Source organism: Scyliorhinus canicula, chromosome 12, assembly GCF_902713615.1.
Source record: "Scyliorhinus canicula chromosome 12, sScyCan1.1, whole genome shotgun sequence".
Taxonomy (NCBI): domain Eukaryota; kingdom Metazoa; phylum Chordata; class Chondrichthyes; order Carcharhiniformes; family Scyliorhinidae; genus Scyliorhinus; species Scyliorhinus canicula.
Genome location: NC_052157.1, coordinates 122,509,685 through 122,628,208, shown reverse-complemented (window position 1 = coordinate 122,628,208; position 118,524 = coordinate 122,509,685). Strand labels below are relative to the sequence as shown.

At 48.8% G+C, this 118,524-nt stretch overlaps 1 protein-coding gene across 1 annotated transcript; it reads left to right on the top strand.

The window, feature by feature from the left end:
• Window positions 1–47,539: 47,539 nt before the first annotated feature.
• On the top strand, window positions 47,540–112,121 carry LOC119974769 (eosinophil peroxidase-like). The gene is made up of 14 exons (XM_038813985.1): window positions 47,540–47,620; window positions 56,622–56,715; window positions 66,349–66,524; window positions 68,819–68,951; window positions 76,121–76,250; window positions 81,080–81,286; window positions 82,521–82,875; window positions 87,051–87,211; window positions 93,468–93,726; window positions 96,523–96,693; window positions 104,860–105,097; window positions 108,273–108,478; window positions 110,339–110,500; window positions 110,783–112,121. The coding sequence occupies exons 1-14, from the start codon at window positions 47,548–47,550 to the stop codon at window positions 111,244–111,246; spliced, it is 2,829 nt and encodes a 942-aa protein (XP_038669913.1). The 5' UTR covers window positions 47,540–47,547; the 3' UTR covers window positions 111,247–112,121.
• Window positions 112,122–118,524: the final 6,403 nt, after the last annotated feature.

Sequence of the window (118,524 nt, the reverse complement as noted above, 5' to 3'; positions counted from 1 at the left end):
TGCATCCTATGCCGCAGGCTGGCGTTGGCATGAAAATTATACAATTAGCACTGCTGGTATATCATTACCAGGCCCGCCCTGGCTTTAACCGGGCCTCCTACAATGCTCCGCCTCCACCAGAAGGAATTACCGACTGCAAGGTTAATTTGTGGTATTTAAAATCGTGAAACAGGCACCATGGCTGCTGAGGAAGAAAGAGGAGGTGAGACAAGTTCTCAAAGGCGCAGCGGCTGGCCGAGGGAGCGTTTGCCAGGGCCAGCGAGAGTAGCAGGGGGCGGACTGGAAATTGTCTGTGGGGTTAGAGTGACCCCCGGGACCGGGGTGTCCAGGCATGGACTGCCATTGCCGCAGCCTGCAAAGCAGCCACCTTACAGCGCACCCCAATGGCCACCCACACTTGGCCCATGGTTGTGCAGAGCGCCACCAGCCATATGGTGCCCCCACCCAAGGCTGCCAGACAAGGAGCCCACAGATCCCATCCTCCCATAACGAGGCACCACTCTGCTGGCAGGGCATCATGTGGCCCACCCAAGGCAGACCCACGGTAGATCCCACAGGAAAGCAGAGGACAGCGGCCGCAGAGCATACCACTGGCATGGAGAGTGCCAGACGCTGGTACTCCTGCCAGCAGGGATGGGTGCCAGGGTCAGAGGCCCTCCCAGTGCGAGGCACTAATGGGACAGAGGTGTGGTGAAGAGGGCGATGTGCCTTGGGGACTGGCCAGGGTGGTATGGTGTGTGGGAGTGGGGTGGGAGGGGGGGTGAGGCCGGTTAACGGGGTGGTGTGCCGTGCCCACCTCCAGCGCCCGCGCCCCGCACCATCGGGTTCCCACCTCCCCCCCGACCTGGCACACCCTCGGCTCCCAGTCGATCCCATCCCTCACACCCTTCTGAGAGAGGACCGAGGCAGTTCAGAACATTGGTGAACAGGTGTTTATTGTGCTTTTGCAGGTATTGTGCCTTATCCCATATCGTTATCCGATGTGCTGCACCCGAGCTAACTTAACTGGTGCGGTAAACCACGTTATTGCATTATATGCATTGTGCTGTATTGTACATGCCTGGGCTTGTCAGGCTGGCTCCGCCTGTGGCTCCTCCCCTCAGGCTTCTGTATAAAAGTGGCAAGTCTCCTCCTCCTGACCCTTGTTGGGGCCACCCCCAGATGCCGCGCCACCCTCTATGTGCGACCTGTGGGCGCCGCCATCTTTAATTTCGGCCGACACGTGCAACTCACGGGGGCCGCCATCTTGGACACCACCTTACACCTCACCTGCCATGTGCGACTCATGGGGGCCGCCATCTTGGGACCACTCCGCAGCCTCCCGGGAGCCCTACTCGCTCGACCATACGCTGACCACCGCTACCTCCGACCGGCCTACCGACCGCCTTCCGACACTCGCCTCCGTCACACTCAACCAGTCCCAGCCGCACCACCTCGCGAAGTCCACAATGACCATCCAGATCAGAGGGCACGAGACGGCCTTTCTTTTTGACTCCGGGAGCACAGACAGCTTCATACACCCAGATACGGTAAGACGCTGCTCCCTCCCCATCCTACCCATGACTCAGAAAATCTCCAGTGCCATCTCCAGACCCTTACCTTAAAGTTCAACGGACCACTGCCCCCCCCCCCCCACTGTCTGTAGCCTCGTGACCCTTAAGCTCGCCCCCACCCTCCCTCTTTGCAAACCTCACCCCGGACTGTGAGCCCGTCGCTACCAGAAGCAGAGGCTACAGTACCCAGGACAGGGCCTTTATCAGGTCGGAGGTGCAGCTACTCCTGCAAGAGGGGATCATTCAGGCTAGAACCAGCTCCTGGACAGCCCAAGTGGTGGCCGTCAAGACTGGGGAGAAGCACCGGATGGTCATCGATTACAGCCAGACCATTAACCGGTACACGGAGCTCGATGCGTACCCCCTCCCCCGCATATCTGACATGGTCAATTAGATTGCGCAGTATCAAGTCTTCTCTACAGTCGACTTGTCGTCTGCGTACCACCAGCTCCCTATCCGCCCAGAGGATCGCCAATACACTGCCTTCGAGGCAGATGGCCGCCTCTATCACTTCCTCAGGGTTCCCTTCGGCGTCACCAACGGGGTCTCGGTCTTCCAAAGAGAAATGGACCGAATGGTTGACCAGTACGGGCAGCGGGCCACGTTCCCGTACCTAGTCACCATCTGCGGCCATGACCAGCAGGACAATGACGAGAACCTCCGGCGCTTCCTCCACACCGCTAAACTCCTGAACCTAACTTATAATAGAGAGAAATGCGTCTTCCGCACAACCCGCCTAGCCATCCTCGGCTACGTCATGCAACACAGAGTCCTAGGGCCCGACTCCGACCACATGTGCCCCCTCCTGGAATTCCCCCTTCCCCACTGCCCCAAGACCCTGAAGAGATGCCTGGGGTTCTTCTCTTACTATGCCCAGTGGGTTCCCAACTATGCAGACAAGGCCCGTCCACTGATCAAATCCACCATTTTTCCCCTGACGGCTGAGGCCCGACTGGCCTTCAATCGCATCAAGGCAGATATTGCCAAATCCGCGATGCACGCTGTGGACGGGTCCATCCCATTCCAAGTGGAGAGCGATGCATCCGTCTTCGCTCTGGCCGCTACACTCAACCAGGCGGGCAGGCCAGTGGCTTTCTTCTCCCGTACCCTCCATGCCTCCGAAATTCGACACTCCTCCATCGTAAAGGAGGCCCAAGCCATCATAGAAGCTGTGCGACATTGGAGGCATTACCTGGCTGGCAGGCGATTCACTCTCCTCACTGACCAACGGTTGGTTGCCTTCATGTTCAATAACACACAGCGGGGCAAGATCAAGAATGACAAGATTCTGAGGTGGAGGATTGAGCTCTCCACCTACAACTACAATATCTTGTATCAACCCGGGAAGCTCAATGAGCCCCCAGATGCCCTTTCTCACGGTACATGTGCCAGCGCACAAGTAGGCCGACTCCGGGTCCTCCACAATGACCTCTGTCACCCGGGGGTCACTCGTTTTTTCCACTTCATCAAGGCTCGCAACCTGCCCTACTCCATCGAGGAGGTCAGGTCCGTGACCAGGGACTGCCAGGTCTCCGCGGAGTGCAAACCGCATTTCTATCGGCCAGACAGTGCACATCTGGTAAAGGCCCCCCGCCCCTTTGAGCGCCTCAGCATGGACTTCAAAGAGCCCCTCCTCTCCACTGACCGTAACGTGTACTTCCTCAACATCGTTAACGAGTACTCCAGATTCCCCTTCGCCATCTCCTGCTCTGACATGACTTCTGCCTCCGTTATCAAGGCCCTCCACAGCCTTTTCACCTTGTTCGGGTTCCCCGCCTACATCCACAGTGACCGGGGTCCTCCTTTACAAGCGACGAGTTGAGTCAGTTCCGGCTCAGCAAAGGCATCGCCTCCAGCAGGGTGACCAGCAACAACCCCCAGGGAAACGAACAGGTGGAGAGGGAGAATGCACCGGTCTGGAAGGTCGTCCTTCTGGCCCTGTCATAATATCCACTCATGTATATAATGAGATGCAGACAGGCAGTGATTGACACACAGGATGACCAATGAACACACAACACGGAACAACCAATCACCAGACAAGACACCACCACTATAAAGCCCACAGGGCATTAAGACTCCCGCTCTTTTCGGGACCCAGACACTGAGACAGTCAGAGTGCACAAGTCAGTGAACATTATTGCCATGTGGTAGCTAGTAAGTCTGGTCGAGCCAGTAAGAGGTCATCAGTAGGATTAGTAGAGTGTCTACCCACAGCTGAACATGTACAGCCGTTCATAATTTAAATAAAACCGTATTGGGTCATCTCCTGTGTTAGACGTTTGTTTCCAGCTTCCCTGCATCCAGTTGCAGTCAACGTCAAACCAACCCGCTTAACACATCAGGCTCTACGGTCGAAAAGTCTCCCAGTCTCCCACTGGCAGGAGGTCCTCCCCGATGCACCTCATTCCGTCAGGTCACTCCTATTTACAGCTACTAATGAGATTCTCCATGAACGTATGTTTGCCTTCCCCAGGAAGTTCACCTCCGGGGTCTCGCGTCCGTCCTGGCTGACAGTCCCAGGGGCCGTCCTTCTCTGGCAGCAATCAAGGAGCCATAAAACCGACCCCCTCGTCGAGAAGGTCCTGCTGCTCCATGCAAACCCCCAATTTGCCTGTGTGGCACACCAGGACAGACGGCAGGACACGGTTTCCCTTCGGGATTTGGCTCCTGCAGGCTCCCCGGAGACCATCACCACAACCCTCCACCCTGCACCGTCTTCCCCCACCTCTGCTCACCTCCCTCACGAACTGACACCCGCAGGCCCACCAGCGACAAGCACCACCACCTCCGCCCGTACACCGCCCCCCCCCCCCCCCCCCCCCCCCCCCCCCCCCCCACCTTCGCCGACTCAACATCTGGGTGAAGAAGAAGATGACAACACACTCCCGGATGTGCAGGTCTTGACGCCGGCACCCACACCACAGCCGGGACTGAGGCGATCACGATGGAAAGTCAAGGCCCCCGACAGACTTGACCTTTAGGACCACTTGAATCCCGCCGGACTCCTTTTTAAAACAGGGGGTGATTGTGGTAAACCATCTTATTGCATTATATGCATTTTGCTGAATTGTACATGCCTGGGCTTGTCCAGGCTGACTCCGCCTGTGGCTCCTCCCTCAGGCTTCTGTATAAAAGTGGCAAGTCTTGACCTCCGCACCCAGTTCGGGTCCAGGCAGGAGGCTTGCTGTTTAGTGTATTAAAGCCTCAGTTACGTTGATCACTCGTGTATTATTGATGGTGTATCAGCTGGTTTCTGCCTTTCCGACCTTACGGGCCCTGATGCTCCTTCTAGTTCATATCCCAGGCGGTACAACAGGAGTGGAGGCGGGCTGCTACGGTTCCCGCCCTGTGGCCTCAGTCCCCTTTGGCGGCCGTCCTCGACAGCGACCGAGCCTGGATTGTCCGGACTGTCTTCCGTGTCACACATGGCATGGTAGCACCCTGTTCTGCCCACTGCCCATGGGATATACCAGGGACAGATGGGGAAGGGGGGCTTCAGGAGAGCTGAGGTGTTCTGGCACCTCCCCTATGGGAGTCACTGGCACTATCACAGGCCTGTCACTTCCTCCTCCCTCACGGTGCCCGATGACCCCTGGGCTGTTCCTTGGGACAGAGGTGTGTCCGGAGTGAGCTCTGACATCTCTTCAGTCGTGTGGCGCTGACAGACCTGGAGGCCCACTCTTTTCTCTACCAGGGTCTCCATGTTCACGGCCATGGAGCACAGGGACTGGGCCACCTCCCTCTGGACTGGCTCTGGTCAGCCAATACCTGCATAGAGTGCTCAAGGCCTTGAACATCTTAACCCATGGCTGATACCATCGCAGACAAGGCCTCCACCGCAGACACCACCTGTGCGGTGTTGGCTTAGATGGCATGCATGGTCAGCATCTCATCCTGCCCCTGCAGGCAGTTGGACTCCTCCAACTGCACCTGCAGGTGCTGGATGGTTGCTGACACCCCCCTCGTGTAGTAATAATAATAATAATCTTTATTAGTGTCACAAGTAGGCGTACATTAACATTGCAATGAAGTTAATGTGAAAATCCCGAGTCGCCACTCTCCGCCGCCTGTTTGGGTACACTGAGGGAGAATTCAGAATGTCCAAATTACCTAACAGCACGTCTTTCGGGGCTTGTGGGAGGAAACCGGAGCACCCGGAGGAAACCCACGCAGACACGGGGCCAGTCAGGTGGAGCCCTCCAATATAGCCCGCAGAGGGTTTCACACATCGTTATGGTGTTCTGCACCCTTTGCAACCTGGTGCTGCATCAAGGCAAGGAGCTGGCAGAGGAGGAGTGGCACATCACTTCTGATGAGGAAGAGGTGGAGGAGGGGGCTGAGGTGGAACCCTTGGAGGAGGCAGAGGAAGGCCATCAGGTGATGGCAAGAGGCTGAATGGGGAGGAGAGGTCAGGATGCCCTGATATCTTCTCGCTTCACTGATGACCAGGACGAGGGTGGGCACTGGGGTCCCATTATGGAAGGTGACCCTTCCTCAACATGTGGTGGCAAAGCAACCCCATGCCTGATATTGCTCTGTCATGAGACATCTGACAGCCTTGCTGACGGGAGGTGGAGGCAGTGCCATTAGTGAGCATCCAGACTTTAGTGAAAGGAGGTAGGTGCTCAATTTGTAAAAGTGACTGACATTACTCGTGCCCGCACTGTGATACTATAATGTCTTCATCTTAATAATCCTGCTGCTACGCCTTAGTGTTTCCTAAGATATTTAAGTGTCTAATAGCACGGCGCAAAATCCCGCCAAAAGGTGCACTTCACTCCCGTTTTCCCACCCAATTCGACAAAAATAATGGAAAATTCCGCCCAACGATTTATTTCCATCGGCAAGAGTACAGCATAGATTTAGCAGAGTGAAGCCAGGGTTTAAACGATTAAATTATATTGACAGATCGCATCAACTTGATTTTATTTCATTGAGTTCAGAAGGTTTTTCGTGGTGGTATTTAAAATGCCAAAGGGAGACAGGGTAGATGCAGAGGAACAAATCCATCTTACGGGAGACTCCAGTACAAAGGCATATGTCTAGAAACTGGTTTTCAGTACTATGGGAGCGAGGGCCACCATTTGTGACCATGGAGATCGGCAGCATGCACACTTTGTGCTGCTTTCTCATTGAACTGATAGGGTTGCAGCCCAGCACGACCTTCACTGATGGATGACTACCTACTCAGGAGGGAGCCTTGGAGCTTGTGAGGCCAACACATGCTCTGAGAGGCAACCTTGATGAGCCACACTGGATATCAACATGCGAGTGCAGATTAATATTGGTGCAATTCTGAGCAAGGAACATAAAGCACCAGGATAGGAAGAGGATTCTCAGGTTCACAGATATGTCACTGGAGGCTTCAGTAACCAAGGTGGCCAGAAGAGGCAAGCCATTCGTCCACAGGGGGCCAGGAAACTCTCAGTGCCAGACCCTCCATAGGGAATGGAGCAGATGACAAGGGATGTCCGTCTCTGGAGTCTGGCACCAAGACTATTCAAGCAGAGACAAAAACAAAAGCTTCAATGACTTCAGAAGCATCTTCATATCACATCTCTCCCACAAAACACTCTCCTCCCACATTGCTCAATATACCACGCCAATGATGCAAAACAATAACACCTCCTCCTTAAAACAGCAACACCTCCTCCACAATAGTCCTCAATACTGGGGCAGCGCAAGCCTGCGAACGTAGCCCCCTACTATCCTCCCTGTACACACACGACTGCGTGGAAAAATGTGGTTACAACTCCATCTGCAAGTTTGCTAATGATACGACCATAGTGGGCTGGATCTCGAACAATGATGAGTCAGAATACAGGAGGGAGATAGCGAACCGAGTGGAGTAGTGCAGCGACAACAATCTATCCCTCATTGCCAGCAAAACTAAAGAGCTGGTCATTGACTTCAAGAAGCATAGTACTGTACACACCCCTGTCAACATCAACAGGGCCGAGGTGGAGATGATTAGCAGCCTCAAATTCCTAGGGGTGCACGTCACCATAAATCTGTCCTGGTCCACCCACGTCGACGCGACCACCAAGAAAGCACAACAGTGCCTATACTTCCTCAGGAAATTAAGGAAATTCAGCATGTCCACATTAACTCTTTGATGCACCATCAATTGGACTCGAGTCGTAGTGAAGTTCCAAACAACAGACTTTAATACGCTAGATGTGAGCCCGGCAGTGGTCGTACAGAGAAAGGCCGACTGCCAGCCGGTACGTGTTCTTATACCCCACCTTGTAGGCGGAGCTACCAACCTCTCAGCCAATCGGCGGGGAGTCACATGACTAGCCATAGCCAATTGGCAGAGAGGCACATGACTTGCCTGAGCCAATGGACAGCGAGACTGCTGTACCAATGGCATCTTGGTTCTAAGGTAATATGATCTCCCTAATCACACTACCACACTCTTACCAACTTTTACAGATGCACCATAGAAAGCATCCTATCTGGTTGCATCACAGCCTGGTATAGCAACTGCTCGGCCCAAGAAACTTCAGAGAGTCGTGAACACAGCCCAGTCCATCACACAAACCTGCCTCCCATTCATTGACTCCATCTACACCTCCCGCTGCCTTGGGAAAGCGGGCAGCATAATCAAAGGCCCCTGCCACCCGGCTTACTCACTCTTCCAACTTCTTCCATCGGGCAGGAGATACAAAAGTCTGAGAACACGCACGAACAGGCTCAAAAATAGCTTCTTCCCCGTTGTTACCAGACTCCTAAACAACCCTCATACGGACTGACCTGATTAACACTACACCCCTGTATGCTTCACCGCATGCCGGTGTCTATGTGGTTACATTGTGTATCTTGTGTTGCCCTATTACGTATTTTCTTTTATTTTTTTTCATGTACTTAATGATCTGTTGAGCTGCTCGCAGAAAAATACTTTTTACTGTACCTCGGTACATGTGACAATAAACAAATCCAATCCAATCCAATCCCTCACCATCCACCCAGCAGCATTCAGTTGCACTTTGGTCTCATGCATAACATCCCGATACTCCACCTCACCTTACACGTCACCCAATAATTACAGCCTCACACCCACTTTTCATCGCTTCCTCATCCCTCCAGCAATTTAGCTATGGCAGGCACATCACCCAAACGCAGCGCAAAGCAATCGCTGAGCTCTTGTGCTCTGCCTTACAGAACAGAGTGACCCGTAACAAAAGAGAGAACCGGAGAGCCAGCGATAGGCCGGGAACAAATCCATCCAGTGCGTGAGAAAAGACAGAATGCTCAGATTCATGGCCCTGTAAACTCCGGGCGGGATTTTCTGGTTGTTCCCGCCAGATGGATCTTCCGGTCCCACTGACGGTGACTCCCATGTCTCGCCAATGGTTCACAGCGGTGGAGGGTGCGAACAGTGGGAAATCCCATCGACAGCGGGAATAGAAGACCTTGCCACCAGCCAATGGCAAACAGCTTCCCCCACTGCATAATACGCCGTGGGGGGTGGGTGCAGGGGCAGTGGGGAGGGGGGGGGGGGGGGGGGGCGGTGGTGATGGTGTGACCTGCTTTCCTCTCCACGGCACGGTAGCACAGTGGTTGGCATTGTCGTTTCACAGCTCCAGGGTCCCAGGTTCCATTCTCGGCTTGGATCACTGTCTGTACGGAGTCTACACGTTCTCCCCGTGTCTGCATAGGTTTACTCCAAGAGCTCCAGTTTCCTCCCGCAGTCCAAAGATGTGCAGGTTAGGTGGATTGGCCATGCTAAATTGACCTTAGTGTCCAAAAGAGTTGGGTTGGGTTGCGGGGATGGGGTGGAGTGTAGGCTTAAGTGGGGTCCTCTTTCCATGGGAACTATGCAGACCCGATGGGCGGAATGGCCTCCTTCTGCACTATAAATTCTATGATTCTCTCACCCCCAATCCTCCACTTCTATTTTCCAGGAGGAAGAGGGAGAGAAATCCCACAGGCGTGCTGCGGCAGCTCCTTTCTGCAATCTATCAACTGCAGCCATTGTACTGGCCCTGCTTCAACTCTCGAAACTCATATAAAGTCTGGATCTGCATGTGGCGGGACACTGAGCACAAACGGGCTGGAGCCACATTGGGGGAAAGGGTCGTTTGTGTGCCAACCCCCTGAAGGGTAAAGTAACAGATGAATTCTGCTATAAGGGGGCTCAGAGCCCTTTCTTTCCAGCATAGAAATGTGGCAAACTGAACTCCGTGTTTCCAGGCTTGTTTGGGCTGGTGGGGGATATCCCCTCTTCCCACCCCACTGTTTAGTCACAGCTTAGAGGGGCTGGTTTAGCTCACCAGGCTAAATCGCTGGCTTTTAAAGCAGACCAAGCAGGCCAGCAGCACGGTTCGATTCCCGTACCAGCCTCCCCGGACAGGCGCCGGAATGTGGCGACTAGGGGCTTTTCACAGTAACTTCATTGAAGCCTACTCGTGACAATAAGCGATTTTCATTTTCATTTCAGAGTAAGGCATGCAAGAAATCATCATCAATCCATGGGCCACCTGTGACTGTACCTCTGACACTGCTCTAGGGAGCTGTACCTTTCTGCACCACCTCAAAACTAATAAATAACCAATTTCTAAGGCCGATTGATGTCAATGCTCCGCCTGTTCAGGGAGGCCGGTACGGAAATTGAACCGGCGCTGCTGGCCTTATTCTGCACTACAAGCCAGCTGTTTAGCCCACTGTGCTAAACCAGCCCCTGGGCTTGTTGCTGCTGGCCTGTTTCAATTCCTCAACAACACCCACACCTATTGAGAATAATTTCCAGTAAGTTGACGATACAGGTTTTTTTTCACTTGCGCTTACTCACATTTCAAGTTGATTTACTGGAGAGTTTGCTTCTCTCTTCTCAATAGCTAATTTGTGATGCATCGGAATTTGCCTGAAGACTAGGAATTGACAGAAATATTTTTAGCCCATCTTTCACCTCTGATTGGCACACAAAGAGCATAACTGAACAAAGAAATTTGGCGTTCGCATTAACAAATCCTTCAAGAGCAAGTTAATAAGGTGGTTGAAAAGTTATTTGTCGGTGTTTATGCGCAATGGCATTAGCCAGAGTTTCACAGCAGGCAGTACGGCTCACCTGTTCATAGCCAGTGTCACCACAGTCCCACCGTAGTTAATCACCGGCAAGCCAGACAATTTGCAGTCAACCGGCAAATGGGGGTTCAGGGAGGGCGGAAAGGCGGGAAAGGGGGTGGGTGTTCACCAAGGAGCAGCTGCCGTTAAACACGTTAAAAGGACACTGGCAGAATGCATCAGGGCAATGGAGGGGCTCCATCAGGAGGGCAACATGCAGAGAAGGGGCAGTCGTTAAAAATCTGCTTCCGGCAGAGGGTCAGCACCTTTCTACGCTGTTCACTGTGTATTTACCCAATGGAACCAATTGAGAAAAGGACAATACAACTGGCTCCCTAGAGCATTGGCAGAGGCACGGTCACAGGCAGTCCATGACTCCCTCCTGTTCCTAGTTGTGACCAAACATCCAGATGGAAAAGGAGGCATCCCTATTAGTCCAAACAAGCCAGGATAAGGTGACAGAGGAAATTAGGAGCCTTGGTATCCTCTGTAGGATATGGCTAAAGTGTGCAGAATGGTGAACAGTCCACACCCCCACAATTCCAACTCAAGGAGCCTTGGCAACCTGCCAGGTTTTCCCAGTCAGCCAGATGAGGTGGGGAAGGTTAAATGACAGAAGAGGTTTTGACCTGGAGCAGAGAAGAATCAGAGCTTGTGGGAACCATCTTGAGGGGTTCCTCTTCCCAGATATGGAACTCATCATTGTCCCATTGTTATCGTACATTTGACAATGCTGAGACAAATGGAGGAGGGTATCTGGATCTGGCCAGTCAACATCGGGGCTGATCAGTTGAATGAGGAGAGGCCGGAGTTAGTGCAGGGGGTGTTGAGCATTCAAGGGACACTCTCATGGTACTGGGGTAGCTGGGATGTACGAAGGGTTGGGTCTGTGTCTGTGGCAATCGCTGGATACACACACCTCTGTGCACGGGTGATTTGTGGAACGTCCCTGTCCAAGATGCAGAGATCTGCAGTGTTAAGTGCGACACATCCATGTACACAGTCTCCTTAATAGGTTAGTCATCAGCCACAAACACCCAGGAATGGAGGAAACATCAGAAGGTGTACCATTCCATCCTCACTCCATAGCTCAGAGGGGCTGGTTTAGCACAGTGGGCTAAACAGCTGGCTTGTAATGCAGAACAATGCCAGCAGCGCGGGTTCAATTGCCGTATCGGCCTCCCTGACCAGGCGCTGGAATGTGGCGACTAGAGGCTTTTCACAGTAACTTCACTGAAGCCTACTTGTGACAATAAGCGATTATTATCATTATATTATTCGCACCTGGTGGGCATTTGCCCATCAGCTAAAATAGTATGTAGCCAAGTGGCCAATGTCCTGAAAAGCTAGGCCAGATACAGAATTGGACAATCTAAATTAAACAGTAGCCAACAGCTTGAGCAGCCAGGCCTGATGGGATTTCGGACAGGGCAAATTTAAACACATACACTGGTCAGAGGCAAGTAGGAGCAAGCCTGGGCACTTGCCCTGGAAGCTGGGACCAGAGGTGCTCGACCTTGATCAAATAAGGACATTATGATGATAGAGGGGCGGGTGGAGGGTGACATTGTGATTTAACGCTGCCTCGTCATGTTGTCTCGTGCTATAACATTGGCGCCGAGCATAAATCAGTCCAGTCGAAAGGAAAGTCGTCAGCCTTTGGAAGGGGAGAACAGTGGCCTCTTGCAAATAGGTAAAGAATCAGCTACAGTCGAATAGCTGTGCCACTATTCAGGAAAACTGACCCATTAGATTTGGAGGTTGACAGTTGGGGGTCAACAAGTGGAAAGATTTTGATACTTTTTCGCCATCAATGAAATCATGACAGAAGACAAACAAGAAGTTATATTTTTCACAGTTTGTGGCCCACAGATATATAACCTCGTGAGAAGCCCAACATCTCCAGATGTTCCGGACAGAAGTATTTTGATCAATATATGCAACTAGTGAGAGGCCATGGCAATTCCTGGCCCTCCATTATATTGCAGCATTCTAAATTCCACTCAACCATTAGAGATTCTGGAGCAAAAGTATCTGCTTTTGTAGTCAGGCTTCGACAGGTGTCGTATCATTGTGAATCGGTCCATCTTTAGTGATATGTTATGTGACCATTTGCTCAGTGATATTGTTATATAGCTGGTAATTCATTCTTGCTGGTTACGCATCAGGTGATATGTAATGACATCAGCAGAGTACTTGCGGAGGCTTTGAGCAGATCACCATCTTGATTGTATTGAGCAACACCCTTAATAAACCTCTCATTGTGCTTCACAGGAATCCAGAGTGTGGACACGTCCACACCTTTTCTCTTTGTGGCAACAAAGAAATATAACAGGAGAGAAAACTGGCGATGAGGATCGAGGCAGAAAAATCATTGGAAAGAAGGTTTTCATCGACTAATTGTGGAACAGCATCAGGAGCAACGTACGATTCTCAGGACCGAACTCGCACACACACAGATGTCGGGGGAAGTACTGCCACTGACGTGAAGGTTTAACTAAAGTAACTGTGAGTAAGAAGACCACAGTCAGGGAAAACTTGCTTACATTCGAATTGAGTGGGGTCTGGGCTGCAGAGACCACGTCACGGACTGCAGGGAATGGGGATTTCAAAGTCTGACAACTCTGCATGGGCCACTACTCGGAGAAAAGTCAAAATATTCAGGCATAAAAGGGAAAGATTTCCTTGTTGTTTGTTCAAGGGATAGTTTGTGTCATAGTTTCCAACTCAATTGGAAGGGAAGAAATGATCCCGAGGAGCTGGGATCCAAAAATTTCTGAAAAAGCATTCGCCACAGACATGTTAGGAAACATGGAATCCATTTGCAGAAAGATTCTAATTATAGCTGGTCAGACACTGGAGGACCTAAAGATCGCAACATTTCTCCGTTTAGTTGGCCGTGAAATGTTTATGCTGCCAAAGAATCTCATTCACCCAGCAAAACCCGGTAGACAAACCCTTTAAATAATTTATTAAAATTTTAGAGGGACACCTCTTCTAAATCATTATTGTTTGCAGAAGTTACTGTGAAAAGTCCACAGTCGCCACATTCCGGCGCCTGCTCGGCTACACAGAGGGAGAATTCAGAATATCCAATTCACCTAACAGCTTGTTTATCGGGACTTGTAGGAGAAAACCCGAGCACCGGAAACCCACGCAGACACGGGGAGAACGTGTACACTCTACACAGACAGTGACCCAAGCCAGGAATCAAACCTGGGACCCTGTGAAGCAACAGTGCGAACCACTGTGCTACCATTCCGCCGGGTACAACACTTGACGATACTCTTCAAGACAGGCTGGTTTGTGGTTGACGAAGTGAAACAATTCAGAGGAATCTGCTTACTGTAAATGATTTAATTCTGAAAGCTGCTCTATAGAATTTGCTACAAGAGAAGCTTCATAGATAGGGGCCGGAATTCTCCGAGCACGTCTCAGGTCGGAGAATCGCCGGTGACGCCGGAAATTCCTGCCACATCGCTCCGACGCCGGGATACCGGAGAATCGGCGGCAGTCGCGCGCGCGGTCGATGTGGCGCCGGTTGGAGACTGCCGATTCTCCGCAGTCGACCAACTGAGTTCCCGCCGCTGTGGTCCCAACCTGGTAGCACCCAGCAGGAGCTCGGACCCACAGCCGCGGTGGCCTTCCTGGTTGGGGGGGGTTGGGGGGAGGATCAGACTACGGGTGGGGGCCTGCACGATGGCCACCATGCACATACGAGGACCCGTACCGGCAGTGCAGCGCCGCGTACCGATGCCAGATCATTGGCCCCTTGTGACCCACTGAGTTACTGGACTAAGAAGCCCGTTGACAGCGGCATGAAACATTCCGGTGTTTACGCCGGCGTCAACACTTGCCCGGGAATTTAGAGATTCCCGCCATGGTCTGGAACAAAGACCCACCAAATGGATAAATCAAGGAACAAAGCAAAGGGCACTCATTGTGGGATGCTGCAATAAATTGAATACATGCAAGAACTGTAGTGCAAAGGGCCACATTGTCAAAGTGTGTTGAGCTGAGAAAGCTTCTCCTTGGTCCAGAAGGTGCAAGAAGAACACAGTAAACAATCTAGTCGTGGATGAGGCACAAGATGACTGAAGAGATGGGAGAACTGAGCTACTGCAAGAGCTAAAGCAGTTGTCATTAGAGGGAGATCAACAACATTTTTGGGCATATGCAACACTTGAAGGTCATAGAATCATAGAATTTACAGTGCAAAAGGAGGCCATTCGGCCCATCGAGTCTACGGCGAAGTTGCCCCTTCGTGTTGTCCGCGGAAACTTTCCGACACTATTTGGCCAAGCCTGGTTGGCTACGATTAGCCTTATCTGTGATCAATCAATTAGTGGATGCAAAGAGTAGCTTGCAAAAATTTCTGAAGAAGTGGGAGAAGGTGTTCGAATAATCATTAGACTATGACTGGAGTTGAGGTAAAAATCAAGTAAAAATCAAGCCAGACAGCACACCCAAATGTCTGAAAGCTAAACCCTACCATACACCATTAGGCCTAAAGTTGAAGAAGAACTAGCCAGATTGGTAAGGACAGGATTCAGTTAATCTGTTGCTACAAGTGATTGGGCTTGAATGGAACACAATGTTATCTAGATGACATACTCAATACCACTTCGAGTGAAGGTCACAAAATTTAAATGGGAGTGGATAAAGGTGCAGCAGAACACTTGAAAAATTTGGAAGCTATTCTGAAGTGGTTACAGAGCCACAACTTGAGAGTCAGAAATAAAAATGTGACTTTTTCAAGTAATCCATCAATACACAAAGAATCAAACAAAATGTTAGCAATCTTAAAAGCACCATGTCCTCAAAATGTGACACAAGTCAGGTCATTTTTAGGATTGATCAATTATTATTGGAAATTTGTGCCAAATTCAACAGCACGATTGAAGCCTTCACAGATTTTTCTATGCATCAACGAAGCATGGCACTGGTCAGAGGAATGTGAAAATGTATACAGTGACGTGAAAGAAACTTGACTGAAGTCAGAAATATTGGTTCATTATTATCCAAAAATGAAGTTGCAATTAGATTGCGATGCCTCACCCAATGGCATTGGTGCAGTCATCTCACACATTATGCCTTCAGGAGAGGAACAGCCAATAGCCTTTGCTTCATGCACTCTTACTACCAGAACTGAATTATGCTCAGCTAGATAAATAAACTTTGAGCATCATTTTCGGTGTAAGAATGATCCATCATTACCTATTGGGCATCATTTTACCCTTTTGGCAGATATCAACCCTTGACTATAATCTTTGTGCCATATGGTATGCCTTCTTTGGAAGCTAGTAGATTGCAAATATTGTCAGCGCACACTTACGATGTCCAAAATTGCAGGTCAGTGCAGTGTGCAAATGCTATGCTTTATCACGGTTACCGTTACAAAACAAGCATAACCCTGAAGGACACTGAGCGGAATTCTCCGCTCCCGGGAAAAATCGTGAAGGCCGTCATGAACTCGGCCGAGTCTCACGACGGCCTCGGAGCCCGCTCCTCTCACCGAATTCACCCCCACCCGGGGGGGACTAGGGGCGGCGCTCCGTTATTCTCGGCCGCGGGGCCACAGGGGCCGAGAATGACGCGACGGCGGCGCCTATGTGACGTCAGCCGCGCATGCGCAGGTTGGCCGGCTCCAACCCGCGCATGCGCGGCTGACGTCACGACGCTGACAGCTCGAACCCACGCATGCTCGGTGGCCGTCTTTCCCCTCAGCCGCCCCGCAGGACGTGGCGGCTTGATCTTGCGGGGCAACGGAGGGGAAATAGTGCGTCCGATTGAGACGCCGGCCCGACGATCTGTGGGCACCGATCGCGGGCCTGTCCCCTCCCGGGCACAGTCGTGGTGCTTATTCCCCACTAGGCCCCCTACAAGCCCCAAACGGGCATCTCTACACCCGTTTCACGATAGCAGCGACCATGTGTGGTTGCCGCCATCGTGAAACGGTCACGAACGGCAGGCCGCTCGGCCCATCCAGGTCGGCGAATCGCCGGTCACCATGAAAAACGGCGAGCGCCGATTCTTCCGAGCGGGGAAGGGGAGAATCGCGGGGGCCGCGAGGGGGACATGAAGTTTGTCGGGGGGCCCTCCCGCGATTCTCCCACGCGGCGTGGGGAGCGGAGAATCGCGCCCACTATTTTGTATTTCTCGCTTGTGGATAGTGTACCTGTGACTTCATCTCAAGTTGAAAGACGTACAAGAACTGATCCAGTGATGGGGAAGTTGATGTTCAAACAGGAACATTGCCTGATGTTCATAGGAAAAACCTCAAGCCCTACATTATAAAAAGGTTTGGGTTGACAATACAGAATGGAATAGTTGAGTTCACTAATGAGTGACATATGCAAGCAAATGGTTGAGTTTCCAATAGGTTTCGCACTGCTTGTCAGAAGCAGGACATTCCTTCCAGTGTGGGTAAACACCCCCCACAGCAAAAAATCCTCTTTTGACATGTTGAACCTTAGACTTAGAACTTAGAACAGTACAGCACAGAACAGGACCAGTAACCCAACAACCCCCCCATTAACCTTATTTTTTTTAGGACACTAAGGGCAATTTCGCATGGCCAATCCACCTAACCCGCACATCTTTGGACTGTGGGAGGAAACCGGAGCACCTGGAAGAAACCCACGCACACACGGGGAGGACGTGCAGACTCCGCACAGACAGTGACCCAGCCGGGAATCGAACCTGGGACCCTGGAGCTGTGAAGCATTTATGCTAACCACCATGCTACCGTGCATCCCGTAAACCTCTATCAGACTGTTTTGTTGTGTTGCAGGTGGTTTATCTGGCACATGAGTGAGAAACATTGGTCATAGGGGTTGAACTTGGGAGTGTGACAGTTACTGTTGGCAGCCATAATTTTGTAGTTCTGAACTCTAAAGGCAATAGCAATTTTTCTAACTTCAGCAGCTCTGGCAGATTTCTGTCTTTCTCGAGTGCTTTTCGGCATGGTTGACTTAGAGAGATAACCTTTGGTTATTTCCAGTTTGACCTGTTCAATATCACTGCAGTCACGTTTGGTTGCTGGTTCCCTCAGTCACGTTGGGGAATGTTAGAAATTGGTCTATATATTATATTATATGTATTTGTTATAGTAATGTTTTAGAAGCCTGGGTTACGGTGTGTATTTGTCTGCTGCAGTAAACAAAAAATAAAATCCCGTTTTAAAAAACATCAGACTTTGTGGCTGAAAAAGGTGCAGTTAAGATGCCATAAAAGTGAGATTATCATCATTTCTAGCCATGTTTATGTTTACAAGGAGAGGCCTAATGGGATCTTGTTATGATTTCAGGGTATTCCCCAGGGTGTAGAAAATAGGGACAGTGTGGTTAAACTTAAGTAAGTAGGTCATGGGATTTCAGTGAGATAAAGATGGGAGGAGCCAGTTCTATAGCCGGCGGTTTAGTTTTTGTTAGTTTCTGGAAGCTGTGAGCTGAACAACAGCTTTTACAGAAGGCTGTCAGAATCAGCATTAATCTGACAGACAGTGACATTGTTTACTGAAAGGATTGCTCTCTCTCTTTTCAAGCAGTCTTTCTAGGAATGATCTATCTAGAGAACAGCGAGTAATTCTGTGTTTGCTAACTTTATTTAAAAGTGTTTCTTGACCTGTGGTTTGCTTGTTTGGAGTTAGAGAAGGTATCAGCTGGAGGTTAAAGTGTACCTTTTATTTTATTGTTAAGCATTGCTTCCTGGTAATTGTAAGCTATATCCATCTGATGTTAAGGTAGTTAATACGGTGTTAATAGTAAAGTTTGTTTTTATTCCCCATATCCCTTTTTGTGCACGGAGTCTCTGCTGGAGCGATGTACCCTTTCCTCACAGTTTTATAAATTTTTAAAAAGTGATTGGGGTACCTCTCCGATATCCTAGCAAATGTTGGGGTCTGGTCCGGGATCGGAATAATTGACATTTGTTTACCTCAGAAGGTAATTGTTTCATACATTGTAATTTTCTTGGGCAAGGATAGATTGTGCTTTTAGTTATTTTCATCCTGTGCAGTTGTAAGTATTCCAAAGATATCTTCCAATTAACAGCATGGTAGCATAGTGGTTAACATTACTGCCTCACAGCTTCCCGCACCCAGGTTCGATTGCAGCCTGGAGCACCTGCCTGTGTGGTGTTTGCATGTTCTTCCCATGACTGTCTAGGTTCCCTCCAGGGTGCGCCAGTTCCTTCCAAAGATGCGCAGGTTAGGTGAATTGACCATGATCAATGCGTGGGGTTACTGAGATGGGGTGGGGGAGTGAGCCTAGGTAGAGTACTCTTTCAGAGGATTGGTGCAGACTCGATGGGCCAAATGCACTGTAGAGTTTCTATGGATTCTATGAATTCTTCACCTGCATAGTGGAATTGTAAGGCCTTTTTTTGTTATCTGCAATTTCAAAACCTGCCATTGCACCTTTGAAATCTCGCTGCCACTTTTGCCAATGTGAGGAAACAGATGATGGCTCTGAGTGCACAGCAAAAGGTTACAGATTGAGCATTATAGTGTGAAAAGCATTTCAGATCGCATTCCTTTCAAAGAAAAACATCTTTGTAACGATGCAAGAATAATTTACTTTTCTTTGGTAATTATTTTGGTGAATTTGGAATGTGTGTGCGTGTGTGTGTGTGTGTGCGCATGCTCCTCAAACCTTGCAGTTGCTAATTCTAAACTCAGGTGCCTCATGTGTATATCCAACAGCAAGCTACAGCTGCAATGTGCGTTCCAAAGCCTCAACATTTTCCATGGAGAAAGCAACAGAAAATGATAGGCTCACCAGCCTCCTTGGTAATTAAAAAAGGGCATATGGCTTGAACATATTCCTTTTGTTTGCAGAGAATGCATTCCTGTTATCTAGAAGCAACATACATTCATATGCAGGCATCTGTTCTTGGCAAACAAAATGAATATATTCAAGTGCAAATGGTTATAGCCCAGGGTGTGCCCGTGGGAAAATATGGTGGATTGGGGGGATCTGCTGCCAATCACCTACAGTCCAGCCCAATTCTGATTGCTTTGATGTTCAATACAATAGCTTGGGCAACCTGAGAATGCATTTGAAATATGCAAAGTGGGCTGTTAGGAAAGAATTAGTGTTCCCCAATGCTTACATCAGAATTGGAGTTGTAATTGTTTAGTAGACCATACTGATTGCTTCATATACTGCATATAATATAAAGGGGATATAGGTGGCATTGTGGTGTTGAATGACAGGTGATTGCAGAGCGCAATGAAATTGCTTTCCAGTTTTTATTACTGAGATAGCATCGGAACTAGACAATGGTAGCAGAAGATGGTTTCTGCGTTAATAAAAAGATTATAAACTAAGATATGTTCAGATGAAAGACTGTATTCTGAATTCCGACCTTGAAGAGTAATTGGGCTTTAATTGGAAAACAAATGGCTGAGTCCAAGGGTAGAGTGTCAGGGTATGACTACCCACTATTGTTTGCTGAGCATCAACCCTACCACCAATGGGAGAATTAAGTTACATTTTAGCGAAGAAATAATATATATTAATAAAAAGATGTCCTAGGTTAAAAGCAGCACATGGGGAGTGGAAAACCGGTAGATAAAGGGTTAAATTGTTGGATCAGCCAGAAACCTTAAGAAAACCTGCACTCAGGATAATTTAATCATCTTACAGGACATTATAATAATAATGGGGAACCCACGTCACAAGACTATGGCCCCAGTTTGTCTGCAGGAGATTCAGTGTTCTACCCAGAGCAGGGAATACAAACCCATTCACGCCTCATCAAGGGGCTGGTTTAGCACACTGGGCTAAATTGCTGGCTTTTAAAGCAGACCGAGGCAGGCCAGCAGCACGGTTCAATTCCCGTACCAGCCTCCCCAAACAGGCGCCGGAATGTGGCGACTAGGGGCTTTTCACAGTAACTTCTTTGAAGCCTACTTGTGACAATAAGCAATTTTCATTTTCATTTCATTTCACTAACGGCATTATTTCAGGTTAAGGAGAACATTCTGAACATGATCTGGTAACTTGTAAAAACCCATTGTATGAGTAAATCAGTTTCCCATTAAGAGGCTCAGGAAACATCTCAGATTGTATTGTATGAAAGTGATCGATGACGTCAATGCCTATCTGTAACTGTGAACGAACGTAAAATATACTTGCATGAAATCCGTGTAATAATGAGAACAGATTTGTGCGAGCTGAAGGCAGCAGCAGCTACTGGTTCTCCTATTGTGTACATAGCCATTTTTAAAATAAACAAAAGATTTACCAACACCACACAGTCACAAACGGACTCTGAGCATTTCTTCCCTCCAACAGTTACCAAGCGGACAATGGTGATGTCCTTGCCCATAAGAAAACAAGCAATGGCCTTGGGACTTCTGTTACCGTTCAAAACCAGACGTATTTTCAGAATTTAGCCAGAGCATTTGAACTCAGGTGAAGGGTAGGATACATGATTAACTTCCATGGACACAATTCACAAACAGGATGACTTATTAAGTGGTTATGAGGCCTAGTCAAATTTTGACATATTTCAAAAGTCAGAGGATATCTTCATAGAAGAGTATATAATGGACTTTAGTAGACTGTATGCTTGGCTGCAAAAATTCAGCCTGGAAATTCCTCAATCAGTGCTGGGATTCAAGTTATTAGACTATGAAAAAGTTACAAATATGGATAGACTTTGAGTTTTGACAGGAATTAAATTTGCAGTAAGACACACCCTGTTAGAACAAATGCCAAAGGCACTAAAAAAGTTCCTGGGAAAACTTTCCTTCCCAGCAACCTTCATGACACAAATAGAAAAATCAGCAATAAGACAGACAATGGAAGTAGCGGTGACAAGGTGGTCTAGAAACAGGCCGCATGTGTCAATATGAAAGAAGATTTATAACTAAAAATAATGAGGACAGAAACACCTTTAACAATGATGGCAGGAGGAATGAATCGGGAAATTTCAACAGAAAAAGGAACTGTAGAAATGTCCAGGGTGTGGTCAATTGATGTTTTAACTCTGATTCAAAAATCTATTCTGCAACAAACTAAGGGATATAACGGCGTCACATTGACACCAAGTCCCTTTGGGAGAATGTCCACTCTACGAAAAGTATCAATGAAAAGAGACTATGATTGACAAAGCAAGCTTAACACAAATGGTAGAGAACAGTGAGGTTGACAAAATCAAGTGGGTTGATACCAATTATCTCACTGTCTAACGAGAAAAGGGGCAAGTTCAAATACATTATTAGTAATTGTGAAGTAGGCGTCTTTATTAAAATTTACAAAGGGAGGGGGGAACAGGGTGCAATTATTGTAGAATAGAGAACATATACATTTGTGTTATGATAATTTGCGGTAACGTTTTTTAAGAGGCGGTATCTGTTAGGAAAGAGTTCATGTTCCCCAATGCTTATGAATAGGAGCTTTAATTGTTTAAAAGATAACACTAATTGTTGATTGATTGCCAATATATATATGTATACATATAAAGGGGATACAGGTGACACTTTGGTGTTGGACGAAAAATGATTGTAGAACACAATAAAGTTGGAATTGAAGAAGTCAAAACTTGCTTTCCAGTTTTTAGTACTGAGATACCATCGGAACAAGACAAGGGCGAGTCACAGAATCAGTCAGTGACTGACAAACAGCCTGCTATTTTGGACCTCACTACTCAGGTATTGCTCTCTCTTAAACCCACATTGCTGATCATGCATTTGGCTGTATGAGGGACCATCACAGCCCTATTTAAAGGCAACACCATTAAACTTGCAAGTTAGGCACTTTAACTCTCCACTTGCTGTTGAAGAGTTACTGGAGGTGATAGGTTGTTGGAGGAGTTGCAAAAGATTAGTTCATGCAGAACTGTTAAGGTACGACGTGTGTACAGACAGGCCTCTGAATACATCATGTGCTCCCAGTCCGACAGGCTATAAGTGCAGTCCACAAGGAATTGCAATATCATAGAACATAGAACGATACAGCGCAGTACAGGCTCTTCGGCCCTCAATGTTGCACCGACATGGAAAAAAAAACGAAAGGCCATCTAACCTACACTATGCCCTTATCATCCATATGCTTATCCAATAAACTTTTAAATGCCCTCAATGTTGGCGAGTTCACTACTGTTGCAGGTAGGGCATTCCACGGCCTCACCACTCTTTGCGTAAAAAACCCACCTCTGACCTCTGTCCTATATCTATTACCCCTCAGTTTAAGGCTATGTCCCCTCGTGCTAGCCACCTCCATCTGCGGGAGAAGGCTCTCGCTGTCCACCCTATCTAACCCTCTGATCATTTTGTATGCCTCTATTAGGTCACCTCTTAACATTCTTCTCTCTAACGAAAACAACCTCAAGTCCATCAGCCTTTCCTCATAAGATTTTCCCTCCATACCAGGCAACATCCTGGTAAATCTCCTCTGTACCCGTTCCAAAGCATCCACGTCCTTCCTATAATGAGGCGACCAGAACTGTACGCAATACTCCAAATGCGGCCGTACTAGAGTTTTGTACAACTGCAACATGACCTCATGGCTCCGGAACTCAATCCCTCTACCAATAAAGGCAATCACACCATAGGCCTTCTTCACAACCCTATCAACCTGGGTGGCAACTTTCAGGGATCTATGTACATGGACACCGAGATCCCTCTGCTCATCCACACTACCAAGAATTTTACCATTAGCCAAATATTCCGCATTCCTGTTATTCTTTCCAAAGTGAATCACCTCACACTTCTCCACATTAAACTCCATTTGCCACCTCTCAGCCCAGCTTTGCAGCTTATCTATGTCCCTCTGTAACCTGCAACATCCTTCCGCACTGTCTACAACTCCACCGACTTTAGTGTCGTCTGCAAATTTACTTACCCATCCTTCTGCACCCTCCTCTAGGTCATTTATAAAAATGACAAACAGCAACGGCCCCAGAACAGATCCTTGTGGTACGCCACTCGTAACTGAACTCCATTCTGAACATTTCCCATCAACCACCACTCTCTGTCTTCTTTCAACTAGCCAATTTCTGATCCACATCTCTAAATCACCCTCAATCCCCAGCCTCCGTATTTTCTGCAATAGCCGACCGTGGGGAACCTTATCAAACGCTTTACTGAAATCCATATACACCACATCAACTGCTTTACCCTCGTCCACCTGTTCAGTCACCTTCTCAAAGAACTCGATAAGGTTTGTGAGGCATGACCTACCCTTCACAAAACCATGCTGACTATCCCTAATCATATTATTCCTATCTAGATGATTATAAATCGTATCTTTTATAATCCTCTCCAAGACTTTACCCACCACAGGCGTTAGGCTCACCGGCCTATAGTTACCGGGGTTATCTCTACTCCCCTTCTTGAACAAAGGGACCACATTTGCTATCCTCCAGTCCTCTGGCACTATTCCTGTAGCCAATGATGACCTAAAAATCAAAGCCAAAGGCTCAGCAATCTCTTCCCTGACTTCCCAGAGAATCCTAGGATAAATCCCATCAGGCCCCGGGGACTTATCTATTTTCACCTTGTCCAGAATTGCCAACACTTCTTCCCTACGCACCTCAATGCCATCTATTCTAATAGCCTGGGTCTCAGCATTCTCCTCCACAATATTATCTTTTTCCTGAGTGAATACTGACAAAAAGTATTCATTTAGTATCTTGCTTATCTCCTCAGCCTCCACACACAACTTCCCACCACTGTCCTTGACTGGCCCTACTCTTACCCTAGTCATTCTTTTATTCCTGACATACCTATAGAAAGCTTTTGGGTTTTCCTTGATCCTACCTGCCAAAGACTTCTCGTGTCCCCTCCTTGCTCGTCTTAGCTCTCTCTTTAGATCCTTCCTCGCTTCCCTGTAACTATTAAGCGCCCCAACTGAAACTTCACGCCTCATCTTCACATAGGCCTCCTTTTTCCTCTTAACAAGAGATTCCACTTCTTTGGTAAACCACGGTTCCCTCGCTCTACCCTTTCCTCCCTGTCTGACTGGTACGTACTGATCAAGAACACGCAATAGCTGTTCCTTGAACAAGCTCCACATATCCAGTGTGCCCAACCCTTGCAGCCTACTTCTCCAACCTACACATCCTAATTCATGTCTAATGGCATCATAATTGCCCTTCCCCCAGCTATAACTCTTGCCCTGCGGGGTATACTTATCCCTTTCCATCACTAATGTAAAGGTCACCGAATTGTGGTCACTGTCTCCAAAGTGTTCACCTACCTCCAGATCTAACACCTGGCCTGGTTCATTACCCAAAACCAAATCCAAAGTGGCCTCACCTCTTGTTGGCCTGTCAACATATTGTGTCAGAAAACCCTCCTGCACACATTGTACAAAGAACGACCCATCCAATGTACTCGAACTATATCTTTTCCAGTCAATATTAGGAAAGTTAAAGTCTCCCATAACAACTACCCTGTTACTTTCGCTCTTTTCCAGAATCATCTTCGCCATCCTTTCCTCTACATCTCTAGAACTATTAGGTGGCCTATAGAAAACTCCCAGCAGGGTGACCTCTCCTTTCCTGTTTCTAACCTCAGCCCATACTACCTCGGAAGAAGAGTCCCCATCTTGCATCCTTTCTGCCACCGTAATACTGTCCTTGACTAGCAGCGCCACACCTCCCCCTCTTTTGCCCCCTTCTCTGACTTTACTAAAACACCTAAACCCCGGAACCTGCAACAACCATTCCTGTCCCTGCTCTATCCATGTCTCTGAAATGGCCACAACATCGAAGTCCCAGGTACCAACCCATGCTGCCAATTCCCCTACCTTATTTCGTATACTCCTGGCATTGAAATAGACACACTTCAAACCACTGACCTGAACACTGGCACCCTCCTGCGAAGTCAAATCTGTGCTCCTGACCTCTCTACTCTCAATCTCTCGCACCCCAAAACTACAATCCAGGTTCCCATGCCCCTGCTGAATTAGTTTAAACCCCCCCAAAGAGTACTAACAAATCTCCCCCCCAGGATATTGGTGCCCCTTAGGTTCAGATGTAGACCATCCTGTCTATAGAGGTCCCACCTTCCCCAGAAAGAGCCCCAGTTATCCAGAAATCTGAATCCCTCCCGCCTGCACCATCCCTGTAATATCGAAGGGAGATTGAGCAGAGCAGGGCAGCACGGTAGCATAGTGGTTAGCGCAAATGCTTCACAGCTCCAGGGTCCCAGGTTCGATTCCCGGCTTGGGTCACTGCTGTGTGCACGGTCTCCCCGTGTGTGCGTGGGTTTCCTACAGGTGCTCCGGTTTCCTCCCACAGTCCAAAGATGTGCAAGTTAGGTGGATTGGCCATGCTAGATTGCCCTTAATGTCCAAATTGCCCTTAGTGTTAGGTGGGGTTACTGGGTTATGGGGATAGTGTGGAGGTATGGGCTTGGGTAGGGTGCTCTTTCCAAGAGCTGGTGCAGACTCGATGGGCTGAATGGCCTCCTTCTGCACTGTAAATTCTATGAAAAGACAAGTTGATCAAAGAGGGTGGAGGAGGAGGACCCCAAGTAGGAAGCCTTAACCGGTTAGGTTTATTGGGATGCACATCTCCTACCTGCAGATGAGCCAGAGGGAGCGTGTTCTGCAGAGCTGCGCTTCACCAAAGAGGTGGTCCCAGAACTTTTGAAACTGAATCTGCAGCCTCTGAGGACGATGCTGCTCATGATTGTCAAGTTGACTATGATCCTGAATTGTTTTGCCAATGTATCCTTCCAGGCCGAAGCAGATAACATTGCCAACATACCACAGCTCAGCATCCAGCATGCATTCAGGAGGTTGAAGAGGCCAGGAGCTGTCTGGCAAGGGAGACTTATTGCCTTCTCCCCAGCAGAGAGAATCAGGAACTGGCATGTGCTTTGCCACAATGGTGGGCTTCCCCAAGGTGCCATTGAAATGCACAAACAAAGCCTTGCAGGCAACATTGCTCAATCAGGGGTATACCAAAACCACAAGCGGTACAGAGTGTGGCCACACATTTGGAAATACTTAATTGCTTTGATCCTGGCCCAACTGTAAGAGGCTGTAATTATTTTGACTGACTTCATTGTACTTTTAATTCAAATTTAATTAACAGGTGTCAACCTGTGCTGGGACAATGCCAACATGTGCCACGGATGACTGTCCCTCTCCCGCGAGCTATAATTACCTCTGCGTCCCTGGGGCATCCCCTCGACTGATTCATACTTTTATAAACCTGTTGTAAATCTCGCCAACGTGGCTTCTTGTGCTGCAACGGAAACTGCAATTTGGTTATCAGACAGTACATTATTGTTGGGTCTGCTGATATTCTCATGGAGTATCCTACCACTTCCATCCTGGAAGGTAGGTGTCCCCAGCTGTGCACAAAGCCAAGTTGCAACTTCTATAAACAGTGACAAGAGGTTCACTGGCAGACATGCCAATGCACCAACCGTTTCTTGGTGTATGCCCGTGTTCCACCCCATTAAAGTCCTCGGGCGGAATTCTCCGCAAGGCCCGACGCCGTCGTGAAACCCGGAGAGGTTCACGATGGCGTCGGAGGCCACTCCTGGCCCCATATTCTCCCCCCCCGGGGGGCTAGGAGGGCCGTGTCGTGAACCTCGGCCGCGGGGCCTTGTCGCTGGCGTCAAGGCCGGGCACGCCGAGAATGACGCGGCCGGCGCGCCTAATGATGTCAGCCACGCATGCGCAGGTTGGCTGGCTCCAACCCGCGCATGCGCGGCTGACGTCACGACGGCTGACGGCTCAAACCCGAGCATGCGTGGTTGCCGCCTTCCCTCCACTGCCCCGCAAGACGTGGTGGCTTGATCTTGCGGGGCGGCGGAGGGGAAAGCATGCGTCCCGTTGAGACGCCGGCCCGACGATTGGTGGGCACCGATCGTGGGCCAGTCCCCTCCCGAGCACAGTCGTGGTGCTCACTCCCCTCTCCGCCCCCCCACAAAACAGCTGCTGGCACCATGTTCACGCCGGCAGCGACCAGGTGTGGTTGGCGCTGGCGTGAACCGGTCGGGATCGGCCGGCCGCTCGGCCCATCCGGGTCGGAGAATCGCCGTTCGCCGTGCAAAACGTGGGGTGGGAGCGGAGAATCGCGCCCCTCATCTGAGTCATCTGCAGCAAAACGCATCTGCAACCTTTCCCTCCAAGGAGCTGGTGCAGCCTTTACTATTCACGCTGCCCTGGTTGCAGACCACAATGACCACCCCAAAGCAAGGTAGGTGCAGTGAAATCAAACGCTTGAGTGATTGGAATGCACTTAGTGCACTTACAACTCAAGGGGCCCTGTGGGCGTACTCCTATTACATCGGTAACTGTGGGGGGTCTCCCTAATTACAGGATTCCCTGTGGGGGGTCTCCCTATTACAGGATTCCCTGTGGGGATCCCCCTATTACATCGGACCCTGTGGGGGGTCTCCCTATTACATCGGACCCTGTGGGGGGTCTCCCTATTACATCGGACCCTGTGGGGGGTCTCCCTATTACATCGGACCCTGTGGGGGGTCTCCCTATTACATCGGACCCTGTGGGGGGTCTCCCTATTACATCGGACCCTGTGGGGGGTCTCCCTATTACAGGATTCCCTGTGGGGGGTCTCCCTATTACAGGATTCCCTGTGGGGATCCCCCTATTACATCGGACCCTGTGGGGGGTCTCCCTATTACATCGGACCCTGTGGGGGGTCTCCCTATTACAGGATTCCCTGTGGGGGGTCCCCCTATTACAGGATTCCCTGTGGGGGGTCCCCCTATTACATCGGTCCCTGTGGGGGGTCTCCCTATTACAGGATTCCCTGTGGGGGGGTCCCCCTATTCCAGTATTCCCTGTGGGGGGTCTCCCTATTACAGGATTCCCTGTGGGGGGTCCCCCTATTACATCGGACCCTGTGGGGGGTCTGCCTATTACAGGATTCCCTGTGGGGGGTCCCCCTATTACATCGGACCCTGTGGGGGGTCTCCCTATTACATCGGACCCTGTGGGGGGTCTCCCTATTACAGGATTCCCTGTGGGGGGTCCCCCTATTACATCGGACCCTGTGGAGGGTCCGGCTATTACATTGGTTCCTGTGGGGGGTCCGGCTATTACATTGGTTCCTGTGGAGGGTCCGGCTATTACATTGGTTCCTGTGGGGGGTCCGGCTATTACATTGGTTCCTGTGGAGGGTCCGGCTATTACATTGGTTCCTGTGGGGGGGTCCCCCTATTCCAGCATTCCCTGTGGGGGGTCCCCCTATTACATCGGTCCTGTGGGAGGTCCTCCTTTTACAGGATTCCCTGTGGGGAGGTCACCCTATTGTAGGATTCCCTGTGGTAGAGCCCCTTGCCCTCGACACAGGTCCTCCCTCAGACCCCACATGTTCCATAGGGCTAACCTTGTCGGGGCCCTCTCACCCCCACTGCTCCTCGAGCCAAGCATCCCCACCATGATGCAATACTCCGACACAGATTCCTGGGTCTCTGGCCCAACTGAGATGGTTCCGACCCCTACCTCTAGGATGAGACAAAGAAAATCCCTATGTCACTGTTAGTTCTCCCCTGCCCCCATTGTCCCCTTCGCCCCCTCTGGCCTCACAGACTGTCTGGAGCCACACTCTCCCCCGTTCTCCCACCAAACAAACAACTAGTCCCATTGCACCCAACCCAAACTAGCCCAACGAGTCACAGCCTCTCCATCAACTCCACGCCCGTTCGCTAGCCATCCCCTCTCCTTACCGTGAGCAAACTGGCCCTCACTCAGGACCTCCTTCTAATCCCCCCTCAAAAAAAGCTACCACGCCATCCCTCCTAACCCACTCCCCTCACCAACATCTCCAAACCTCCAAAACATTAACATGCTTCTTTCCCCTCCAAAAAACACGCAATCCCCACTTCTCACTGCCCTGGCTCCCAACAGAATAAACAGAACAAGAAGAGGAATAAGTACACTGCACAAACACCCCGCTTCATACACAGAGTCTCAAACAGCCCTCCAAAGTCCGGCTCAAGCTTGTTCTCTCTTATGAAGGTCTCTGCACCCTCCAGGGTGTTGAAAAGGTAATCCTTTGAGTCCATCGTGATCCGCAATCACGCTGGGTACATCATTCCAAATGGCACACCCTTGGCCGAAAGCACTGCCTTCGGCTTGTTGAAGGCCACATGCCTCTTCGCCAGCTCTTCACCAGCTCAGTCCCAATGTCCAGATACAACCGCACCCTGTGCCCATCCCTGTCAATGTTCCGGATCTTTCTCGCCCACTCCAAGACTCCCCCTATTAAAAGGTCCAAAAAGGAGTCCACACCAAACTGAACAGGCTGAGTCAAGGGAAAAAGGTTCAATGCAACACAACAAGAGTACAGAGCAGTTACTCAATGATGCACAATCAATGGACACGGAAATGAAGGAATAGTCTGAAGCGAAGGCTTTAATCAGCAAGAAGTGTGTCCAGCAGCAGGAGTACAGAAATGGCCTGGCTGCTGGGGACACGGATTCTTATACCCCGCCTCGTAGGCGGAGCTACCTTCCTCTCGACCAATGGGAATACAGAGGACACGATACTTCGGCCAATGGGCAGCGAGCCCTCTGCACCAATGGCAGCTCACACTCTCAGGTACCGTAATACCTCTAGTCATGCTGCCACATTCACCCCTTGTTGAGAAAGGAACCGGGGGGGGGGGTGAGGGGGCATGTGTACAGAGAATGAGAACGTGGAGGGGGGGTGTCCCATGCGAGTGGGTAAGAGACTGGTAGTATGACTAGTGATGTTGGATCAAACCTCTCCAATGGTGGCTGCCCACTGGTCCGAAACTATGTACAGGGACGTGTCAGGACACGATAACTATATACAGATTTGAGGGAGAAAAATAAACGAGAGAACAAGCAACAAGGTCCGTTAACAGTTCACGTAGACACAATCAGCCGATCGGGGGCCTTGGACGTCCTCTACGACCTGCGGAGCTTCGCTGAAGATGTTGGAGTTACGGGCGTCCGTGACTCCGGGAGCGACGATCCGGTCCTTGTGGCTGTGTCCGTACCCTAGCCAGAGCTGGAGAGGGCCGGGCCAGGGAAGGGGCGTCCGGTCCTCAAGGCAGCGCAGGTAAGGGTGTTGGTGGGCCAGTGGGGGGGAGCACCTGCCGCAAGCAGTTGCGGCTGGAGAGGGGTTGGGGGGGCTGGCGCCGGGGGCGATGGCGGGGATCCGGCGGGTGCCAGCTCCCGTAGGGAGACCATGTCCTGTCGGGATACTCCTGCGGGTTCGCGTGGAGCAGCTGGACCTTCTCGACCAATGGGTCCAACTTGTGCACCCGCATGTGTTTCCGGAGCAGGATGGGCCCGGGGGTAGCCAGGCAGGTCGGGAGTGGGGTCCCTGAGGAAGACTTCCTGGGGAAAACAAGAAGGCGTTTGTGAGGCGTTTGATTTGTAGATGTGCAAAGTAGTGACCGGATTGAGTGGAGGGCATCTGGGAGGACCTCTTGCCAGCGGGAGACTGGGAGATCTCTGGACCGTAGGGCCAGCAGGACAGTCTTCCAGACCGTACAATTCTCCCTCTCGAGAGGGGGACCCCAGGGGGTTTTAACTAGTCGTCCTACTGGAGGCAATGCCCTTGCTGAGCAGGAATTGACGCAGTTCGTCACTCATAAAGGAGGACCTCCTATCGCTGTGAATGTAAGCAGGGAACCCGAACAGGGAGAAAATGGTGTGAAGGGCTTTAATGATGGGTGTGGTCATGTCGGGGCAGGGGATGGCGAACGGGAAGCGGGTGTACTCATCAATCACGTTGAGGAAGTACGTGTTGCAGTTGGTAGAGGGGAGGGGACCTTTGAAATCCATGCTGAGGCGTTCAAAGGGGCGGGAAGCCTTTATCAGATGCACTTTTTCGGGATGGTAGAAGTGCAGCTTGCACTCCGCGCAGATGTCGCAGTCCCTGGTCACTGTCCTGACCGCCTCGATGGAGTAGGGCAGGTTGCGGGTCTTTACAAAGTGAAAGAAGCAGGTGACCCCCGGGTGGCAGAGGTCCGCGTGGAGGGTTCGAAGGCGGTCCACTTGTGCGTTGGCACAGGTGCCATGGGACAGGGCGTCGGGAGGCTCATTCAGCTTCCCAGAACGATTCTAGATGTCGTAGTTGTAGGAACACAATTCGATCCTCTACCGCAAGATCTTGTCGTTCTTTATCTTGCCCCTCTGTGCATTGTCGAACATGAAGGCCACTGACCATTGGTTTGTGAGGAGGGTGAATCTCCTGCCGGCCAGAGAGTGCCTCCAATGTCGTACAGCTTCTACTATGGTCTGTGCTTCCTTCTCGACCGAGGAGTGGCGGATTTCGGAAGCGTGGAGGGTAAGGGAGAAGAAGGCCATGGATCTGCCCGCTTGGTTGAGGGTGGCTGTCAGAGCTACATCAGACGCACCGCTCTTGACCTGGAAGGGGAGGGACTCATTGATAGCGCGCATCGTGGCCTTTGCGATAGCCGCATTGATGTGGCTGAAGGCCTGGCGGGCCTCCATCGACAGAGGGAACGTGGCTGATTGGATGAGGGGACAGGCCTTGTCGGTGTAATTGGGGACCCACTGGGCGTAATATGAGAAAAAACCGAGGCAGCGCTTGAGGGCTTTGAGGGCAGTGGGGGAGGGGGAGCTCCATCAGGGGGCGCATTGTTCCGGGTCAGGGCCTATTACTCCATTACGCACTACGTAGCCGTGGATGGCTAGACGGTCGGTGCTAAAAAAGCATTTGTCCTTGTTGTAAGTCAGGTTCAGGAGCTTGGCGGTTTGGAGGAATTGCGGAGATTGGTGCCGTGGTCCTGCTGATCGTGGCCGCAGATGGTGACATTATCGAGATACGGGAAGGTTGCCCGTAAACCGTATTGGTCGACCATTCGGTCCATCTCCCTTTGGAGACTGAGACCCCGTTTGTGACACCGAAGGGACCCTTAAAAAGTGGTAGAGCCGCCCGTCCGCTTCGAACGCAGTGTACTTGTGATCGCTTGTGCGGATGGGAAGCTGGTGGTAGGCGGACTTGAGGTCCATTATGGAGAAGACCTTGTACTGCGCAATCCTGTTGACCAGATCAGATATACGGGGGAGAGGGTATGCGTCCAGCTGCGTAAACCTGTTGATGGTCTGACTGTAGTCTATGACCATCCTATTCTTCTCTCTGGTCTTTACCACCAGAACTTGTGCTCGCCAGGGGCTGTTGCCAGCCTCGATAACCCCTTCCTTCAGAAGCCATTGGACTTTGGACCTGATGAAGGTCCGATCCTGGGCACTGTACGTCTGCTCCTGGTGGCGACAGGTTTGCAATCCGGGGTGAGGTTTGCAAACAAGGACGGGGGATCGACCTTGAGGGTCGCGAGGCTGCAGACAGTGAGGGGGGGCATGGGGCCACCAAATTTAAATGTTAGGCTCTGGAGGTTACACTGGAAGTCTAACCCCAGGAGTGTGGCCGTGCAGAGGTGAGGGAGGATGTATAGCCTATAATTTTTAAACTCCCTCCCCTGGGCCGTTGGGTCCGCTATGCAGCACCCTGTGATCTGTACTGAATGAGAGCCGGATGCCAGAGCGATTTTTTGCTTAATCGGGTAGACAGGGAGAGCGCAGTGTCTAACCGTGGTAGGGTGGACAAAACTCTCCGTGCTCCCGGAGTCCAGCAGGCAGTTCGTCTCGTGGCCATTGAGCAAAATCTTTGTTGTTGCCGTAGAGTGGGTGCGGGGTCGAGACTGGTCCAGAGTGACTGAAGCGAGTCGTGGCAGATAGTCGGAGTCTTCACCAGGCAGGGGGTAGTCACCCGTGGGGTCCTCGGTGCCGGTCCAAGATGGCGGCGCCCGTCGGCCACACATGGTGTGGGGTGGAAAAAATGGCGGCGCCCGTTCCCCGCGTGTCCCCGGGACCGCAGCAACCGCCTTTGCCTGGCAGACGGCCACAAAGTGGCCTTTCTTCCCGCAGCCCTTGCAGGTTGTGGAACGGGCCTGGCAACGTTATCGGGGGTGCTTTCCCTGGCCGCAAAAATAGCGCAGGCCTGCGGGAAGTCCGAGTCCGTGAGGGAGGGAGACGCTGACTTCCACGCTGCCCAGGGGGCCGCCGCGCTGACGGGGGCGTACCAGCATGCGTTTCGGTTTGCGACATCTGGGGAGGTAGCGAGGGCCCGTGCTCTTTCTAACAGTCTCTGGCGGATCTGTGAGGACTGTGAGGCACTCTCAATTACGATGCGAAAGTTAGGTCAGTAATCAAAGGCTTTAATAAGCAGTGAACAATGGCAGCATCCAAGAGAAGTGTGCTCGCAAAATGGAGTCTCATCTTAAATACTGTTTCCCAGGGGGCATAGCCAGAGGCAGAGTCCCCCAGGGTTCCAAGCCTCTTAAAGGGGCAAGGTATTCCGATCATCACAGACTGCATGCCTACAACGAAGGTGCCTCGGATTAGGAGTTCAGTGTGCTCAGCAGCAGATACCTGTGGGCAGCCGCATTTCCTCCCCAGCATGAGGAGGGCACGATACTATTTGTCCAGTGACTCACCGGGGATCTGCTGCCTTGTGGCTAATAAGTGCCGAGCGTAGACTTGATTTAGCGGCCATATGAAGTGTCCTTTGAGTAGGTCCATAGTCGCATCATAGTCCGTCGTGTCCTCTATGAGCGTGTATGTGGCGGTGCCGACGCACGAGTGGAGGATATACAGTTTCTGCTCCTTCGTCGGGACGTTTTCCGCCGTACTAAGGTAGCTGTTGAAGCAAGCCAGCCAGTGCTTGAATGCGGCTGTTGCATTCGCTGCATGGGCTATGAGTAGTAGACACTCCGGCTGGATGCGAAGCTCCATCCTTTAAAATTCTTGCTGATTAAATTGATGCACAATCAATGGACACGATAATGAAGGAATAGTCCGAAGCGAAGGCTTTAATCAGCAAGAAGTGTGCCCAGCAGCAGGAGTACAGAAATGACCTGGCTGCTGGGGAACACAGGTTCTTATACCCTGCCTCGTAGGCGGAGCTACCTTCCTCTCGACCAATGAAAATACAGAGGACACGATACTTGGGCCAAGGGGCAGTGAACCCTCTGCACCAATGGCAGCTCACACTCCCAGGTACCGTAATACCCCTAGTCATACTACCACACTCAATAGAGAAGTCCAGAAGATAGCGCCGGAGCGAGGTGACTCTTTGCGAGCTCTCCCCAACAGATCCACTTTTTACTTAACTTATGCTCGTTCTAATCTTTTAAAATGTAATTCTAAGACTAACATTATTACTAACCTCTCTCTTTTATCTTTTCTTGCAAGCTTGAACATCCTCCAAGGCCCATCGAGAGCTTTTGAACCGACCCGACCTGACCTCAACGACCTGGAAGGGGATCGGGACCAAACATGAAATGAAGCCCCGACCTCGATTTCGAGCCGAACCAGACCTCGGAGCTCCCAATCCGGCCTAACAACCGTGCCAGCCCCCGGATCGCCTGGCCCAGTCTCCGGAGCTCCCGACCCGACCCCCGATGATGAGACCCAGCCCAACTCGACCCCGAGAGACCTGCCCAGTGACCCAACGTGGAGAGGCCCACCCAACAACCCGACCCACCTGGATATGGTAGAAAGAAAAATCTACGTGGAGGCCCGACCGAGCCTACTTCAAGGCCCGACCCCAGGAGCGCCCAGGGAGGGAACAGGCCACGGGACTCAGCCCAACCTGTCTCAGGAAGCCCCTGCCCATGACCTAGGACTCCCGAAATGGCGGAGACCCCGTGCGAGGACCCAAACGCGCTGCAAGGTATTCCCGTGCCCGTAGAACACCAGGACCCATCCGGGTCACAAACATGCCCCCCTGGAAACCCTTCTACCTGAACCAGCGCCCTGGACCCCGCCAGACGCAACCACCTACCTTCCACAAGGTCAGACTTCTCCATTCGGGTTCCAGGACTATCCAGCCGCAGCTGCTAACAGAGGAAGTGAGGGAAATGTGGCGGTCTGCAGGTTAGACTGAAGCAACGCAGTTTCAAGACCCCTCCCCCCAGCATACCCCTGGCAAACGTCCAAGCGATCAAAAACAAGCTGGATGAACTTCACGCCAGACTTACCCCTCAGAGGGAAGTAAGAGACTGCTGTGTGCTCTGTTTCACAGAGACATGGTTCACCGCCGCCTCACCGGACTGTGCCATACAACCCAAAGGCTTCTCAATTCACTGGGCGGACCGCAAGGCGTCATCAGGCAAAGCAAAGGGTGGAGGGTGTGCCTCCTCATCAACTCTTCCTGGTGCTTGGATGTGGCGACCCTGGCGACCTACTGCTCCCCGGACCTGGAATACCTGACCGTGAAGTGCCGCCCATACTATCTTCTACGAGAGTTCACTTCAGCCATTATGAAAGCGGTCTACATCCCACCCCAGGCAAAGTGAGGAAGGCGCTGGACGAACTGTTATAAACAACTACAAAACAGAACACCCGGAGGCCTTGTTCGTCGTGGCCGGAGACTTCAACAAAGCCAATGTCAAGAGTGTACTAACAAAATTCCACCAGCCCATCTCCTCTCCCACCAGGGACGACAACACTCTGGACCACTGCTACTCAAAAATTAAGTGCGCCTACCGTTCCATCCCCTGACCACACTTTGGGAAATCAGACCATAAGACGGTGCTCCTTCTCCCGGCATACAAGCAGAAACTCAAATGGGAGAATCCAGCTAAGAAGGTCGTGTAGTGCTGGTCCGAGGAAATCGAAGAGCTCCTACATGACTGCTTAGAGACAGTGGACTGATCCATATTTAAGAACTCAGTGACCAACTTGAATGAGTATGCTACCACCATCACAGACTTCATCAGCAAATGTGTGGACGACTGCATGCTAAAGAAAGCAGTAGTACGTTCCCCAACCGGAAACCATGGCTCAATCGCGAGATTGACTCCCCACTGAAGGACAGATCAAGTCAGACGACCCTGACCAATACAAGAAATCCAGGTACGACCTCTGCAAAGCCATCTGAGATGCCAAGAGCGAATATCAAACCAAGCTAGAGTCACAGACAGACTCTCAACGGTTGTGGCAAGGACTAAACAACATAACGGGCTACAAAGCAAAGCCGAGCAGTATATCTGGCAGCAGCGCACCCCTCCCCGATGAACTCAATGCATTCTATGCTCGGTTTGAGCAGGTAACCATCGATCCGCTGCTGAGTTCCCCAGCAGCCCATAACTCACCCATACCCACCATCACAGCTTCCACATCAGCCTTCCTGAAAGTGAACCCTCGGAAGGGATCCCTGGTCGTGCATTCAGAGCCTGCCTGGACCAGCTGGCAGAGGTATTCATAGACATCTTTAACCTGTCTCAACTCCACTCCGAGGTCCCCACCTGCTTCAAGAAGACCACCATCATACTGGTACCAAAGAAGAACCAGGCAACGCGCCTCAATGACTACCGTCCGGTTGCCCTGACTTCAGTCGTAATGAAGTGCTTCGAGAGGTTGATCATGAAGCGCATCACCTCCAGACTCCCAGCACGCCTTGATCCACTGCAATTCGCGTACTGTCGCATCAGGTCCACAGCAGACGCCATTTCCCTGGCCCTACACTCATCCCTAGAGCATCTCGACAACAAGAATTCCTACATCAGACTCCTATTTATTTATTTTTTAAAAAAAATTTAAAGCACCCAATTATTTTTTACAATTAAGGGGCAATTTAGCGTAGCCAATCCACCTATCCTGCACATCTTTGGGTTGTGGGGGTGAAACCCACGCAGACACGGGGAGAATGTGCAAACTCCTCACGGACAGTGACCCAGGCTGGGATTCGAACCCGGGTCCTCAGCGCCGTAGGCAGCAATGCTAACCACTGTGCCACCGTGCCGCCCCAGACTCCTATTTATTGACCACAGCTCCACCTTCAACACCAAAATCTCAGCCAAGCTCATATCAAAGCTCCAAAACCTGGGACTTGGCTCCCCACTCTGCAACTGGATCCTCGATTTTCTGAACAACAGACCACAATCAGTAAGAATGAACACCAACACCTCCTCCACAATAGTCCTCAATACCGGTGCCTCGCAAGGCTGCGTACTTAGCCCCCTACTCTACTCCCTGTACACACACGACTGTGTGGCAAAATTTGGTTCCAACTCCATCTACAGGTTTGCTGACGATACGACCATAGTGGGCCGGATATCGAATAACAACAAGTCCGAATACACGAGGGAGATAGAGAACCTAGTGGAGTGGTGTAACGACAACAATCTCTTCCTCAATGCCAGCAAAACTGAAGAGCTGGTCATTGACTTCAGGAAACAAAGTATTGTACACACCCCTGTCAGCATCAACGGGGCCGATGTGGAGATGGTTAGCAGTTTCAAATTCCTAGGGGTGCACATTTCCAAAAATCTGTCCTGGTCCACCCACGTCGACGCTACCACCAAGAAAGCACAACAGCGCCTATACTTCCTCAGGAAACTAAGGAAATTCAGCATGTCCACATTAACCCTTACAAACTTTTACAGATGCATCTGGCTGCATCACAGCCTGGTATGGCAACTGCTCAGCCCAGGACCGCAAGAAACTTCAGAGAGTCGTGAACACCGCCCAGTCCATCACATGAAGCTGCCTCCCATTGATTGACTCCATCTACACCTCCAGCTGCCTGGAGAAAGCGGGCAGCATAATCAAAGACCCCTCCCACCCGGCTAACTCACTCTTCCAACGGGCAGGAGATACAGAAGTCTGAGAACACGCACAAACAAACTGAAAAACAGCTTATTCCCCACTGTTACCAGACTCCTAAATGACCCACTTATGGACTGACCTCATTAACACTACACCCTGTATGCTTCATCCGATGCCGGTGCTTATGTAGTTACATTGTGTACCTTGTGTTGCCCTATTCTGTATTTTCTTTTATTCCCTTTTCTTCCCATGTACTTAATGATCTGTTGAGCTGTCGCAGAAAAATACCTTTCACTGTACCTCAGTACACGTGACAATAAACAAATCCAATCCAAACCAATCTGAAGGGGAGCCAGCTCATAGTTGATGGCCCTGCGGCATTACACAGGATGTAGAAGGGGACAGGGCACCTCAGTGCGGGAGTGTGAATTCCCCATATCCATTGGGAAAATCAATCCCCCAGTCTCATAAGTGTCCCGTGACCTGCTTAAGGTTTCATTTGTGTCCCATGCTCTACTTAACCCCAAGTTATGACACTCTCCTTCCTTTGATGGCTGTGAAAGAGGATAATCACCACCCGTCTCCTGCCTGAGCAGCCAATGAACTTTACCCAACTCCTGGGGGTGGAACTACTCATCCCCACCCCCCAGCCGAGAGAACATCTCCAAAAGATACTCGGTCAGCTGCGGGTCCTCCACTCCCTCCGGCAGCTCCGCCAACCTGAGGTTCAACTGCCTTGACCTGTTCTCAAGATCCTCCACTTTTAACCTCAGGCCTTTGTTGCTGTGCCACAAGCATCAACTCTGCTTCCAGTGAGGCAAACCCAATCTCATTCTGCAACGAGGCCTCCTCCACACTCTTCAACGTCTCACCTTGCGCTCTCACCACATTCAATCTGTTCGTCAATTGGGCCCAAAGCCTCCTCAACAATGCTTTTAAATGGATCCTTTATCTTCTTGCCCTGCCACTCGAACTGCTTATCTATCTGGTTGCCGAACTTTTCCAGCTCCTGCACCATCACCACAGTGTGCCTAATGTAATGGGCGCGGCAGCCACCTTCCCTCCTTCAAGTTCTTTCAGTGGTCTCCGTTCCTCAGCTTTCTTCGCATTGGGCTTCTTCATCAACATTTTCAACATGTCTCCGCGGGCGAGAGTCCACCAGATGAACAAACGGGGTTTGGACACCAAAATCACCTGCAAAAATGGGTAAAAGGAATCAAAAACAAAGACCCTGCCGGGAGCAGCTTTTCATGCGTTCACCGGAAGTCTCTCTTATACTCCCTTAACCAAAGAGCTTGCAAGGCCACTTCAAAGAAAAGTAAAAACCAAACACATTAGTGTGTGACAGGGACACGTATCGACCAGTCAAGATAACAACAGCAATTCTGTGCTGGAAGCGATAGCCTATTATCTAGATGTTCAGGTCAAAGGCATTTGTGTCCAAATACCCTATTTTCATTCGTTGAAGGGGTCTCAGTTGGCATGATCCCCACACAACGAGCAAGATGATAACCGGAAGAATTTCAACACCAGCATGTAAAGACAGTTTCCCTTTCCACCTACGGTGACAAAAGGCAGTGTTGCAAGTGTTAAAGATTGTTGAGATGCTTGATTGATTTTTATCTCTGCACTATATGTTTCCAAGAACAAGAACGTACGTAAAAATAAAAATATCCTCATTCTAATGTTACAATTTTGGCATCGGAACCGATTCTCCACCCAATCCCATTTCCCAATTTTGGCTTCGGCTGACAGAGTCCGCCCATGGTCTCAGTGTGCACACTGGCAGACGGAGCTTCAATAACTGCCACACCCATGCCACAAACCGATGGACCCGCCCAAACTTCTCACGACCATTAAATATTAGCTCCACTCAACCCTATCAAATTATTTTTCTGCGTCCATTGACATGATTATCTCTGGTTCTGGCCCCCCTGCCGGTGTAAGAACTACGCTGAGTAACTGGCTCACATTGGATGTCGGTTGTCTCTCCTTCACAAAGCCTGTCTGATCTTTTCCCACTACCTCCGGGAGACAGGGATCCAACCTTAAAGCCATGACCTTAACCAAATGCTTTGCATCCACATTGAGAAACAAAACCGGGCAGAATGACTCACACTCAGTGGGATCCTTAACCTGCTTCAAGAGGAGGGAGTTAGAGACCTGCTCTAACATCTCTGTGAGAGAGCCCCGTGCCAGTGAATTGTTAAACATCTCCAAAATCAACGGGGCCAACTGACCCTCAAACTTCTTATAAAATTCTACCGGGGACTTATCTGGCCCACTGCCTCCCCTGTCTGCATGGTTCCTAAAGCCGAGCAAACTTCCTCCAAGTCCAGCAGCCGCTCCTGCAATTCTTTCCCCACCTGAGGGTCTCCAAACCTTCTAAGAACTCCACCATCCCCTGCTCATACTCTGGCGGCTCCAACTTATGAAGGCCCTCATAAAAGGTACCGATGTTCGATAACAATCCGACGTCCACCCTCCACCCCGTGTGCTGCACCTGACCCGCCTTCAACTCCACTAAGTGTGGTGCGTGGTCAGAAATAACCACCGCTGAATACTCTACATTTTTCACCCCAAGCAGCAGGATCCTGCCCACAACAAAAAAGTAAATCCTCGGGTATACCTTGTGTACCGGAGAAAAAACTAAAACCCTTTATCGCCCGGGTGTGTAAACAGCCCCATGCCTGCCCCTCCTGTCTCCTCCATGCATGCAGCTAACACCTTCACCATCCCCAAAGGGGCCAGAGATCTCAGCCTGGAGCGATCCAAATTTGGAACCAACTCGCAATTAAAATCCCCCCTAAAATGTATTGGTGTGCAGTTAATTCCAGAATTGCTGGCGTCAACCGTCCCTTGAATGTAACATTTTCCCAATTCGGGGCATACACATTCACCAACACCAAGGCATGCCCCTCTGATATACCGGTCACCATCACGCAACGACCCCCCTGATCTGCCAAAAGCTTCCCCGCCTGAAAACGAACCCTCTTCCTGACGGGAATCCCCACCCACCCCTGCTGGGCCCTACTGTCAAACGCTGAATAGAAAACCTGGCTAACCCAAGCTTTCCGCAACCCGATACGGTCTCGCACCCGCAGGTGAGTTTCTCGTAGGAACACCACATCGGCCCCTGTAGCCATCTGGGATGGCCACTTCCAGAATACAAAATGGATGTTTGCAAAGACTATGGGGGAAACATGGACAATGCTAAGAAAGCAGGCAGGCACAGAGCCTGGATGCGTATTGAGAAGGCAACTCCCAGACGGGACTGAAACTGTAGGTCAATTAGCATATTGATGGCCCATCTCCAGGAACAAAGGAATGACGCTCAAGTAACCAATACTATTGCAGATATCCCGGCGCCAGAAAGACGCAAACAAAGCAAGGCCAACGGCCACCAAAGACACGCCCAGCCATCAGGGCACGCACCCCTTTATAGGTTGAGATTAATACCAGTGATCAAGATGCGGTCTAATTAATTGGGGCCAAGTTCAAGGCCCGCCCAAAAGCGCGCGAAGCCCCCTTTGGGTATAAGAAGAAGCCCCCGAGAGAGAATCGCTCTCTTGGACTCGGCTCTCGCAGCGGAAAGACCCGTCCACCAGCTGCACCAGAAGCAAGTAAGTCCAAGGTCAACACTCGCCATCAGACAGACAACCTTAGCTGTTCTCCTGTTACACTTTCGCACCCAACAGCCTCAGATCTGAACAACGGCCATTGTTCCTCTGACTGAGTGGGCACCCGAAGTTAAGTATAGGCGTTAGCGTTAGAGATAGTTTAGTTTATGGTATTTTGTGCGTGAGTAGATATTACTGTGTGTGTAAATAAATAGTATTGACTTTGAACTAACTAACTGGTGCATTGGTTCTTTGATCAGTATTCGGTTTTGAAACTTGTGGCGGTATCGAAAGATATCTGGCGACTCTAGAGCAAACATAATCAGGATTAAGGAAGGCGACCATATTGACCGCTGTATTCAGAACCAGATAAACAGAGCAACAGCCCCAAACGCTTTAAATGGGAAAACCCCTTGCCCTCATCACAGGTCCTCCCTCAGGCCCCACATGTTCCATAGGACTAACCTTGTCGGGGCCCTCTCACCCCCACTGCTCCTCGAGCCAGGCATCCCCACCATGATGCAATACTCCAACACAGATTCCTGGGTCTCAGGCCCAACTGAGATGGCTCCTACCCCTAGGATGAGACAAAGAAAATCCCTATGTCACTGTTAGTTCTCCCCTGCCCCCATTGTCCCCTTCGCCCCCTCTGGCCTCACAGACTGCCTGGAGCCACACTCTCCCCCATTCCCCCACCAAACAAACAACTAGTCCCATTGCACACAACCCCATCTGGCCCAACGAGTCACAGCCTCTCCATCAACTCCACGCCCGTTCGCTAGCCATCTCCTCTCCTTCCCGTGAGCAAACTGGCCCTCACCCAGAACCCACATCTAATCTCCCCTCAAAAACAGCTACCACCCTATCCCTCCTGACTCAATCCCCTCACCAACATGTCCAAACCTCCAAAACATTAACATGCTTCTTTCCCCTCCAAAAAACACACAATCCCCACTTCTCACTGCCCTGGCCCCCAACAGAACAAACATACAACAAAAAGAGGATGAAGTACACTGCACAAACACCCCACTTCATACATAATGTCTCAAACAGCCCTCCAAAGTCCGGCTCAAGCTTGTTCTCTCTGATGAAGGTCTCTGCCCCCTCTGGAGTGTTGAAAAGATAATCCTTTGAGTCCATCGTGATCCGCAATCACGCTGGGTACATCATTCCAAATGGCACACCCTTTGCAGAAAGCACTGCCTTCGGCTTGTTGAAGGCCACATGCCTCTTCGCCAGCTCACTCCCAATATCCTGATATATCCACACCATATGTCCATCCCTGTCAATGTTCTGGATCTTTCTCACCCACTCCAAGACCCTCCCTATTAAAAGGTCCAAAAAGGAGTCCACACCAAACTGACAATGTTGAGTCAAAGGAAAAAAGTTCAATGCAACAGAAAAAGAGTACAGAGCAGTTACTCTATAAAGGAGCCAGCTCATAGTTCATGGCCCTCCGTCATCATACAGGATGTAGAAGGGGACAGGGCACCACGCGCCTCAGTGGGGTAGTGTGAATTCCCCATATCCATTGGGAATATCAATCCCCCAGTCTCATAAGTGTCCCGTGACCTGCTTAAGGTTTCCTTTGTGCCCCATGATCTACTTAACCCCGAGTTATGACACTCTCCTTCCTTGGATAGCTGTGAAAGCAGATAATCATCACCTGTCTCCTGCCTGAGCAGCCAATGCACTTTACACAACTCCTTGGGGGTGGGGGTAGAACCACTCAGCCCCATCCACCAGCCAAGAGAACATCTCCAAAAGATACTGGGTCATCTGCGGGTCCTCCACTCCCTCCGGCAGCTCCGCCAACCTGAGGTTCAACTGCCTTGACCTGTTCTCAAGATCCTCCACTTTTAACCTCAGGCCTTTGTTGCTGTGCCACAAGCATCAACTCTGCTTCCAGTGAGGCAAACCCAATCTCATTCTGCAACGAGGCCTCCTCCACACTCTTCAACGTCTCACCTTGCGCTCTCACCACATTCAATCTGTTCGTCAATTGGGCCCAAAGCCTCCTCAACAATGCTTTTAAATGGATCCCTTATCTTCCTTTATCCTTTATCTTATTTATCTTATCAATAGGGAGGGTCTAGGGCAGCACGGTAGCATGGTGGTTAGCATAAATGCTTCACAGCTCCAGGGTCCCAGGTTCGATTCCCGGCTGGGTCACTGTCTGTGTGGAGTCTGCACGTCCTCCCCGTGTGTGCGTGGGTTTCCTCCGGGTGCTCCGGTTTCCTCCCACAGTCCAAAGATGTGCGGGTTAGGTGGATTGGCCATGCTAAATTGCTCGTAGTGTCCTAAAATGTAAGGTTAAGAGGGGGGGGGTTTGTTGGGTTACAGGTATAGGATGGATACGTGGGTTTGAGTAGGGTGATCATGGCTCGGCACAACATTGAGGGCCGAAGGGCCTGTTCTGTGCTGTACTGTTCTATGTTCTATGTTCTTGCCCTGCCACTCGAACTGCTTATTTATCTAGTTGCCGAACTTTTCCAGCTCCTGCACTATCACCACAGCCAGTGTGCCTAATGTAATGGGCGCGGCAGCCACCTTCCCTCCTTCAAGTTCTTTCAGTGGTCTCCGTTCCTCAGCTTTCTTCGCATTGGGCTTCTTCATCAACGTTTTCAACATGTCTCCGCGGGCGAGAGTCCACCAGATGAACAAATGGGGTTTGGACACCAAAATCACCTGCAAAAATGGGTAAAAGGAATCAAAAACAAAGACCCTGCCGGGAGCAGCTTTTCATGCGTTCACCGGAAGTCTCTCTTATACTCCCTTAACCAAAGAGCTTGCAAGGCCACTTCGAAGAAAAGTAAAAATCAAACACATTAGTGTGTGACAGGGATACGTATCAACCAGTCAAGATAACAACAGCAACTCTGTGCTGGAAGCAATCGCCTATTATCTAGATGTTCAGCCCAAAGGCATTTGTGTCGAAATAACACATGTTAATTCGATGGATGGATCCCAGTTGGCATGATCCCCACATAATGAGCAAGATGATAAGCGTAGGAACTTCAACATTAGCATGTCAAGACAGTTTTCCAATAAAGCAAAGGTGACAAAAGGCAGTGTTGCAAGTGTTAAAGATTGTTGAGATACCTAATTGATTTTATTTCTCTGCAATATATGTTTCCAAGAAGAAGAACGTACGTAAAAATCAAAATATCCTCATTCCAACGTGATAAATGGTAAACATATTTTTTAGGTTGATATCAGACCTATATTTACTTTGGGATCCAGTCAAACTGGAACGTATCAATCTTTTATGCAAATATTTAACCTTTTAGAATCACATATAAGCGAAAGTTTCTGAAGTATTCTCAGAAAAGGTGCTGGAGGTTCTAAGGTGAGTGTTGTCCGATTTTCTGACGTTAGCTCGGCTTGGTGCGCTTGGATGGTTTGTTTTCTGTTTTGAACATTTGGAGAGAGGGACAGACATTTGGAATGCTTACCATTTTGCATTCATTCTCAGTTTCAAATATTTTGCATCATTTAGAGATTTTAGTTTTCCTTTGATTCCCCTCTGACCGCTGCACTGAAATAATTTGTTGTTATTCTATTCAGTTTGTGCTCTTGTGCTTATTTCTATGTTCTGTGTTGCATGTCTGCCCATTGTTTGGAATGTGTTCCAGCTGTAGTCTTCTCATCATCCAATTTATGTCTTCGCATTTTTCTTCCCTAGATTGTAGAAGTCAATTTTGTTCTTTATTTGTCTTCAAAGTTGATTATCCATTAAGGAATATATTTGTTTATTAGTAAGAAATGTATTTGTCTTGCATATTCAACATTATATCTTGAAAGGTATTCCACTTACCATTAAATCACAAGCTCCAATCCTTTTTCCTAATTGGTTCTTTCTCTTGGATTTGGATTTGATTTATTTTCACGTGTTGCAAGGTACAGTGAAAAGTATTGTTCTGCATACAGCCCAGACAGATCATTCCATACATGAGAAAACATGGGATACAGATAAATACACAATGTAAATACATAGACACAGGCATCGGGTGAAGTATACAGAGTGTAGTACTACTAAGTAAAGAAGATGTGTGAAAAGATCAGTTCAGTCCATAAGAAAGTCATTCAGAAGTTTAGTAACAGCAGGGAAGAAGCTGTTTTTGAATCTGTCAGTGCATGTCCTCAGACTTTTGTATCTCCTGCCCGATGGAAAAAGTTGGAAGAGAGAATAACCCAGGTGGGAGGGGTCTTTGATAATGCTGCTTGCTTTCCAACAGTCAATGGATGGGAGGCGAGTTTGCGTGATGGACTGTGCTGTATTCACGACCCTCTGTAGTTTCTCATGGTCTTGGGTCGAGCAGTTGACATACCAGGCTGTGATGCAGCCAGATAGGATGCTTTCAATTATGCATCTGTAAAAATTGGTAAGACGATCCCCACATTCACTTCTTTGAAATTAGCCCTTTTATTGTTAAATATCACATTCCTGAACTTGATCATTCTGTCCTCACTATCCCCCATGAAATCTGGAACTTCCTTATCCTGTAAAAGCAAATAGACTAGGGAAGGGAACAGCAGTGAGCAATGTAAGGATGTGCAGGAACATATTTAAAAGTAATCAAAGGAGTGAGGGAAACCTAAAGAAAAAGTGTGAGGCTTGTGAAGCATCGTGGGACTTACAACAGACACAAATATTAGTCTTGGTCTGGCTGTCATTTTAGTAACTTGGGATGATTTGCCATCTATCCTTGCACTTACTGCAATCTCCAAAGTCTGGACTCTTTCTTCAGGAATTACATTATCCCTGACAGACAGCGCAGTACGTATAGAAATTCTGTTGGGCATGAAATTAAACAAGGGTGGAATGTATCAGCCAAATCCCTCCCTGTCAGCACTTTGAGCACACCTATACCCCAGGAACTGCATGGATGAAGAAGGCAACGCATCACCACCTTCTCAAGGGATGGGCAATAAATGCTGGCCGGGCCAGTGACGCCCAACCATATTTACTCTTTAATTAACTAAGACGGAAGGGGAAATTAAATGGACTGTGTATGTTATCACATCATCTCTGAGTATTAGAGCTGCTGGTATATAAATCACATTGTGTCTGACTGCTGGCAGAGTTTGTAAATAAAATACATTATCAGTCGTATTGTCCTGCCCAGTTTTCATGCTTTGAATCCAGTAATTGGGTGGGTTTTGCATTTCAGTTTTGTCCTTTAATTGTAATTACTGTGTCACTGAAGTTCACATTACTATTGCTGTTCAGATGTGGTTATTTTGAAAAATCCATTTTCCATTTCTTTTTTTCATAAATTTAGTGTACGCAATTACTTTTTTTTCCAATTAAGGGGCAATTTAGTGTGGCCAATCCACTTAACCTGCACATCTTTGGGTTTTGGGGGTGAAACCCACACAGACACGGGGAGAATGTGCAAACTCCACACAGACACTGACCCGGGCCAGGATCGAACCCGGGTCCTCAGCGCTGTAGGCAGCAGTGCTAACCACTGTGCCACCCATCCATTTTCCATTTCTGAAAATTAATACAAAGAAATGAAAGTCCGTACTCTACAGGTGCTCGCAATTATATGTCTTTGTGCCTTTCAATCTATTTGTGTCTCCCTGCATGTGTGTGCCGATGTATTTCTGTCTGTATCTGTAAACGTATATCTCCTTGTAAGTATGCCCAGTTGTGATTTTTACCATTTTAAGTCTTCTTGCTTTAATATATTATTGATCTCTCAGTCCAGTGCTTGACCCATATGCTGAACATGTTCCTTTCAGAATGGCGCCTCTGTGGTCCCTGGGCATGTTCCTCGCTGGATTGTTCTTGCTTCAGACTGATGGGGTTCATGCAGGTAAGAGACTAACCCTGACTCCCCAGATCAGTCTTGTGTAATTTCAATGAGTAGGAGATACTGAGTCCAGCTGCTCAAAATCTTTCTCATGTAACCTGGCAGATTAGGAGAGATTGAAACTGACTCTTCAGATCCATTGCACTTCACTTCAGACAAGATAATCCTGACTCTGGCTGCTCAATCTTGTTAAAATACAGGACAAATTTTCTGTAACAAGATGTATTGAGTTTCTCTTCTATTATTGCTACTTATCGCAGCATTGATCACGATGTAGGGTGAGTTTAGACATGGTCAGATCAACCAAAAGAGAAGAATACCTTCTTAATAATTCCTTCTTAATTGACAATCGAGGGGAGGGGGAATAATTGATGGTGGCGAGGGAGAGGTGTTGTAATTGACGGTGGCAATGGGGAAGTCTTTAATTGGCAGTAGAAATGGGGACGGGTTGCAATTGACAGTAGAGGGGTTGTAATTAACAGTGGTTAGGAGAAGGAGCTGTAACTGACCATGTGGAGGTAGAGGAGCTGTAATTGACAGTGGACAAGGGGAGGGGGTGTAATTGAACTTGTAGAGGTGGAGGAGCTGGAACTCACCGTGTAGAGGTGGAGGAGCTGTAATTGACAGTGGACAGGGAGCGGGCGATGTAATTGATGGTGCACGCAGAAAACGGGTGTAATTGACAGTGGACAGGAAGAGCGGGTGTAATTGACAGCGGACAAGGGAAGTGGGTACAATTGGCAGTGGAGAGGGAGAGAACTGAAAAAGAAAGTCATGGCAGTGTTGTCTTTGACTGATGCCATTTTCTCCTGGTGGCAGCATAGATTTTCCAAAGGGCATCCTTGTACTGTTCTTATACTGCGAAGAGGAAAATAATGAGAACATGCAAGTAGTTGGATGTTCACTTAGACTGAGACCTCACCCAAGTCAGTTGTTCCCTATGTGCATCTCAGAAGGCTGTGCATTCCCTGGAGATTAATGGAGAAACAATCCATCTGTTGTCTGAAGATCGTCATGTCATTTCCAAAGAGGAAATAGTGCTGCCTGTATCAATCAAACTCACCACCGAGCTGAATTATTTGGCTACCGGGTCCTTCCAAGCAGCAGCTTTAACTTTGCATTATTAGCCAGGCAGCTTCTCACTACAGCTCACCATAGCATCAATAAGTTAAGGAAAGATGCAAGACAACATATTTCCCCAATGGAATCAGATAAACAAAGAGAGTGAGCTATTTATTCCAAACATGGCAGAATTTCTACATATGCAAGGAATGATTGACAGAGGTCAAAATAATTTTTTGAAGGGCATTGTTGAGATTCCCTTGAGCTGCGGTACATTTTGGTTTGCAGCAGCTCCTTTTTCCACTCTCACTATCTCCTTCATTAGGTGATAGTCATGCATTAATATTACATTGCATTAGGGCAGCATGGTGGCACAGTGGTTAGCATTGCTGCCTACAGCGCTGAGGACCCAGGTTCGAATCCTGGCTCTGGGTCACTGTCCATGAGGAGTTTGCACATTCTCCCCGTGTCTGCGTGGGTTTCAGCCCCACAACCCAAAGATGTGCAGGCTAGGTGGATTGGCCACACAAAATTGCCCCTTAATTGGAAAAAATAATTGGGTACTCTAAATTTTTTTAAAAAAAATATTACATTGCATTTGTGTTGACATATGGGATCATTGATCATTGGACTCAGAAGCAAAAGTAGTAGAATTAGAACCATAGAATTCCTACAGTGCTGAAGAGACCATTCGGCCCATCAGGTCTACACCGACCCCCTGAAAGAGCACCCTTCCTAGGCCCACTCCCCAGCCCTATTCCCGTAACCCCATAACCACACCTGACAGGCACACCGTGGACACTCGGACTATTGTCTAGCACAGCCAATCCAGCTAATCTGTACAATATCCTCAAAATTATCACCCTTCCATTAAACCAACGAAGGCAAGCATCAATTTCCTATTTAAATTGGCAGAAGAAAACAATAACCATTAGTTAGCACCAATACTTTTTTTCAAAATAAATGACTCACTCTTGTACACACAAAAAGCCATCACCCTAAACACACCTCCCGTGTACTCCTGAGGCCACTGCTTCAGTCGCAGCTGGAAAAACTGGAAGATTTAAACAAGGCAGTGACTGTCTTTTTTACAGCATTTCAGACCACAACCTCCGATTTAAATGTGATAATTGAAATGGTATCGATATAGTATTAATTTCTGTTTGCACAAGAGAGTCTCAGAGCTGTATCAACCTGTGTGTGATGGAGTATTTCCTTTCACTCCTAAAAATCTCCTACTTTTTAGATTATGCTCCCAAATCCTAAACTCCCTAAATGAAGTGTCATTCATCTCATTACATTTCCTGCATTACAACAGTTACTAGACTTTCAAAGTATTTCATTCATTGTACCCGAATATCATTTTTTTAAAAAGCACTAAAAATTCAAATCATTGATTACTTCTGGGGAGCATAATATATACAGAATGGGTGCATGTTTGTCTCGAACAGCATGACAGTGCCTCAAGTAATTCATAGTGTGTGCAACACTTTGAGATGTCATAACACATGAATGCAAATCTTTCTGATGAAATCAAGCTGTTCAGCATTAAATTATTCAATTAACACAATGAATACAATAGCATCCACTGCAGTTTATTCCATACTCTGAATTTACACAACCAGAAGCTGAAAAGTTCACACATTCATTTGCCACAATTTCATTACCATGGCATTGCAGGTTTTCCTGGCTCACAGTTAGCTGAATGTTCCTTGGTTGACGGGTTTTAAAACCTGTTCTCTTCCCTTTGCCGCCCTTCTCCCTTTACATTCTCCCCCCACATTCTCCCCCATCGCAGCTGATGTACCATCAATCGGACTCGAGTCATGAAGACGTTCCATATATCAGGATTTAATCAACTAGTTGTGTGCCCGACAGTCGACTTACAGAGAAAGGCCGACTGCCGGGTCCTACGGGTTCTTATACTCCGCCTCATAGGCGGGACTACTTGCCTCTCGGCCAATGGGTGAGCAGTCACATGACTAGCCTCAACCAATCAGCAGAGAGGCACATGACCGACCTCAGCCAATGGGCAGCGAGTGCTCTGCACCAATGGCAGATAGGTACCATAAACCTCCTAGGTATACTAGCACAGCAGCCTTTCTCCTCACCGCAGCCTCTCACTCTCCTTATCGTAGCCTTTCTCTCTCCCACCTCTCGCAGGCTCTCCCCCTCCCCACCCTCGCAGCCTCTCTGCCCCTCGCAGACTCTTTCCCCCACCCCTTTGAACCCTCTCTGTCCCTCGCAGCCTCTCTCCAGAAGACCATAAAAATAAATACAGGAGTAGGCTTTTTGGCCCCTTGAGCCTGCTCCGCCATTCAATAGGATCATGGCTGATCCAACATTCCTCACTTCCACTTTCCTGCCCTTTCCTCGTAACCCTCGGTTCCCTTACTGATCAAAAATCTATCTCAGCCTTAAATATACACAAGGACTCTGCAAAGACTCACAACCCTCTGAGAGAAGAAATTCCTCCTCATCTCGGTCTTAAATTGGCACCGCTTAATTCTGAGACTATGCCCTCTGGTGCTCGACTCTCCAATGAGGGGAAACATCCTCTCAACATTTACCCTGTCAAGCACCTTAAGAATAGTGCATGTTTCAATGAGATCACCTCTCATTCTTCTAAATTCCAATGAGTAGAGTCCAAAGCTGTTTAACATTTGCTCATAGGACAATCCCTCCATACCTGGTGTACAATCCCACACGGGACTTTTGGGATGGGAATGATAATCTTCTCTGTGGTTCTCGCGGAGCACGAGCTCCCTCACTGAGGAGTGGGGAACTCCATTTAACATTGTTTAAAATGTCGGCCAGTAAGGCACCAGAGAGAGGGATCTACTAGGAAGTGTATATACCATTAATGTAAATATATCAAAGTTCTTTATTTTACTTGGTGTGGACTCCCCATGTACTCATTAAACCAGGGATCATCCTCGTGAAACTTATCTGAATGGCCTCTAATAGAATAATTTCCTTAAATAAGGGGACCCAAACAGCCCTTGCTATTTGTGGTTTATATAAATGATTTAGACATGAATATAGGAAAATTAAATTAAATGAAATGGATAGGAGTGTTGATAAGTAAATTTGCGGATGATACGAAAATTGGTGGGTGGTAAATAGTGAGGAGGATTGCTTCAGATTACAGAAGGAAAGAGACGGGTTGGTCAGATGGGCTGATCAGTAGCAAATGTAATTTAATCCAGATAAGTATGGGGTGATGCACTTAGGCAGGACAAACAACGGAAGGGAACACACGATGAGCGACAGGACCCTGGGAAGCATCGAGGATCAGAAGGACCTTGGTGTGCATGTACACCGGTCCTTTAAGATAGCAAGGCAGGTGGACACAGTGGTTAAGAAGACATATTGTATACTTGCTTTTATTAGCCGAAGCATAGAGTTTAAGAGCTGGGAAGTTATGCTGGATCTGTATAAAATGTTGGTTAGCCCACAGCAAGAGCATTGTGTGCAATTCTGGAATCCACATTCTAGGAGGGATGTGATAGCTCTGGGAAGGCTGCAGAGGAGATTTACCAGGATGTTGCCTGGGCTGCAAAGTTTTAGCTATGAAGAGAGATTGGATAGACTGGGGTGTTTTCCTTGGAGCAGAGGAGACTGAGGGGGGATGATTGAGATGTATAAAGTTATGAGGGGCATAGATAGAGTCGACAGGAAGAAACATCCCCTTGGTGGAGGGGCCAATGACCAGGGCCCATAGATTTAAGGTAAGGGGTAGGAGGTTTAGAGGGGATGTGAGGAACACCTTTTCACCCAGAGGGTGCTGGGAGTTTGGAACTCACTGCCTGAAAGGGTGGTCGAGGCAGAGAGCCTCATAACATTAAAGTATTTAGATGAGCACTTGCGATCCCAAGGCATATGGGCCAAGTGCTGGACAATGGGACGAGAATAGTTAGGTGGTTGTTTTTGATTAGCACAAACACAATGGGCTGAATGATCTTGTCTGTGCTGTAAACCTCTTTGATTCTATGAGTCAAAAACTGCTCACAGTATTTCCGATGTGGTCTCAACAGTACCTTGGACAGTTGCAGTAAGGCTTCCCTACTCTTATACTCCAATCCTTTTGAAATAAGGGCCAACATTCCATTAGCCTTCCTGATTACCTGCTGCACCTGTGTGCTTGCTTTCTGCGCTTTGTGCGCAAGAACCCCCTCAAGTCCCTTTATGCTGCAGCTTTCTGCATTTTTCCCCATTTAAATAATACACTGTTCTTTTGTTCTCCCTTCCAAAATGAACAACATCATATTTTTCCATTTTATACTCAATTTGCCAACATTTTGGGCAGGATTCTCCGACCCCCCCACCGGGTCGGAGAATCGCCGGGGGGCGGCGTAAATCCCGCCCCCGTCGGCTGCCGAATTCTCCGGCACCGGGGATTTGACGGGGGCGGGAATCGCGCCGCGTGTTCGGTGCAGTTGGCAGTGCCCCCTCCGGCGATTCTCCGGCCCGCAATGGGCCGAGTGGCAGCCCGTTTTCGGCCGGTCCCGCCTGTGTATGTTACGACAGGTATTTACCGGCGGGACCTGGCTCCGCAGGAGTCCTCCGGGGTCCTCGGGTGTCGTGGGGGGATCTGGCCCTGGGGGGTGCACCCATGGTGGCCTGACCCGCGATTGGAGCTCACCGATCCGCGGGCGGGCCTGTACCGTGGGGCACTCTATTCCTCTGCACCGGCTGGTGTAACAGTCCGCAATGGCCGGCGCGGAGATGAACCCTCCCCTGCGCATGCGATGGGATGACACCAGCACTCGCTGGCGCTCCCGAGCATGTGCCAACTCACGCTGGTCGGCGGAGGCCCTTCGACGCCGGTTGGTGTGGCGCCACGCCCCTTCCGTGCCAGCCGGCGTGGCGCAAACCACTCCAGCGCCGGCCTAGCCCCTGAAGGTGCAGAGGATTCCGTACCTTCGGGGCGGCCCGACGCCGGAGTGGTTCACGCCACTCCTTCGTGCCGGAGTTGCCCACCCCGCCGGTTTCCGAAGAATCCCGCCCTTTGTCTCCTTACTTAATCCATCAATATCTCTTGGTAAACTGTTTGCATCCCTCTCGCAACTTGCCTGTTCACCTATTTTTGTGTCGTCTACAAATTTGGCCAATGTGCATTCGCTTCCTTCCTCCAAGTAATTAATATATACTGAGCTCGCTCAAACGGCCGCTTCGCGCCTGACTCGGTGACACAACAAGACTATTAAATCTCCCGAGAGGCCTCTCAAGGGATTTGTGATGCTCGCAATGCCTCACGAGATTTAACAAGATCTTGTGAGATGTCTCGATCTAAACCTCGCCCTCGCTGGGTGAGATCCTGATTTACAGATTGAAGTAAGCCATGAGGCTCATTTAAATATGTAGGCACCCAATTTGCACTAGGCCCGGGAATGACAGCCCATGCCTGGGAGACCTCGCCATGGCGCCCTTTAGCAATGGTCCACACAAATGTGGACCAGGCGTAACGGCACCTGAGGAGAGTCTCCCAGGCCACCGGAGGCCTCCGGATCTCGTCAGTGCAGAAAGTGAGGTAAGTGCGGACTCGGTGGGGAATTCTTCGCCAAGGGCGAAAAGAGTCCTATTTGATAGTTCTTATTGGTGAAGGGTGCTCCCTGATGCCCTGGCATGCCCAACGTGACATGCATGCCATCTATTACCTCCTGGATCTGGGGCATGCCGGCAATGGTGGAGAATCCTGCTGCTTGGGCATCCTGTTGGGCTTGGTCCAAGTCAAAGTTGATGTAATTAGCTGCCCGGGTAAATAGGGCATTCTTGACTTCACGGATCCACGTGTGCTGTTGATGGGGAAATGCCGCATAAGTCCCCACTCGAGCTCTGGAATCTTGAGGAGTAAAGGTTCAGGGCCTTCACAGCCATTGGAAGCAGGTTTCCTTCTCCTCCACATGGTGCCAAGTCTGCTAGGGCATGGCACAGGTGCCTCACCATTCCCATGTTGAGGCAGAGCCTCCTGCGACACATGTTGCCCGCTGGCCTCGGCTTCTGAGTCCCTCCCTCGCCTGGTGGGTGGCCAGGTCCTCAGGGTGTGGGGTGGGTCCTTGCAAATGGGCTGCCGCCTCAAGCCTCTATCGACATTGCTGCCACTGCCTCCTCTGGAGTCTGGCCGCTTGGCCTACCAAAAGCACCACAAGGGCACCCTCCCCACATTCCAAGATATCATCCATAGTGTAATATCTGTAACGAATTGACGAGGATGAGGGACAGACAACCCGCTATGGCTTCCAACCTGGTATCTTCCCCATGGCATCCCCTCACATCCCCTGCCATCTCTCAGGGTGCTGTCTAACATGCCCTGCTCAAGCAGCGTCGCCCACTGCGGGAGCCCCCAGGCACCGGAGCCCAGATCCTGTACCCCAGACGTCCTCTGGTAACGTTACCTGGACCGGGCACTGGTTCCCTCCCCAGTGCACACACCCACCCATTGGTTGTGGGAATGTCCCCAGTGCTGAGGCCCAGCTCTTGGGTGTTTGGATGTTGACTTCTGCCTCTGTGGTGTTGAAGTCTCCAGTATTCAGGCAGAGTGTTCAGGCCTCAGGGTCTGTTTGGGATGTGGGGCAGTAACTCTCACCTGCAACATGGCAGGTGTACCACAGAAATCCACTTGGAAGTAGTGATGAGCTCACATTACTACGATTACCCATACCCTATTCGTAATGGCCTTCAGCTGTGCGCCCAGAGGCCACCACGGTCAGCGTGATTTATGAGTGGTCAGTGGAACTGTCTCCATTTTGTGTACAGGCGATCCAGGGAATGGCATGGAGGTCAACCCCACCCCTGATCATGGCCGTCCCTCACTTGGGTCTTTCCTCCCTCTCTCCACCCCGTATCCGTCCCCCCCCCGGGGACTCCTCCCCCAAGCACTGGTCCAGCAACTCCAGTGTCCCAGGGCTTACTGCCGAGGATCGAAGATGGCTACTCACCTTCTTGGATCCCCACAGCAACCATTCGGCCTACTTCACGGTTTAAAAAAGGCGTTCTAATCGGCGCCCACGGAACCGCTTGCTGGGGAAGCGGTTAGATCACAGGAGGCTGTTAGACAGGGGGATCATACAGGTATGGAAATTGCATTTAATTGCCGATTATTGGCTTCTCGCCACACCATGCCAGGATCCTCATCGCGCTAATCGGAGCGGGCTGGCTAGATCGCCAAGCGATCAGCGCATGGCATGGTTTGCAATTTAGGCCTCTCCTGTGATCTAACGGCTGCTTGAGCAAGAGCACGATGTGGCCATTAAATCACGCCCAGAATTTTGTTTAATTGTGCAATTTATGAAGACACTGCCCATTGAAGGAACAGTTGGAAAGTGTGCTAAGCTCATTGATGAGGGGTGTGGCTCAGTAATTATACACCTTATATTTGAAATTAATTCTTTCCCACATTCTTCCATCTCTCGGCCTTTTCCTATACTCCACTATTTTCTTGAATGACTTGTCCTCAAGTTGCATTGTCTCGTTTTCCAACCCAGTATATAAGGAAGTTGGCAAAAATGTTTCAGAAAAAGATAGTTTAGTCTCCCTTTAACTATGGCAGCTCCATGTACTCATCTTCTTAATCAATCCTTCAATCATTTCTAACTCCAGAAATGCATTGATGCACCTTGTAGATCCTTTTACACTGTCTGCCTCATTGTGAAGCCAATTTCAGATTGAAAAGGGCGGCATGTGGCACAGTGGTTAGCACTGGGACTGCGGCGCTGAGGACCTGGGTTTGAATCCGGGCCCTGGGTCACTGTCCGTGTGGAGTTTGCACATTCTCCCCGTTTCTGCGTGGGTTTCGCCCCCACAACCCAAATATGTACAGGTTAGGTGGATTGGCCACGCTAAATTGCCCCTTAAATGGGGGGAAAGGAAATTTCAGATTGAAGCCACCTGGTATTTCTCAAGCTGTGTGACTCAGAGTTTTTCTGTGTTTCTGTTGCAGATGACAAGGAGCCCCTGGGCACTCCATTCTTACAAAGATCAGTACGTGAAGCCATTGAACAGGTGGACAAAGCTTACAAGGACACCCGAGCAAAGTAGGTTTTTTAACACAGTAACATTATCAGACTGGACTCTTCATGAAGGAATCAACTTATTGAATTCATGTGAAATAAGGGGGACCATTAAATTGCCGATTTGTGCCCAGCGCAAATCGGGGTGCATTGGGTGAATAGCGGGAAAGGCCAAAATGGAGCTTTGCGCCAAGGGTGAACCATTTTACAATTCATCTGGCCCGTTCCCGATGGCGACTTCCCGATCTCACCAAAGATGCGGAAAATATCATTAACCCTCATTTGCATTTACTTCAATCTCATCAGCGAGATTAGTTGAATGCAGCAGCCTCCTGGGAATTACTCAACTCCCCAGCGAGAAATCATGTGGGCGCATTGAGTGCTCCTTTTTAAAACATGAAGTTGGTGCGATAGCCTCTGAGCGGAAGTGAGGAGGTGAGCAGCTATTTCCATTTTCCGACAGGCAGCTCCAGGGAACCGGAGAAGCAGCCACAGTGCTCGCGGGTGCCCTCAGAGGGGTTGGACTTGGTCAGGGGAGTGAAGCGTTCCAGATTGGAGCTTGCCCCTGGGCGGGGGAGTGAGAGGCTTTTCGTTTGGGAGGCCCTGAAGCCATCTTTAAATATTGTGGAGGCCCATAACAGGGGTAACACAACTGCTGCCTGTCTGTCCTACCAAACACTTCCAGGGCAGAGCCTCGCTGTGGCTTCTATCCTGAAATTCAATTTCACTCCCTTTGACTGTGAGCAGCCTCTAGCTTTACAGCTGAAACCTTTTCAAATGAGGGATTAGCCTTGTTAGTTGGGATAGCATCTCACACCCCTCAACTCTCAAGTGTCTCCTCGAGGGCACACATGCCTCAGAAGATGATTAGTGCATTGCATATCCAGCAAACTTTGACGCCTGAACAGTGTGCCTGGGAGGGTCAGCACCATAGAGGCAGCTGCCAACAACCAAACACTAAAGAGCTGGGCTTCAGCAATAGTGACCCTCTCGCGACCAAAGGGAAGTGTCTGGATCAAGGAAGGGCACCTGGACACAGTTTTTCTAAAGTTCCCGGCAGAGGTCTGGGATCTAGGGGCTCCTGATGCGGCCTTGAGTAATTATGCAAAGCAAGGTCTGCCAGCATAACTGGCTCGCTGGATGGCACTCTGAGAGAGGCAGAACACGTAAGGGTGGGAGAGGCTTGGGGGATTTGAGGGTCCCAGAATGGAAGCCCTAACCGATTGCCAGTCTCGCTTCAATTCCTCACAGATATAACAATCTTTGCTGGTGTGGCTCCCACAGAGGCTGCCTTCATGTTGCTTGCGGCAGCCGATGCGGACAGAGGCTGGAGGTGGCACCCCATGTGCAGGGGGCTGCCTCACACCCTGAAGGCCCGGCCACCCATCAGGCTGAGGAGGGAGCCAGTAGGGGAGGCCATAGATGGCCTCAGGTGTACTGGTGTTATTGGTCATTTAATGAGATGAGGGACACCATGTGCTGCAGAAGACAGTGTGGTACCTGTGCCATGCCCTCGCGAACATGTCACTCTGTGGTGGAGGAGAACACCCGCTCCTGGTGGCCATGAAGGTCACTAAAGCCATCATCCTTTTTTTTTTCTTTTTTTTCTTCTCCTTCTTCACATTTTCTCTGAAATTTACACCCAACAATAAACAATAATCATTAACGAATGTAATGTCAATCCCCATATCAATAACAACGATCCCATCATCCCATCAAACCCCAGATATTGGCCCGCATGTTAACATAAACAAATGACAAAAAGGGAATCAGGAATCGCCCATAGTCCACCAGTAACTCATACAGGTACCCCCAAACCTCCCCCCCCCCCCCCACTAATGACCCATGTGATCCAATTCTTGAAAGTGCATAATGAATAATAACACCCATGGACGCACCATAACGCAATGAAGCAGCACGGTAGGACACGTGGCTAGCACTGTGGCTTCAAGCAGCGCCAGGGTCCCAGGTTCGATTCCCCACTGAGTCACTGTCTGTGCAGAGTCTGCACATTCTCCCATGTCTGCATGGGTTTCCTCCGGGTGCTCCGGTTTCCTCCCACAGTCCAAAGACGTGCACCTTAAGTGGATTGGCCATGCTAAATTGCCTTTAATGTCCAAAAAGGTGAGGATGGGTTATGGGGATAGGGTGGAGGTGAGGGCTTAAGTGGGTCTTGCAGACTCGATGGGCCGAATGGCACTGTATGTTCTATGTATCTATGTATGTAATTGTAGAACCCCTCGCATCCTTCCCCTCAGTTCAGATTTGAACCATTTCAAGCATCAAGAATTCCAGCAGGCCCCCCCAAGCCCACCAGGGCACAATGTGGACAGGTTGAGCTCCACCCTAACAGTCCGCCTTTGCGCGATCAATAAGGCAAAGGCTACAACATCTGCCTCCGCGGCGGTTTCCACACCCCGGCTGGTCCGACAACCCCGAATATGGCATCCCGAGGGCCCGGGTCCAGTTTCACACGTGCACCACTTCTTTTTTTAATAATTAAATTTTGAGTGCCCAATTCATTTTTCCAATTAAGGGGCAAATTAGCGTGGCCAATCCACCTACCCTGCACATCTTTGGGTTGTGGTGGGCGAAACCCCACGCAAACATGGGGAGAATGTGCAAACGTGCAGCACGGACGTGACCCAGTGCCGGCAATCGGACATGGGACCTCGGCACCGTGAGGCAACAGGGCTAACCCACTGCGCCACCGTGCTGCCCACATGCACCACTTTAGAGATTACCCTAAAAACCTCCTTCCAGTAATCCTCCAGCTATGGACAGGACCAAAATATATGAACGTGGTTTGCGGCACCCCCCCCCCTCTCCCCCCCCCCCCCCCCCCCCCCCCCAACAACATTCAGAAACATCTACCCCCTCAAAGAGCCGGCTCATCCTCGCCCTTGGAGGTGTGCCCTATACACCACCTTCAGCTGTATCAGCCCCAAACTTGCACTCAAGGTGGAGGCGTTCACCCTCCGGAGCACCTCACACCAGAACCCCTCCTCCATACCCTCTCCTAACTCTTCCTCCCACTTTGCCTTGATCCCTTCTCGCGCACCATATCTTCCTCCAGAATAGCCCCGTAAATCGCTGGCACTACCCCCTTCTCCAGTCCCCCTGTCGTCAGCACCTCCTGCAGCAGTATGGAGGTGGGCTCACCCCTGGAAGCTCTGTATCTCCTTTCTGGCAAAATCTCGAACCTGCATGTATCTAAATATTTCCCCCTGCTCCAGCCCATATATCGCTCCCAGCTCCTTCAATCCTGCAAAACAACCTCCAAGAAACAAATATTTTAGTGTCTTAATTCCTTTCTCCTCCCATCTCCAAAAATTTCCATCCCATTTCCCTGGCTCAAATCTATGGTTCCTCCGAATCGGCATTTCCCTTGACCCTGCCCCCAACCCGAAGTGCTGTCGAAACTGCCTCCAAATTCTCAACAAAGCTATTACTACACCGGAAATCCCTGAGTATCTCCCCGGGGCCATCGGGAGCGGCGCTGTCGCTAGCGCCTTCAATCCCGACCCCCTACTCAAACTCTTCTATTCTGATCCACTGGGAATCAACGCCTCTGACCCAGCTCCGCACCTTCTCCACATTCGCTGCCCAGTAATAATACGTCAGGTTCGGAAGACCCAAACGCCCTTCTGCTCTGTTTCATTCTGGTCAGCTTCCCTCCCCATATAAACAAGGTAACCATCCCTTCAATCTCTCTAAAAAAATGCCATTGGCAGGAAAATCGGTAGGCATTGGAAATAACAGGAATTGAGGCAGCACATTCATTTAACCACCTGTACCCGACCCACCAGTGACAGAGGGAGACCATCCCACCTTGCAAGATCAGCTTTCACCCTCCCCACAAACTAAATTGTTGTACCTACGGACCCCTCCCCCCAATCTCAAGCATCCTGCACCCCTAGGTATCTAAAGTGAGTACCTGCCCTACGGAATGGCAACTACCCCATCCCTGCCCCCACCCCTGGCCGAGACATCACTAAATATTCACTCTTGTCTAGATTCAATTTGTACCCTGAGAAAGACCCAAACACCCGAAGCAGCTCCAGTATCCCCCCTATTGACACACTTGGTTCTGACATGTATAATAAGTGATCGGCATATGAGGACACCCTATGCTCTATCCCTCCCCGCACTATCCCTTTCCATACCCCCAAACTTCTTAATTCGATGGCCAATGGCTCAATCGCAAGTGCAAACAGCAGGGCCTAGTCCCACAGTGGAGAGGAAAGTGTTCTGAGCTGATGTTATTTATGTGGACACTGGCCCTCGGCTCCTTATATAACAGCTTTACCCAGTCCACAAATCTGGGTCCAATTCCAAACCACTCTAAAACTGCCATCAAGTTCTGACCATTACAGCTACACTCGAGCTCTTCCGTCAATCCAGAATGAAACACCTGACTAACCCAGCCCTTTTTAAGTCTCACCTGGTCCTTCACCCTCAGGTGAGTCTCCTGGCGGATTGCTACATCGGCCTTCAAACTTTTAAGATGCGGCAGCACCCTTGACCTCTTGACTGGGCCTCCCAGTCCCTTCATGTTCCATGTGACTATCCTAACTGGGGGTCTCTCACCCCCCCCCACCTTTCTTATCCACCATCATCATACCAGCAGGCCCTGCCCCGTGAGCCTGACCTGTCCCTTCCATTATTAACATCGAACCCCCTCCCCCTCCCAGAATCCCCCTGCACTTCCCCTCAAAAAAATCCCACCCAGTATCGATCCTCCCCCCACCACTTGCTCCCTTCGTAGGCCCATTGAAACCTGCTACCCAGGCTCCAATGTCCACAGCCTTCCTCTCACCTCACCTCCGTTCACTAGCGCGGGTAGTCCCCCTCTCCCCCAAAAAGGCATACTGTCCCCTCCCATCCAGTCCCAGCAGGAAAAGAAAAACAATGGGCGAAATTCTCCGCCCCCCACGACGGGTGGGAGAATAGCGGGAGGGCCTTCCCGACATTTTGCCGCCCTTCCGCTATTCTCCCACCCCCCCCCGCCGAAGTCCCGACCCGAATCGCTGCCGCCGTTTTTTTTAACGGCCGGCAGCGATTCTCAGCTGTTAGATGGGCCGAAGTCCCAGCCCTTTCCGCCGTTTTTACAACGGCAAACACACCTGGTCTTGCCGTTCGTAAAAACGGCGTCACAAACTCGCTTTTTATAACCATGGCACCGATTGGCACAGCAGTACCACGGCCGTGCCAAGGGTGCCATGGGCCCGCGATCGGTGGGCACCGATCGCGGGCATCGGGCCAGATGCCCGCGCACTACTTGTCCTTCCGCCGCCCCGCAGTATCCATTCGCGGGGGCGGTTGAGGGGCAACCCGGCCCGCGCATGCGCGGGTTTCGCGCAAAAACGCGATGACGTCACCCGCGCATGCGCGGGTTGGAGTCTTCCAAACTGCGGCATGCGCGGCTGACGTCATATGACGCGTCAGCCGGCGCTAACTCCGGCAAGCGGGCTTAACGATTTCGTTAAGCCCGTCTTGCCGGAGCCTACGGCGTCGGGCTGCTAGCCCCGACCGGGGACCAGAATCGGTCCCCGGTCGGGAAGGGGCGCGCTGCCGTAAAACCCGCTCGGGTTCTACGGCAGCTTTACGATTTCTCCCGTTTTGGGAGAATCTCGCCCAATCTAACCCATGCAATTCAATGAAATAACATATAACCATTGCAACAAAAAAAAGGAGCAAAAATGCCAATCAAACCAAACAAAAACTTCAACTCTATAACAATTTGAAGTCATGTAAGTTACAATACAGGTCAGTGAAAAGAAAGTTATAACATTTATACATTTTCCAGCTCCCCAATCACGGTCCACGATCTCTCTTCCAGCTCCGCTCCTCAAGTCTGTCCCAAGCCTTCTGCCTTCATGAACGCCTCAGCCGCCTCCACCGTTTCAAAATAGAAATCTTTGGCATTGTACGTCACCCTCAGCTTTGCCGGGTGTACCATACCAAATCGCAGTCACTTGTTGTACAGTGGCCACTTCACTCGGCTGAACGCCGCTCATGCTCTTGCCAACTCTACCGTCAAGTCCTGGTAAATCCAAACTCTAGCACCATCCCACTGCACCTCCCGCTTCTGCTTCGCGCAGTTTAACACCTTCTCCTTCATGTGGTATTTATGGAAGCAGATAATTACTGCTCTCGGCTCATTGACTTTGGTTTTTGGCCTTAACGACCGATGAGCTTGGTCCAGTTCATACCGCGAGGGGTCTTCACTCTCACCCATCAACTCTGCCAGCCTCTTAGCAAAGTACTCAGTTGGCTTTGAGCCCTCTGCCCCTTCAGGCAAGCCCACAATTCTCAGATTTTGCCGCCTCGAGCGGTTCTCCAGTCCTCAAGCTTTGCTAGGAGTCCTCTGTTGACCTCCACCACCCTCTGTAGTTCGTCTCCCATCGAGGGTGAGCTGGTCGCTGTGCTGCGACACGGCCTCCTCCACTTCCTTCACCTTGTTCTCTCACCTCGGCCGATGTCTTTGCCACATCCACCCTCACCGGGGCGAATGCCTCTTCCACCGATGATCTCAGCGCCATCTCCTTCCTCAATGCCTCCATGTGCCTCGCAAACTGCTTCTCCAGCTCACCCGCCATCACCTCAGTCATCCTTTCCACTGTAAGTAGTGCGACCCAGCATCCGCCAAGTTGCCCTGCGCTTTTACTGGTCCTCTCCTTTGGCGGCGAATCTGCTTTCCTCCCTTCTTCAGCAACAGTTTTTGGCATTCCTGAAAGACTTAGTATTTTCGCCTTCTTCTTCAATCGCGAGAAAATAATAAATAAAATAAACAAAATAAAAAATTAAATAAAAAAAATGATAATAAAAATAATCTTTCAAAAACTTTTTTTAAGATAACATTTTTTTTTTTAAAAATCAAAGTTCAAAACATCTCTTCTCCTGGGACCGGACTTCAAACATCCCAAAATTAGTTTTCCGCGGGGGGCTACCCGGTGTGCGCTACTCCCCCTCTACATCTGGCTGGATTCAGGCCTCGCCTCAGGCCACCCTCCTCCCACACCGCTTGCTTCTGGCTAGATCACAGCCATCATCTTTTATGCGTACCGGGTTATTCTGGGGTTCAAGCGGAGACTACTCTGTATGCCCAAGCATCAGATTTTATCACATTCGAGCTGGATCAGACCCACCAAATGGGATGCAGGTATTTCTGCCATTACCAGGTGCCCCAGGTCCATGGGGGCCGATCGATGGCACGCATGTTTCACCCTGCAGCACGCACCAGGCCATTAGGGAGTGCCCGATATTAACAGAAGGCGATTCATTCCTGAATGCTACCCACTGCCTCTGTATCATGCACGTGTGTGTCCGCTACCCCAGGAAGCATGCATGACAGCTACATCACGGGGCACTTGGTGATCCCCAGTGTCGCCAAGAACCACCCCAGGATAACAGGTTGGCTCTTGGCGGAGGATAAGGGCATCTGCCTGGTTCATGCTGATGACGCCAGTGCAGAGGTCGAAGACCAAGGAGGAAACCCATTATAACGTTGCCACCCATGCTGTCATTGAGCAACGCATTGGACTGCTGAAAATGCAGTTCTGATGCCAGACCGCTCTGGCGATGACCTGCAGTACACTGCAGTGCACTCCCCAGAGGGTCTCCTGCTTTGTTGTGGTCTGGTGTACCCTACACAATCTGGCACAGCAGCAGGGCGACATGCTGGAGGAGGAGAAGGGACATGTGGCCTCTTCTTCCGAGGAAGAGGTGGACCAGGAGGGGTTGGAGGATGAGCCAGAGGATGGAGAAGAGGTGGCGGCAAAGGGGTCCTACATGCTAGGTGGGCGAAGGAGGTCCTGATTGTCTCAAGATTCTCATAGGCCAAGGCTTTGTCCTGTGATGCACTATCAATCACTACAAAGACGAGAGTAGTGAATAATCAAGGCTTTATTGAGCAAAGATATGTGGCCTCCTGTAGCTGCTACCAGAATGGGAGCAGCACCGGCAAGCACACATATTTAAATGCCGCCTACTGGGCGGAGCCAGCAGGCTGGGATTTACCCATGTACCTCTAGTACAGGAGTCTTACTGTACTACATCTAATATACAGTTACTACATCTAATACAGTTAGTGGTGACTACCACATTCACCCCCTGTTAAAAAAGAGCCTGGCGGGGGTGGTGGAAAAATTTACAATTGCAGTCTGTCGGGGGCCTTGATCCTCCGCTGTGATCGCCTCGGTCCTGGTGGTGATGCGGGCGCCGACTTGGTCACCTGAGACTCTGGGAGCGTGATGTCCTCGTCTTCATCGCCCCTGAGTGGAACTAGTGGGAGGAAGGATCCTCCTGGGGCGGGGACTGCGGTGAGATGCGCTCGAGGGAGGGTGAATGGCGCCGGGGCAACTGGAGGGGGGCTGTCGGGTGGTGGGCCATGGGTGTGGATCCAGTGGGTGCCAGGTCCCGGAGGGAGACCATGTCCTGGCGCCCGTTGGGGTGCGCCACATAGGCGTACTGCGGGTTCGCGTGCAGTAGGTGGACTCTTTCGACCAACGGGTCCGACTTATGGGTCCGTATGTGTTTGCGAAGGAGGACGGGTCCAGGGACTGCCAGCCATGTTGTGAGTGAGACCCCGGAGGTGGATTTCCTGGGGATGGCGAAGAGACATTCATGAGGGGTTTCGTTAGTTGCTGTGCACATGAGCGATCGGATGGAGTGGAGGGCGGTCGGGGAGGACATCCTGCCAGCGGGAGAGCCGTGGTGATTCTTAGACCGTGGGACCAGCAGGACGGCCTTCCAGACTGTCCCGTTCTCCCTCTCCACCTGCCAGTTCCCCGGGGGGGTAGCTGGTTGTCCCTGCTTGAGGCAATGCCCTTGCTGAGCAGGAACTGACGCAGCTCATCGCTCATAAAGGAGGATCCCGATCGCTGTGAATGTAAGTGGGGAAACCGAATAGGGCGAAGATACGTGGAGTGCTTTGATGACCATGGCAGAAGTCATATCGGGGCATGGGATGGCGAAGGGAGACTGGGGAGTACTTATCGACCACGTTCAGAAAGCATGTGTTGCGGTCAGTGGAGGGGAGGGCCCTTGAAGTCCATGCTGAGGCGCTCAAAGGGTCAGGAGGCCTTCACCAGGTGCGCTCGATCTGGCTGGTAGAAGTGCAGTTTGCCACTCGCGTCAGACCAGACAGTCTGAAGCCTGTGGCCCCAGGCCGCTTTCCTCGATGCTCCGCCCCCTGAAAAGCAGCGTACTCTCAGAGTATGCTGCACGCCGTATCCACGGCCTTCGTACATTGGCTGAGGCCCAACCCGCGATACTCCGTCCCTGACCGGACCGAGTTCTGGACGACGTGGGTCGCGTGTGGTCTCCACTCGTTGGGTACCAGCCTCTTTTGAAACATATACTCTGCTTTGCTATCATCCTACCAATATGAACAAATAGACACTTTGATATTATATCTATCACATTTTATGCCCAATCACTTAACATTTTATCATCTCTTTGTACCTTATTTTCCCACCCAGTTTTGTATCATCAGCAAACTTGGATATATTACACTCTGTTCCCACACCTAAGTCACTGATCAGTGTGTGTGTGGGGTAAACTGAGCTGTTTATTGTAAATGTGTCTGTGTATTTTCAGTCAGGACCTGAATTCCTGATTATCTCCGTCTGATCTCCGTTTATTCTCTTCCAGCCAAAAAGAGCGGCTGAGCAAAAGATCCTTGAGATCCAGTGACCTGCTGCGTTTCTTCAAGCACCCAATGGCAGAGACCAGGATTGCAGTACGGTCTGCAGAGTACATGGAAAATACACTGCGCCTCATCCAACACCATGTCCATCGAGTCCACAAACGCTCATTGAATGCATCAGGTCAGTTGGTGAACAAGTGAGAGACATCTGGAGCAACATTGAAGTGTCCTATTTGGCCCAGTTTCCTTATCTCGTTACCACTGAGCTTTTCTGGACACTACTTTGACTTTGCAAATATGTTACAATCTGAACCATACAAGGGTGACATCCGGTCACAAAAGCAGTGTCTGCATGAAGATAGTGCAGATAGAGGCCCGCCTGGGTGGTGAGACACGGCAGAATAATGAAATGAAAAAATGAAAAATGAGTGAAAAATAGTGCTGGTGTTTGAATTCAGATTTGCTACATAGTCGAGCCTGAGGCAGGTTATTCATCATTTTATTGACTTGCTCAATGGACACCTTGCTCCATGTTTTGGAGTCCTGTGGTGGTGCTCTGTTATTGTTGAATTCTGTCACATATCCTTTCAGCGGCAGGAGGAGCGGGTAGATACCCTCTGAAGGGCTTTTCTATTAGGCAGATGGTGTCACCTCCATCTGTCCTCCAATATGAGAAGCTGTGCACTCAGAACAATACCCTGTAAGTAGCCTGTTTTGTGACAGGCAGCACGGTAGCATAGGACTGTGGCTTCACAGCGCCAGGGTCCCAGGTTTGATTCCCCGCTGGGTCACTGTGCGGAGTCTGCACGTTCTCCGCGTGTCTGCGTGGGTTCCCTCCGTGTGCTCTGGTTTCCTCCCACAGTCCAAAGGCGTATAGGTTAGGTGGATTGGCCATGATAAATTGCCCTTAGTGACCAAAAAGGTTGGAGGGGTTATGGGGATAGGGTAGAAGTGAGGGCTGAAGTGGGTCTGTGCAGACTCAATGGGCCGATTGGCTTCCTTCTGCACTCTATGTTCTATGTAATCTATATGTCTCTGCATGCATTACAGTATAAAGGTGCCTGGCAGAGTAAGGATTAACGTGGGACTGGACATCACGGTATGATGTATACAGTCACATGATAGGAACTGTAAGCAGCTAGTCTGCATTGTGGAGTGGCACCATGCGTGACCATAACTTGGAACTGTAAATAGTTAAAGTCTACTGAATAAAGGTTTTCACGTTTAAACACACAGGGAGGGGCAGCACGGTGACACAGTGGTTAGCATTGCTGCCTACGCCGCTGAGGACCCGAGTTCGAATCCCAGCCCTGGGTCACTGTCCGTGCGGAGTTTGCACATTCTCCCCGTGTCTGCCTGGGTTTAACCCCGACAACCCAAAGATATGCAGCATAGGTGGATTGGCCACACTAAATTGCCCCTTAATTGGAAAAAATAATTGGGTACTCTAAATTGATTTTTTTTTAATTAAACACGCAAGGCTCTTAAACATGCACTTCAGGGGCAGCACGGTAGCATGGTGGTTAGCATAAATGCTTCACAGCTCCAGGGTCCCAGGTTCGATTCCCGGCTGGGTCACTGTCTGTGCGGAGTCTGCACGTCCTCCCCGTGTGTGCGTGGGTTTCCTCCGGGTGCTCCGGTTTCCTCCCACAGTCAAAGATAGAACATAGAACATAGAAACAGTACAGCACAGAACAGGCCCTTCGGCACCTCGATGTTGTGCCGAGCAATGATCACCCCTACTTAAACCCACGTAACCCGTATACCCGTAACCCAACAATCCCCCCATTAACCTTACACTACGGGCAATTTAGCATGGCCAATCCACCTAACCCGCACATCTTTGGACTGTGGGAGGAAACCGGAGCACCCGGAGGAAACCCACGCACACACGGGGAGGACGTGCAGACTCCACACAGACAGTGACCCAGCCGGGAATCGAACCTGGGACCCTGGAGCTGTGAAGCATTGATGCTAACCACCATGCTAAATTGCCCGTAGTGTCCTAAAAAGTAAGGTTAAGGGGGGGGGTTGTTGGGTTACGGGTATAGGGTGGATACGTGGGTTTGAGTGGGGTGATCATTGCTCGGCACAACATTGAGGGCCGAAGGGCCTGTTCTGTGCTGTACTGTTCTATGTTCTAAGGCTCAAGACCTCATTAATGAGACACCACCACAGCAACACGAAAATGCCATATTATGACATGTTTGAGAACAGGTGAAGGTCTCACATGTGTAGTTGTGTGGATCAGTGATCAAGCAGACAGCGACACTCAACAGTAAACTAGACTGTAATTCAAACCAATATACACAGAACCTGGAGTGTGGTGAACACCTGTTACACTACCAGGAATTTACTGACTGGATCTGTTGGTGCTCCTGTTGTAACAGGAAGTCAGATTGTTATTTAACTGATGCAATTTGTGTGTGAATATTTCAGTGATTGCAACTCATAAAGAGTATGTGTTTCCTGCAGATTTGTTAACAGCGAGTGACCTGGACGCCATTACAAAAGTCACGGGCTGTCGAGCCATACGTCAGCCCCCAGTCTGTAAAGATGACTGTTGGTCAAATCGATACAGGACCTTCACCTCTGTCTGCAATAACAGGTAGGAATGGATGTTGCAAGTATAAGGGTAGCTGTGCTTCTTTAATGTGGTTCTGTGAGAGGTTTTTATTAAACAGATCTTAAGATGTTTGCCTCTGCAAAATCAGATGACCATGGCAAATCGGTTGGTTATGCAGTACTGGGAACCACTGCCCACTCTACTTTGTGAATTACTAATTACTGAATAATCATTGCTAAATAAATATAACCATTCACTAAATGCTTTTTAACCTTGATTTTGATTAACATTTATTAATGGTAAACTATGGGCTGTGTTAACAGAAACATTCTGTTTGGAGAATCCAGTGAAGAAAGCTCAGATACACACTTCTGAATATAAATTAAATGTTTCCAGTCTCTGCAGGGCATTGAAAGGGCTGAAATCTTCGGCCGTCCTCACCAGCAGTATCTTCCAGTCCCACCATTGGTGACCCCCGTGGTGTGTTCGCTGATGGCTGAGGGTGTGGGTCATGCAAAGGCCCATAGACACACGCGGGGCCAGAAGATCTGGGTCACCTCTGCTGGGGCATAAAATCCCACCCAATTTTTAAAATCATATTGGATGAGGCTTTCTCACAGACAGGAAGGTGGGTTTTAGACTTAAATAATTAACAAAGGAATGGGCCTGCAAGGTTCTTGATGAATTTACAATGCTTCCCATTGCATACAAATGCACCAAACACCCAAATTCTTTAATTTTAAAAATGTGAATAAATGACGAGTGGGTGTAGCTGCCAAATAAACAAACGATCAACCAGATTCACATTAACAATGATGAGCTTCATAGTCAATCATATTATACTAGAATAAAGAGTGCACCACTTAAAAGAACAATTTGTTATGTTGCACAAGAATAGATTATGGAATGCATGTTGCTTTAATCGTAGATGTGATATGTGCTTCCGAATAACTGCACTGCTGTGATTAGAACAGCATTGAATAGACAACTAAGGCGCAAGGATAGAATTTTAGAAACAATGCTACAAATAACTATTGAGGTTAAGTTTAAAGTCATAATCTACAAAACTACAAATTACTACTGTGGTTACAAGAACTGGATAGCATTGAACATTAGTTGCGGGGGGGTGGGGGGCGGGACGGTTGGGGGGGAGGGGGGGCGGTGGGTGTTAATGGTGGCCATGGGTGATTCCTGATTCCTTTTTGTCATTTGTTTATGTGAACATGTGGGTGAATGTTTTGGGTTTGGTGAGAGGATGGGATCGTTGTTATTGATTTGGGGATTGACATATTTGTATTTGATTATTGTTTATTACTGATTATTGTTTATTGTTGGTGGGTGTAAATTTAGGATAAAATGCGAAAAAGGAGGAGAATAAAGAAATATTTGGAAACTGCAAAGGAAGGCACAGGCAAAAGGTCCCAACAGCAGCATTTCAGACACCAACACAAACGCAGCAATTTCAGATTGCACGTTTCTATAAGGGCCGGCAGGGTGGCACAGTGGTTAGCACTGCTGCCTCACAGCTCCAGGGACCCAGGTTCAATTCTGGCTATGGGTGACTGTCTGTGTGGAGTTTGTACGATTTTTCTGTGTCTGCGTGGGTTTCCTCCGCGTGCTCCGGTTTCCTCCCACAGTCCAAAGATGTGCATGTTAGGTGGATTGGCCATGCTAAATTGCCCTTTAGTGTTGAGGGATGTGCTGGTTAGGTGGGTTAACGGGTTGCAGGGAATAGGGTGGGGACCTGGTTAGGGTGCTCTTTCAGAGGGTTGGTGCAGACTCGATGGGCTGAATGGCCTCCTTCTGCACTGTAGTGATTCTATGATTTCAATGCTTCAGACAGCAAGCACCAGCAGGCTCCACACATACCAAGCAAAGCAACAAGGCAGCTTCAGACTCGGCATGGCAACTTACCTCAACAGCCTACCCTCCATTTTCCTATTCCGCCTGCTGTCTGGAGCCTTGGTCCAAGTATAACTGATTGAGGATGAATGCATGGTCCCAAAATGGCCTTCAGGAAAGCCAGATGATCTTAGACTCTCCCATATCTGTGCATGCGCCAAGGAACTCATGGAGATTGCACCCATAACTCCGCAAAATCTATAACACTGGACTAAAACCAAAAAATGAAGTAACAGTTTTAAACTAAAAAGCAACTTGAATTTATAAAATCTACTCAGCACAGAAAAAAACCCAAAGTGCCTTATCAAGCTGTAATGAAGTAAAATTAACAAAATGAGTTGAGGTTCATGATGTTGGTGGATTAGAAGTTTTCTAGAACCACATTGGAATATTTGACGCTGGAGATGACAACGGCATTGGAGAAGGTTTCAGCAAAATTTGAGATAATGCAGGACAGAGGCACAAAACGGCCATGACCTTCCAGAACAGAAGTTCCCGCCCAAAGTCAATGGACCTTTTGCTTCTCCATCAAATTTTCTGTCCCACCCGCAACAATGCCCGCCATGGGGGAGACCAGAAATTCCAGTGGAAAATCCTTGGTCTTCGTGAGGACAAGGATATGGGACCAGAAATTAAATTTGGGATTGCACAGGATGCTGAGCTTCCAGACATTTTGTCTCAGCCTGAGATTGTGGGCAGGGAAGGGTTACAGGCTTTGGGGGAGGGACTGATCACCATGGATTCGATCTTCCCAGTGCTTCCAGGGCAAAGTGCAAGTTAACCAAGAAGACATTGGCCAAGGAACCCTGGCATCACAAAGGCAATGCATCAGGATAAATGGTACAGAAGTAAAGATGGCTATAATCACCACATTTCTCGATGATCCTACTTAAAAGCAACATGTGGGTAAATAAGAAGTGAGAGGTGACGATTGATTTTCTTTGGACTATGGAGATAATATAGAGTTTGGAAGAGAAGCAGTTAGAGCAATATCCCAACTCTGGAACCAAATGAGGAAATCCCACTTTATTGGATAATCAAGGAGAGGATTGTAAAGTTGGTAAAGATTAGGTAAGGGAAATCAGGATGAATAATGATGTGTTCACAGTGTCCAAAGGTTCTCATGACTCTCATGCAGGCTGTCCGTCATTGATGGATCAAAGAAAATGGTGGGATTCTCCGAACACTGCACCGGGTCGGAGAATCGTCGGCAGGCCACGCGAGTCGCGCCATGCCGCCCCGACGCCCGTCACACAATTCTCTGCAGTGTGGTTGGCACGAAACCGGTCGCGGGCCACTCTACGCGGCCGGCCCGCCGATTCTCTGGCCCGGATGGGCTGAGCAGCGTAGGAAAAGAGCCGAGTCCCGCCGGCGCCATTCTAACCAGCTCTGGGCCAGCTGGACCACAGCGTGTACGGATCGGGTGGCCAGCCTGTGGGGAGGCAGGGGGGGTCTGACCCCGGGGGGGCCTCCGATGTGGCCTGGCCCGAGATCGGGACCCACCGATCGGCGGGCCGGTCTCGGTGGTTGGGGGCCTCCTTTCCTAAGTGCCGGCCCCTGTGGCCCTGCGCCATGTTGCATCGGGGCCAGCGCATTGAAGGAGGCCATTGCGCGCGTTTGTGCCAGCGCCACTGCGCATGTCCTCATTGGCGCCGGCGCAACTGCACATGCACGGTTACCACGGCGCCCAGTTCGCGGCGGGATCTGCAGCTGGAGCAGCGCGAACCCCTCCAGTGTCGTGCTGGCCCCCTGTCGGGGCCAGAATTAGACATGGGAGCAGCCCGTTCACGCCATCATAAAACACGACGCGTTTACAGCGGCGTGGACACTGCCGCAGGATTGGCGAATCCTGCCCAATGTTTTGGAAAAAAATGGCAAACCATTTGGGGGCCTCACGGTAGCATGGTGGTTAGCATCAATGCTTCACAGCTCCAGGGTCCCAGGTTCGATTCCCGGCTGGGTCACTGTCTGTGTGGAGTCTGCATGTCCTCCCCGTGTGTGCGTGGGTTTCCTCCGGGTGCTCCGGTTTCCTCCCACAGTCCAAAGATGTGCGGGTTAGGTGGATTGGCCATGCTAAATTGCCCGTAGTGTAAGGTTAATGGGGGGATTGTTGGGTTACGGGTATACGGGTTACGTGGGTTTAAGTAGGGTGATCATTGCTCGGCACAACATCGAGGGCCGAAGGGCCTGTTCTGTGCTGTACTGTTCTATGTTCTATGTTCTATGTTCTATGATATACAGAGGTGAGGATAGAGAGGTGTGTTCTTTGAAGAGTACTAATGTTAGTTATTTTGAAAAAAAAGGGACCAGTGCCTGAAACGAGGGAACCTTTTCAAATCTGACATCATTCCCTACAATCTTGAAACTTCACGAAAACCAAAGCAAAATGCTCCCGTGCTGTAAATCACAACTAACGATTCAGGAAACAAAGAAACCACCCTTGACGTTTGAGTCTCAGTAAAACTACTATGCATTTCCAAAGTGCTTGCAGTTTTGCGACATTGGTCGTTTTTGCTCCTGCCTTAGCATTCAAGCTGCTGAAACCCTCATCCATGTTTTCGAAATGCTCAGACTCAAATATACAATTCCCACCTCGCTGCCATCAAATCTTGCTCTTCCATAAAATCGAGCCGATCCAAAATTCTGCTGCCTATAATCTAACCTGTTCTACGTCCAATTAATCCATTAACCCCATGCTGTCTGAATTGTCTTGGTCCCTGCCCCACAACGCCTCAAGTTTGGAACTGATGTTCTCATGTTCAAATCCCTCCATGACCCAGCACTCCTGTAATCTTCTCCAGCTCCTCTGGTTGTTTATCTGTGATAAATGTGAAATGTACAATGCTAGTTGTTGTTGTACATCCATCTATTATGTTCAGACTGGACATTTTCAGAAATCTGATTTACCCCTCCAGTGTTGCAAGCGTCTGCTGAAAGTATAAGTTCATATGTTCATTTGAGCAGAATTAGGCCATTTGGACTATCGAGTCTGCTCCTCCATTTGATCATGGCTGATCTCATCCTGGCCTTGACTCCAATGCCCTGCCCATTCTCCATAACCCTTCATCCCATTACCAATTAAAGATGTGTCTAACTCTTCCTTAAGTTAACTCACTGTCCCAGCACCCACTGCACTCTGGGGTAGCGAATTCCACAGATTCACAACCCTGTGGGAGAAGTAGTTCTCCTCAACACTGTTTTAAATTTGCTACCTTTTATCCTAAGACTATGACCTCTCATTCTAGAAGCCCAACAAGAGGAAGCATCCGCTCCACATCTACTTTATCCATACCTTTTATTAACTTGTATACCTCAATTTGATCTCCCCTCATTCTTTTGAACTAGGCCTAAACTGTTCAATCTCTCTTCATACGACAACCCCCTCACCTCTGGAATCAACCTAGTGAACCTCCTCTGAACTGCCTCCATTGCCACCACATATTTCGTCAAATAAGGGGACCAAACTGTGCACTATACTCCAGATGTGGTGTCACCAATGCCTTGTATAGTTGCAACAACACTTCCTTACCTTTATACTGTATTCCTTTAGCTATAAGTGTGAGGTGAAGGCCACCATGATAGATTGAGACAGTGCTTAAAATCGTAGACAGATGGCTTTCTACACACACACTGGACTATATCCTTCACCCTCCTTGCTATTCCCCAATCCAGTAGATTTACGGTCCCAAAATCACCTATTCCCAACAAGGCAAACTAATTGTTCCTATATCTTACCTGTGCTATCTTCATCTTAGTTCTTCTTCAGCTATTAACGTTCGTGACCTCACTATGTCCTCTCATCTTAGATGGATGTCCAATATTGCCTCGAATCCTGAAGTTGCATTCACAAAGAATGACTTCATTCAATTGTGCCAAACCTTTATTTTTACCTCAAAAATTCTTAACTGTATCAAGTCCAAATCTGAACAAGATATAAAATCTACTTTCACAATCCTGGCCAATAGAAGTCTGATTGGCTCTCAAGGCCAGTTTTGAACCTCTCTGTCTCAATCTTTTCAAACTTCTGTTTATTTTACCAATGCAATGAATAATGTTCCTTTCACCTTTTATTCTTGCTTCTTTGAAGTTCCAAATACATCACCCTACAAATTCTCCCTCCACTTGGGGTTCTCAATACTCATTGAGAAGTATTGAAGCTTTTCACCTATTTAGAAATCTTAATGTCTCTGGACACTCGTTGACATTGCATACAAAGGCCATCAGCTACATTTGGTGAAGGCCCACATCGCTTACTGCCTTAATCAGGTTGGTGCTTAGGGGAAAAGGAATAGTTGATTGGTTTTCTGTTATCCATCGGCCTGATCTCCTTTCTACTGAAGTCAATGGCTCAGAGTTTAGTGATTATAGAACAATTCCCAAAATGAAGATTAACCTCAAAGAATTTACACCAGGGGTAGTAATCATTTCTGACTTTTAATTAATGCCACTTTTGTTCATTATTAAGTTAAACTTTCAGCTGTCAATTAAGGGGTGGGATTCTCCCTTACGTGGCAGGGCGGGCTGTACCGGCACTAAGGAGTGGCGTCCGGCGTCGGGCTGCCCGGAAGGTGCGGAATCCTCCGTACCTTCAGGGGCTAGGCCGGTGCCGGCGGGGTTGGCACCGTGCCAGCTGGCGCGGAAGGGCTTGGCGCTGCGCCAACCGGCGCCGAAGGGCCTCCGCCGGCTGGCGCGCTGTGCTGGCTTCATCCCAGCGCATGCGCAGGGGGGTTCTTCTCCACGCCGGTCATGGTAGAGGTTGACAGCAGCCGGCGCGGAGGGAAAGAGTGCCCCCATGGTACAGGCCCGCCCGCGGATCGGTGGACCCCGATCGCAGGCCAGGCCACCAGGGGGGCACCCCCCGGGGCCAGATTCCCCCCGCGCCCTCACGAGGTCTCTGCAGGCCGCCTGTAGAGCCAGGTACCACCGGTACCGACCTGGTTTGATTTACGCCGGCAGGATCGGCTGAAAACGGGCAGCCGCTCGGCCCATCGCAGGCGGAGAATCGCCGGGGTGGCTGCTGCCAGCGGCCGGCGACTGGCGCGGCGCGATTCCCGTCCCGCCAAAACCCCGGTGCCGGAGAATTCAGTAGCTGGTGGCTGGGCGGGAGTCACACCGCCCCCCCCCGGCAATTCTCTGACCTGGCGGGGGGGGGGGTCGGAGAATCCCACCCAAGAAGTTGAAATTCAACTGTTACTATCAGTCCTGGCCTTATCGTGATGCTATTCATGTGAGTTTTATTCAAATCAAGTTACCATTTGGCTTGGGTGAATTGGAGAAATGAAGTGAATGTTATGTTTTCCTTATTTCAGAATGCATCCTCGACTCGGATCGTCGAACACAGCACTCACCCGATGGCTCCCAGCTCGCTATGAAGATGGAATTTCACTTCCACTGGGCTGGACTCCAGGCAAAAGAGTATCAAGATACACTCTGCCACTGGTAACGGTTCACACATCAAACACAAACAAATACTATTCACTGTGAAAAACCTACTGTCAGTTGCGGTGAACCCCATGATACTGAGCACAGGCATTGCAATGGGTTATAGAGTCCAAGAAGCAAATCCAACCCAGTCAGATAGGATTCAGCTCTCTACTCACCCTTTAACATTCTTCCATGAGTTACCTTTGCATTGAGTCAACCTAGTTCCTCGTGGGTTCAGCACATAGTACAAAACCATTCCTTAGCACATTGTAGCTTTGGGGCACCACTTTGGAAAGTCTGGAATGCTGATTGGTGTATGAAATGACTCACTTTGACAGGATAGAAACATCTTCTCCTATTGGCTGTCCCTGTAGTTGCACTGTTCTTTCTGTTGTTGTTATGTCTTCAGCTTTATTCGCTTCCGCTTTAGGTTACTAACATGTCACAAAGGAACAGCTGAGAGTGCAGTGAAGGTGGCTCTATGATGGATGAATATTAAATGAAAATCTCCATTGGAGAGATCCATTGGGGAGACTAAGGGTACAATTCTCCGGAAAGATTTCAAAGTGTGGTAGTGAGCGGAAACTGCCACGAGCTTCCCGCCACTGGAACTTGCGAGACCGTCACCGCAATGCAACGCTAATTGATCTACTTAACAAGGCCCCACGGGCTTCACACCGCAAATGAAGGCTGGCCAGCCCGTGTTCTGTGACCGCGCTCGCCAGCCCCCTCCCCCCTTCCCCCCACATCCCCCCTTTCCCACTCCAATAGAGGCTAAAGAAAACCCACCTTCATGCATCTTCCTCACATCCCACCCTGCACCAATCCCCAACACCTGTATTGTCCTCTTTGGCCAGATGACTTGCAGACACAGCCTATGGGTCAAAACATACAAGGCTTGGGGCACACTGTGCGGTCAATGGCTAAAGCTCAGACGAGCCCAGTCACAGGCAGCCATGTACCCGGTCCACATGGACATTGCTGCGGCGCTTCAGAGCTTGAACCTGTCACAAAGGGTCATGGCTGAGGGCTTCGAGAGCATTGGCCTGGTGCTTACTGACCTGGGACAGTCACAGAGGGACATGAGTGAGGCAGTGAGGGACATGACTCACTCACTAAGAGACATGGCCCAGTCTCAGTGCTCCTTGGTTAAGGGCTGGTTGAGACGAGAGCGGGTCTCCAGGAGTGGCAGTGCCAGGTAACGGTGGAGCCTCTGGAACTCACTCGGCCTCACCTCTGTCCCATGGGCAATTGAGAACCCCGAGGGAGGAGGAAGTGATGGGAACCTTGCCGGAGCTCCCCACAGCGGAGCTGCTGGAACGCATCAGCGCTTCTGAATCCCCCCACACCTGATACTGGCACATCTGGCGGGCAGAACAAGGTGACACCTCATCACCTGCGACATCCGAAATCAGGTCCCGGCCCTCCAGAGTACGACCACCAAAGTCACCTCCTGTCAGAGGGCAAGATATCCAGCATGCTGCCTCCCTGTCCGAAGTGCTGTCTGGGGTCACACCTAGAAGGCGCTAAGTTAAGTTGGCACAGGTTAGAAGGAAGGGTCAGCACACAACAATTGTATATATTCATGATTAAACACCTTTTCCTCACATCCCGACCTGCTTCAATCCTCTGTCTGAAGGGTGTAACGGGTGGGCTGGGCTGGTGTAGAGAATGTGCCGGGTAGGGGTGCGTGGGAGGATGGCACGGAGCAGGACTCCCAGGACAATTAAACATTCCACCTGGGGTCACCCTCAGAGGCGGTAGGGAATAGGGCCAGAAGTGTGAGATTGCCTTGCGAGACAACTCACCCAGTGAGTGACCCATTACCATTCACCATCTCCATAACAGCCCTCCATCACCACCACTACCCCTAAGGATATCTGGGCCCGTGAGATGGAAGACGTGACATGTATTTACCATCCGCCGTCCTGTAGACAGGTAGGACCCTCGAATGGGGGAGGGGGAACTGGAATGATGAGAGTGGTGTGAGGAAGGACTGCGGTGGTCAAATGAAGTGAGGAGGGACAGGGGAGGATGTTAACAGCTATGGGGAAGGGAGACCACTTGGACGCAATAGAGGGGGGGAAAGAGTATGGAGAGGTAGGACAGGGTAGTGGAGCTGCTGGTGATCAAGCCTCCTAGTCGGCAATAAGGTGATAAGGTTGTCCAGGGTACGGCGGCTCTGAAGCACACTTTGAGCAGCCTGGTGTCCATGCCCGATTCTTCCTGGCTATCCTCCTCATCCTCGTCGCCAGATGAGGCGTTCTTCCTCCTCCTCCAGAATGTCCTCCTTATGCTGCACAATGTTGTGCAGGACGCAGCAGGTCAGCACAATGTTCGAGAACCTCCTGGAGCTATATTGGAGTGTTCACGTATTAAGCTAATCTTGAGAACACTCAATGACGCTCCTGATTGTTGCACGCATGTCGTTCTAATGGGTTTCCCCATCAGTCTGGATCTCTGGATAGGTGTCATTAACCGAGATCTCAGCGGGTATCCCTTGTCACCCGAGGGAGTTCCTCGAAGTGGCTGGGAACCGACGAGTGCATGACGATGTATGCGTCATGCACACTGCCTGGATATCGGGCACAGACATGCATGATATGCAGCTGGTGATCACATACCAACTGCACATTCAGGGACTGGAAGCCCTTCCGATTAGGGCACCCCCCCGGTTAGCCGGTGCTCATAGGGGGAGTTGAGTGTCATCGATCACCCCTTGGACCTGGGGCACACCAGTGATGGCAGCAAATCCTGCTGGCCGGGCATCCTGGGAAGACCGAGGCATAAAAGCCCAGGGCGACCATCACCTTGATGGCCACCGGGAGCTGGTATCCTCCTTCAAACCTCAGCGATGCCAGGTGAACCGTCATCTGACACCGGTGGTGCACCGTCTTCCAGGTTAGCCAATTCATTGGGAGCACAGGCGGCCAGGCATCTCCTCGAAGGATAGGCGCAGATGGTATACTCATGGCCTGATGCAGCACCTCCCACCCAGCCTGTTAGACAGCTGGTACTGGAGCCTCACTGGCTGATCCCTGCTCTTCTGTGGCAGGCTTCTCTTGTGTAGGGTCCAGCCCGATCAGGCCCTGGGCCTCCAGCCTCCATGTGTCCGCAACGGATAGCTGTGGCCAAGTAGATGGCTAGTATTGTTGGCTGTACTCTGAAATTCATTCTCTGCAGAGGAAGAAAAGATATGTTACCAAAATGAATATTACCTTGCCCATCAAAATCTAGCAGGCTACACTGAAGTTGCACTTGAGTACCACCCTCCACATCTCCCCAACGCCCCCCCCCGCCCCGCAAACCCACTCCCATTCCTCAGCCGTTTGCCCCCATTCTGTTGCCTTCCACACTGCACCCCTGTCCCCAGCAGCGAGTGGCACCCAGGGAGCTTCTGTCCTCAGCATCCATTCCTGACAAGGGGCTTCCTTCCGGTGGCTGTCACAACCCATGTCAGCGATAGGCTCTGCGGACCCTGTCCTGTCTCCCCAGTGGGGTCGACTGTGGGTGTCCTCATTGGGTGGGCCATGAGTCATCCCACAAGCAGGGTGGCACCTGATTGTGGGGTGGAGAGGGTAACCGTGTGCCACCAATCACCTCCATGCTTAGAGGCTTGTGTGTGGGCAGGTTCTACAGATGAGGGTGAGGCAGGGAGGTGTGCGTCTACTGGGAGTGTAGCTGCAGTGTGATATGGGTTCTGGGTGTTTCAACCTGACTGGGGGCAGGATGAATGGGAGTAGAGGCGCAGTTGGCAGGCAGGGCTTGGAAACAGCTGGTGGAGTGGGCCATCTGATAATGTAACTGTTGAAGCCTCTGCCCTGAGAGGGGCAGTGTGCCAGGCAGGGTGCCAAATTGGCACCGTGCATGTGTCCTTTGTTTGGGGTAAGCTCTGCTTCCTCTGCAGTGGGGCTGTGCACCTGATGAGTCCACTAAGGAGTGCCAGCACCTGGTGTGCCACTGATTGAGCTTGGCCACACCCATCCCGTTGGTGGTCAACTGGGGTCTGAGGTTTCCAGTGAGGAGGCCTGGGTGAGCTGCCAAATGATCAGAGGCTCTGTAAACATTTACAGGTTACAGTGAGAAGTCAGCAGAGTGAGCAGCCAGGGGCCTGTAACTTCTGCCAAATGGGTGTGTTTAAAACAGATGAAATGAAATGAAAATCGCTTATTGTCACACGTAGGCTTCAAATGAAGTTACTGTGAAAAGCCCCAGTCGCCACATTCCGGCGCCTGTTCGGGGAGGCTGGTACAGGAATTAAACCGTGCTGCTGGCCTGCCTTGGTCTGCTTTAAAAGCCAGCGATTTAGCTCTGTGCTAAACCAGCCTCTGATACTGCAGCAATAGCAGCCTGAGACAGGCCACCCAGATCCCAAATCCACGGAGCCATCAGCAAGTCACTCCTCGCTATTCCCTCCAGACCTGGCAGCCACACCCCAGCAAGCGCTACAATTTTTTACAGTTTTCAAACTTTGCTAACCTTCTCTCTCTACCTCAGCAGCCATGGTGCCCAGTCCTCATTTGTAAATACCTGCAGTGAACTGCCTGACTCCTGCCTGAGAGGGTGCAGCATCACGGAGGCCCAGAGGATAGTGGGTCAAACGCGCTAAATACATTTGAACAAATGCAAATGCCAGTTTTGCATGCCCCTGTGGGGCGGGAACCTCATTGCCACCAGCGAGGGAGCCGAGCATGGCGCCCAATTCAGCATCAGGCTCAGGCTCTGATTCTGGTTGGATGCCCGATTCTCCGCCTGATCGTGGTTCATGTTTGCAGTGCACGAGGCAGAGAGGTTTGCCCATTGTCTAGTTTTTGTCTAATGAATGCTTTGCACTCCTGCTCCAGGTTCGAGACGTGTCCAACAAAATCTTGAAAACACCCAATGAAAACGTGCCCTTGGATTTGGAAACAACTCATTTGTTTATGCAGTGGGGTCAGTGGATCGATCACGACATGAGTTTAAGTCCCGTGTCTGGCAGCCTCCAAACCTTCAATGATGGCATCGACTGTGAATCCACTTGTGTTCAGAGAAGCCCTTGTTTCCCAATAAAGGTGAGACCTCCCAATTCTGTTTCATTCTGAAGTAGTGTTTCAAATTTTGCTATTGTGCCCAGAATAGAATGAAAGAAATCCTGGACCAACAATCTATCTAAGTGCTATTGGACAACATAATCCCACAAAGAAGAACTGTATAAGTGACCAAATCATATGATTTTGATGGTGTTGATTTGAGGGATTGTGTTCCCAAGGACAGAAGGTTGAAATGAGCCAAATATTCCCACCTGCCTGGTTAACTAGGAAAGTGTTTAGTTAGAGACCTCGTGGGTCATTTCTGAAAACCCCCAGTTTTTTCTTGAGTTAATGGCATTGAATCTTTTACATCCAACCTTAGCCATGGGAAATGGGGCTGCAATTGGATCAGAGTGCTGGTTGAGCTGCAGGGATCGGAGATGGTTGGTCATGGAAAGGTGGTGTTCATCAGCAACTGGTAACCTTCAGATGTGGTGTCAGAGGGAGCACAGATGTTTCTCATTCAGAAAAGTACCTTTGAAAACCTTTTTAGAAATATATAGAAAAAGTGCAACCCAGAGCCGTATCCCAGCTCTAGATCTTTAGCCCTGTCGGTTTTATCACTTCAAGTGCATGTTAAAGCTTTTTTTTAAGAAATGCGATGCAAATTTCAGCCAGTCGAGTTCTTGACCTTTAACACTATCTGGGTAAAAGAATTTCTCTTCAACTTCCCTCTGATCCTGCTATTACTTTAAACCTATGTCTCCTGGGTTATTGATGTATCAAATAAGATAAATCAATCTTTCCTGTCCACTTGACCTGGGGCCCTCATGAGTTTATTAATTTCATTTAAACCTCCCCTCAAACTCTTCCATTCAAAGTTATTTTAACTCTTGTTTCCAGTTTAACAATCTGATAGGCCAAATGTGGGTTTGGTTGCCAGAGAATTTATGAGCAGATTAATTAAGAGGTGCGGGGGCTGGGGGGGGGGGGGGGGGGGGGGGGGGGGGGGGGGGACGACTTATTTGCATATGCAGATAGTCTAATACCTGTTTCTTCCACATCCTATTCACCACAGTGAAGCTTAACATGAGGAAGACTGTTGCTGTGTGCCCGAGTGTCACACCATTAATTTGATGTTCTAATCGCAAACCAGTCGAGTATCTGACCACCAGTTCAGTGAAACTCCTAATCTGCTTCATATTCCTCTTACTAATGTCTGTAGCACAGTTAGTGGTTAACAAATACCAGAAATGCTCTTGATCCTTTCTGACAGATACCTCCAAGGGACACCAGGATCACGGATGGCACCAAATGTTTCCCTTTCATCCGATCGGCTCCTGCCTGTGGAAGCGGTGAACTGGGTTCTTTGTTCGGAGATTTTAACACCCGTCAGCAGATCAATGCTCTGACCTCTTTCATTGATGTTAATGAAGTCTACGGCAGCACAGATTGTTTGGCCAACAAACTCAGGAACCTCACCAATGAGCTTGGACAGTTAGCTGTCAATCATGAATTCTCTGACAATGGACGAGAATATTTACCCTTTAACACCATTTCAAGCAACCTATGTGGCAAAATGGGGGAAGGCTGTATCACTGGTCAAAATTCAACTCCATGTTTTATAGCTGGTGAGTAATGGCTGAATCCAGAAATTGTGTCCCATGTCATCTTCATATGGGCATCGCGTGACAATCACCAGGCAGGAATGTTCCCTTCCAGTTGGGGAACACTTCTGCAGTCAAGGGCATTTAGCCTTTGATCTCCGGGTAAGCGTTCTCCAAGGCAGCCTTCAGGACGCGCGACAATGCAGAATCACCGAGCAGAAACTTATAGCCAAGTTCCGCACACATGAGTGCGGCCTCAACCGGGACCTGGGATTCATGTCGCATTACATTCACCCCCCACCATCTGGCCTGGGCTTGCGAAATTCTACCAACTGTCCTGGCTTGAGACAATTCACACCTCTTCAACCTAGGGTTACCCCTATCTCTGGATCTGTAAAGACTTGATAACCTGCAAATGCTCGCATTCTAAGCATTGTCTGGCATCTTTGAATTTGTCTATATATATGTTTCTGGAACATACCTCTTCATTCACCTGAGGAAGGTGCAGTGCTCCGAAAGCTAGTGTTTGAAACAAACCTGTTGGACTTTAACCTAGTGTTGTAAGACTTCTTACTATCTTCATATGGGGCATTCCTTTCCCCTGCACGGTGTCCCTTTGCAATTGTTTAACACACATTACAGGAATTTAGATGAAAGGTGTTGGAAGATATTGGTCTAGAAATTGATTGCAAGACTTTAAGTGGGCACAAATGCTTCCAACGTAGCTGATTTTTGCACATTCTGAGTTGGAGGAGTGCAACTCACCATATTAGCAAGGGCTGAGAAAGAGGCGCCAATTTCTAGGTCACTGTTCCCAGAATTCCACAGTGGTTCCGCCAGCCTCTCGCTCTAACTCGGATCTTCAAACGTTTATCCTGTTTCTCAGAAAGCCCTGGAGAATTCCTGTGAGTTCTTCTCCGTGGAATGAATAGGAGGCTTCAACCAATCATTGTGGATCGCACCGCTCTGGCACCCCCCGCGATTCTCCCACCCCCGCTCGGAGAATCGACGCTCGCCGTTTTTCCCGGCGACCGGCGATTCTCCGGCACAGATGGGCCGAGCGGCCTGATGACCCCGACGGGTTCACGCCAACGGCAACCACACCTGGTCGCTGCCGGCGTGAACATCGCACAAAAGGTGAGTTTGGGGCCTGTGGGGGGCGGAGAGGGGATTGAGCACCACGGCCGTGCTTGGGAGGGGACTGGCCTGCGATCGGTGCCCACCGATCGTCGGGCCGGCGTCTCCAAGAGACGTACTCTTTCGTCTTCCCTCCGCCGCACCGCAAGATCAAGCACCACGTCTTGCGGGGCAGCAGAGGGAAGACGGCAACCGCGCATGCGCGGGTTGGAGCCGGCCAACCTGCGCATGCATGGCTGACGTCACTAAGGCGCCGCTGGCCGTGTCATTATCGGCGTGGCGCCTTGACACCAGCGTCAAGGCCCGGCAGCCGAGCTTCACGAAACGCCGCTCCTAGCCCTCGGGGGGGGGGGGGGGGGGGGGGGGGAGGAATAGGGAGCGAAGAGCGGCCTCCGACACCGTCGTGAAACACTCCGGGTTTCACGACAGCGTCGGCTGTTGCAGAGAATTCCGCCCCAAGTGTGCATTAGAACATAGAAAATTATAGCACAGAACAGCCCACAATGTTGTGCCGAACCTTTGTCCCAGATTAATCATAGATTATCATAGAATTTAGAGTGCAGAAGGAGGCCATTCAGCCCATCGAGTCTGGACCGGCTCTTGGAAAGAGCACCCTAAGCACCCTACCCAAGGTCAACACCTTCACCCTATCCCCATAACCCAGTAACCCCACCCAACACTAAGGGCAATTTTGGACACTAAGGGCAATTTATCATGGCCAAACCCCCTAACCTGCACATCTTTGGACTGTGGGAGGAAACCGGAGCACCCGGGGGAAACCCACGCACACACGGGGAGGATGTGCAGACTCCACACAGGCAGTCACCCAAGCCGGAATCGAACCTGGGACATGAAGCTGTGAAGCAGTTGTGCTATCCACAATGCTACCGTGCTGCCCTTAAGAACAAATTAATCTACACTCCATCATTCTACCGTAATCCATGTACCTATCCAATAGCTGCTTGAAGGTCCCTAATGTTTCCGACTCAACTACTTCCACAGTGGATTCCATGCCCCCACTACTCTCTGGGTAAAGAACCTACCTCTGACATCCCCTCTATATCTTCCACCATTCACCTTAAATTTATGGCCCCTTGTAATAGTTTGTTCCACCCGGGGAAAAAGTCTCTGACTGTCTACTCTATCTATTCCCCTGATCATCTTATAAACCTCTATCAAGTTGCCCCTCATCCTTCTCCGTTCTGATGAGAAAAGGCCTAGCACCCTCAACCTTTCCTCGTAAGACACACTCTCCATTCCAGGGAACATCCTGGTAAATCTCCTTTGCACCTTTTCCAAAGCTTCCACATCCTTCCTAAAATGAGGCGACCAGAACTGCACACAGTACTCCAAATGTGGCCTTACCAAGGTTTTGTACAGCTGCATCATCACCTCACGGCTCTTAAATTCAATCCCTCTGCTAATGAACGCTAGCACACCATAGGCCTTCTTCACAGCTCTATCCACTTGAGTGGCAACTTTCAAAGATCTATGAACATGGACCCCAGGATCTCTCTCCTCCTCCATATTGCCAAGAACCCTACCGTTAACCCTGTATTCCGCATTCATATTTGTCCTTCCAAAATGGACAACCTCACACTTTCCAGGGTTAAACTCCATCTGCCACTTCTCAGCCCAGCTCTGCATCCTATCTATGTCTCTTTGCAGCCGACAACAGCCCTCCTCACTATCCACAACTCCACCAATCTTCGTATCGTCTAATCAAAATTTATACTGAAATCAACTTACCCCTAAATCTTTATACAGTCATTTCTTATTGGTGCAAAGATAAAAATTATGTTGATTGATTAATTTACAAAATAATAAAAAGAACAGAAGCCTGGTCGATATTAGGCCTCGGGCTTCATTTTGCAAAGGTCTAGCACAGCTCAAAGGTGAGGTGAGGAGGGATATCAGTGATGCCTCAGTTGGGTCTTGGTGGGGCTGGAGATAGGGAGTGGATACAAGGCAGAGCCAACAGGGGCATTGCTGTGGAAGCAAATGCTGCACTCCCTTGATTCCACATTAAAACTGCAGCCAATTGCTACAGCTTTCAGAAGGAAAGTTCCTGCTTGGTGTTCACTAGTTTGTGAAAAGAGTCCTAAAACAGACATTAAACTATTTTGTATATTTAAGGGCCCTAACGCCTAAATTAGGCCAGGGTCAGGAGAACCTTTGCAACAGCCCAACCAATCTGGTGTCAAATATGTTTCTGATGCTATTTGGACATGTGAGTTTGACCCTTTAAAATAACCCCTCGAGCCCCTATTTACACCCAGAAAATAGGCCAACAAGATCCAATTTTGCCCCCCACAATTCTCCAAGCCAACACTTTGTGGACTCAATGAGTAATATTGAGAAATAAGAGTACCTTTTTGAGGAGAGTGATAAGTGAAAGAAATGGAGAGAACTCCTGTTTGGTGAGGTGTACGATAAAAAGAGTGAGAAAGACTTTGAGCAGGAGGAGAGAGCTATATTGTTGGTCATTGGGACGAAAGGATTTCTACCTTTCTGGGAATGCGGAAGTCAACTTTGTTGTTTGGCTTTAGTAAACCACATTGTGAAAGACCAGCTGCTTTGATTCCTCATAAACAATGTCAAGGATTATCCACCATTTTTTTTATTGACCCGATAATGCACCATTTTTCATTAGAGTACCCAATTATTTCTTTCCAGTTAACGGGCAATTTTAGTGGCCAATCCACCTAACCTACACATCTTTGGGTTGTGGGTGTGAACCCACGCAGTCATGTGGAGAATGTGCAAACTCCACACAGACAGTGACCCGCGGCTGGGATTGAACCCAGGTCCTCAACGGCATAGGCAGCAGTGCTAACCACTACACCACCATGCCGCCCAGGATAGTGCACCATCTTATTGTTTGGGATCTATAATCCTCCCTGTGTATCATTCGCGCACTTAATGAAACTACTGTTGATCATACTGCACCCTGTAATCCATGCCCGGGTGTCTGCTCTATTGGATGTTTCTCGATGTACTTGGCCTCCTTCATTGAACAGTATGGCAGTAATACTTACCAACACACATCATGTTCACTGCAGGTGATGTCCGTGTGAATGAACAGCTGGGCGTGCTAACATTCCATACGGTATTTCTACGGGAACACAATCGCTTAGCGAGAGAGCTGAAGAGACTGAACCCTCACTGGAGTGGAGATACAACATACCTGGAAGCAAGAAAAATCCTGGGAGCTTTTCAACAGGTAGAGAGAGAATGTGATTGATAAAGTTATGGTACTGTGGCTGACTGATCATAGCAAGTTGGGAAACATGAGTTTAATAAACCTAGTCATTTTTGGCAAATACCAGATTATTTTGTTTCTAAAGCCCCAGCCAAAGTAGTCCTGCCACCCTGACCAGGACTGGCTTACATGTGACATTAGTCCCACACTCTGTTATTAACTCTAAATGTGCTTGGGCAAAGATTGCTATGAATGCTAAATACTGCCTTGTCAGTGTTACCCACATCTACCTAAATGCACGCAGCATACGGAACAAGGTAAATGAGCTTGTTGCGCCAATATAAAATTGGCCGGTATGATGTTGTGGGCATCAGAGACGCGGCTGCAAGGGGATCAGTTCTGGGACCAAAATATCCAAGGATATGTGTCCTATCAAAGGGACATCAGATGGGCAAAGGGGGGGGGGGGGGGGGTTGCTTTGTTCGTAAGCAATGAAGTTAAATCGATAGCAAGGAGCGATATAAGATCAGGCGGCAATGTTTTTTTTGGGGTAGAATTGAGGAATCGCAAAGGTCAAAAGACCCTGCTGGGAGTTATGTACAGGCCCCCAAGCAGTAGTCAGGATGTGGGGCAGATAATAAATCAGGAGGTTGAAATCGCTTGTAAAAAAGGCAATATTACAATAATCATTGGGGACTTCAATGTGCAGGTGGACTGGGAAAATCAGGTTGGTAGTGGATACCAAGAAAAGGAATTTGTGGACTGTCTAAGATATATTTTTTTGCAGCAGCTTGTGACAGAGCTCACTAGGGAACAGGTAATTCTGGATTTGGTGATGTGTAATGAGGCAGACTTGATGAGGGAACTTAAGGTGAAGGAACCCTTAGGGAGCAGTGACCACAATATGATAGAATTTACCCTGCAGTTTGAGAGGGAGAAACTGCAATCCGATGTAACGGTATGCTGTTGAAAACTCACCACTATTCTTAGAATTCCCCCTATACCAAAAAGGACCGACATTCTAAATGGTGAACAAGGTTTCTCACTCCCTGACTCCGATGGAGGGTTTGGTGGGTGCTATTCAGGTCAAACTGTATTTTCAAGTTATCCCCCGAGGGCAGCACGGTAGCATTGTGGATAGCACAATCGCTTCACAGCTCCAGGGTCCCAGTTTCGACTCCGGCTTGGGTCACTGTCTGTGTGGAGTCTGCACATCCTCCCCGTGTGTGGGTGGGTTTCCTCCGGGTGCTCCGGTTTCCTCCCACAGTCACAAAGATGTGCAGGTTAGGTGGATTGGCCATGATAAATTGCCCTTAGTGTCCAAAATTGCCCTTAGTGTTGGGTGGGGTTACTGGGTTGTGGGGATAGGGTGGAGGTGTTGACCTTGGGTTGGGTGCTCTTTCCAAAAGCTGGTGCAGACTCGATGGGCCGAATGGCCTCCTTCTGCACTGTAAATTCTATGATATGCATACCTTCACCGAAGATTTCATCTACTTACCACTTAGTAGCATCGATCCTGAGTCCCGCATTGCTAAGTAAGTAAAGTAGACTTTGGGAATAAACCACTGTTTCAGGTTAAATTAAGTTATTTTATTATTATATGTTTTCTTATAAAAGCTGCAATCACTTTCTTTACAGAAAGGTAAAAAGATCTTGCTTCTGGATTCTTCTGGTTGGTTGAAGGGACCTTCAGGCCCAACTTGACAATCAATCTTCTTTAAAGTCTGGTCTTCTTGAGATGTGTTCGCTGGTTAGCTCGGTTGCTATGTCTTGTCGATCCCATGTACTGAGCTATGAAAGCTGGCTCTGCTGACTATCACTGAGCTGACACTGAGCTGACTGTGCCTCCTCTTTAAATTCTAGTCTTCCTTAGATGTATTAGCTGTTTTAGCTCGGCTGCTATGTCTTGTCTTTCCCATGACCGAGCTGACTAAGCTGAACATGCTTGCTTCTCTTGTTCCTTCTCTCCTTCTCTCTGAGTTATGGTTCTAGTTTTGGTTCCTGCTCTGGTCTCTGGGTTTATATTCTCTTTCGAACAGTTATTAAGTTTTTATGACTTTATTGTTAAGTAACTATTATTTCATTTTGATTGTAAAAAGTATCTTTGATCTAAACATTGGAATACAATTATGTATTCATTTTGACATAACCTCACCTCTCAGGTCTCTGATTACATTGTTTCCTTTGTGATGTTCAAAGTTCCTTTGTGATATTCAAAAATGCTTTGGTTTCAAGAGGTGTTACTTTTAGTTCCTGTCATTGCTATAGTTTTATTTTCCAGTTGTGTCCCCAGCTCATAACTTTGACTTTGATTCTGGCTCTAAATTATGTTTCTCATAGATAGGTTGCCTCCAATTTTCTTTAATTTACTTGGTGTTGGCAGAATTTCACACCTAGAATTGTTACCAAATTCAACTGAACCTCATCCTTTCCTTTCCAGCTGTTTACTAAGATAGTTATTTTCAATGAAGGTGTGAAACATTGCTTTTAGCTGTATGCTAAAATCCACTTGGTTATAACTTGAAATACCTGCTTGTTTTAAACATTCGTCACTTAATTCAACTGAAACCTTCATCCATGCTTTTCAAGATGCTTACTAAGATAGTTACTTTCAATGAAGATGTGAGCCATTGTTTTTAGCTTCATACAAAAATCCTGTGTATTTGTTAGGGAGAAGGAATCTGCATTTTATAATCCTGCTCTTTGCAGCTGCTATTAACCCTTCGTGGGATCTTTCCCTGTATCCTCTCATGTTTCTCTCAGTCCAGATATTGCCAGACTTCCATGCTTCAAATGACACATCTTTCCATATTATGAATTACAGGTATTACAATTAAATAAGGGTAACTACAAAGACATGAGGGAGGAGGTGGCCAGAGTGATTGGAAAAGGAGCCTAGCAGGGAAGACAGTGGAACAGCAATGGCAGGGGTTTTGGGGGGTAATTCGGGAGGCACAACAGAAATTCATCCCAAGGAGGAGGAAAGATGCGAAGGGGAGGACAAGGCATCCATGGCTGATGAAGGAAGTCAAGGACAGCATAAAAGCTAAAGAAAAAGCATACAAAGTGGTGAGGATTAGTGGAAAGCCAGAGGATTGGGAAGCCTTTTAAAGCCAGCAGAGGACAACTAAAAAAACAATAAAGGGGGGAAGATGAAATATGAGTGCAAGCTCGCTAGTAATATAAAAGAAGATAGAAAGAGTTTTTTCAATATATAAAAGGTAAGAGAGAGGCAAAAATGGACATTAGACCACTGGAAAATGTAGCTGGAGAAGTAATAATAGGAAACAATGAAATGGCAGAGAAACTGAATAGTTACGTTGCATCAGCCTTCAAGGTTGAAGACACCAGTGGGATGCCAGAGCTTCAGGAGGATCAGAGGGCAGAGGTAAGTGCAGTGACCATCATTAAGGAGACCAGGGAAACTGAAAGGTCTGAAGGTGGATAAATCCCTTGGACCGGATGGACTACACCCCAGGGTTCTAAAAGAGATAGCTGAGGCGATTGTGGAGTCATTGGTGGTGATCTTTCCGGGATCACTGAAGGCAGGAAGGGTCCCAGAGGACTGGAAAGTGGCTAATGTAACACCACTGTTTAAGAAGGGAGGAAAGCAGACAACGGGAAATTATAGGTTAGTTAGTCTGGCTTCGGTCATTGGTAAGAGTTATTAAAGATGAGATCACAAAGTACTTGGAAGTGCATGATAAAATACAACTGAGTCAGCACGGCTTTGTCAAATGGAGGTCATATCTGTTAGAGTTCTTTGAGGAAGTAACAAGGAAGTTAGACAAAGGAGAACCAGTGGACATGATTTATTTAGATTTCCAGAAGGTCTTTAACAAGGTGCCACATAGGAGACTGTTAAATAAGTTAAAAACCCATGGTGTTAAAGGTAAGATCCTGGCATGGATAGAGGATTGCCTGACTGGCAGAAGGCAAAGATGGGATAAAGGGGTCTTTTTCAGGATGGCAGTCAGTGACTAGTGGTGTGCCTCAGGGGTCTGTGCTGGGACTACAACTTTTCACAATATACATTAATGATCTGGAAGAAGGAACTGAAGGCACTGTTGCTAAGTTTGCAGATGATACAAAGATCTGTAGAGGGACAGGTAATATTGAGGAAGCAAGGGGGCTGCAGAAGGACTTGGACAAGCTAGGAGAGTGGGCAATGAAGTGGCAAATGATATACGATGTGGAAAAGTGTGAGTTTATGCACTTTGGAATGTCTTTTCTAACATTTTTATTACATACAAGGTGTTGAATGTGCATACATTTCCTATGTAAAGTTATCACACATTATGTTGACAATTAGAGGTATATTTGTGAAATTTTTACAAATTTAAACAATTTGCTGGTTTTATTTGCCTTGTGGACCTTCACAATGTCATAGTATTGTCATTGGAATTTTATTTTACATTTGACAACAAAACTTTAGGAAAGTCAATGGTAGGAAATATTGGTTCTTGACTTGTCTTTTTTCTGTGCTTGTGGTGTGGATTTCTTGTTTCCTGTGCCTGTTTGCTTTCTGTTTTTTTTACCTAGAACTAACTCTTCTAGATTGTTGGAATGACGTTTTTTTTTCTTTCTCTGTTTCTTCCTGGCATCAACACCAACAGACCTGAACTTGGTATGGTCTACACACACGCCTGTCTGTGCTATCACGAATGGTAGATGTTTTTCACACATTGGCCTACAGTCCCTTGCTCGGTTGCCATCTGGATTGCTTTCCATACTGTATGGTTTTTCAATTGTGACTGCAAGTCCTAACACATTATTTCCATTGAATTGCAATGGAACACTGGTTAGTTGTCCTTTGGTTTCAAAGTCATACCTTTGTGTAAATTCTGTTATTCTGCAGTTATTCTTTGTGTTCTCAAGATCAGTTCCCTTTGGCTTATCTGATGTATCTTTGAGCTTTTTAATATCGATTCCCTTTGGATTATCCGACGTATCTTTGAGCTCTTTGTGCTTTTCATCTGGAGTCAACTTCTCCGAGATGTCTTCATTTTGATGTTGGCTGCTTGATGTGCTCTCAATTGATGTGTTCACTGTTGCACTTACATTGTCAGCCTCTGTACTGTCCAGCTGAGATCCGTCAGTCTTGCCGTTGTCCTGCACAACTTGTATACTACTTGTGATCACTTTGTCACTAGTCGCAAATAAACTAGATAGACCTTCATAGTCTCTGTCTTTACCCCGTCTGGAACGTACAGTCACTCAACGAGGTTCAGGAATTCACACGCATTTGTTCCCAATCTGATTCTCGCTCTGTGTCCACAATAGCGAATTGCAAAATGTGACTTTGTGCACCTATGCTTCTCGGTGACATACTCCTAGAGTTTCAATCTCACTCCCACTGTAGGTGATCAGCCGTTTTATAATAATAATAATAATCATTATTATTATCACAAGTAGGCTTACATTAACACTGCAATGAAGTTACTGTGTAAAGCCCCTAGTCGTCACATTCAGGCGCCTGTTCGGGTACACGGAGAATTCAGAATGTCCAAATTACCTAAGAGCATGTCTTTCGGGACTAGTGGGAGGAAACCAGAGCACCCGGAGAAAACCCATGCAGACATGGTGAGAACATACAGACGCCGCACAGACAGTGATCCAGCCGGGAATCGAACCTGGGACCCTGGCGCTGTGAAGCCACAGTGCCAACCACTGTGCTACCGTGTTGCCCACGTTTTGGTCGATCAAAAATTGTCAGTTGAATTCTCCGGTTCAAATCGGAGAAGCTAAGGAAATAGGCACTCCTTCCTGCGATGAGCTTGCAGTTGATTAATGTGGCATTTAGCATCAATGGAATTGTCCATCTGTCTTCAATTGTGACATGACATTAACTGTTCACATGACAGTGGGATTTCCCTCTGGGGTCAGACAGTGGGATCTCCCTGTTCTGGAGTTTGATTACCTGTTATTTTCAGGTCATTTCCCCTTCCTGTGATAAAAGGTTGGCCAAAACAAAACCACTCACAGGAGGATGAATGGAGAGGACCTATTGATTAGACCTTCTGAATCTAATTATTACTATCTGAACTCTTTTTACTTGGCCAGGTTCCAAGATTTAAGATTTTCTACCACACACAGTCCCAATTGTGTTTAAACCATAACCTTAGCAGAACTCTTGAATCTGTCTGCCTGTGCCAGTCCTGTGATCAATGCATAGAGCTGAACATGCCATTCTCTAACACAAGATTTAATGGTCCCTTTTTAGTTTATTGTTTTTAGGTCAAACTGCACTGAATGATAATTTTTCTCACTGCCACAGATAATAAACCACAGAGACTATCTTCCACTGGTAATTGGGCCGGCGGCAATGGCGAAATATCTCCCAGCTTACGAAGGCTACGATGAATCTGTAAATCCCAGTATTGCCAATGTTTTCTCGACAGCAGTTTTCCGTTTTGGACATCTCAGCATTCAGCCAAAGCTGTTCCGCTTGGATGCAAACTACCGGGAACACCCTCAATTCAAAAACATTGACCTGCACCAGACTTTCTTCAGTCCCTGGAGACTGATCAGGGAAGGTAGGTTACAATCTCTAATATTATTGCAACACACTCATCCTGGGACACTGCACTTATACAGAAAGCAACGTTCGACTTCATGAATGGGTAAATAGTGTGGCGTTTGCAGTTACTAGATTTTAAATGCTTGTGAATATGGTGTATGACAGAGGACTGATGAAAATGCCATTTTTGTCTGCCCCTATTTGCCTCAGCAAAAGACAAGAGCAGCATGTCCAAAATAAACTGTTCCTTCCCAGGTTTTCGGGTTGGGGACAGAAGAGGATTTTGGTGGTGGCAACACTTTAGTCTTAGGTGATGAATTTGTTCCAGCATTCATTGTCAAGTTCTGGTGAGATGATGTAAATGGACACATATTTCTGTCTCATTTTACCAATAAGGTCAGTTACAAGCCATATTGTTAACACAAAAATCCTCCCTTCGTTGCTTTGAACATCAGCCTGTGGGACATCAACATTTTAAAAAAATAATCTTTCTTCTCACAAGTAGGCTTACATTAACACTGCAATGAAGTTACTGTGAAAAGCCCTTAGTCGCCACATATCAGCACCTGTTCGGGTACACAGAGGGAGAATTCATGATGTCCAAATTACTTAACAGCACATCTTTTGTAACTTGTGGGTGGAAACCGGAGCACCCGGAGGAAACCCATGCAGACACGGGGAGAATGTGTAGACTCTGCACAGACAGTGACCCAAGCTGATTCGAACCTGGGACCATGGAGCTATGAGGCAACAGTGCTAACCACTGTGCTACCATGCCTTCTCCACTTCCATTTAGTAACACGAGGTTTTAAATCCAATAATATTAATAATGATAATAATTACTTATTGTCACAAGTAGGCTTCAATGAAGTTACTGTGAAAAGCCCCTAGTCGCCACATCCTGGTGCCTGTTCGGGGAGGCCGGTATGGGAATTGAACCCGCGCTGCTGGTCTTGTTCTGCATTACAAGCCAGCTGTTTATCCCACTGTGCTAAACCAGCCCCTCAACCTTTTTTAAGAAGTGAAGGTGCTCAGCACGGTGGCTTCACAGCGCCAGGGTCCCAGGTTCGATTCCCTGCTGGGTCACTGTACGTGCAGAGTCTGCACGTTCTCCCCGTGTCTGCATGGGTTTCCCCGGGTGCTCCAGTTTCCTCCCACAGTCCAAAGATGTGCAGTTTAGGTGGGTTGGCCATGATAAATTGCTCTTAGTGACCAATAAAGGTTAGGAGGGGTTATTGGGTTATGGGGATAGTGCTTAAGTGGGTCGGTGCAGACTTGATGGGCCGAATGGCCTCCTTCTGCACTGTATGTTCTATGTTCTATGTTCTATAATCTGCTCTAAATTAGCTGATTTTGTCCACTGCTGTCTTCAATGTGTCATCTGAATTTTTTGACAGTTTAATTTGACTTGTGAGGTCCCGATTTTTATGGAACACACACTTCTGTTACTGCAACAAATGCAAAATACTGCAGATGCTAGAAATCTGAACAAAAAACAGAATTTTAAAAAAATAAATTTGGAGTACCCAATTCATTTTTTCCAATTAAGGGCCAATTTAGAGTGGCCAATGTAGCGTTCGGCAGCATGAGTGGATAGCACTGTGGCTTCACAGCGCCAGGGTCCCAGGTTTGATTCCCTGCTGGGTCACTGTCTGTGCGGAGTCTGCACGTTCTCCCCGTATCTGCGTGGGTTTCCTCCGGGTGCTCCGGTTTCCTCCCACAGTCCAACGACGTGCAGGTTAGGTGTCTTGGCCATGCTAAATTGCCTTTAGTGTCCAAAAACGTTTGGAGGCGTTATTGGGTTGCGGGAATAGGGTGGAAGTGAGGTCTTAAGTGGGTCGGTGCAGACTCGTTGGACCGAATGGCCTCCTTCTGCACTGTATGTTCTATGTTCTAATCCACCTACCCGGCACATCTTTGTGTTGTGGGGGTGAAACCCGCGCAAACATGGGGAGAATGTGCAAACTGCACATGGACAGTGACCCAGAGCCAGGTTCCTCAGTGCCGTGAGACAGCAGTGCTAACTACTGCGCCACCGTGCTGCCCCTTCGAAAAACAGAAAATGCTGGAAATGCTCAACAGGTCTGACAGCATCAGTGAAGAGAGAAAAATAGTTCACAAACGTTTCACTGTTTCTATCTCCATAGATGCTGCCACACCTGCAGTGTATTTCCAGCATTTTCTGTTTTTAGTTCAAACTTTTAATTGGCTGGTTTCTATGTCTGAAATTACCTTTGATCTGATTTGCTTGGATTGTAATACAGTAGTTAATGGACATCATGTTCATCAATGATCACTTCGCAACGCAGGCGAGGAAAGGACTCTGCCCTGCATTTAACTGTGTAGAAGCTTGTATCTTTATTTTACTGTGCGATAAGTTTTTGTTTGTTGTCAATGTTCAGCACAGTCATAATTTAGGAGGTGATTCAGAGTGAAATCCTGCCTTATCCCTTCAACTACCCTCAGGTGTAAATGCAGGATGTTACCTGATAACAAATAGTTACAGTTTACAGCTGGAAAGCAACAAACCACTTTTGACTCCTCTGGCTGTTCACAGCTTTGCTGTTCACTCTTATATCGGGATTGGTCTAGGAACTCCAGTTAATTGAGGGACATAGTGATCTTGGGTAGTTTGTTTCAATTGTGTTTTTGTTGAGTAATAATTCATTGTCTCAGATATTACTGTGTTGCTCGATTCGAGATCCTTAACTATCGGTCTCCCTACCACCAGCTGCAGATTAAAGAGTAGGGTGAAAAATTAGGAGATGCATTAAGGGTTCCTGTCTTACTCTTGTGTGTGTGTGTGTATTAGGTGGAGTCGATCCCCTCATGCGAGGATTGTTGGGCAAACCCTCCAAACTGCAAACACAGAACAAGATGTTGCCGGATGAATTGAGGGAGAAGCTATTTAAATTGACTGCTCATTTGGCCATGGATCTGGGTTCTCTGAATCTGCAGCGTTCCCGGGATCATGGAATCCCAGGTAAGCAGAAAACCAACATGTAATGGAGTCTAACTCAAAACAAGCTGATAAAATGTCAGTTAATATAATAATTTAGTTTCTTTGAGTCACGCTTGTTGTGTTTGGTCCTTTGTACAGTACAAAGAAATCCACCAAACACTGCGAATTGTTCAAGCCAGAATCTTTTATTGCGTCTCGTGTGGTAAGATAGCAATCTGATACAGAGCACGTTATCATGGAGTCTGCTAACGACTCCTCTGGAAATTGCACCTCGCACTGACCATTCACATGTATGTCTTATTACCCTCTCAAACCTCTTCTGAAGATGGCCGGATGTGCCTCCCCTTATAGCTGAGTCACAGGTCTCATGACCTTGGTCTGGAAACCGCATGGTGTGCCTGTACCGCCACCTGCTGGTTGGAGGTCGCACACCATCCATCTATGATATAGTCCATAGGCATATCACCACAAGGATATCAAGAAGTCAGCAGGATCATTCTCACTCACAGACTGGAAACAATGTGGAAAGGCTTTTCTTTTCTTTATTTTTTTTCATAGGATGAGTGTCGCTGGCAAGGCCACATTTGTTAGCTTGTTAGGCCATCTGTTTTTTAAAGGGGCAGTTAAGATTTAATCACATTGCTGTGGGTCTGGAGTCAAATGTAGGCCAGAGCAGGTAACGACAGCAGAAGTTTTTACAACAATCAAGATAGTCTTGTGATCTTTCAATTCCAAATTAATAATTGAATTTAAATTCCACCAGCTGTCACAATGGGACATGAACCCCAGGCCTCCACAGCATTTGCCTGAGCCTCTGGATTACAGGCAATATTTACTAGGCCGTATTTATCAGGCAATGTTTACCAGACAATGTGCATGATCAAACTGCCTCATCGTGCCCGACTTGCGGACGAGAAGAGGCCGTTAAATCGTCTGAGAGCCCTCTTGCATGCTTTCCGATGCTCGCAAATGCCTCGCAAGCTCTAACGGGATCTCACGAGACATCACGACCTGGATCTCATCAGATTCACATATTTAAGTGAGCAGCTAGGCTCACATACATATGTCGCCGCCTGATGCCCCCGAGGCCCGAGAACGAACGCCCACTCCTACGAGACCTCGCCGTGGCGCAGTTTAGCACGTATCCACGCAAACGTGGACTGGGCGTAACAGCAACTGGTGGGGGGGGGGGTTACCCAGGCCATCGGAGGCCCGCTGCTGGTTGGGCTCTGGGCAATGTGGTACTCTGGCACTCCCACTGCCACCCTGGTACCTTGGCACTACCACCTAGGCTCTACGGTAGTGTCACCCTGGTACTTCCAGAGTGCCTGGGTGGCATACCCGGCTGGCAGAGCCACTGCCAGGTGTAATGATCTCTGTATATGTATATACATGAAGGATTGCCAGAGTTCGGACCCAGGTGGATGGGAGGGGCTCAAGGACCCCCCCAACAAGTCATTTGGGGTGATGGGAGATCCGGAGGCCATGGTGAGGAGTCTGAGGGGGGTCAAAAAAATGACACCCTGATGTCTTCCTGCACTGACGAGCTGAACTCACCAGCACAGGAAGTGAGGTAAGTACGACCTCAGCGGGGCAAAAAAAAGAGTCGGGTTTGGTAGCGGAGTCATCCCCAGCACTGTAGGCACCGAGAAACACCCTGCTATACACGCCCAAAGTGAAACCAGGCATTATTTACCAGACAATATTGAGGGGAGGCACTTACATTTTCACTGGACTAGTAATTCAGAGGCAAGATCTGGATACCTGGGTTCAAATACCACAATGGCAGATGGCGAAAGTTGAATTCAACAAAAAATCTGGAATTAAAAGTCTAACGATGACCATGAAACCATTGTTGGTTGTCATAAAAACCCATCTGATTCGCTAATGTCCTTTAGAGAAAGAAATCTGCCGTCCTTACCTGGTCTGAAATGGAGGGCAGTGAGGGATGAGCATTAAACGCTGGCACAGCCAGCGACACGCACATCTGTGAATTAATTTTTAAAGTATACAGGCCGGGATTCTCCGGTCATCGGGATTCTCTGTTCCCATTTGCAGTACACCCACACCCGAGGGCTTCCTGGCGGCTTGGGGTAGTTCAATGGAAAATCCCACTGACATGCAACAGGAGTAGCTAATCCCGCCAACAGCGAATGGCATGCTGCCGAGAAACAGGTACCTGGCGAACCGGAGAATCCTTCTCATAATCGGATTTACCAGACCATATTCACCTGGGCAATATTTACCAGGTACCATTTACTGGGCAGTATTTCCTTGGCAACATTTACCAGACAATATTCACCTGGGAATGTTTACCGGGTTTACTGATATTTGTTTGAAGGTTTGCGCATCTATGTAGTATTTTCATCACCTCATGTAGCCCCAAATTTCTTTACAACAAAGTGTGTCGAGCTGCAGCTCCTGGAAGCTCAAGTTTCAGAGTTAGAACGGCAGCTGGGAACACTGTGGAGCATCCGCAAGCCTGAGAGCATCGTGGCTAGCACACTTAGAATGGTGGTCACAGCGCAGTTGAAAGGACTTCCACCAGGCAGTCCACGGGTCGCCTGGGGTCCTGCTCGCAAATTGGTATTCTATTTTGGAGCCTGATGAGGACGCTGGTTCATCTAGGGAGTGCGGATAGAGCCAAGCTTCTGGCACCACTAGAAACCTGTCTGCACAGGAGAGGAATAGAGGAAGAGCAACAGTAATAGGGGATGTCATAGTCAGAGGGACAGATAGGCGCTACTGTGACCATCGTGTGACTCCAGGATGGTGTGTTTCCTCCCTGGTGCCAGGTTTCTGGATGTCACTGAAGATCTGCAGGGCATCCTGAAGGGGCAGGGTGATAAGGCAGAGGTCATGGTATATGTTGGTACCATGTTGGTAATGACATAGGTTAAAAAAAGAGATGAGGGCTTGCATTAAGAATTCCGGGAGCTAGGCAGTAGACTAAAAAGCAGGACCTCTCGGGTTGTAATCTCTGGATTACTCCCAGTGTCACGTGCTGTCCGGCAAAGAAGTAGGAGAATAGCGCAGATGAAGAGTTGGTGCAGGAGGGAGAGTTTTAGATTCCTGGATCACTGGGGCTGTTTCTGGGGAAGGTGGGACCTATACAAGTGGGATAGTCTACATCTGAACCAGAGCCAGACTAACACCCTTGCCAGTGGGCTTCTTAATGCTGTTGGGAGGTGTTTAAATTAATTTGGCAGGGGGAGGGGGCACAGACTGTTAGCAGCATAAGGGCACAGCATAGTACAGTAAATGTGCAGTTTGCAGAGGTGTGTAAAAATAATAACAATAGGGTAATTATATTAGGTGATTTCAACATTCCCAACATTAATTGGGATAGTGTTAAGGGCTGAGATGGAATGCAATTCTTAAAATGTATACAGGAGAACATTTTAGCTTAATAAGTAGAGGATCCAACAAGGGGTGGTGCAGTACTCAACCTACTTCTGGGGAATAAAGCTGGACAGGTGGTTGAGGTAGGGGAGCATTTTAATGATAGCACAACATGGTACAACTTAAGTTTGTTATGGACAAAGAAATAGACAAGTTGCAATCAAAGTTTTGGATGAGGGGAGAGCGGATTTTCATAAAATAAGGCAGGATCTGACCACGATAGTCTGGGAAGAGTTACTTGTGGGGAAACCTACAGAAAAGCAGTTGGGTGGGGTGGGGGGCATTCAAAAATGAAATGGGGAGGGTACAGATCTCACATGTCCTCTCTAGGGTGATAGGAAGGAGTAACATGTCCAGAGAACCATGGTTGACCAGATATTCAGGATGCGATGAGAAGGAAAAGGGAGGTCTTTTGCAAGCACATTGGGAGAAAATTAATGAAGGCATTAGTGGAGTACAGAAAGTGAAGGATACAGTTTAAGAAAACAAATAGGAGAGCAAAGAGGGGGTATGAGAAAGCTCTCCAAAGTACGGAAAATCCCAAAATATTCTATAAGTATATCAATGGGAAGAGGATTACCAGGGAAGGAGTAGGGCCCTTTGGGGACCAAGGTGGCAATCTGTGGGTTGAGTCAAGGGACATTGGTAGGGTGTTGACTGAATACTTCACATCCGACTTCACCCAACAGAATGAGGAAGTTGATAAGGAACTCAGGGAGAGAGACTGTGAGGTTCTTGAGCAAATTTACACAGGGAGTAACAAGGTATTGGAGGTGTTGGCAGGCTTATAAGTGGAGAAATCTCCAGGCCCAGATGAAATGTGTCCAAGGTTGCTACGGGTGGTGAGGGAGGAGATTGCCGGGGCTCTGACCCAATTTTTTATTCCTCTCTGACCACAGGGAAGGTGCCAGAGAACTGAAAAACAGGTAATGCCGTTCCGCGATTTAGGAGGGTTGTAGAGATAAACCAGGGGGCTACAGACCAGTGAGTCTCACATCAGTGGTGGGGAACTATTGGAGAAACTCCCGAAGGAGAGAATCTATCTCCACTTGGAGAGGCAAGGTGTGATCATGGATAGTCAGCATGACTTTAGAGAAAGGTCATGCTTTAGAATTGATAGTGTTTTGAGGAGGTGACCAGGTGTGTAGATGAGGGTAGTGCAGCTGATGCAGTTTACATGGATTTCGGCAAAGCCTTTGACAAGGTCCCACATGGGAGGCTTATAAAGAAGAGAAGGGAAACAGGGTAATTTGATGAGGTGGATTCAAAATTGGCTTAGTTGTAGGAGATAGAGGGTGATGATAGAAGGCTGTTTTAGTGACTAGAAACTAGTGTACAGTGGCATCCTACAGGGATCTGTGCTGGGTCCCCCTATTATTCGTCATTTGTCTAAACAACATGGTTACTATGTGGGGGACAGGATCAGGGCCGGCCCAAGGTACCGGCAACTCGGGCAGTCGCCCGGGGCGCCATGTGCTAGGGGGCGCCAGAGACTCGGGTCCCGCGCATGCGCAGTTGGGCCGGTGCCAACCAGCGCATGCGCAGTGGCCGCCCTCCCCCAGGGCGGTGGTCGCCCCCCCCCTCCGTCCGCCCCCCCTCCGTCCGCCCCCTCGGCCCCGCCCCCGCCCTCACCCTCGCCCCCGCCCTCGCCCTCGCTCGCCCCCGCCCCTCGCCCCCCCTCGCCCTCGCCCCCCCTAGCCCTCGCCCCCCCTCCCCCTCGCCCCCCCTCCCCCTCGCCCCCCCTCACCCTCCCCCTCACCCCCCCTCGCCCTCACCCCCCCTCGCCCTCGCCCCCCTCGCCCTCGCCCCGCCCCGTCCCACCTCCGCCCCGCCCCGCCTCGCCCCCCCCCCCCGCCTCCCCCCCCCCACCTCGGCCCCCTCCTCACCCCGCCCCCCCTGCCTCGGCCCCCCCCACCTCGGCCCCGCCCCCCCGCCTCGGCCCCCCCCCACCTCGCCCCCCCCCGCCTCGGCCCCGCTCCCCCCGCCTCGGCCCCCCCCGCCTCGCCCCCCCCCCCCCCCCCCCCCCCCCGAAGGGCGCTGAAGTTCAGCTTGCCCGGGGCGCCAGCAACCCAAGGGCCGGCGCTGGGCAGGATCAGTAAGTTTGCAGATAATACAAAGATTGGCTGAGAGATTAACAGTGAGGTTGAGTGTCTTTGGTTACAAGGAGATACTGACAAAATGATCAAACAGGCAAATAAGTGGCAGATTGAATTTAATTCCAAAAAATATGTGGTGATACACTTTGGAAGGAAGAACAAAGGGACCTTAGTGTTTCTTGTTCATAGATCTCTGAAGATGGAAGGGCAGGTCAATAGGGTGGTGAAAAAGGCATATGGGACACTTGCTTTTATCAACTGAGGCATAGATTACAAAAGCAGGGAGGTTATGTTGGAGTTATATAGAACTTTGGTGAGGCCACAGCTGGAGTACTGTGCGCAATTCTGGTCACCATATTATAGGAATAATATGGTTGCATTGTAGGGGATGCAGAGGAGATTTATCAGGATGTTCTCTGGGATGGAATATTTAAGTTATGAAGAGAGGTTGGTTATGCTTGGGACTGAGGGGCAACCTCATCACAGTCTACAAGATTATGAGGGGCATGGACAGGGTGGATAGGCAACAACTGTTCTCCTTTGTTGAAGAGTCAGTCACAAAGGGATACAAGTTCAAGATAAAGGACAGGAGATTGAGGGAGAATTTGAGGAAAAACCTTTTTACCTAGAGGGTGGTGACAGTCTGGAACGCACTGCCTAGGAGGGTGGTAGAGGCGGGTTGTCTCACATTCTTTGAAAAGTACATGGATGAGCACTTGGCGCGTCATAACATTGAAGGCTGTGGCCAAGTGCTGGCAAATGGGATGTGGTCGGTAGGTCAGATGTTTTTCATGTGTTGATGCAGATTCTATGAGCCAAAGGGTGTCTTGTGCAAGGTAGTTTCTGTGATTCTGTGAAATGAATTACTTTTGAAATGCAGTCACCGTTGGAACTTGGAGATATATCTAAAACACAAGAGAAGATGTTTGTGATTGTTGGAGGTTAATCATCTCAGTCCCAGAGCAATGTTGCTGGTGTTCCTCAGGGGTGTGTCCTAGGCCCAACTATCTTCAGCTACTTCATCAATGACACTCCTTCCATCATAAGGTCAGAACCGGTTATGCTCACTGTACAATCATTGTACAATGTTGAGCACCATTCATAACTCTTGACATACTGAAATTAAATGAAATGAAAATCGCTTATTGTCACGAGTAGGCTTCAATGAAGTTACTGTGAAAAGCCCCTAGTCGCCACATTCCGGCGCCTGTCCGGGGAGGCTGGTACGGGAATCGAACCGTGCTGCTGGCCTGCTTGGTCTGCTTTAAAAGCCAGCGATTTAGCCGAGTGAGCTAAACCAGCCCCAGGGTCCATAAGCAGCAAGAACCTGTCAATATTCAGGCTTGGCAGATAAGTGGTAAGTAACATTTATGCAACACAAGTGCTGGGCAATGACCGCATTCAACAAAAAGGAATTCCGGAAACCAATCATGAAAGCGGCTCACCGCCTTCGAGGGAAGTTAGGGGTCAGAAACAAATTCTGGCCTAATCAACGGCACCCACATACTGTGGAAAGAATAATGGCAATCCATTTTCTCACAGTAAAGTCTGACAGAAATGGCAAAAATGACTATATAATTAGTTTTCCTCAATGTTGGTATAGGAATAAATACTGCTAAGGGAGAAATCCAATTCCATTCTTCTAGTAATAGCATGGATTCTTCTTGAGAAGTATTAAGTTTAATCTCTCATCCAAAATACAGAGTAACTATTCCATGTAGTATTACTCCTGCAGAAACAAATACTACTGTGATGATCGTTGAATCATTATTGCAGAAAAATAATGGCACATTCTTCTGTTACTGCAGATCAATTATTATATGTTTGATTACTGAAGAATAACTTTGGTATATTCTGCAGTCACTAACGCGTTATTAGAGGTTCTGTTATTACTTCCAGAGTATTTGCTGCACATGCTCCAGAAGGGGCTCGATGAAGTAATCATCCTACAGTTATTTGAAAGAACAATAATTAAAATGTTGATGTGTGCTCTAAAAGACAATTGTGAATAATGGGAAGACAGTGGCACAGTTGAATTGCCACTGGATTTGTGATCCAGAGACCGAGGGTATTGCTTTGGGGACCTGCGTTCGAATCTAACCATGGCAGATGGTGACATTTGAATTCAATAATAATCTGGAATAATCAATAATAATCATGAAACCATTGTCGATTGTAGTAAATATCCATCAGGTTCACTCATGCCCTTTAGGGAAGGAAATCCGCCATCCATGGCTGACTCCAGATCCACCGTTATGTGGGCGACTCTTAAATGCCCGCTGAATTGGCCTAGCAAGCCATTCAATTGAAGGGCAATTTGGATGATGGCTGACCCAGCAATGCCCACAAACAAAATGAGTCTTTAACCTCTGCAGTGCCACTAGGGGGAGACACTAAGCAGAAACCATTTAATCCCCCCCCCACCCCCCACCCCCCCCCCCCCCACCCCCTCACCCCCCGCACACCCCTCTCACCATAACGAGTGAGAGAACAGAGAGGGAGAGCCCCTCACAAACATTCTACAAAACTCTGCTTGGTTAGCTTCAGAAAGGTATTGTCATAGCGATGGATCACCCACCAAACATTTGAACTTCCGGTTTTCTGTGGCAATAAAGCAAACTTTTAGTATAACCTAACACACAATAGCTGACAGGTGTATTTTTTACATTTTTCTCTCTGAATTTCACAGGTTACAATGCTTGGCGGAGATTCTGTGGCCTTCTGCAACCCAGGAATGTACGTCAACTTCAACAAGTCCTTAAAAATTATCCATTGGCAAGGAAACTCATCGACTTGTATGGCACTCCTGACAACATCGATGTGTGGATGGGAGGGATCTCCGAACCCTTTGTGGAAGGTGGAAAAGTGGGCCCCTTGTTTGCCTGTCTAATAGGACAGCAATTCAAGAACCTGAGAGATGGAGATAGGTAATGGACATTATTAGCAGAACAAAAACAATTGAAAGCTTTGACACCCATTGAGCTGTGTGCTTACACTTCACCATAAAGGGATTGGAGATCAGAGCCAGGGAACTGCCTGATGCTGAAATCTCTTAGCCAGGGTGGTTACAGATTCAGTCAATCAATAGTTGTGTTGTCGAGTAGAACAGGTTGACATTGTAGTGGTCACTGTGCAGAAAGATTTAGTCACTGTTCTTTACCTTTCCTTAAATTTCCATGAGTGTCAGTCAAGAGAAGGTCACCAGACCACAAAGATGCCAATTAGCTTAACCACTTGATCTCCTGAGGAAGTGTGAAGGCAAACAAAAGTGAAACAACCTGACATTAAATGGCTGGATATGAGTTCATTGGGAAGGAAAAACAAATCAAAGTAGAGTGAGACATGTCTGTAGTAAAAATGCAAAAAAATTGAGCTTTTAAGACTGATTTTAACTTGGGTTCTTATGGCAGCAGCAAGCTTAAAGTTCCAGTGCTGCAGTTACTGCTACATTCCTGCTCCAAGCCCAAGCAGCCTCAGTTTTCTGAGGAGCTTCTCAAGCAGCCCAGGTACTCTCCAGATTCAGGAGGGACTCTCAGTACTCTGTGCTATTATCACATTGGGCCCTGTTGCAGAGGGACACTTTCCTCTCTCTTTCTCTTCCTAACAGCATGATGGATTGCCTTAAATATAGACTGAAACAGGTCAAGAAGGTGGCTCACCACCACCTCCCGAGGGCAATTAAGGATGTGCAACAAATGCTGGTCTTGCCAATGACTCTCTGATCGCCTAAAAAGAAAAACCTGGTCTGGTTATAATATGGGAAAGTGTGAAGTTGTTCACTTTGGCAGGAAGAATAAAGAAGCAGAAAATACCTAAATGGAGACGCAGAATGCAGAGGTGCAGCAAGATTTAGGTGTTCTAGTGTATGAGTGTCAAAGCGTTAGTATTCGGGTGCAGCATGTAACCAAGAAGGCTAACGGAATGCTGTCCTTTATTAGAAGAGGAATTGAACATAAAAGTAAGGATTAGCAAAATACTGATGCTGGAATCTGAAACCATAACAGGGAACACTGGCAAAGCTCGGCAGGTCTGACAGCATCTGCAGGGAGAGAAAACAGTCAATGTTCTGAGTCCGTTTGACTCTTCATCAGAACTAAAGAGAGGGAGAATGCTGTAGCTGTGAGAGATTGCAAGAAGATGTAGCAAACTTAAGAACAAGAGTCAGATGGTCTGGTGTAGGAGGGAGTGGAGGGAAAGGGAAAGTAAGGTTCTGTTTCAGTTATACAGGGCATTGGTGAAACAACATCTCGAATACGGTGTGTAGTTTTGGTCTTCTTACTTAAGGATGCAAATGCATTGGAGCCAGCCCAGAAGAGGCTTAGATTGACATCTTGAATGGCCAGGTTGTTGTGAGGAAAGATTGGACTGACTTGGCTTATTTCCACTAGAGTTTAGAAGAATAAGGGTGACTTGATTGAAGTTTGTATGATCCTGAACAGTCTTGACAAGGTGGACATGGAAAGGGTGTTTCCTCAAATGGGTGAGTCCAGAACTAGGGGGTATGGTTTGAAAATTAGGGGTCACCTTATAGGACAGAGAATGTTTTTCTCTCAGTGAATTTTGCAACTTTGGAAATCTCTGCCTCCGAAGACGGAAGAGGCCGGATCATTAGATTTTTTTAAAGACAGAGATAGATAGATTCTAGTTTGGTAAGGGAATCAACGGTTATAGGGGGTACATGGGAAATGTGGAACTCAACACAAACAGATCAACCATAATCTTATTGAATCGCGGAGCAGGCTTGAGGGATCAAATGGCCTATTTCTCATATTCATATGCAGTTTGATGGCAGCACGATAATGAGGTCAGTCATGTGTCAGCTTGAATAGCTAAGCATTCTGTCTGCTGGTCAATCCTTCGAACCCCAGAGTTAATATACCCACAGTTTGTTATGGTTTTGATCTAAAAGGTTATGGCTTCAGCAACCAGGGACGTAAGTAACTTGTTTGAAGTTATTGTCTAACTACGGGTATCAGCAAACAAACATGGTGACCTGCTCTGCTACACAGTCCTTCCTGAAAGTACTCAGCAATTTAGCCAACATTCGTGGACTGAGGAGAGTAGGGTTAACATTTCAGGTCGTTGGCCTTTGGTGAGATTAGGAAAACTTCACAGATGACCGCGTATAAAGAGGGGAAATAGTGCAGACAAAATTAAAAATCGGCTGTAAAATTAGGAACTGCTGACTGTTGCTTGTGACACATTACTGCCCAAGAACCAATGGTCTGTGATTAGGAGGACTGGAGAGGAATGAATATCACAGGGAAGAAAAAAGGAGACAATGGTGTCCAGGCCTTAATCAAGACTATGGACATGAACCCTAATTAGATCTTCAGACTGAGAAACTGAATCTGTCCCTTAAATTGCAGAAAATCCAAATCCCCTCCCCAACCCCGCACTTCACCATAAACCTACTGCATGTCGGGGTCAGTAAATGTCTTCCCCCATGGGCGGCATGGTGGCGCAGTGGTTAGCACTGCTGCCTCACGGTACCGAGGACCCGGGTTCAATCCCGGCCTGGAGTCATTGCCCGTGTGGAATTTGCATATTCTTCCTGTGTCTGCGAGGGTCTCACCCCCACAACCCAAAAGATGTGCAGGGTATGTGGATTGGCCACACTAAATTGCCCCTTAATTGGAAAAAAATAATTGGGCATTTACATTTTTTTTTAAACCTCTTCCCCTCCCAGACTTTTCTGTTGCTCTTATACTCAGCAATGCAGATGGACTCTTTGCAGTCAATGTGTTAAATCTGTACTTTCCAGAGAATTACCTGTGGTGAATGTAATATATGTGTATATATGATAATTCACACTGTCTTTGCAAAGCGCTGTGGCGCTATCCTGCCACTAGGGGGAGTAGCTCTGGGAGTACTCAGGAACTTGTACTGGGCTTCACCCTTGGCTCCGCCCATGACTCCTCCCTCTAGTGCCGCTGTATAAATACCCTTGTCCAGAGTCAGCCTGAGTTCACTACGAGTTCATCAACGGGTAACAGGCTGGCTCTGAAGTAAGTCGATTAAAGCCTAGATTCATATCGGAAACACGTGTCTGGTGAATTGATGGTTCCATCATTACCAACAACGTTTCTCTTTGTATTTCAGGTTCTGGTGGGAAAATAAAGACATTTTTACTGTTGGCCAACGTTCGGCCCTTGCTGAAATCTCCATGTCCAGAATGATCTGTGATAACACCGGGATTCAATTTCTTCCTCGGGATGCTTTTAAATTTCAAACATTGCCACGAGGATACGTACACTGCAACCAGATACCAAAGGTGGACCTGAGTCCCTGGAAGGAGGATGCGCGAGGTAGGGTATTACTGGGCTAGGTCCAGCCTTCAGAATGCTGACATAACAGTTCATTTATGCTTGAAGGTAAAACTAAGCAAATCTGATGGTGTAAGAAAAGAACAAAAATACACTCCCGAGCTAAACTCCATTAACAACCTTTTCTGTCTGCTCTCGTGACACAGGGACCAAAACTCTGAGGGGTTAAGGGCAATATCTTCAGAATCCAGAAACTTAGACTTATTAATATGGATCACTTTACCTATTCACCTTCTTGTTCTATTACTCAAGCACACTGAGTCATTGTCGCATCTTCTACATAATCATCTCACTCAATCGCTCAATCCTTTCCTTTCTCTCCAGCACCCATTAATGTCTTCCACATTTTCCTGACAATTTATTACACAACTCTGTTAGCTCTTGCTCTCCATTTTTATCTTCTCTTCTTATAGCCTCACAGCACAGAATATTCTTTACTCCACCTTTAGCATCAGCCCCAAAGCTCAATCCAGGTTAAATAGTGCAGGAGAGCATGTCAGGTACAGCAACAGGCATATCTAAAAACTGGTGAAGCTAAAACACAAGACATGCATGCAATACATCGTAAGCAGAATGCTGTACACAGAGATGAGCCATTCCACACCTAATAGATCAGGTCAAATCTCAGCAGTCCTGCTGTAACCAATGAGTGGTAATGAAAATTGAACAACTAACAGCAGGGGAAAAGCCTGCCCATCTTTGAAAGTGCAACACTTGTTCAGTATGATATTGAAATGTCCATCTAGATTTAATGTACTGAAGGCTCTGTAGTGGAACTTGAGCCATAATCTTTTTACACAGAGTGAATGTTACCAGGATTAACTGGTATTAGAACATAGAACATAGAACAGTACAGCACAGAACAGGCCCTTCGGCCCTTGATGTTGTGCCGAGCAATGATCACCCTACCCAAACCCACGTATCTACCCTATACCCGTAACCCAACAACCCCCCCCTTAACCTTACTTTTTAGGACACTACGGGCAATTTAGCATGGCCAATCCACCTAACCCGCACATCTTTGGACTGTTAAAGTGCATCATTGTTTTGCAATGATGCACTTTAGAAGGCTTAATTAGTAGAACAAAAAGGGATTTATTGACAAGTGATCTTCAGGAGCGGCACGCTTGCATTTAGTTCTAACATACCTCTGCACTAGGAGAACGCCTCCTCTTGGGCTGATTCCCCACTCTGAGTCCTGATCCTTTTCTCTGCTGTGTTGCCCTTAAAGGGGCAATCACCACATGTTTGCAAATCTCTCTCTGGATAGAGTGTTTAATCACTTCCGTCAACACAGATGGTAGTGTTTGCCAGTCTCTCAGTTTAGATAAAATAAATAATGATCGGTGCTTTCTTTGTGCAGATGCACAACTTACCCTAAGGTAGAAACTGATTATTATTAGAAAGAAGAAAGTTCTTATTCAGCTGTGACAGTGTAATAATCTCTAGAGGAGGTGCTTTGTTACTTTCTTGGGTCAAGAAGAAAGGCCACTCAATTTTTCGCTGTGCTGCTCCCTCGGGGATTGAATGGTTGTGTGCTTGCACCTATGTGAGAACAATCTTGTCTCTCTGGACTGATTGACGGGATGGGCTTTTTCAATTTCACATTGGCTTCTTTTCTTAAATGTGGCAAATACTCAGTGGAATTGAAGCTGTCTCCATTTCCCACATCACCCTTCCACAGGGATTAACTTTGCATTTATTTACTTTTCTGTTCTCTTCTCACTAATTTGCCTGTTTTATTTTCAAGTGGTCAGAACATTGGAAGTACACAACATAATGTTCTCCGTAGCTCTGGGTTTCGTTTCTCCTAATTAGTGTATTTTTTCTTACCTTTTACAGTGACCCCCTGTGGCTCTGTTCCTGTTGTGGACCACGGCCATTTCTCGATCTGTAAATCCTCGGTCAGGTACACTTGTGAGTCCGGATTCGAGCTGGTGGGAGGAAATACGCTAACTTGTCTGAGTAATGGGCAGTGGAATATTGCACCACCCGCCTGTGTAGGTAAGAGCCAAAATCCAGCACCTCGGAATAGCAAGTGTCATTGGTTGGCACAAGGCGAGAAGGGTCGAATATAGCCACTACAATTGTAATTTTCACCTTCGTCATCTGAGCTCTAAACTGTAAGAGGAGGTTACCTGTCAAATCCTCCCCCATTGACTCTCATTGTTCTTTCCTTTCTGTAAATGTTAGCCTTAGTTTCAGATGATGGAGGCAGTATTGTTAAATGAATCATAGATCCTAAAGTGCATTTAAACATGTGATCTACTCTTGCAATTCTTTCAGAACCCCAGTCTATTGGATCTCAAGTTGCTCAAAATGGCACTGGAGGACCTAGAGGAAATTGCTGTCAACCTATTCCAGTATCTCAAAGTGCTCCAAAAACATCAGCCTTTTCTGCACAACTTAATGTAAGAAATCTGAGACTAGGAAACCCAATTCCATGTATAAAGGAGTTCTACAATGGCCAGAGACATTACAATGGTCGAACGGGAATATTCACTTGTCAAATAGCTGGAGTATATCAATTTTCGTATCACGCTGGAGGGGAGCGACAAGTAACCTTGTTGCTCAGAAAGAATCGTTCTCAGGTGATCATCTCAGATGTGTCAAATAGATACGGGAGTTCTATTATATCAGGAAGCGCCATCATTCAGTTGAATTCTGGTGATCAAGTTTGGTTAGAGTTAAGGAGAGGTTCCTTAAGCAAATACAGCTATTTTCTGGGCAATTTACTCTTTACAGTTTAATCATCTTCCTTTTTCGAGGCATAAACAAGGATCTTTACAATAGAATGTTAAAGGGATCTGTTCCTGGGGTAAATTCTGAGCTGGGAGCCGGAATTCACCGGTCATTGCGATTGACTTTTCCCGCCGGCAGCGCACGCCGGCCAGTGCGTTTTCTGGCACCGTGGGGTGGGTACAATGGGGAATCCCATTGACAAGCGGCGGGAAGATAGAATCTCGCCTCCACCTAACGGCACGCCACCTAAAAACAGGTGACTGGCAGACCGGAGAATCCCACCAAACCCACTTCTCAGCAGTTGTTTTGTCAGGGGTCGTATGAATTCCTGTGACAGCTCGTGGCCCGTGACAACTCTCCTTCATGCCCACCAATAACCTAAAAATTTGAAGTACAAAAGATGAGATTTACGGTGTGATAAATAATCAATCATCAGGTAAATAATTAGTTTACAATCCAGATGAATGACTGCAGCTCCAGTGCCCCCACTCTCTCGGCCCCAAAATCAGTTCCACCCATCACAGTGCGTGCACTGTACGTTGTTTCTGGTTTCTTCAAGGAAGACCCTTCACTAACTCTGACAATTGATCCTATTTCATGCACGGGAATTGTAATTTTCTGCTTTGCAACAATCAGTTGTTTGTATTGCGATGATTGGACCCAATTATTCATTTGGATATAATTCTTATGGGGTTAAATTAGAAAATGAGTCTCATTCATATTCTGAATGATTGCAATGAACCAGTTTTGAAATCAGTGGCTACGCATTCTAAAAGATCTTGGCAGAACTTCTCTTTCAAAATGTTTATTCATTTGAAAATTCAATTGTATGAAAATCTGAAATCTTGGTTATATGAAATAGACAATAAACTCTGGTTGCTAACCTCAGTGTCATTCATTACTTGTTGCCTTTCTCTTCTCTTTAGAGGTGGGCATTTGCAATGAGTTACCCCAGTAAGAGACAGGCTGATCTGGAAAGTTGAGATGAGAAGCAAAAAAAACAGAAGAAGTAGAGAGCGGAATTTTCCATTCTGTGCGCGGAGTGCTGGGTGAGGCAAGAAAATCACAATCCACCGGGTGGGACAGGGCCAGAGAAATCCGGAATCCTGAGATCAAGGCGCCATTTTTAAAGGGTGCCCAGTTCTCCGATATGAAACACAGGAAGCTCACCCCCACATATACACACACATGGAGACCCCCCCCCCCACCCCCCATGCACAGAAGGGACCCACCCAACACACAAAAGTAGACCCCCTCCAAATGATATAGGCAACCTTCCAGACCCCCCCCCCCCCCCCCGACACTGCCCCATGGCACTAACTGCTGAGGACAGGGGGATGCCAGGGTACTACCGGGGAATGTAACCTTCTATTATTAACAGTAATTAGAATAGGCAAAAAATATAACTGGTTATCTACTATCTGAGTCCCTCTTTCTAACTACCCCAACTGTCTACTCATACAGGCAAACAACAGAGGGAAAAGGGTGATTGAGAGGTGAAGAAAATACTAATAAAATTAAAGGAGTAAAAGAGGCGGGACTCTCCGTTTATGAGACGTCAGCAGCGTGGGAAAGGTGGTGTTTTACACCCAAAGAAATGGCGCAAAATGGCCACCGATCCTCTGTTAGGCTGTGGCTGGCATGCCGGCACCATAGAGCACCCGGCTCTATCTACTGATACGGCTCAGAGAATTGCCGGGTCCATGACTGTGCATGCGCATTGCAGCCTGCAGCAGCCGTGTCGTGCTACAAGGCGGCGGCCACTTGCGGATCTGGCCCACCGAAATAGTGCCCCCCCCCCCCCCCTTTGATCGGCTCGCGCACCCCAGGCCACCCTCCAACAGTGCCACCAGCCCCTGATAAAGTTCCCCCCACTCTCGGATCAGCCCTCCCCTGACTGTGGCGGCACTGGACTGAGTCCACAGCCGCCACGCCGAGTTTGCGATGGATGGGACCACGAGTGATCCACACAGTCGGGAACTTGGTCTGTCGGGGGCGGAGCATTGGGGGCAGGCCTCAGGCATTGTCCGGTGGCCGTCGATACATGGCGCAGCATACTCTCCGAGTACGTCGCTTTGGAGGGGGCGGAGCATCGCAAAAGCGACACCACCCCCATTTCGGTCGGGAACTGTGATTCTCCGGCCGATCGGCGAACACGATTTCGGCGTCGCAGTCCGAAGAATCCAGCCCTAAGTGTTGACGCCAACTGTGAATCCGTGGACTATCACGCAGGAAAATCTGCGCCACACCTGCACTGATTCTGTTACGGTTGACGGGCAAGCACCAGCACCCACGTGGAACACAATTGATTCTAATGAAAAACGGTGCGGTATTTGCCGGGTCCATGATTGATACTCAGGAGGCTGACAAGCTGCAGCCGCACATAAACAATACACGCCCCTCCCCCTCCCCCCACACACATATCCCAGCCAAAAAGATGGTACTTGTTGTGCTGGAGTGCCCAGTCCATTGATGGGTTGTCCGGGGCCAGAGCGGGGATGCCCTGGGGAATACCTATACAACCCGTGGCACCAGGTTCAAAGGCTGTTCGCGGTGTGCCCAGCTGCATGGCTACCTTGCCGGCTGCGGCAATGGTGCTCCATGCCCATCCATGCCGACCCCACGGCCCACCTCCTGGACATCCCTCTCTACTCCTCCCAGCCCTGGCAGAAGCCCCCCGGCCAGCGGCACAACTGTCAGCAAACTATGGAGTTGTTGGCCACCTTCCGTACCCCCCTCTCACCCTCAGCAGTGCCACGCCTGTTTCATGATTTGTAAAAGCACAAGTGAACCTCACCATCGGGAACTTAGCCCATCGTAGGCGGAGAATCACGGAGGCCCAGGAGAGTACTGGGTCGAGCCCGCTAATAATATGCAAACGTTGTCTACTGTACGTGCGGAGTGAAACGCATTGATGCCGTTTGAGGTGACAGAGAATCGCGATTTGGCACCAAATCGGTGCCTGCCGCATTTTTGGGGTTGGAAAGTATTCTCCCCCCAATCGTATTTCCCGATTTCAGCATTGGCTAACAGAGAATCCCGCCCAAGCTCTTTGAAGCACTCGGATGAGTCCTAGTTAGTTCTTTCTTTTTTTATATAAATTTAGATTACCCAATTCATTTTTTCCAATTAAGGGGCAATTTAGTGTGGCCAATCCACATCTTTGGGTTCTGGGGGTGAAACCCACGCAAACACGGGGAGAACGTGCAAACTCCACACGGACAGTGACCCAGAAACAGGATCGAACCTGGGACCTCGGCATCATGAGACAGCAGTGCTAATCACTGCGCCACCGTGCTGCCCGTTAGTGCCTGTCTGAAGGTTAGGCCTCAAATTCGATACTTTCTTTTCCTTCAGCTTATAATGATCTTCACTATAGTCTCACAACGACAGCAGGCAACCAGCAGCAGAGAGAGGGAGATAACACAACTACTCTTCCTTCGAGGGTCTAGAGGCTTTTGGTCAGCTTGTCTACTTTTTCTGCAGATTCAAGATCATTTCAAGTTTACTAAAGCATGTGCCAGGCACTCATTGGTTTTAGAAGAATAAAGCAGTTCTTTCGGCAAGACTTGTTCCTTTCACTTCCAAGACCTAAACACTGTGGTGATGTGCATCACTGTAAATACACAAGGGGTTAATGTAAATACATGTAGACTAGCTAGACACTATAGGGAGCACCAGAGACATGACACACAGACACTCAACCAATAGAACAGTTAGATAGGACACAACCAATGGGCATTCACGATACACACAGAGATGACACTACCACCGGAGGGCATTACACCAACCCATATATAAAGGACACCACACACATGATCTGCCTCTTTCCAGTGGAGACAGTCAGTGAGTAGAGACACAGGGTTGATTCAATATCATGCACCACGTGGATTGCAGCAGACTGGTTAGTCAGTCTGAGTAGCTATAGAAGGATTAACAGTAGTGTCGAACCAGAGTAATAGAAGTGTAAATAGTTTAATAAACGTGTTGAAGTTATCTCCATGTCTGAACCTTCCTTTGTCAAGTGCACCACAAGGAAGCCGCTTATGCTATGCCGAGAACATAACAAGACAAACACTTCTGCCAAGCTCTCTCAGAAAGCATCATGGGTGGGATTCTCTGATCCTGAGGCTAAGTGTTGATGCCATCGTAAACGCCGTTGCATTTTATGATGGCGTCAACAGGCCCCTAGCAGCAGCGATCCTGAGCCCTGCAGGGCGCCAGCACGGCACTGGAGCGACTCATGCAGCTCCAGCTGCCGATACCGGCGTCAGACGGGTGCCGCGGTTCTGCGCATGCACGCTACAGCCGGCACGAATTCACACATGCGCGCTTGGCCGGCGCGAATTCACACATGCACATGGGTTGCCTTCTCCACACCAGTCCCGATGCAACATGGCGGAGAGCTACAGGGGCCTGGCGCAGGGGAACATAGGCCCCCACCAGGACAAGACGACCTGCCGATCGGTAGGCCCCGATCGCGGGCCAGGCCACCGTGGAGGCCCCCCCCCCCCCCCCACAGGGTCGGATCCCCCCTCCCCCCCACCAGGTCCCACCCCCCCCACCCCGCAGGATGGACGCCGAGGTCCCGCCGGGTCGGACCACATGTGAACGGCACCGGCAGGACTCGGTCTATCTCGGCAGGCACTCGGCGCGCGGAGAATTGCCGGGCGGGGGGCCACGTAGAGCTGGAGAATCGGTGGACCAGCATCGGAGCAGTCACGTGAATCACGTGTCCCCCCCCCCCGTCCCAGCCCATGCAACGGCACATTCTCCCTGTGTGTGCGTGGATTTCCTCCGGGTGCTCCGGTTTTCCCCCACTAGTCCCAAAAACATGCTGTTAGGTAATTTGGACATTCTGATTTCTCCCTCTGTGCACCCGAACAGGCGCCGGAATGTGGTGACTAGGGGCTTTTCGCACTAACTTCATTGCAGTGTTAATGTAAGCCTACTTGTTATAATAAAGATTATTATAAATTACTAACTGTTGTCAGGAAGAACACCTGGCCAACCCATCAGTTGCCAGTTAGCCAATGACATCGATTTCTTCCAAAATCAGGTCCTAAGATTCACTCGGGACTGCCGAGTCTGTTCCTCCCCTCCAAAATATAAAACCTCGGAATACAAGTCTCTCTTCCTCCACAAGATCTCCACAAGAACCGTTTCCATACGTTTCCATCTTGCCATAGCCAGAAAAGTGCCGTAAAAGGCTCTCTTCCTCCTTCAACCCACAATCTTCACAAGATCTGTGCAATGGTCACTCCTGCCAATACTGTCATGGGCCGTTGCATCTGGGACAAGTAATTTGAAGAGTGTGGAATGGTTCATCCAGCTTCTGTGGCCTTGCTACCTTCTGTGCTTCTTCAAAGTAAAGTTGAACAAAGGTAGTAGGTGATAATCAGCAAAACTTTCCTTGCCCATGTTTGACCTAAAGTCATGGGATTCCATATGATTCAGAGTCAATGATAAACTCCCAAGACCATTCCCCCCAAACTGTAGTTTGTTGCACCACCATTCCTGAGACCCGAGAATTAATTGAAGCAGTTTGGGAAATTGGCAGGGGGTCAGTTATGGGAGGGCTCAGGTCACCTTCATATATGCATGCTGTGGGGGTGACGGGGGGTTGTGGATGTTCCTACTTTTCAGCAGGGGGGGTGCAGAATGTGGGTTGTGGGAGGCTTACTCCAATTGACCTGGGGGGAAGTCAGAGTTATGCACTGACCCCCTTGACCCACTTCAGGATGCACCATGTCAGAGCCACTCTTGGGCAAACTTACACCAAAGCCCACCCTGTGGTTCTCCCGCCGTGGGGATTGGTGCATAATGGGATGGGAAGGCGGTGCAGTGAATCGGACTTCCAGCCCATTAATCAACTTGTTTGCATTCTCCTACCAGCGTGGGTCGGGTAGCGCGCTGTGGGCAGAGCATCACCTCAACCATTTCCCCATTCTTTGCCCAATCAGGAATCTCGACTGTGATGTCAGACAATGGAGATATATCAAATCACAGGGAATTCCTCGCTCCTGCCCCACCTCAAAAAGATAAAAACCGGGACATTCTAACCCTCGGGGCTCAGTTGCACGAGGTGGAGTCTACATTCACCCAGCCATTAGAGGAGCCTGTGTCACAGCTACGTATTTTCACAGGGACTCATAGTTTGGGAGGGCAGAGAAACATTTGAGTACATAAATAGATTCAGAAGTGTTTTTATTACTCACAGCAAGGATAGATTATTGACAGATCCAAAATAGTGAAGAATAGAATTCCATTGAAATTTGTGCCGAATGTTAATCCAAAGAATCATTTATCTCAGTACACAGCTTGTCAAAAAGATACAGGATCAACATTTTCTTTAATCTACCTTGATAGATGGGTGATGCACTGAGTCACTTTTAAATTATAATGGCCATTCCAACCAGATTGCGCTCATACTTAAATTACAAAAGGAGGTAAATCATTTGAAGTGCATGAGAAAGTAGCAAGAATGCAGACAATAGAGTTAGTGGAATGAAAACGAACAACTGCCTCATAGAAATGTTGTTTCACAATAAAGTTCTTAAATTATCAAGAGGTGACTCAGTGCTGTTATATAATTAGGTGTGTACATTTTGACATTATGAGAAAATCAACAAAACCAATTGTAACATATAATCAGAAAGCATATTTGGCGGATCGGAATGAAATGATACCAGCAATTAAACTAACCTGTATAGTTACATAAACCACAAAGTAACTAATGCCACTTTCAGGAATAGTACTTTGATGAATAAGTAATGTAAGGGCCTCCCCAGTGATGATGAATGGGATTAAAAATAGAAGAGATCACGAGTGAAGGAGCACAGGTTGAACAAAAGACAAATAGGGTTTCTTCTGTTTATTTTCAGGCTGACAAGGCCAGAATTCATCATTCATCCCTAATTGCTCTTTCAGGTGGTGGCAGTATACTCTCTTAGCCCACTACATGGGGCCATCAAGAGTTGACCACATGGCTGTGGGCCTGGATTCACACGCAGGCTAGACTGGCTGAGGGTTGCAGATTCCCTTCCCTAACTAGTGAGCCAGTTGGTTCTTCTTTAATACAATCTAATACCGGTTACTGATACCAGTTTTTCACTCCAGATTTAGTTCATTAACTGAATTCAATTCACAAGCTGCCATTGTAGGATCTGAACGGACCACTCAGAGATTGATAATCCAGGCCTCTGGATTGCTCTACTCCCACAGTCACTGCAGTCCAGTGCAAAAACCAGAGGAAGAACAAAACATACATAGAAACATAAAAAATA

Bases quoted from the DNA above. Each gene is read 5' to 3' on its own strand.
- LOC119974769 (XM_038813985.1), top strand. From the start codon at position 47,548: ATGGCGCCTCTGTGGTCCCTGGGCATGTTCCTCGCTGGATTGTTCTTG. The intron at 68,952-76,120 runs GTAGGAATGGAT...TCCTTATTTCAG, and splicing joins ACCTCTGTCTGCAATAACAG to AATGCATCCTCGACTCGGAT. The intron at 76,251-81,079 runs GTAACGGTTCAC...CTCCTGCTCCAG, and splicing joins CAAGATACACTCTGCCACTG to GTTCGAGACGTGTCCAACAA.